Raw genomic sequence first — 110,474 nt, forward strand, 5'->3', positions numbered from 1 at the left:
ATGTGCGGGCGTGTTGGCTGCCATTAAATATATTGGATTGTACACAAACCGAATTAAATTCGCATTTTCCTGGCCAAGAGTGCCATGAGTACAACGAAAAATTAACATAATTTACTTCACTCTTTTATGGCCTCACTGGTTAAGTCAAGAATAATTTGTTTGTCAACAAAAGGCCAAATTCAATTACAGTGCCCCAACAACAAAGCCGCTTTCGAACTTGAGCCACAAAAGCCAAGTGAACACAATGGGCTTAGAATATACACCGCCCTTCATATGTGAGTGGCCGGGAAAATGTGGAAAACCGAGAGGAAAAATCGGTAGGTCTAGCCAGGATTTTGAAGACTAAAGGCCATAAAGAGAGCGGGTTATGTGTGTGTGGAGCATATAACTTTTTAATTTGATTTGCTCTTGGCCATACTTTTTCACAGCTTTTTAATTTCTTACTTTTCTCCTTTTAATTACGCAAGGAAAAAGTTTTTCACATCTGCCACCAGGCTCACATCTGCACTCTGATAACTTGATCAAAGTTTTTTTACTGGCACATTTTTGATTGAAACAATTTTTACGGAAGCGCACTATTTTATATGTTTCAACACAAAAGAATATTAAATCATGAGATGTTAAGAGAAAAGTGCTAAAAAATATAATGTAAAGTTGTGATAAATAGCCAAAGAATAATACAAATTGAAAATACAAGATACGAATAATAAAATCTGGAAGTTTAAATGTTAGATTCCTGTGACTTTGATTGATTTTTCATTGACAGCCTGCTGCTTTTGATATTAGATATTTTAAAAGTTCGAATATTTAATTGAAAAGTAATATCCACTGTGTATTGCTGCATGTCGAAAAGCAAAGTGTCAACTTCCATCCGGTTGAATGCTTTTGACGTTGGTTAAACTTAGTTTGCTGCCAATAAATCAAATTCTCAATCACATCAAGCTGAGAGCATCGAGCCAATTTTTACCATGCCACTTCCCAGCCATACTCCCACTTATCCACCCACTTATCCGCCCCCAACATCACGCCCAGCTGAAGGCCGTTAATCAATCAAATAGAGAGATAGTGAGATGGAGAGAAGCTAAAACTCAAACCGAAATGGGGACAAACTGAGGCAAAGTCTGGATTTCACATCCACGTATGCATGTGACAGAGTTTAAATATTTCGGTTTATGACCGGACTTAATTGAAGTGCACTTAATTAGTACCAAAGGGGGGTCTATCTCCAAATCTGAATTCGATGAAGAAGCCTTGGTAGTGGCTTACCAGGGAAACATCTGCGCAAACATGCCGGGAAACTCAAACCCGAATGCCATCAAACGTTGCCAAGTCAGACGACTGACTTCACATTGCCAGTGGCAATAATCGCAATTTAATATTCATGGCATTCTCACAGCCAATGTATTTGGAGAAATTTCGCCACGAGCTGCAACTTTCGACGGAGCTCAAAAGAAAGTCCTGCGGACACTTCAACATGAGTACTTTTTTATTCACTTTTCTGTTTCTTTCCAGGCAAAAAGTAATGTCGCCAGAAATGTGGGGGAAAATTAAAGGAACTAAAGAAGCTTTGAATATCACTTGGTAACCTCAAGTGTTTGGTGTGGAATGAGATCTTAAGTCAGATTCATTTTCCATTTAAAAAATAAGAAAAATAGTCTGTTTTTCTTTTGTTGTTCCTTGTGCTTTCATTTTTAAATTGCTGTATCTTAATATTCAATTAATTTTAGTTTTAGTGTGTCTCCTGTGCACCCATCATGTTATGAATGCACTGCTAGTGTTGGCTGCGATGTCATACATTCAATAAGCAGAGAACCCAATTTTCCCGAGATCCCCTTTACCTAAGGCTCCCGGTTTTTCCCTTGAGTCAACATGAAGCAACCAGGCTGACACCCTTTGCTCATCTGTTATTTATCATACTGTGCCATATCCGCTCCCCTCGTTCATTTTCCATCCAAGGAAGCCCACAACGCTGGGTTTTCCTTCTGGCTCCTTTGACTTCCTTCCAGGCCTTTTGTGTGTTGTTCGTGGGCGTTTTGTGTAGAGAGCGAGTTGGCATTCTTTTGGCTTTACACATTTTTTTTCGAGCACTTCCGCTCGCTTCCTTCAGCTTCATTCTCTAGTCCTTCGACTAAGGCCAGTAGTTTTGCTAGCTGATTTCCTTTCAGCGATAAGCGGGGCGGGCCATGTAGTTTTCTCCTCATGCCTCACCACTCTATTCCATATATACACGGAAACAAATTGGCTGAGAACCATTATTTGTTATGAACATACATTAGGAGCCTTCTTATACATTGCTACTTAAAAAAAAAAAAAAAAATAAATAAAATGTTTTTATAACAAAAATGTTTTTTTAAGGAAATATATTCAATATTTCCCAGCCAACAGTGCGGCTACTTAATATTTGCTTTGTGTAATTCCGACAATTTTCGCTTCTACATTGGCTGCAATTTTTTGCTTTACTTTCTCTAGCCTCTGGCTAAATTTATGACTACTGACGATTCCGTGGTCTGTGAATTAGTTTCTCCCCCTTCGAGTTTGCCTCGTGTTTTCCGAGTTTTCCGCCCCTGGGCTTTATCAACGCATCAGCTGCTTATGCTGATTGGCGTATTAATAACAGGCCTGCTAACTGATTTTGGCGCCATATGCCCGAGAGAAATTGGGAAAATAGTTTGGCTTGATTTCATTGGTTTATCAATTCGAAGGCCGGTGCCTTTTGAATATATTATCGAAGTGAAATGGGAATATTTCCTCTTTGCTGTGCCGATAAGTTGGGCGAAATCTCAGCAGGGAATTTGGCTTCAACTCAATATTCTGTTGAAGTCTATTGTTTGCATACTTTGTGGTAGATATTTTGAACAGCTCCAGACAAATGATTAATGATTTCTAAGAAAATTTTGTTTGACGTACTACCGCCTTTATACACAATTTGGCTTATTACCGTAATAGCCCTAGGAGAAAGATAAACTAGAAATGGTTTGCCCATAATGAGCAAGCATCTGGCCTTAAGTAAACATTTGCGCTGACCCCCTGAATAATTGCATAATTAATAATGAAAATTAAATGGAAATTTTTAGCCGAGATGTTGACCGTTTGTCAGTGTGAGCCATGGCAAATCTCTTTGCATAATTGAAGTCGCTCTGGAGGGTGTTCCACTTTGTGGAAGTTGGCCAAAATGTCGCATTCGTTTCCGCCGGATGCAGCGCTCCTTCAGGCCGGACTTTTTCCTCGGTCCAAGGACCAGACAGGAAGCAGTCGCACAAAAAGTTTCCAGTCATCCCGGCTTGCTAGATTTGACAGGGAAATCTCGCCCTCCCTTCCCCTTGGAAGCCAAATTGAAAATGTCCACTCACTTCAGGACCAACAATGGACCATAAATTTGACTAGTTTGGGTCTGAAAGTGCGAAACTTGCTTGTATTCTGATGTTTTCGTGTGTATCTGTTTTGTTCATTTAACATGAAAATCTCTTTTTTACCTTGGTAGAAGCTTTTGAATTTAAATTCAAGCTTAATAAAAACTTAAATTTATGGGATAAAAATGCAAAAATTAAAGCGCATCAACATTTAATAGAAACATTTAACATATTTTTTGCCAACTGTCTCGCTGGTTAAACTTAGTTTAAGTTTTCCTCAGTTTTCCAATTCGCCTTTATTTTGGCGACGTGGCTTGCACAGAACTTTTGTTTAGCTTTTCCTTTACATTTTCCCACCGCAATGCTGTTATTCTCGTTGTGAATATTAGCCGCATTTGGAAATAAACTGAAACGCGAATTACCCCGAGGGAGATTTAGTTGTTTTTCTCGCCGTTGTTGCTTTGCCATTTACGACACTTCAAAGTTTCGTCAACCAGCCAAACAGGATTTTCCACCACCTCTGGGTTATCTATGTATAGTCGGTTGAAGGAAAAGTCGTTAGCCTGATGTGGCTCATTATGTGACAGGGACCCAAAAAAAAAAAGGTATATATACTGTGTACATTGGAAAACCCAGCACACCACAGCTCGTTTCCTTTTGTTCCAGATGATCCAATTAAAATTTTGCGCCTGCGGCCATCTGACATTGTCTAAAAATTTGTTGCCAAATATTGTCTCTCTTCTAGCTGGTTGTAATATAAAACCAAATCTCTGCACACAGAAAACAATAATTTGATTTCATATCTTGCTTGTTTTGTGTTACCTCGTACTTTCCGAGATATGCAAATATTTGTTTAAATGGTAGAGAGACAAAAATTATAGTATGGTTAGACCAGAAATGGTTATTCTTTGAATTCACATGTTTAAAATTGCATTCTCTCTCTCGGGAAAAGTAAATAAATTTAAAGAAGGCGTTCATGCAAAAGAAATTGTTTAACTGAGGGTGCAAGTGATGGCCAATTAAATGAGGATTACATTTACAATATTTTATTGGTTTCATAAAAAATATCTTAAATTTTACCTAATCCTTCTTTTCGTTCTCTAAAGAATTCTCCAATTAGTTTGTAAAATGTCTATCCTTTGTCAATGGGCTCAAGTTAAGTTAATTAAATTTGAAATGATTTTTTCCATTTTTAAGACTTTATAAGACTAAGATTAAGATATTGCGCCCCCACTAGAAATTTCGTTCCCCTTCTTTGAGATTCATTATGCGCTCCTCCATTTTCCTCTTGAGAGAGGAAAAAACGAAATATTCATTGCATATCCACTTAATCCAGCTAAAAAAAAATTCTCCATCAGTTTTCCTCGACTCCTTCGCTCGTTTTTCTTTGCCTCTAATGATGGACTGCTTCAGCTGCAGCAAACTCAATTAAAAGGGAATTTCGAGTGGATTTTCCTACAATTATTCGTTATACGCTGCGGTTTTGCATTTCTATATCGATCGATTGCGGTTAAGAGTTTGTTGACTTGCTTGCTTAACAGCAGAAAATAATAAAAACACATTTTTTCGAACATAATCATATTCAAACTTATGCATTTGGTCGTATCAGTTGCCGGTATGTAAATGTTAAAGTTGCTTGTTATTCCCACTCATGTTTGCCAAATTGTCATCACTTATGTCCTTGTATTCTTGTATGTAAATGGATATTTGCATATTTTCAAGGATTCTAAACTCAAAAGCAGGCAGACAGCTACCAAAATCCTTGCGTCTATGGCTCTACTTGTGTGCGTTGTGTTCCCCAAAAAATTTGTCACAGTGCGCACAGCTTGGACATTTTTAAGACATTTTTTACACAAAATTGTGACATGTGTTAGTCCTCTGGTCACTACGCTTTTATCCCAGAAAGTTTCCATCCTTGCTTGTCCTTTAAAATTGTTGTTCTCCGCACTCTTGTTGTTGTTGTCCTCGGCTGTCCACCTTTTTGGGGAATGTTTGCCCAACCGCATGTTGTTTGCAGGACGATGGCTAAAAAGGTTTCTGGTGAAATATGTATGCAAGTTGCGGAGCTTCCACAAAGGCGAAATTTAAATTTTAAGGCTAACAACTAAAAGCATTTGGCTATTTTAATTAGTCGAATATTTAAGTTGGAAACAATGTTTTGATTGGGATAATGATTACAATATACAACCAAAGCAGAATGTAACTTCACAGCTTATCGAAGTATAGTTCTATAAAAAAAAATAAAAGGAAAAGATCACCTTTCATAATGAAAGTCCAAGGATAACCATTTAAATCTTTTAGAATTTGATGGATATTAAAATAATATAAAAAAGGTAACATTCATTACTTAAACCACCCACCTTTACCGATTTTATTCACTCTCATTACTTTCTCTAAGCCCAAACGGGTGCTAAAAAGTATGCTACACACTTTGTCAGTCCTTTGACATCCTGCACAATATAAATCACCAACCGAATGGTGTCAGTGCAACAATCCACCGAACAAAGACTAATTGCTGGCACCACCACAGCACCACCCCCTCACCCCTCACCACAAACCAACGCCCCCTCAATGCAGTTTTCCATCTCAATCAGGGCAACAACAAAAAAAAGAATACTGGGAAAATGGAAAGCCGGAAAAGCGGAATGGAGCGTTAATTGTTTCAATGTCAGGCAGAAGAGCACAGCAATTAATTGAAGGTCAAGCAGTTGACATGGAAAACAACACCAGCAACAACAACTGGCCGCAGGCAACCAAACGATTTATGCGCCAAGCGATAAACCTCAAAAACCAACAAAAATGCCAACAACAACGGCGAACCTGTAGAACAAACTACACCAATCCACCTGAGGAAATGGAAGAAAAACAAAAGTAATAAAATGTTGTTTGTACCCTTTGGAGTCAAAGTGCAACAAATATTTAAAAAAAATGTAAAAAATTTTATAATAATACTTTTTTTCCAAGAACTGAAGCATTATTTATTAAAAAAAAACAATGGAAACACTTAAAAACAATTTATACTCATTGAAATGTATTTAATAGGAATAATATTAATAATAAAAGGATAAATATTAATTATTATATTATACATATATTATATTATAATATACCACTAAGCTAACACATAAATTTAAAAAAAAAGGGTATTTCGAGTTGCTTTCGAGTCGATTTTCAACTTTTTATGTTTCAATCCTGCGCAGCAATTTGTAAATGTAAACAAAGCTAACGACGAAGCAAAGCAGAGAGCGGCTGCGAGAGAGAGTTTTCCGTTGCGAAAAGAGAGCGGTAAAACTGTTATACGCGCTCTCAGCCTCTCGAGCAAAACTCTGGCTTTCCCACGCACTCAGTTCGCCCGCAGTGCTCGTCGGTGTGGGTAAGTGCAAGCGGAAAACTACCACCCACTGATTCGCAAAAAATACCGCCACTCTCTCAATTATAATGGTAAGACAAACCGAAGCGATTCCCGACTTGCCAACGCGTTTAATTTGATGCGCAAACAAATGTTTTTAATGGCCAAAGTTTGTGAACATAACAGACGAAGAAAATTCGCGCCAGCGCGCGTTTTTCCTCTGCGTAAATATTTGCGGCTAAATTAAGGGAAAAAAAATTCACCCAAGCCTCAGGTGCCAGCATTCGGCATGGAAATTGCTTTAGTTTTTGTCTATTTTCTCAGTTTGCTCCACATTGCCAAATTAAAATACTCCCGCCAGGATAATCTAATTTTTTTTTTCGATCGCTTTTCCTCGTTTGCTTTTTCGATTTCCTCGTTTTGTGCCACAGATAAACAAGCGGAAAAAATCCGAAAAACAAACCTCGCACAGAACCAATCAGCTGCAATTCCCATGGATGGAATGGAATACCTCCCCCTAATCAAGAAACGGAAAAATCAAACCAAGAACAATGTTGAAGCTCGGAAAATGTGCAGCATCAGCTGTGTTAAAATAAAAGATTCATTTCGTTTATAGCCAAATGTGATCCAAACAAAAGGAATTGGCAAAATGTCACAAGTTTTTATTGGAAATATTTTTCAAGAAATTGCCTAAGATGGAAATTCGATTAGTCTGGGTACAGATAGTTTTGTATCTGAACTCTGATCTATTTGAATTCTTAAGAGTATTTCTCCACCCTGAGATGTTAAGATACAATATTATGATGTACGGATTCCTCACTTAATAAATAATAAAAAATAAATAAAAACAAGTAATACAAGCACCACAATTCAAATAAACAATCATGCGTGAAAAAAAATTCCAGTCAATTGTGTAGCTTTTATGTTGTCATAAAATGTCAACCAATTTATTCAATTTCCATATTAAATTTTCCCTTTTCCCCATTCAATTTGCCACATCCCACATGAACACACAATTTCCCGGATTAAATCACTCATAAAAATGCTGCAGAAAGGCCCCAAAAAGCGAGCTACTATTTTTCATTTCAATGCTGGGAAAACATTAAATAACGTAGAGCGTGCAGCGATTTCTCAGCATCAGAGGGCAGAGTTTTCCCAAAGTGAGTAAAGCTGCTCCATTGGGGTGGCCCACTTTCTTGTCAAATGGCGCAGCGGGTTCACCCTAAGCACGCGTGTTAGCCAACTTTCCTTGAATTTTTCCCCAGCTTCGTTGTGGCGTTCAAACAATTCTGTTGCTTAAATTTACGAGCACCGCAGTCGCCATATTAAAAAGCATAAAACAAGACACCAAAGAAAAATAAAAACGCAGCGTGCAAACTTGTTGCCAAAAATTCTATGGACAAAGTACAGTGGAGATTAGCTCTTTAGACGAAATTAGGTATCTTAAATAATAAATTTTAAATAAATGCTGAAAACTTGCGCTGGTTTTGTATAATTCCAGGAAAACATTATAATTGCACATAATTCAAAACCAGCTGTTTACTCTTTACGCATCATTAAATTTACGCATTTTAATTAGCTACAAATTAGAATAAATATTCATGACACATTGGATTATTTCATTAAAAAAATATTGATTTATGTCGCCAGTCGTAATTTGTTTGTTTTTGTTACAATGGTTGAATGCAATTTAAAATGCGAAATTAATTGTAGTACACTAATGCCATTTGAAATAAATTGCTCCAGAGCTAGTAAATCATTTTTAATTAATTTATTAAATTGATAATTTATCCTTGTCGGCGAGAAAATACCGTAATCGGTTTAAGGACCAAGAAGTTGGAGTTCTTATCCTTAAAGTCACGTTGCATGCAATGAGTGGGCGAAATTTATGGAAATATTTTACGCGTGACAGCGAAACGTTTTGTTTTGTTTTTCCTCGATGCGTTGCCTTGGGTTATTCGCTCGAGAGTTTTCCGCGCAGAACAAACAGAGGAAAGCGAAATGGAACACAGTGCTGAACAAACAAAACAAGCAGCACAATGCAAACAACAAAAGTTTTTCTTCATGCGCATAAAGTAAAAATACAACAAAAGTGCCAAAAGAAAACGCAGCGAAACAAACAAACAAACAAATAAATAAAGCCACCCAGACGAAGGCAGCCCCAGTCAAAAGTTCATCATAAAAGCAAAAATGTACTTGCAACTTTGCCACCGATGGCGAAATCCTTCAAAGTTGCCACGTTCTGTTTGCTGCCAAACCAATGAAATGAATTTCTGGGCCATTTAGGGCTTCGACCACCAAAGTTCATGGGGTTACGACTCAATGATGAATTTAAAATGTACAAAATGGGCGACCAAAAGGAAGTATTCAGGGATAAAAATGAGAGAGGAATGCTTTAAAATTTAGGGAATATCAAAAAATTTCTATTTTTATAATTGATTTTCCAAGTGCCATTCCATATTTTGCTAGCTGCAGTTCAAAATTCAATATTTATTCATTAAAAATATAAAAAACGGCAATGAAAACGTTTAAATGCAATCTAGGTACCTTCCAAATTCCCTGGCCAGCAATTTCAGTTTGGATCTCAGTGCGATAAGCAAACCATGACTGTACGACACCATCCGCAACAACTTCAATTTGTTAAATCCATGCAAATCACATTCACTTTCCCTCCCACCGATGGAAAACACATGTGGAAAACTCGTGCGCCGAGCTTGTCGAGCAGGAAAATAAAGGAAAAGTCGGGCTGGAAGTCGACTACTAACCGAATGCAGCGAGCATAACTTTGTCTGCTTCGAATGGCCATTAGAAGTGCATTTCCATTCACGGCTCGGAAAAAGAGTGAAAATGGCCGTGTGGGTGAAAAATCCTAGTCCATCGTAATGGCTATTGAAAACGACTGATGGCAACTTTTACTGTTGCATTGCCTTGCTGCTTCTTCGGTGGTGGCCTTTTTCCATACCCCTTCTTTTTCATTTTTCCCCTGGCGTTTTTCCTGCACATCCTGTTAAACGAATGCCCTTTTCATTAATTTATGTATAGACACACAACACACACACACACACATCGAGTTAACTGCATTTTACATTTGCTAACAACATTGCTACCTCATATCCTCCCAGAACTTTCTTGCCCCACTCCCCGCACGCTCCTTGGGTGAAATGGTAAACGGAAATTGTGCATATTTCACTTACCATCAACGCTGAAATGGCAAATGGCGCACTCGAGTTGTCAGCGGTTGCTGGCGGAAAAGCGGGTAAAATCAAGGAAAGCGAAGGAATCCCAGGAATCCAGCTGCGTCGTGCAAATCAATCAAATCGAAGTTTAAATACCCTTAATATCAACTATTCAATTTTTCTTATGAGAGGTTGTAAATCTAAGATGTCTACCATAATTTATACTCAAAGTATATTTGGGCTAAAGAATCTTTTACTGATTCGACTGTATGGTAACAAATAAAAATAAAATATATTTGAAAAAGATCATTATTTTAAAAAAAGTAATTAATGAAGGATTCATATAAATTAGAATTTAAACAATTATGCATTTAAAGCATTCTGATAATTTGTAAATACAGCATAATTTATTATTTATAATTTATTTATTTATTATTATTTAATTTATTATTTATTATTTATTATTAATTTTAAGTTATTTTTCATATTTAAGTTCTAAAATCCCTGAAAATTCCCGCATACCCTAGCGGAAAAGGTGGAAAAATGAAAGTGCAAAAGCAGACTGCAAATATTTGTGAAATCAAATGGCAGCCGGGGGTCTCAATCGCATTGAATGTGTGTAGGTGTGTGCGTGAGCGTGTGTGATAGTGTGTAGGTGTGTGTGTGTTTGTGGGGGCGGGGATGTCCTGGGCTTATAAAATGTTAACTGTAAATAAATTATTAGCCAACTGGCGCTTCGATGGGAGGAAGTGCTGGGAAAAGGCTGGCGATAATGGGAAGGGTGTTGGCAGCTGCTTCCGCCAGCGCCTCGGTACAGTGAAGCCCGTGTACGTGTGCCTGTTTGCGCGGAATGTTTGCCAACAAGCAGCGTGTAACGAGACAATTACCACCGGGATTGCATTGCCTTCCATTTCTCCCCGGGGGTTCAAGTCAGATGCAACTTTGAATAGCTTTACACACTAGCACACATTCACAATCGCAAATGTGTGCCAACAGACGCAAACAGTGATCACTCAGTAGAAGATTTTTAGGTATGCAATAAAAAGTATTAATTGCTAAGGATAATGTTTCTATTGATTTAACTAGGAATTAATATGTATGAAGATTTGAAGATGAAGATGAAGATTTTTACAATGTGTTCTTTATTGTCTAGGCTCCACTGTACTGTACACACATTGATAAGCAAAAACTAAAGCACACACTGCAGCTGCCAATGCTTGTGCTTCTTCTTCGCCTGCGCCTGTGTGGGCGGCTAGAGGCCCAAAAGGGCGTGGCACCCGGGCGTTTTGTCTGCGTAGACAACGTGTTAAGCTTCAGTGGTTCGCCACTGCAAATGGGACACATTAGCAATGTAGCATGCTTGGGTGTGGGAAAATGAGCGGGCGGGTGGGCGGTGTTCGCAGGAAAAACTAGCTGAGGAGGTGGAAAAGCGGCGAAGTGGGTGGGCTGATGAACCACCCACCGTGTGCCAAATGTGTCAGCAGCAGTTTTGGAGGCGCTTAGTTAGCAATCTCCTACTCTGAACATTAATAGATTAAATTTTGGATCTTATTTGAAATAAGATTTTTGAAGGTTAAAAAAATTAATGTTCATGCGCCCCCCAAATATTTGTTATATTATTTATCGGAAAGATAAATAAACTTTTTCATAAATAAACTTTTAAATATATTATTAGATGGTAGATTTTAAGAATATAAGTGCTGATCAAAAATAGTTTATTACGTCCATACTTAACCAAGCTTTTCGCAACTTTCAAAACACCCATTTTAAGAGTATAAAGTGCTTTTCTCAATTGCTTAATTTTTTAGCTTTGTGAAATGTTCCAATTCCATTTCGAGTCCTCTTTCTGTTCGTTGCAGCAAATGAATTTTTATGACAGGTGTTTTTATTTAAACAAAAGATAACTGATATGTTCGAATTTAAACAAAGTGAACAGCGAAAACAGAAAATGAAATAAGTAATACAAATTTTGAGAAAATTAGCATTCGCTTTTTAAAGGGAAAAACGAATAAGAAATGTATTCTTATGTTTCAAGCGTTTCCTATGAATAAACTTAGCTATCTACTTTTCCCGACTTTACATACTGCAGAAACCTGATTTTTGTTGTCCTCTTGCTGTTGCCTTGTGTCCTTCACCCATATTCCGTATTTTCCGGGCAATCTCATTTGTCAGGTGGAAAAATCTAAAAGTATCTGCCAATCAAGCGAGTTTCCGTACAACCAATTCCTGTCAAGTCGTTTGAAAATTGATTACCTGCCTAGTTTGAAAATTTACAAAAGTGAACAATAGGTATTATAAATACTAATCTAATCTTGGGAAACTGGAGAAACAAAACAGTAATGAAAACCTAAATGCGTATAAATAAATACCTAAAAGATAGCTAAATGTTTGAAACGGTGTAACAAATTGACCAGAACATTTAGCAATCAACAAATTAAGAATCTATTTTCAAATAATACCCATTTCTTGTTGTCTTCTCTTTTCCAGGAACTCAAACATAAACAAGAAATGAGGACGAATCAAAATCCCTTAATAAAGTGCTAGAATCCAGAGGTCAGCCCCGCCCACCCTCTAAACGCCCACCCGGGATTTACCGCTAGGAAAATCACGTCGGCATTTCGTAGTGGCGACACGTCCCTCAGCCCACAAAAAAGAAGAACAGCAAGAACACAAAGAAAAGCCACAAAAATAACTGTACTTCCTAACGAAAAAAATCTCGGAAAGCCCCGGAGTGAATTCAATTAGGTGCTAAAATAGGCGAATGCCTCTAAAAAAGAACTGACAAATGTCAAGTCACAAATAATACAATAAAGTGACGATTGTGTATTTGATATATACGTGATAAAAATAGAGAGCAACTAAAGTTACTCCAGGAAAATAATACACTTTCAAAATTGAACCGCAATTACAACAAATGTCTGCGTCGGCAGTTGAAGTTACTGGAAATGTTCCCCCAGTGGAATTTCATATGAGAGAGGTAAGATTTTATTAACTAATTATCAATATTAACGGTAATCTGAGAAGTGACGATGTCTACGTTCTCTTTTGTCTATATTATATAAAGCGACCCAATTTTGCCAATAATACAAGCATTTGGTAAAAAATACTGAAAACTTACCATATTGCGCATACTTTTAAGGAATTGATGTGACAAATATTAACATATATTACACAATTATTGCAAATAAATAGCACTTTGCTCTTATGCAATCCATTGCATTCCATTGCATACTTTCATATTTTGTAAAACACACATTCACACCAACACTTCCACATGAAAAAAAACAAACACTTCCCGGTACCGATCGCGAATTACGGTAAATAAACTAAGAATAAATTAAAGATACTAAGTGGTCTTTAAACTTATTAAACGCGTCGTGCAGGTAGAACGATTTTTTCAAACTGAAACTTTTTCCGATTACGCTTCGTTTTTTGCCTTCGCTATTCCAGCAACCAAAATGTAAGGACAATTACAGTTAGTTTTTCGCTCTTTCTCATTTACACTTGAATTTTGCAGACAACTTGGCGCTCTTTTGTGCGTCAGTTACTTTGCTAGTGCTGAATATTCCGCTATTTTATAGCTAAAAGCTTGGACAGGTTTCTGGATATAAGTTCCGTGTGTAGATAAGTTATTAATTGTAGAGCTTAAAAAGCTTTATTTATTTTAGTATGAAGCTAAAAACAATCAAAAATATTCATTTCGTTTTTATATATTAGTAAAATTCTGAAAATACTAATTATATTTAGAATAAGATTTCCAGCTAAATATATAAATTGCCATCACTGATGCGCACGTGTACCGATTTATGCGGTTGTTGCGTTGGAGAGAACAACTCTGCTCTCGATCATTTGACTCGCTCCCTCGCACACAATTGGTAGTTATCGCGCTTTACCATTGATCCTCTGCTGCTGCCTCTGCCGGCGGAACTCCATTTTGCTTTTTACATTTTCCTTTTACCAATTTTAGTTAGTTCTGTGTTCTAGACGCGTCGTGACAGTTCGTTTTAATCGCTTTTAATCGCTTACTCATGGATTTATTTAATTCGTTTTTTTTGTTTATCTGTGGTGATTTTATTACAATTATTATTTTGTGTGTAAATCAGTGAAAGTTTAAAGTGGTTAAAATATATAAAAATGGATGAAGAAGATTGGCCTTTCGAACTTGAAACTCAATGCGGCGCCATTATTGGAATTTCTATAACAGGCAACTGGGGCATTTTCTATCGTTGCTGCCAATTAAACGGTGAATTAAACGATGAGTGGAGCAATCTAAATGAGGATATTTGGGTTCGTTTTATTTATTTTTGCTTATTTGTTATTATTACTTTAAAAATTACTTATTTTATTGTTTTTTAATCATGAGTAATCATCATTAAAAGTAGATATAAACAAAGAAACTTAAATTATCAACATTAATATGTTCATTTTTGTTTAAATTTTGTTGATTATTTTGATTGAATTTGTTGTTATTTAAATTCGCCTCGCTTTTTCAAATTCGCCTCGCTTTTCCGAATTCGCATTAGCGAAAGCTCTGTGGCTTTGCTAGTTCATCTTTTATTCACCGTGTGCTTTGAATTTAAGTTTCTCAGTTAGCTCGCGCAGGTGGCGCCAGCCAAAGGACGAAAGTTTCGATGGGCAGCACTGTAACTGTTCGTAAAACAGTGCTGCCAGAGTTCTGTTAAAAGCTTTTGCGGTGGAAAATAGGAAATTGGTTTTAAAAGCTATAAATAAGAATTATAGTTGAATATTTAAACTTTTGCATAAGTAGCTTAAATAAAAATAATCGGTATCGAAATGGAAAAAACTATATACTTATAGTGCTTACGTACAACATTAAACTTTAAAAAATAATAAATATAACAAAAATTTAATAATTTATTTTGAATATCCCCTTGTTTTCATATTAATTTCTAATTTAATTTAAAATAAAATGTATACGGTTGTTATAAACCTATTTTGGCCGTTTTCTGCATTTCTTTCGTTTTTTTGTGCTTTTTTTTTACTTGAAATACAATTTTCAAGAACTAAATTTCCCAGAAAGTCGCGGAAAATGCCGAGTATTGGTGCACTTTTAGCGCCTAAACTCCAACTGTCCTAAAGTCGAAACCCGATCGCAGCTAATTTGGTTAGTGGCAGTTGGCAATTCACTCAGACAGTCGTCCTTTTCACCGTTCCACGGACTAGGCCAACTTTTATTGACTTCCGCCGCAGTTCGCAGCCATCGCAAAGTGCAAACTTCTGTTGGCTCCCAGGACCTCTTGTCACGCCCCCTCGCGCCCGCTTCCCCCAATCCCCCGCTCTCCGCACGCCACCGCCTTTTGGCCAACTACTGTGGATGGCTAACACAATCACAAACAGATGGGCGGATGAGGAGGGCGGGGCGAAAAAGGAGTAGTAGACAGCGGCTGGCCAAAAGCAAACATCGAAAATCAACATAAGCCACCGCTACCACCAACAGCAACAACAACAGAAAGAGCCACTAAAATCACACATACACACTGAGCAAAATATTGTTTACCCAAACAGAAACAAAATCAAAAGAAAATCTTTTTTAAAACTAAGGCAAGGTCAGTTTTTCGTATACTTCAAGGAATTTATTTTACCTTTGCTACTTATATTTATTTAAAATTAAATTTCTAAAGTTACTAGTTATTTTTAATACTTTTTGTGCAACCTCCATGTTTTTTTCTTACTTTTTTCATAGCTTATGTAAGCTTGTTATATGCAGTATTATTTCTCTCAGTGCAGCCACACTCGTTCTTTTGCACTCACTCACGAAATGGAATTCACGCTGCAAAATGAAAAAGTGCATTCGTTTGCCATTAATGGGCCAACTTTTGAGCTAATGCCGCCAACTGAAACTGCAACAAAACACTCGACACTCAAAAAACAAATAGAAAAAAAAAACACCAAAATTTGGTGTCTAATTGGATAAGCAGACCCACCAACGACAACAACTAGTTTCCAAAGCCCAACAACACAGAGATTTCCAAATTTGTTGGCTGTGTGCAAATTCAATTAGCTTCAGCTGCATTTCACACTTTTTTACTAAACACGAGGGCATTTATTTTTAGGAAAAAAGGAAATTGATTATGCAGTTTACGAATAAAGACTTTTTGTGTTTTACAAACTATTTCGATTTGATAATTAATAATAAGTAGCACGATATGCACGATGTATGTTAGTTAGAGCGTAAAGCTTAGAATATATAGAAGAAAATATTAGGAAAAAATAAGAAATTATACGTTAAATACTATAATATTTATATTTAAAGTAATACTACTAAAAGATTTTAACAAAATATAATTTGCTAAATAGGAATTTATATCTATCATTTGTTTTTTAAACTATCTAATCACATATGTTAAGTTTATTAAAGTAAAACAAAGTAGTCCTTTTATAGTTTATGAAGTTATATTTATGAATTCTTTCCTGCAGTAAAATAAACTAAATTTGTAAGTGTCAAATAGAGACATGCATTTCTGGCGACCATTCTGCCTTTGAGTCATCTCTTGACTTCGTTTTGGCCACTTTTGGGCAACTGGCCAAGATGTCAATTTCAATTCGCTCATCACGTTTTTACTTCGTGTTGGCCTCACTTTTTTGCCGTGTGTGCTGTTACTGATTTTAAAATCAAACTGACAGTCTGCCATTTGTTTCTGTATAAAATACTGCGGAAATTATCATAGCAAAAAGGGGATGTATATATATATATATACTTAAAAGCAGAGGTTTGGGCCAAATAGAGAGATTTCTCGTAGCAAATTGTGAGAAAACGTATAGTTCATTTTATTTTTTCGTGCTTTTGGCTTGCAGCAAAAGGCAATCAAGATTTACTTGGTGGGAAAAAACGAGTAAAATGGCGGTGGAAAATTGGGTGGAAAAGTGGGCGAGAAACGATACACAGCCTCCGAAATGGAGGCAGACATGCATGGCGGCATTTCCGGTTGCTTGGCACCATTAGTGCAACTGCCACGCCCCCTTACGAAACGCCCTTCCTCAGCAAGTTCTGCGATTTTATTTTCTTTTTTTTTTATTTTTTGTTTGGCTTTCTGTTCAGATAAGCAGTTTGGCCATTTGTCCGTGCAAGTTTTTCGAAAAGCATTGCCTTTTAGAAGTAAAAACTTGTTTTTTCGCCAAAAATACAAGAGGAGAAGTGGGCGGAAGTGCGGGCTGGTGGGCATTTGACATGTGTTTGCTGCAGCAACCCATTTTTTCGCCCTTGTGGCTAAAAAGAACTTGGCAGCAAGTTTTTCGGCGTCTCTCTAAGCCAAGAAAAGTATATTCATTATTTTGTTTTCATTTTCTGCGGCTGCCCGAGAGCGAAGCTTGCAATTGAATTTTATTGTATCTCCTTGGAATTTAGTCAAAAATAATACGGCTCTTTCAAATAGATTTTTATGTCTGCCATTGCCAAAAAAAAAAGAAAAGGAAGTGGGTAGCTGATGAAAATAAAGTGGAAAATCCATTAAGGGAGGCCTCTTAGTGGCTGCAGTTTTATGGCTTTCTTCTTTTATTTTAGCTACCCAATCGAATGGATAAAACTCAACGTATTTATTTTCATAGCTTTTACCTGGGGAGATAGTTGAAGGCACCCGCATTTTCCCTACTTGTATATAATTTCCAGGAAAAAAGTTTAACTTAAACATTATCTGCCCGACTGAAATCAAGAAATATTACGCAAATCAGCAACGAGGCAAAGCCAAAAGGGACCGCAGCTTAGTGCATACACATAAAGCAAACCAAATGAATGGAAATGGGCGAAAGGATGTGGGCGTCCACCAGCAGATGCAAAGGAATAAACCCAAACCAGGACCTACGAAAGGCTTTTATCATTCTTCAAATTCATGCATACATTTTGGGCTCGGAACTGTGCAGAAAAAAGTGCAAATATCTGCAGATAATTTTAATTTAATCAGTTGAAACATATTTGCTCATGAAAGTAAAGTAAAAGAAATACTTACTTAAGCATAAAATCGTTTTCAAAATTCTGTTATTTAATATTTCACTGTTATTTAAGTTCACATATTTCTAACAAAAGTATCTGAAAGATATATAGATTTCTAAAAAAGATACACTAGAAACATATTTTTATCTGTAAAGACTGTTATACATTTCGCCATAAATCCTTATTACTACTTAAGCCTGATTTGTTTAGTTTCGAATTTTTTTGGTAGTGTACCCCCTGCTCCATTTCAGCACCCCTTTCCCCCCTAATGCCCCACCCCATCACATGTCTGAGTTGCTCTTTGCTAATGGCCTGATGACGCGTCATCGTCGTCCCATGGGCGGTCCTTCTGTCTGCGAGTCGCTCGCAAATTATAATTGAGTGCATGGCGAGCGCATTGAACTGTGGGCCTGTGTGCCCCATCGCTCCACGAATCCCCAACTAAATGCGGTGGGGCAGCTGCAGCGTATGCTGCAAACAAAATACCCAAAATACCCAAAATACAAAATACAAATAGGAATTCCAGTACACAAACTACTTGCGGTCAAACTTTAACCGAAGGTTAAAAGCGCAAAGGCAAAAAAAAGACGAGTTATAAAATTGATATCCTTATCATTTGGAAACTTTATAAATGCGGAAACTTATAAATTAATATTCATTTTGTATATTTATTTTAAAATTTTAGCAAGAAATACCAATAGAAATATTTTAACCTCTGGTTAATTGCCATCTCAGTCATGTAAAAATTGCTATTGCTTTTCAACCAAAAAAGGTAACACAGGTACTTCAATAGCCTCCACATCCACCTGCTAGTTTTCCCATTTTCCTCGTGGTGAAAAGCCAAGGAGCCATGGGAATGTCAGGCGAACCGTCGGTTAAAGATTTTAACCACTCCGAATGGAGAAGCTGCTTCTGTTTCTTTTTCCAGTTTTTATTTTTTTTTTTTGCTCTTACCACTTGAGACGCACAGGTCTTGCTGCCATTTGGGGCCATAAATTCGAGCGCCACATTTCGCCATTTTAATGAATGGTTTTTTTAATGCAATGGTTTTTTGGCTCGTTAGGAAAAGAAGAGCGAGCGGAAGCAGCAACATTCTGGCTGCTTTAATTTATTGACTAATTTAGGAGGCTGGCGCGAGCAGTAATAGATACTTTTAGCCGCTGCTAAATGGGCAAACGGCTCTTGGCTTTTGGCTTTTTAATTAGACGCCATCGCAGCTTTTTTGGCAACGCAATTTCTATTTAATTAATGCAGATTTGATGGCGGCACTCAAGGTCGCGCGCCCTGATAAATAACCTCATAAAATCGCAATTAATTGGAGCGCAGAGAAAATCTCACCCGAGGCTATTCAATTTGCGCTACAAGTGAACACATGTGTTTATGGCCGCCCCCGGAAAACCGAAATAACCCTTTTTCAGACCAACGCCAGCTCAACCCCATTGGAGCCATTAACTTCTCTGCTTAACACAGCAGACTTCACTTTGAAAGACATTGCTAAAAAGATAATCAAAAAATTTTAAATTAAAAATTAAAATTTTAAAAGAAGAAAAAGTAATTGAAAAACTTCATACAGCCAACTTAAATTAATAAAATAAACTAAGCAAATATTTATGCCATTTTAAAATCAATATATTTCAAAAATATCTAAAAATCGGAATTACAACAAGCCTATTAGATTTTTAAAAATACCCTTTTTTAAGATAGATTTATTCCACATTTATTTCAACTAAAATTAATAAAATAAATTAAGCAAATTTGTATACCATTTTAAAATCAATTTATATCTAAAATATCGAAAAAATTGCTTTTCAACAAGCATATTATATTTTTAAAAATAATTTTTTTAAAGATAGAAATATTCCGCATTTATTTCAAATAAAATTAATAAAATAAACTCAGCAAATATTTAGGCCATTTTAAAATCAATATATTTCCAAAATATCGAAAAAAGCACATTACAACAAGCATATTATATTTTGAAAAATATCCTTTTTTCAGTTAGTGAATATTCCACATTTATTTCAATAACATCTGCATTTATTTGTATATATTTCTTGACCCATCTTCATTTATTCACATGACCCCGAAAAAGTATGCTTTGTTTTGCTGAGCATATTTTATTTGCTGCGTGCCAGATTCTATCTGCTTTCCGCGCCATTGCTGAATTTTCCCAGCCCCGCCCACTCCCTTGGAGTTTTCCCCTACCCACACCCCCTTCCACCCCTGAGTTTTCCCCCTCCGATGGGCACCTTTTGTCATCGTTTTCGCCTGCTGTGCGTCCTTCGCGTTCTGGGCGCGATAACAGGCATCATAAATCCTTTGCTCCTTGTAAATGGCACCCCGACAGATTCCCCAGCAGCTGCCACGCCCTCCGCCGGCCTAAGCGCCCCCTGTGTGGGCGGTGGAAATGGGGGGCGTGTGTAGGTGTATGCTGAAACTGAAACAGCTTCTGTTTCGCTTTTGGCCATCGTTTGTTATTGTTTGCGGTTAGTTGGCCGCATTTCCTCCCTTTTCCCTCTTTACATATATCAAACTCAGAGGCAGGTCAGCTCCCTCGGGAAAGTGGGCGAGGAGGAGGGGGTTGTAGCAAGGCATTTTCCTTTAGTTTTCCACAAGTCGCGCTCGACTGCAGATTGCGGGAAACTTTAGGCATTAACAGCGCATAAACTTCAATGCGGCATTTTGGTGCGTCAAAAGGTGATTTGCCGAGATGAAAATTGTTGGAGCAACAAATAGTTGCATTTTTCATCATATAAGCACTAAAATCTAAATTAGCTTAGCATTAAGTTTAACAATACTAGTCATATAAAAATTCAAAAGTTTATATTTTAGGAAAATCTATCATTTTACTGCTGTTATTATTATGCATCAATCATTTAGTTATAAATTTATATACATATATATTATATGACAGCCATTCTGTGAGTGTCGCCCACTTTTCCCTCTTCTCGCATCATTTTTCATCGCATTTCCATTAAGCATATTAAATGTGATTTCACCGCCCGCTCAAATTTGTGTTCCCCATATTTACCTTTTCATCTTTGAGATACTTTTATAACTTATCGGTTGCCGCAGAATTTTCCTCCTAACGTTTGCATTGAATTTTCCGAATGCTTTTGCTTGCCTCAAGCAGCTTAGCCAAAAAAAAACGCGGAAAAGCGTGGAAAAATTGCGGGGAAAACGCGGACACCTTTGCTCATTTTTCTCGGCTTACGTTTTTCAGAGTGTTGGCGACAATTTGCCGGCCAAAAGGGATTAAAAAGTTGCCACCGTGCTGGACTTTTGCATTTATGCCGGTGGCGGGCGGAAAATCCAAAATGTGGCCGTATCATGTGCAGCCTTTTGGTTCGCATATAGTGCGGAAATTTTCTCACTTTCCACGACTGACTATCTCTTTCGGCCGGCCAGCAGCTTTCTCTTTCTGTCTGCTGTGTGCCACCCATTTGCATTTCAAATTTAGCAGCGTCGTGGTGGCCGCTTTCCCGGATTTTCCCTGCTGTTTTCCACTTTCAAACTCTGACGCCTGCTGCTGTTGCTGCTGTCCGTCGCGTTAATAAGCCGCCCTGAATGCCACGCCCACTATTTGCTGGCTATGCTAGTTTTACACTGTGAAAAAAAAACATATTTATGCCATAAATATATAAAACATAATAAATATGTTAAAAATCTTAAATGAATCAAGTGGTTCTGTAACAAATACGATAATTTTTATAATTTTAGCATCTTTGTGACCATTATTTTTCTATGTGTAGCTCTAGTACGAAACAATTGCCGCCTGCCCACGTTTTCGCCCAACAACATGAGGCTAATGCAATCTTGACAAGCGTTGTTCCGGACAACCGAAAATGAGGCTTGACACTTTTGATTTGGTTTTACTGGACCAACCGGACTATCCCAAAATTCTCCATTCCTCCTTTTAGGCCATCCAAAGAAAAACGGAGCACCATTTTCACCCCGTCCAACTCGACTGATGGCGCATTTTTGATTTGCCGGACCTCGGGGGGGAACGTTGTTTGTTGAGCCCATGTGATGGTCATATATACGGGTGGAAAAGCGGGCGAGGGAGGGAAAATCTGTCCGACGAACTGAGACAATGCCAGAAGGCGACTTTTTGATGGTCAAAAACGGGTTGAGAGATTTAAGAGGGCGGTATTTCGACTGGTTTTTGGTAGTAAAGCCAGAGGGATTTGGCTTTAAACATTATTTCCAAAGGAATGTTTTCAAATACTTTAAATGTGATGTTAAATATTGAAATTTTTAATAATTACTTTTAGAAAATTGTCGCAAAAGTCTTGAAAGATCTTAACAACTATCTCTGTTATAATCATGTTAAAGTTATAAATTTATATTACATGTTTATTCTGCATGATCTCAGCATTAAACTTATTCTTTTAACTTCTTGAAATCTCTTTATTCTGAGCTTTTTTTTCATTTGCACATTTTTTTTATTTTAATCCATTTTCAAACTTTTGAAACAGATTAACATTTCGATAGATGCTTATCGATAACAGCATGTTAAGCAACAGAGCGCATCTGACAGCGGCGCAACAGCGACGCAATGGTGAGCAAGGCACTAACGCCTGGCCAGCGACGAAAACGAATACGAAATGAAATGAAAAAACGGTTATCACAGTTGCGTTCTCTCGCTCTTCGCAACAAGTCGTGGGTGTCGGATTAGCGGAAAAATCGTAGATTTCCCAGTGGAAATTCGGCACGCTTGAAAGTGAAAACAAAACGCACGCACGCCTCAACAGCATCGAATAAATATATACAAAGTAAAATCGAGAACGGTACAATACAACAAACGAAATAATATAGCGCGTGCGTTGGCGGAGGGGGGGAGTTTGGGAAAGAAAAGCGGAAAAACCTGTGTTTATTTTTGAAATGCCAAAAAGTGCAGTGCCGAAAACGCGCAGATGAAATGAAATGAAAAGTTATAAATAAATATATATGCCATGCGGCTGGGCGGACGAAGAAGAAGAAGAAGAATAGGAGGAAGAAGACGACGAGGGACGTGATTTCTCTTTTTTTCGCCTGTCCGTAGTCTATGCCCCTCTCGTTCGCACACCCGCCCGCAGCATCCCATCGCACCTACATATGTGTGTGTGTGTGTGTGTGTGTGAAATAAGAATTAAACCAAAAGCAACAAAATACAAAATTCATTCACGGCGCACATGTTTTTGTGACCGTTGCTGTGTTGTTGCCTTTGCCGCCTCCGCTTCGCCTGCTCGTTTATCCTGCCATCCTTTTTGGCTGCGCTCTCCGTTTGGATTCTGATTCGATTTTTCCCACTCACAGCATCTCGCTCTCTCTCAGCTGCTTTGTTAGTCCGCCTTTCGCGAAAATATATATAGGACTGTAATAAAATCGGTAATAAAGTCGGACATAAGCCCATTGGAACAGATGATGAATCTCGTTTCATAAGCCAAATCGCAGGGAAGAGCAGGAAAGAGTGCAGACGCGCGAAAAGAAAAGTATCTCAGGGATGCGTAGTAACGCAGACAAGCAAGCCCTTTGTGTGTGATCAAAAATCGAAAAACAGACAACAGGAATACAGTCAACGTTCGATAAAGTGGATAATCGAAGGCGGGGAATCAAAGGCTTATTCTAAAAATACAGTGGACACATAAGAAGTGCAAGTCTTTTAGAGAGAGATTACAGAAAACGCTCTTTAAAGTGAACACTCAGTAGGCAGCTGTTTTCTTATGAAGCTGATGCTGTTTCATTTTAATGCTTGTTTTCTTTGAGATTAAAACAGAAAGTGAAACAAATATTTGTTATCAAAATGCGATAGCACGTTAATGATTACCATTCCAAAGCAATTTGAAATGATGAAATGAGTATTTGAAAACATGTAACCAACAAATAAATCGTCCAAACTTAGGCAATTTTTACTGTGACTGTCTGCTTCTTTTTCGCCGCCCCCTCTTCGTTTTCTCTTGCTCGCCTCTTTCGCATCATCTCTTTTGTCTCGCGTTTGCGCCGTCTTTTTTGCGCATTTCCCTTTGGCTTGCTGTTTCGGTTCTGTTTTCGTTTCGAAAAATAAAACATCCAGGGAGTTTTCAGTTCGGTTCAGTCAGTTTCCCAGGGGGCCAAAAAATAAAAGCCACCCCTATAAAAACAACTCAACAAGAATTTGTACTTTATATCGCCACATATCGCGCCCTCTCTCTCCCTCTCTCTCGCTCAGTCGCGCCCCGTCTCGCTCGCTCGCACGTGCGACATTGAAAAATATATATTAGTTTTGCGTGTGCGGAGAAATAATTTCCCATAAAGTGCAAAAGCGTGTTTCAACCCAAAATTATTATTTTCATTAATTTCTGACTTACGTATCTTGTAGTCAAAGTCAAAGTGTATCTCAAAAATAAAGAAAAAAAATATCAGAAGGAGAAACAAAATTGTGCCAAAAACCGAGATAAATAATCAAAAAATTCAAATCAAATTGAAATCTTAAAAATAAAAAACCAAATGGTATATTCGCCAAGCCGCGCATAAAGTGAAATATATAATAGTGAACTACCCCTGTTCTTGGTCAACCCCCTGCAAGTACACGCAGCGAAATAGTTGAGTGGCAAGACACACGGGAGAGGAGTCAACATCATTTGCGACGCCACTGTGAACATAAAAAGCCGTCAAACTGTGGGGCTCAGGGGCATTTTTCCTTCCTCCGCAAGGAATGTATTATCCGGTAAGCACAGATATGTCAGCAGCGCAAGAAATCGGCAAAGCACAGTGAAAACAAACATTGACAAACATTTGCGAATATAACAACCGGCTAGCGCAACAACAAAAGGCAAACGCAGCTCAATTGCGCTGTTTGTTTGTCGTCTGAAGTTGCAACAACAGTGGTCACTCGTTTAGTATTACCTGCAATGTGATATGATGGGGGATACCCTCACAATATTGTTCTCTACGCACTACTGGTTGAATATATAAATACCTAGTTAATACCTTAAAGCCCTATTTCTATTTAATGAAACTTTACTATTATAAATCAGCCATTCAGAATTAAATATACAATTATGAATTCTTTCATAATTTTCAAATAATATTAAAAATCAGCCATTAAGAATCAAATATAATATATTTTGTTCTAAACTTATGAATTCTTTCATAATTTCAAATTGTTATGAAAAATGAATATCTTGATTATATCTTTCTAATAAGTTTAAACAGCTAATTAAGAGAGTATATATCAGACAATAGTTTTAAAATTTCTTTTTAATTTAATTGGAATAAATCATATGCTATTAGATATTTTATGTGTTTTTTAGGAAAGTGTATTCATCACTTGCACTAGAGAAAGTTGCACAAGTAAAGCGATAGCTGTCCTAAGCTAATAGTACAATATTTAGCCAGCGGCCACTGTATTTTCTGAGCCACTATTTACTTTTTCTTTTGGCCAGAGTCGCAGAGTTGCTGGTTTGCTTTACTCTCGATTTAAGCCGCATCTTGGCTCGTGCTAAAATCCTTATTAGTCAAACTCTCTGTTTTACACACCTCTCCCTTTCTGGCGGCTGTTGCCGTCTCTGTTTGTTTACCTATTTGCTTAGACGACAACAAATAATGTCGAACGTTGTAGTCACACGTGTGTGAGGTTCCCCAAATGCAGAAAAAAAGAAGAAAAATAAACCCCTCTTAGAGCCAAATGTTGACTTTGTCTTCGTTTTCGTTTTATTTTTTTTTGTATGCGGGACAATTGTTTGATGGGGGAAGGGGTGGTGGGGGTAATTTGATAGCCAAACCAAAAATGCGGGTCGAATTTGCGGCTTTTTGGATTTCGGATTTTCACTGCCCTTTTTCTCATTAAAATCGAATATACACATACAATATATTCTTAATGCCAGCGACATTATATAATTATCTGGTCTCAATTTATTGCCTGTTCATTTGATACCTTTATTGTGTTAACAAGAATCACTTTTTTTTACGTATTGCTTGTATCTTTGGCAAATTTTCCCACGTCTGCGAATAAATTTCAATTTTTATTAATTTATTTCATTTGTCTTGTCTTCTCTTTTCTTTGCAGGTACGTTTGATATGCAAATACTATGGTTGAAAAACTACTCCAAAGTCGAATGATTGATAAGGAAGTTGGCCTGGCCTAAACATAGACTTAGACCACATTTTGATGAATGGCACAAGAAGCTGCTTTTGTGGTTAACGATGGGTTTTAATGATGTCAGACCGGTGATTTGACATTGAATTTGGTTGCTCAAGCCAGAACGAGTATTTTTCGGTGTTTGTTTTTGCAGAAAATTAATGGATACGTCCGTTGAATTGTTCTCTAATAACCCAGTTAAAAAAAATCTAAAAATGCAGCATTATATGTTTGTAGCTAGCTTCATTCTTTAGAATATCTAAATATCTAGTCATATCTTGAACTACAGACAAAATCTTTATATTTCATATATTTTGCAATCGTTCAATATCGCTGCCGCCCTGAATCGATTTCTAGTTTCAGTTTATTTCGCAAATGTCACTCAAATTAATTGCAATTAAAAGTTCGCCTGCCTGTCATCGTGTGTAGCAGTAGTAACTTGAATCTGAAACGTTTCGCACACGCGAAATAAATCCGCATCGCACACAGATTGAGAGGAAAATAGTTGAAAAAATAAAACCGAAATTGCGTCGCATTAAGTAAAGCCTTCCTGGCCTGGTCCGCCGATTTTTCAATTGAAAAATTGCACATAAATTGCATAAAACTGTTATACGTCGACGGCAGCTGGCATAAATTGTGTTTCAGATGTGGTTTTTATGGGGAGGTGGAGAGATCAGAGGAAGTCCATTGTGCGTGCGCAGTTAACCGCAAAGTTTTGGTCAAGACTTTGTATTTCAACGCAAACAGATTATAGCATTTACACACTGCGTATCGAGATTGTAAAACCGAGATGGGTTTTGAAAAAAAAAATATACCAAAAATCATAAAACATGGATCGTTGGCAACACTTCAGGGTCTAAAATCATGAAACGCACTGTATCCCATCATCTGATATCTCTGATTTTACATCTTTCGGTCTTTATGTCGGCTATTAATTATGTTTATTTTGCGTTTACAGCGCTTTGAAGGCTGTTTGGCATCTCAAATGATTTTCATGTACCAAATGACTTTCACTCAATTAGTCTTTCAAGTGATGTAGGCATGTGTCCGACAATTTCTTAAGTCGATTTTCCATTTTTTCCATTACCCGAAGTGGCCATCAATCCCACCACCGATTGGATAGGTTCTTGTCATATTTCAATTTCTCATTTTCCCCCTCCTTGATTGATGGCTCTGTATAATTTTTTAGGGGAAAAAAAGAGCATAAATGGGCAACATTTTGTACTATATGGGCAAAGTTATGTAGAGTAGAGTCCGTACGGCCCGCATCTAATTGAGTCCATTTCCATTTCCAGGGCAAATGATATGACAATTTATTTCAATTAAAGTTGATTTAAAAAATTGCCATTCCGCCTACAGTTCGCACCATCTCTTTCTAGTCCGGATCGCCTTGATAAGTCCGACAATAGAAAACCTTATTTAAATTCCTAAGTCAAGCCAAAAAACCGCTCACTAAAATTGTATAATATGTAGGTTACCTTTTACTTTCAATCGTTTCGATGATAAATTAACCGAAATGAAGCTCGTAAAAAGTATAAAAATAAGGTGCTCAAGATAAAATCTTCTCGTTTTGCGTAATATCTTTGGAATATAAATTGCAAATAAATAGCCAATTAACTTGGGATTTTTCGTATTTATAATACGCGTACTTAGCTTAATTCGCATAGGTGCTGTTGAAAAGCAATTAAATCGGGGCGCGATAATCCTAAAAAAAAATGCTCTTAATAATGCATGTACCAGTTTTGCACATTTCCAAATGACTTAAATAAAATAAGCAAACGAGTTAATTGAATATTTTAAATTAACACAATGCAAATTAGCTGTAACTGACAAGTTCACAGCTCGAGATGAAAGAGCCAAAGATAAACAAACGCCAACGAAAAACCGGCGGCAGTGTGAATGACCCAAACTTCGTTTTCCCCTCTCTCTTTCTCACTACCTCTTCCTCTCTCTTTCTGAGCCGAGTGAAACGTTTAAGCCAAGTTTCATGCAAATTATTCGGTTCAACGATTATGGAGCGCAGAGCGGGGGCCAAAAGCTAATCGCAGGTGTCAGTCACACGAATCGCAGGTATACATATCTCCCCTCGTTTTTCTTGCCCCAGCAATTAGCAAGATCGTCGCACGCCGGCTAATTTTTTTTTTAATTTTTTCTTATTTTTTCGTATTTTTTCTATGACTCAGCAGCAGGCGAACATAAGTTGGTCAAAAGTGTAACAGGTTTTCACGTTGTCATTGTAGTGCAGTTGCCAAAGTAACGGTATCTGTAGCAGACAGATCGAGGAGGTCAACTATATAGCATTAACTTGGTTATTGGAGCGATTGCATAATGGAGTTCTCTACGCTTCAGTGGGCAGCTCAAGATTAGCACTTCAGTCACTAGTTTATAACTATTTTCAAATATTCTTATAATGCAAAAGAAAGAAAATTCAGTAGATAAATGCAATTAATACAAATCTTTTATCATTATTATGGTAAATTTTTGTATCACCCCTCTAATTTGCTGCCGTTTTCACCAAGTAGCTGGTAATAAGTACTTAGCTGCGCTCTCTTTCAAATGCCTTTTATGGGGCTGTCAATTGTTTTCACTCCATTTCTCGGCTCCATTCAACTGCCATTCGTTTTCATTCATTAGCAGCAACAGTGCATCTGCTCTTTCGTCACACTTGCGCTAGCACATGCCATCTCTCTCGCTGCCGCTCTACCCGTCTCTTTCGGCCTCTATCTGGCTATTCGCAACGCCCCCACGTGCTTTTTGAACGCTTTTGATCGCTGACACAGTCGACAAATTTTTATTGCCGCCTCGGAGTCGATCTCGGACTTTTGTTTTGCTTCTTATTTTATTTATTGCAGCCGGCTTTTGTTTTCATTTATCTCGTGCTCTTCGCTCTCTCATACATGTTTTTTTTTAACAATTTTATTTCGTTTTGTTATTTCTATTTTGTGCGCTCACTGTTGGGCTACTAAAATTTACATTTTATTTGCATGTCATAAACGAGATTTTATTGTAGGCATGTCGTTCGTGCATGTATAATTTTTTGTTGACTTTATTTTTTTCGACCAAATATTTTGCTATTGAGTAATCGAGGAAAATGTCTACAAAGTCAAGTCAAGAACAGTGGGATTTGGTTGGAAAATGTGTTTGAAACATGACATATAAATACAGAGGTGGTCAAAAGTATTTACACAACGAGCTTTTTTTTCAATTGTCAACTAATTGAAAAAAAAGCTCGTTGTGTAAATACTTTTGACCACCTCTGTATGTTTCCTCCTAATTTCCGTATTGTATAAGATACATATTTTGCTGAATGAATAAGTAGATGCTTACCGTCTTTACATTTTCGTAACGCACTGTATTTCCATGCATTCAGTGAGTGCCCACTTGATTTAGCATTGAGTAAGGTTTTTTTAGTTTATTTTTAGGGTTGGTCAATAAATAAAAAGGTGGGCAAACAACTTTTGAATAGACTTATACAAATAATTGCGGTCTTACTAGTTTGTCAGAGTTTCAAGTGGATAGATAGGCCTCAACTGCAGTGATATCAAATAGGGGTTTGGTTATTCAATAATAAAACATGTTTAAAAAATTTCAATTAATTTTTCTGATTCATCACAACCTTTCTGAATTGAATACCAGCCGTGACATCCATTAAATTGCTAATCCGCACCTGAATCATTCCACAACCGGAAACATCTAGAGACATGCAGTCTGCATCTATTTATAGAATTGGCTAATGCTATGAAAACTCTCTTTGTTATTATCTTGCATAATTGAAAACTATGCATAATTTATGCAAATGCAATTAATGAACAATTAATGGAGTCTCGTCTCATCATCATCATTTTTTATTTACTTTGTTATTACATACAACAATTTATAGCTTGCATATTTTCACGATTTTTTGCCATAAATTTTACATTGGAAAAAATGCCAAAAGCGCGTTTGAAAGCCACTCGCAAATCACTTTAACGATTCGAGAATGCAACTTTTTTGGTTGCCCCTTTCGTTTAGTGCTTGATTTTTGTGTTCCTTGCAGTATATATATGTATTTCTATGTACATTTAGCTTTAATGGCGTCTCGAGGCACTCGCCTTTTCGATGAATTGAATTTATTAGCTAGCTGAAAAGTGCAAATTTGCTACTCGTTGCCACCCGTTTTGGTGGAAAATTGTGCACACTTTGCCTTAACTGCTGCCAATTAACATAAAGCGACAGCAGCGCCGGCAAAATAACAACAAGGTGAACAAGTCAGGTTGCAATGCAAAAGATAAATGGAAGATGCGCTCTGCGCTTTAATCTGAACGTAAGGGAGGGGTATAAGTTGCATTGTGTATTATACCGCCTGGCGCCATTGTTTCGATTGTCTTGACCATAAACGAGTTGCTGACATCATCAACCTGGCCAACTTGTGACCTTTACAGCCAGTGACCTTGATGGCAGCACCTTTTTCGCCGTCTCCTTCCCTTTTTCAATAACCTTTTAATTACTCGCCATGGCTAAAAATGAACATGCAATTGCAATGACCCAGAGCCTTAAATCGGTGGGTGCATCAATACCATTTTTATTGAAAATATATAGTATAAGAAGCGTATTTATGTTGGCAATAAACAATATGTAAAGATCAATACCCATTATAATGGCTATAAAGATGGAGGAGTTTAATTTTTATTATATTTTGTCGTATTTTTCCATAGTAATAAACTTTAGGCTCTAAAAATGTTTATTTGCATCTTTAAATTAAAATTTGATTCGTTTCTATTTTTAAACTCACATTCCATCATCTCTCATCATATTACAGATTTACAAATTAAAAATGTTATAACATTTCATCAATATTTTCCATTATAATTGCATCAAGCATATTATAATATTCATTGCCGTTTTCGTTCGTTTCGATTTCATAAATGCCTAAATATTTTATTTCTTCTTTTTCATTTGACTCTAAGCATACTGAATGTTTTATGTGGATTTTAATAGCCGCCTGCCTGTTTTGTTAGCAATATTTATTTAGTTTTAATTTGAGTGTTTATTGAAGTCTGTACAAAGGCGACCTTCAACTCCAGCACGATTTAGTCATCAATTTTAATTTATTAAAATTGTAAAGAAATATATACCCATACGGGCGCATATTAAATTGCAATTAACACGGCTGTTATAATGAAAATCTAATGGATCTAAAAAGGTTAATGCACAGCTGCACTCAGAGTGCAAAGACTTTAGAAACTTCTCTTTCGGAAAATGAATCAGCTCGCTATGGTTATTTTTATTTTAGGATTAGACATGTCTATTTCCCATCTATTTCCTTCTATATATCCCTCTGATTAACACACACACTCGACTAAATCTCATTTCGAACACTTCCTAATGGAAACCCAATCCTTAGCCTTTTAGCTACATTTTTTCTTGCCCTTTTGCTAATTCCCATTGATTGCGGATGCAGTGAAAGAAATTATATGTTCTCGTCCACTTGCAGGGTAATAAAATAATGTTTTACTCTTATTTTGATGTTCTATATGATGTCGCAGATTAAATAACCCGTCAATTGAAATTTATATATAGCTACAAGGGCTCTTTGAAACTTTGATGGTTTTCTTAACCTATCGGGTTACCATTTCAATCTGCCAGATATATTTCTTTCCGTGTCGATGGAGTCCATCCTCGAGTTTCCTGTCGCTCAGCCTGCCTGCCAAAATAGACAATTTCCTTTTCTTATTAAATGTTATTTGTATTTCACTCACAGCGAAATGAACGACGCTGAAAATGCCCGCCGCTTGACTATTTATTTGTTTTTAGCTCTGCCAACACCGCCCCGTTCCAGATCTCCAGTTTCCCAGTTTACCAGTTACCCCGACATCCGAACATCCCAACCCGCCTGCCCGACATCCCGCCTGTCCTTTGAACATCATCCAATTACACAGCGAACCGCACCCGAGACACGTGTGCAGCATCTGTTACCAGTTTTGTGGGCCACTCGTTCTCGGCATCATCGATTGATGATGGCGTCTCGCTGGAAACGGTGTTCTGTGCACAGAACGGTCCACTAAAGTCATCGTTTAGGTTTTTCGGATTGCTGAAGTTTGGCAACGGCGCCCCTATCGCGCTGACATAGCTGAAATGGCCCCAAACTGAAAACATTTTGTAATTGTGTACCCTGCAGCAGACCCTTTACCCTACGAGTATTCATCGTTTCTTTTTTTTCTGCACGACGCTTGAAACAAACCAAATTGCGAGTCCGTTTCGCTTTCGAAACATATGGGAATGCCGCAAAACACTTGAAAAAATAGTATTCAATACTTTGAAAACTTAGTTTTGAAATGGGAAACTCTGTATACTGATGCTATTAGAACATTAATCAAGAATTTTGTTTTTAGATTGGTATCTTTTAGATAATCAAGCTTTAATAATTACTACATTGAATTCTTAGATTGAAATCTTATTTTAAGGCAGTTATATTGGCTTGAAACTTACTTTTTTCTCAGTGAGAAGAACAAGATGTAACGAACCGGAACGAAGACGATGGTTGTCCTCATGGGTTAACAGTGGACCTGGGGTCAGGGTCGCCCTTCCGTTCCACGGCAAGTGCAAAATAATGGCCAAGAAAGAACAACAGCGGCAAGGAAACTCATACATATTATATTTTGTACCTTTCTAACCGGGCTGCAAAACATGAAAAAAAAGTAGAAACAGAAATGAATAAATGGCAGGGTGGCTGGCAAAAAGGGGGCGTTGCAGTTGGGTGGTTGATGGGGTGACCCGAGCGCCAACCCCCAAGCAACTTGGCATCACCATTGTGACATTTAAGAGGCTCAAGAGAGGGCGCAGCAGCAGCAGTAGCAGTGGCAAGCTAAAACAAAACCCACGCACACACTACCACCCCATGCCCCATGCCACATGCCCCTCGACCCACATAACCCCCCAACCAGCCATTAACGGGAGCACCCACACCCACACCCGCAACTCTCAAAGCAACCCTCGGGGGAAGGCCACCAGTAGTGAAAGGTGTGAGAGTCGAGTCCTTTGCTCAGTGTGTGGCCCCTCAGGAGCTCCACGGGTGCTGGATGCTGGATGGATGCTGTGTAAATCTATATGTGTATACAAAAAGTATATATACTATGGAGGAATACGTGTGTGGCACCTTTGGAGCGCTGCATACTTGGTGGTATTGGTGCTGCTTAAAATAATTAAAAATCAATATTTAAACTATGCAATGAAGCCTATCAGGCAACTCAAAGAACAGGCAAAGCAATCAGGAATATATAGAGATGACGACTGATGGGATGGTTAAAATAATGTTAAAATGGAAGTACTTCAACCTGCTCTAGTTTAAATTCTGCACTATCTAACTAACTTTTAAAGGTTTAAAAATTAAGCTTCCCCAACATTTCGTTGACTAAATTTAAATATTATTCCGCTGGCATATCGCTTTAATTTATTATTTACGCCTAAGACTTGCAATGATACCAGCAATGAGGCACATCAGAAATTGTGAATACCGCCAACCTGCTTAAAATTTCTAAAAGAAATTTGCATAATTTGCGATACAACAAAAATGAGAGAAGAATTTAATTATACAATCTCCGTATTACATAATTTCTTGCAATTTGCATATATTTTCACGAAAACGCCCATTTTATGGAAAAGCCCCCTGAAGCAAAACCACAAAATTATTCCTCGAGAATTTAAAAATGATTTAAACATTTTTGTGTTTCATTCGCAAAGTCTGAAAGTCAAAATAATCGAATCAATGAAGCAAGAACAATTTTCGGATTTTATTTTAATTAAAATGAAACCGAATGAAATGACTGATAAATTGGAGCAGAAACAAGTCAAAGACTTGTCTTGAAATATGCAAATATTGTATGAAAATACATTTTACCTGGCTATAAATAACGTTTGAGCCCGAATTCCTCACAGTGGGTGGCCAAAAAGCCAGTTTCAGAATAAATCACTTAAACGCACGTATATATCAAATAAAATACTTATAATTTGCGAAACAAAAGGCGAATGTGCTGACGACAACATCAATTGAATTATAAAATGGGGCAAAATGTGTGCTGCAGAAATTTGACTTTGAAACAAGGAAAATTTGTTGAATATTGGTAAAATGTTGGCAGGTGCCTTTTAGCTCATATTCAAGTTGTTTGCAATCCTATGAATTTAAATGTTCATACATAGAAGAGTGACCGACATTTTTTGGGTATTGAGTTTCCTATCTCCGGTTGCCTTTCATTGGACTATATTTAATAAAGCAGTTAGTAAACGCTTTGTTGTTAAATTATAGGGCTTTTCCCTTCAATATTGGTCATTGATTACATTTTTCTAAGTCAAATTGCCCACACAATATAAATCTGTAATGTACAAGCAACTTCTGTAATATATTAATATATCCTGAACTTTCTCCATATCCCGCATTATAACTGAAAAATCCGCATCAGGTGAAGGCCTAAAGGTTCATTTAATGCTCGTCACATTTCGCAGAGTGTGTTTTCGGTCTCATTAGATAAATCCCAGCAGCATGGCAGTATTGTGTATTGGGCAACATTAACGCCAACTGTCAGTCTTGCGGGCCAATGACAATTAGTCTGCTGATAAGATAAGCCCCCAGAAAGCTGCTGCCTAAACCAATTTTGGTTGGTCGGATTTTGGGTTTGTTTTGTTTTTTTTGTGGTTTGGGGAACCCCTTTTTATCTCAAAATTAAATGGCGGCAGCTGTCGCACGCACACGCCCACACACACACACGCCCCTAGACATCGAACTTTGACTTTGAGTGCGTTTGCCATTTTGTTGCCGCTTCAATCAAAAAAGTTTGCCACGCAAAATTAGTCTTTGTGTTGTTGCGCTGTTTTGTTTGTTTAGCTATCTACGTACATATACATATATGTAACTGTCAAAGCGGGCTAAAGTTTTATATCTATTAGTTTGCCTGCCAATCAGGGTTGTGTGTTTGTGAAAGGAATTTTATTGTGAGGTGCGGCATGACGGCGCAAAAAAATGGTTTTAAGCATCGAGTATCTTTCAGATACATGCAATCTGACAGCTTAATTTTTGTACTTCTCCCAATTGAAGTCTTCAAAGTACGAGCACATTCCATCGTCTCCCCCGAAAGCCAAATAAGAATTTAATTTACAGAGAATTTTCAGCATTAATTTACATTGTCCCCCTGACTTGATTGCTTTGCGTCCTCACATTCCCCATATATATCCGCCATATATTCATGCGTCATGTGTGCCAGCTCATCTCTTGTACGAGTATCTGTATCGCCAGCCAGTGGATCTCCTCATTTTTTAAATACCCCGAAAATTGTTGTTAATTACGCTGTGGCAAAATGTGGCCTGGAAAATGGGTTTTCTACCATGAATAAAATATTAATTAAAGACTTTCCTCGGACATACGCACACTGACCCCAAAAGGAGGCAAAAAAAAGTTGTGGCCCCTCGTTGACCAGATTTCGGTTGGATATTGAGGGCAAAAAAGGAGGTTTTGCCTTCTGACAACTTTCCATGAAAATTTATTAAATGTCACAGGCAAAACTGATAATGAAAACAACAACAAAAAAAAAATGGTATGTGTCAATTTTCCTTGTTTTTGCGGTCCCCATGCAAAAGTAAATTAATTTAAAATTTGAAAAAATCTGCTGACAGCTGGGAGGCGAAAAAAGAAGAGGGCGTCTGACTCATTCTTTCTATTGAGTGTTTTTTTTTTCGGTTAGTTTGGTTGATTGAATTTTTTAGTGCAGTTAACGAATATGCCCATTTAATTATGAACGACAGTTTTTATATAAAGCAAAATGTTATGTGTAGCTAAATAGATGGGTTTCTGCTTATTAAGTACGTATATTAAACTAATTGTTCGGGTTTTTTTTTCACTACAATTTACTTAGCTACATATGCAAAGAACACTTTTTAAGTTATTAAAGTTATAGTAATTGCATAGAATGGCTTGTTTGTACAGAATTGAAATTTTGTAGTTGATTGCAAATCATAATGAAGTTAGTCTTACTGCAGCCGCACATAATTTCGAAATACACTGGCAAAGCAAGTTGGCATCTGTTTCTGCTGACAGCTAATCTAATCTATGAGGATGCTTATCCTGTTCGCAGACATAGATATATGTACATATATATATGCTCTAAACATAGAGGTTCAGTTGCAGCTGGCGTAGAAAATTAGGCACTCGAAAATTTGGGGAATAATTTATATACACATATTAGCGTATGTGCTTGTGTATGTCGTCAAGCTGTGCAATTTTCCGAGTTCCTTGGGAAGTGTCGTAATAAATTTGTGACTGAAGACAAACCAAGAACTCGGCAAATAAACTTTTGCTGTGTTTGCGCACTTGGCCTGCCTTGGAAAATGCCGCCTTGTCATGTCGACTGCAAAATCGCCCAGTTTATAGAGATGCCAAGTTGTTTGTGCTCAAGGTGTCGGATTCATTGACTGAGAAGTTTGCACAACTCAAGCGAAGCGATATAAACACATTTGAGTTATATGTATATGGAAAGGTCCGAGTTTTGGGTGCTTTGATCTCGCTGCTGCAAAAATTAATTAACCTCACAGCCAGGGCTTAGGCATAATAAATCAATAATTATAAGTCAAGCCATCTTGCCCATCATCTTTTTCCCTCTATTTATATACCCATAAGCTAAGCCATTTAAGCCATTTGCCATGGTTACCCTCAAGCCGAAAGATTCTTGTTGTCAGTTCATTAGGTTAATTAAAAGTACAAAAAATTTTCTGAGGGTTTCCTGCTGTCATCGAACCCATCATTAGGCCAAAATCGAAACCACAAAAAAATAAGCAATTAGAGCCTAAAATGATTTGTTCTTAAACAGATTGCCTTACAAGCACTTTGCGGCTTTTGATTTATATGCCTGCCTGCTCAAATTTTCGAACAATTCAATCAGCGCAAAAGGAAACGCACACACAAAATAATATAAAAAAAAATAATTAATCAAGATTTTGCTTTTTTTTTATGGATGTTTGCTGTGCAATAATTTAAAAGAGAACGCGCGCAGAACGTATTCTTATTGGGTTTCGACTTTGAGAAATGTTTGCACGCTTGAAGCGATTTGTCCTTGAGTCGAGGCTGTTCAAGTCGAGCTCAAAGCCCTCAGAGTCTCTCTTGTTTTTTCCCTCCTTTATTGTATATGTATAAACATATATACACACGTTTTTTTCTTCTTTTTCTGGTTAACTCTCGCGGCTGTCTGGTCTGATTATGACACTGCCAATGCCTCTCGAAAAAGCCCGGCTTCTTCGGCGTTAGAGGAACCGGAATAACCAGTGGAAAACTGCGCCGACATCATCAACAACAACAACAAGAAGGCAACAAGCCACAGATAAACAGAAAACTAAAAGCTAAAAAAAAAAGAAAAAACACCAGAGCAGTAGGCAGAAAAGCGAATTGCGGCTGCGAGTGCATTAAACTCGGTTAGTGACAGTGAAAGTGGTTGGCGCAGTTGCTAACTGGGCCTGTCGACTGGTCCACGATTACATGACCAATTTGAATTTATGGAAAGGATTGTGAGGCTCGCTCCTAGGGCAAATAAACATGTTACTCAATGTTAGTTGTAAACCGAGCGATTGGGCGGGGCAAAAAGTATCTAAAGATCTTGTTGCGGTTGTAAGCCAAGAACGTGATGGTTATTTTGGACAAGTCGTTTCAAACTTTGCAGCATTTGAAATAAACTTATTTAACTTTGTGCAGTCAGTAAATGTTATTTGTGCCGATCGTCACTAGGTTTTTTTTTTAATTTTTCAGAGGTGTTTTTATTTGATATTTATTTATCTGTTGATTAAATTCAACTTTATGAGGCTACCTGTGAACAGAGGAAACTCAATTTAGTTTTTCAAATCCAGCAATTTTTATTTGGCCATTGATTTTATTACCTAAAAATTGAGGAAATCTCGCGAATGCGTTTATCTATTTATTACCAGATACATACATGCAGCGAGTATTGCATCACAGATATGGCAGCGATGCGCGCATAATTTGCAATTTCCTGTTGCAAAGCAAAGCACACCTCTAAGTGCAGAGGCAGAAAAAAGAAGGGAGTTCGCATCGCCAAAGTGACAACGATTTTTTCATATTTATTCAATTTTCGTCATACGCTTTTCTGGCTTTTTATTACTAATTTGTTTTTTTTCAATGCGCGCGCGAGTGGCAATAATTTATTCAATCAACGCAAAAGCCAACACCAAACGAGCACTCACATGGGGCACTCACGCAGACATATGGATACCCAAACACTCAGATACCCAGACACTTGGCACGCGGAGAGCCTAAATTGTCTAATGATGCCATCATTTGAGGCGGACACTCGCCAGGCAGCGTTTTACGATGGCCACGGATTGGGCCTGGGACTTCTGCTGCTGGGCTAATAAAAATGTACGCATTGTTGCCTGGGCCATGAGGCAAGTAGAATTTCGAGGGGCAGGAAACAGGAAGCAGCACTTGATGCGCAGTTATGAAATACAAAAAGCAAAAGATACAATATCTGAATACACGAGTATCGCTGTGGGTATGTGTGCGCATGAGGGGTCGCGTCGGATTGATGGGCTGTGTGGCAACAATGGGAATGCCTATGCTTACCTGGTCCTAAGTGGTGCGCAGATACCGCCGAGCTATTTCATAGATACAACGATTTTCGAGGCATGGGGAATGCCTGAGTCGAATGTATGAGGTGCAGATAAGCATAATGTATCTGCAAATGGAATATAGGAAATGAAGACGGAAAGAGAAATGGTGCCATTATAATATGCGCGTACAATTCAAGAGAATTTAAAATGATTAGGTTATTGAAAGAAAATATTAATAACTCTTTATAAATAACGTTTATTAAGTAACGTTATGTGTGTTATTGCTTATTCATAATCTACTGTATGATTGACGATTCAAATTTTTTTAACCTTTATTTTGGCGTTGTCGCCAACCCAATTGGCAAATTCAGATTTTTTTTTAGAACAAGCCATCAACAAATCGTGCACATGGCTAATTGCAATTTGTTGCGCCTCGCTTTTGGCACCTGATGGGCCATATTAAAGCCAAAGGCAACATGAATGTATATGCAAACCAAGGTAGATACGTACATATTTATGTGAAATTGAAACAAATTTCTAGTGACAGATGGACATAAATAGACCAGGGCGCTTGCACAAGAAGAAATTATGCATACCATGTCAAACTTTTGTCAAAAACTATAAGTATAAATGCCTCTTAAAACAGCTTGTAAACTTTCCAAAAACATTCTTTTGTGTACAGAAATCTTAATTTAGAGATTCAGGAAGATGCCTTACAATTCTGTTCGGATTTCTATCTGCCGCATAATCCCTTAAAGCTCCGACAAATTCTTTTCCCTACCTCATTTAATCTCTCGACTAGAGGGACTTCCTCTATCATGTAACCCACTCATGTCCAGCTTCAATGAACTGACAAGCTTACATCATTAGCGAGATGGGGTGAGAAATGTGGATGGAATGTATCCACTCCCCGCTGTCAGAGAACTTATGTGCTGGCATTTTTTCTTTTTTTCGGTGGCTTTTTCTTTCCCCAAAACCAGCGATGTAACCAAAAAATAAAACAGCACTAGAATCGATGAATCTACAGTGCTGTTTTTGTGCTTGCCGCATCGCTAATTCGAAATCATCCATCAAGCTGGCAAAAAGGCAACTGAGGCATCTGAGGCAACCCACCAAAGAGTCATTCAGTCACTCAGGGATCTCGTTTTCTTTTTTTTTTTTTGGTCCGGGAAGACAAATGCAATCTCCTGACTGCTGTCTCCTGGGCGTGTCCTTTCCGAGGGCGTGGCAAACGGTTCTGGGAACACAAAAACACAAGAAAAAAACAAAAAAGAAAATCTCCAAGTAACGCCGAAGTTTGCAACTCTTTTGTCTGATGACAAAAGTTTGTTGTAGGCGCTGCGCGACTTTGACAATGAATTTAGCCTTAAGGCAGAGGCAAAACAAAGCAAAAGCCTGGCTGGGACAAAATCCTGTTTTTGGACCAGGAATGAAGGAGAACTGGTTTTCGGGTTGTGGGTGTGGAACTAGAGTGCAGTCTCAGTCGACTACGTCATCAAGGCAGCTGCTTGTATTTTTTTTTTAGCGCTTTTAGTATTTTAGGTTTTTCTTCTTTTTGTTGTATATTTCGCCTTTGTGGAGCGAGTACAATAAGGCAACTTGACTGGGCGCTGACAAAGCGAGATTGATGCCCATCTAGGGCATGTCTTGGTCGCATTCGGGGCGTTGATTATATTGATGGGTGGCCGGCAGGAGCAACTAGGCATCTCTGCCACGAACAGGTAACAAAAAAGACAAAAAGTCCAAAAGGCTGAATGAAAATGAATGAAAGTGGGGGCGGTATGCAAAGGAAAGCATTGAAAATGTTGAAAGAATGGTGCATAAAGGGTGTTCTTCGTGTATATTTAGCACGTGATGTAGATATAATTCTTTTAGAATTATTACATAGATCTATACTTTATCTAAACTACCCAGATTGAAATAGTTCATTAGTCTTTTCTGAACTCTAATTTATATATTAGCTCTTTTAATTAGAACTTTGTCTAAAATGTCAGATAATTAGGGCTTATAATTATTTTTTATAATATTTATCTTGAATGAGTGTTTATACTTTTAAATTACAATCCCAACCGTATCCCAAGAACCCACTGTAATGACGGGCACTCAAATCTGGGATCATCCCAAATGAGAAAGGCCTTCTTTAGAAAAGCATACTTCTCATAACCATAGCTAAGAATTTTTTCGGCTAATTTGTGCTAATTACTTATTCCCTCTTCTCTTTGCAACTTTTTCATTACAGGTAAGTTTGAGGAACTCATAAAATTGCGCCAGAGCAAAGTTACCTTGCGAGTGCCGTGCCCTCGAGAACTTTAATTAGTAACAAAAAAAATATATATAAAAAATATATTCACGCCTTCGGAGAAAACTTTGGACTGGGATTTGGTCATAAATCTTGCAAAACACGAAAGCAACAGCAAACCAAACAGGTGCTCCATTGACCAAAAGTCCGGTAAATTGAATTAAGATGAAAAGCCTAGCCGGCGATAGAGAGAGACGGCAACAGCACGAGGGCCGCTGTGCGAGTGAGACGCAGCGTCAACAACTTTTTAATGCCTTGGCAATTTTATGCTTAATATTTCGTTACCTGCATCAAAAGTACGAGTCCCAAGTAAAAGTCAAGACCCCTGGAACAGATGCTCCAAGATTTCCCCAAAAGATAAACAAAACAGAAAAAGGAAGCGAGAGAGAGAAGTGTGTAGAGTGAGTGAGAGGGGTGGATCGGTAGGCAAAGGTAAAGACAGGGATGGACAGTTTTAAGCTTAATAAGATCAAAATCTCTGCGGATTATTTCGTACACTTTTTTTGTGCCCCAAACTTTTCTTACCTTTTCGAGAGCCACGCCTCTCGCCGTCCGCTTGTCTTGGGAACTCAAGGCCCCTTTGCGGTTTTTTGGTCAAGACACGAATTTCGTATTTTATATATTTTATTTTTTTCTTGTCTGGTGCTTTTTTCTTTATTCATTTTCTGCATTTTCCCTCTCTTAAGTCAAAAGTTTGTTCTGTGTAAATTATTCGCAAAGCAAACAACTCAAAAGCCAAGCGGGGAATCCTTGAGGGGATTGAAAAATTTGTGGAGGGTGCAGCGGAGCCATGTGACATGTTTTGGCAGTTTTTTAACAGAGATTAGAACGTCGTACAAGTTGTAACTTTTTAAGCAGCAGCAGTAGCAGCGCAGCAGCACAAAAACATTTCCCGAAGAGAGCGACTGCCACAGAAAAGTTTTATATTCATTTCCAACTTGTTCCGATTTCAAGTGCTGCAAAACATTTCGCAGAATGAATATTTAATGCCCCAGGGTTGGGGGGTGTGGACTATGGAAATCATTTGACACGTAGAAATCTGTTCTCGATTGTCGGTAAAAAAAAGAAATAATGCAAATGACAAAATGCATGCATATGGAAAAGTATATAACATAAATGTACTCACGATGATGATGAGGATCGCAACCCGTCATGTTGCTTAAATTGCGGCATAAAAAATAGAGCTCCCTGCAAATGCGGCGCTTATCTTTTGGCTTTTTTCAAACCCCTTGAAGCAGAAAGAAAAATTGTCATTGTAACTACATAAAAATGAAATGCAATAAAAATACCCGCAGAAAACTGAAAACAGAAGCAGAAATAAAACAATAACAATTGGAACAACGAAACCAGAAGGCAACACATAAAAATAATTTCAAATGTGCAGTCGGGAGGGAAATAGGGAGATAGACGGTGTAGGAAATAGAGCACAAGAGAGAGACGGCAGGATGATTTGGGCCAACGGGAAGTGCTAAACAGTAAAAAATTCTATAATCATTTTTTAAATATTTATATATAAAAATGACATATTTCGCATTAAAAAAAATTTAAAGACATTAAAAAGTTTTTATATATTATATAATAATATTTATTTAATATATATATTTTCAATATATTGTCTTCCCTTCGTCCGCGTTTTTCTCACTGCATCAAATATAAATGAAAATTGTTCGCTTTCGGTTGTTGTTTTCCCCGTGTGCTTTTTTGCTCGATTTATATTTTGCCACAGAAATGAAAACTATTGAATGTCAAACAAAAACGTGCAATCGCAATCGACACAAGCAGACACGCACGCATACATATACAGAAATTCAGACAGTCGGAGATATTAAGGAAAACTTCACGGAAAAGTGGTGAAAAGAGGGGAAAAGCAGTCGCGCACACACGGCGTATACTTAACGAAAATATTTACTCGCTCAAAAATGGTTGTGGGTGCACATGGTTTTCCTTGTGTGTACGATTTTACATTGAAGATTAAATGGTTTTTTATGTTTATTGCACAAATACTTTTATTATTATTCCCGTTAGTTGTTATTGCGGTTTTTCTTCTGCTTTTTTGTGTACCAATAAGTTTGATATCGCCGATACCGCTTTTCCACGTAGATAAAATTTCGATTTGTGAATTGGGAATAGGAGATGGAATAAATGCAACTTAGGGTAAGACCTGCAGTTCATTTTTGGATTTTACATTAAACGAATTGGAAAAGTAATAAGCAATAAAAAAAAATACTTTTTAATTAAAAGTGTTATTTTTTTAGAATCTCATGTAGCTGGCTGAAATCAAATATTCGTTAAGAGCAATCAAATAGTTAACTGTTTGCACTTTAAATTAAATATACATTTAAAATTCTCAACATTCCTGAATTCCAAATTTATATTCCCAAAACGTATAGAATTGAAATTTGATTGCTTATATTCTGTTATGCAAACCAGGCAATTGCATTGTTTTTATCGCTTGACTTATTTGAATTTCTAATGTTGTCTCCTTTCGAAACTCCCACAACTAATTTCGCGCACAATTAAATTCAAATTCGAATCGAGTCTATAAATAAAAGAGTATGCTATTTATTTTTAATCCCCTGCCTTGATAGATGTGTGCATATTCGCGAATATCCAAATGGCAATCGATCAATGCAAAATGCTTTTTCGGCTACGACGCCCTGACCTTGAGAATGATTTTTGGCAAAGCTCGTTAGACTGATAAATGCGTTTCAGTTGCATTTCCCCCAGACATAGACATTGAGTATATATCGATGTTGGTCTCGTCTGAAAAATAGGATTGTTTTTAGCCATGTCATTGTTGAATTAGAGCAGCGGAAACAATGCGGGATCTTGTATATAAGCCTTTAATACATAAGAACTGCAATTGCAATTTGGTATATGAACAGTGGTAAAAACAATTTATTTGTGGTTCTTAGCGTTTTTATTCTTTTTTATTAACAAATAGCTCTTAATTTAAAGGAATATCCATGACAAGGTGACAATTTAAGCCGCCATTTAAGCCTCTCTGAACGCCTTTCTCTTTTTAATTCCATTCCCTAATTAATTGACAGATTGGCTTAAATTTTCCGGCAGGCAGGAAAAACTTTTGCACTTGTTTGCCGAACGGAAGGAAAATTCGTCAGGCCCTTTGGCCATGTTTCGAAATCCACTTTAGCATAATTTTTCCCAGCCCTTTTGGGGCGGCGAAGAAAAGGAGCGCTCTATTAAACGCTTATCGTTCGCTTTGGCTTATCCGCAGGCCAGAAACCATCTAGCGGAAAACCCCTTGCAAACTCCTCTCCCCTTTTTTCCTTTCCCTTTTTCCGAAATAAAACTTATTGATTAAACGCGAGGCAACAACTAAAACTCAGCCAAGGCGAGGGAAAATTGCTAAGGCGGCGGGAATGGGAGTCGGGACAAAATACCGAACCGACACGCGAGCCAGCAATTTTCCAGTTTAGTTTTAACACCAGCCCAAGGCAGCTTGTTTTTTTTTTTGGTTTTTTTGTTTTTCTTTTGTGTTGGGCTCAAAGGGGAGTGAGGGTGAGGTAGCGCTAATAAGCCAGTCAATTGTTGCTGTTGCTTTGGCTACACACACAAAATTTGTGCTGGCTAATGGGCCAATACAAACAATTTACAAATTTAACGCTGTTTTTCTACGTCTCTATTAGAATGGTTGGAGGGGTAAAGAAATACATGCTTTGTTATAATAAAGTAATTAGTTTTAATTCAAACAAAACTTGATTTCATGATGAAATAACATTTGGTAAGAAGTGCCATTGCTATTTATGGTGGCGGTGAAGAAATCACTAGAAGGTTCACAAGCCAAGTAAACAAGCTATAATTATACTATTATTATATTATATTATGCAGCATTTTAAGACGACTAGAGGGGAATTTATAGCATTTAAAAATATTTTATAATCAAATTTAAGATTCCATTATTTGGTGAATTAAAAGCGCCTACTTATCTTTTTCATTAGTTGCAAAGAATATCTTTTAAATGAAATAATCATAAAAAAATAATACAAGCATTAAATTTACCCTGAAACCATTCTATAGTTACTTTCAGTAATCCTGTTTCCCGCATTCGACGGCAGCTTTAATATGCAATATTTTAATTAATTTTTCGCACAGTCATGCAAAAATAAAAACGACCAAGAGCATTTCCCTTTGACTCTATGGCACCAACAAAAATCTGCAAAATAAAAACAAAACCAGATAAAGAGCCTGAAAAAAAATCTTTTGCTCCTCTGCGTCTGGCGCTGAATTAAAATTATTGTAGAACGGGTTTCCCATGGGCTTTAAACATCAAACGAAATGGCTCAAAAGGCTGTGATTTATTTCATTTTAATTTGTTTTATTTTAATTTTGCATCCTGCATCTGAGTAATTACAATTACTTTTGTTGGCCTCTCCCATGGGTAAGCTGTCAAAAGTTGACCGAAAACCCTTTTGGCGCTCACCTAACAAATTATGATCTAATTATTTGGCTTAATTGCCCTGTCGTAACTAGAAATTGAAATTGAGTTTTGCATAAAATGTAATTGGTTCGAAAATTTGCGCAGGCAATCAATATAATTCGGAATATAAAATTTACAACATGCGAAATTAAATTTGTTGTCAAATTGCATTTGATGTTAACATGAATTTATTGTCGGATGCGCTTTTTCTTCATATAATTGTAAAATAGCTTTCTTTCCATTAAGTTTTTTTTTTGATTGCGTACAATGATTTGTAAATTGTTTTGTCAGCATGGGGAAATAAATAATTTCGATTGTAATTTATTATCCGACAAAATTTAGTTTAGCTGTGCAATTTCTGGTTTATTTGCTTGATGTTTTTCTCACAGCGCCTAATGGCTTTCGTTTGATTGGCTTTTGGTGACATTGGTAAATTCAAATGAGTTTTCCCCTTTTCAAGCAGACAATACAATTTTTAAACTGCTGACAGTCACAAATTATGCTTTGAATATATTGACAAAGCAATTTCCACATCCTTAGGCCAGGTCTCAAATTTCATATGGGCCACAGGCGAAGGTGGTGCATATACTTATATGTATATATAGATCGAGATTTTTTCTGTACATCCTATTCGTATAAGCTGTCAATAATGTAGGCATGTGAGTTGAATTCTGTCTGCCAAGCGCCAAATGCTTAAACTCTTTGACAATTCCAACGATAAAAATGTGTCAGAAGATTTTCAATTTCCCCCCAGCTTACACTATTCAATTTTCATAAATTCTTTTCTTGTTCTGGTTTTTTTTTCGTTGTGTAGGATTTCTTTTTTTTTTTTTGGCCATGTGCCAACCGACTGATTTACGGCAACTGGGGAAATGAAGTGAGGGTGGATGAGTCTCGCTGACTCAATGGGGACTTTTTGGATCTGATGGATGGCTGATGGAACGCTGACTACGTAAGCGGAAGTTGGCAGTTTCAATTATTTATTTAGGTCTTTTTTTTTGGGACGTTTCCTAAATTAGTTGCTTTTGTTATACAAGCTGGCCAAAATATTATTTTCCCCTATTGTGTTATGCAATTGTTATCCTATTTTCGGTTTATTTTTCCGACATTAGCTCGGCAAAGTGGTGGACAATTGCAATTGTTGCGCTGACCTCGCCACCTCTTTTGCCCGTCTGATCCCATCTGGGTTCTTTTGTGTGGCATGTCAATCTCATGCCTATGAAGAGGGCGGCTCTGGCTTGTATGTTGTGTCATTTAAGTGCCTCATAAAAGTGTCAACTTGTTGTAGCCAAACCCCCTTTTCCCATTCACCATGTCCTTTGTCCAATTCGCTTACATTCATAGATACATATATATATAGATGGTATATACGACCTATATGGTCAGTGTGTATGAAAGGATTTCATTTCGTTTCCTTCAGGGTTTTTTGTTTTCCTTGTCGGGTGTTATTTGTTCGCTTTTATACCTCTTTGCTAGCCAAATGTCGACTCCTGTCCTGCTGTCTACCTATCTCTATCTGCGCCTCTTGCTCCATCTCTTTCTTTGGCTCTCCACTGCACTTAATACATATTTTTGTCACCCTTATCTGGGCATGGACGTCATGTGCCGCTTTTTGCCTCCACAACCCGATAACATTGTCTGACTTTCAGGCTCAGTGTGAAGTGGATTCTATGATGAGTGCGGAGAATGGTTTCTACTGTTCCGGGATATGACAGCCTGGGGGCCTGTTATGATTGTCATGTGAATGAGTTGTCCAACTTTTAAGCTTTTGGGGACTCTTTAAAATGTTGGTCCTTAAATGTGCTTTATAAGTAACCACATCCTCCTTCTCCTTGTGTTCAGAGAACTGATTTTAAATTAAAGAACTTAGTTAACATTGAAAACCAAACGAAAAAAATTACTTGCATGGTCACACTCCGCCTAGTATAAGCAAAGTGTGACCATAAACTCAAAATCTGCGCATATAATAGTATCAGAATGGATACTAGGATGCGCATCGCATCCTTTTCATGGGGTTCATGAGATAGCAAAGTTTCGCTGTTGCAGTTAACCCCTTGCTCGTCCAATTCCAATTATAATTTACACATTCAGACCATTTGTCTTCGCCGCTTTGGTTCTTGGAGACGGCTACGCGACATTGCCATAATTTAGCCACTTGGCCGTAATTTAAAGCAAGCGCTTTCTGACATTTCGTTTTTACGACTTTTTAGCAACTTAATAAAGTGTTCTTTCTGTTCTCCCAGCCAAAAAAAGGAACGCCCAACCACCCACGCACCCACACATGTGCATATACATAAGTTGAGCCCTTTGCAGACAGTACGTGACTTCCGGCCAAAACAAAACGGTTTTTGTTGGTATTATTTTTCATTTTTTTTTTCGGTTGCCAGACATTTTATGATAATTTATTTGATTATTTTCTTGTTAAAGTGCAAACTTTGTCATATTCTTGGTGCTCTCAGCTTTTTCTTTCCTTGTTTTCGTTATTTCGCGCTATTTTCTCTGTTGGCTTGGTAAAAGTTTATGCATGGTGTATGAAAAATCGTCGACGGAAACGGAAATGTTGCACAACATATGCGCCAGTGCGGAGTTTTCTCTCCAACATATACATTCGCATGTATGTGTAGGTATATGAATAGATATCCTTGTGTTTACACAAGTGTGAGCAAATAAATTTTATTGCATATTTTTCGGCGCCACATGACGGGGCAGCAAACGGAGTGGCAAGTGCTATTTATGTGGTGTCCTATGCCATTTTGATTTTAAAATCAATTCTTTTTTGTGCATTCCAGTCGTTGGTGTTTTTTGCGGCTTTTTCTGCCCTAGCCATTCAATCAGCCAACAAATGAAATGAAAACTCGAGCCAAAGTTTTTCCCCCTTACCTATTTTTTTTCTATTTTTTTAGTCCGTTTGTTATTTGCCCTGTGGCAGTCTAGTCAAAAGTTTTGTTTGGCATCGGCAATATCCTGGCGGCAGCTGTGGCTCCCCTTTAACCTTTGCTTTCGTTTGGATTTTCCGGCTTTTTCTACCTTTTAGCTGCATAGGTGAGAGACGAAAAACAGCAATCAAAGAGAGCCTTTCGATGCATTTTCCCAGCCGCAGTGCTCTTAATTAATTTTTGCCCTTTGTTAAATTTTTTCTGTGGCTGAAAAAGTTGCTCCACAGAATCGCATTTGCTGCTGCTTGATATTATTTGATCTCCCGTTTTTTTTATTCTATTTTATTCCATAATTGAAATGCATAAATTTTATTTCCCAGCCGTTCGCTTTATTTACCATATTAAAATAATATTTTTCGGTTTGCCCGCATTTCCATTTTGAATTCCGGATTTCACTTGTGTGCGTTATGCCATTTGTGTTCCCTTACCTCTTATTCAAGTTTATTTCTTTTGCTCGATTTGCGTCCGCGAATTAAATGCGCATTTTGAGCTAAACAATTATATTTTTTTTCTTTTTTATTATTAGGGAAGTTCTTTGTTGGGTGGAAAAAGGGGCCGTGGCATCATTTGTTATAATTCCGGTTGCGGGAAAATGGCAAAAAGTATTTTCTTTTTTTGGCCGCTCTCTCGACAGCGGCGGAGTTTTCTTTCCGTTGTGCCACCTTTTGCGGCAAGCATAAAATACGTATTTGTGCTGACAGCCGGGCGCAGCTTTTTCGCCAACTTCTGGCATTGTTTCCCCACTTCGAAAATAAAGGAATAAAAAGGCAATAAAACATACCGACTGAGGAGAGCAAATGAGACGGAGCCGGAGCAAAAAGACATTTCCCCCCGCTTGATTCCATTTCCACTTTCCACTTTTCCACCAACTAATTACACGCGTTTGCATAATTGCCCGTCTTTCGTTCAATTTGGTTTCATCGCTCGATTCACCATTTTCCACTCCCCATTTACCACTCCCCACATTCCACATTCTGCGGTTGCTCCCCTTAACATTTTGTAAATCTTTAAAGTTCTTTTAATTTTCTTTGCTTTGGCGCAGTTTTTCAACTCATTTCTCATGCATATGCAAATGGCATGCAAATTTCTCATTGCATACAAGCAGGCGCTGCAAAAAGTGCCAAAGTTTTACAGTTTCGAAACCCCAAAAACGATTTGTTTTGTTGCATTTTAATTGAGTAACAAAATGCAGAACAAGCTCAAGGAAATAATTTCCCAAGGCGAGATGTGAGTTTATTTAATTGAAATCTGGCTGGGTAAAACTTTTTTCTTTTTGGCCAAGTCCTGACAAATGGTTGAAAGCAATCAAATCAAATGGCTCAATTTTATTTACATTTTTTTTTTGGCTTTGAGGAGTAGCTGTCAAAAAAGTTGTAGGAAAAAATAAGGAAATTTCGCCATCGTTTCCTTCATCGCATTTTTTTCTCCGGCTCTAATTAAGTGGGGGAACGAGATGGGTGGATGGGTGGTTTGTTAAATCTGCTTTGAAAATGCCATTTCGCTAAGCTCTTGCCACTCTCCCGTTCAATCCCGCTGAAGCGTAAATCTCATTTTAATGCCAAGAGAGTTCTTAATTTAGTTTAATTACACCAAACACACGAACGGGGGGAGGCGAGCGGAAAGACAGGACCAGGACGAGGACCAGGACTCTGCCATGGCACACACGTTAACAAGTTTTTGTTGCTCCTTGTGCTCCTGCTCGGCTGCCTCAAAAGCAAAGTCTGGCTTGGCTTCGTTTGTCCGCGCCCTCTGTCCCGATTTTCCGTTCCTGTTCCCTGTATCTGGTTTTAGTTCTGGTACTGTTTCTGCCATCGCTGCATGCTTCAATGCGATTTTAATTACAAGAAATATATGCAGCCGGCGCAACTCTGCAGAGTCAGCCAAAGTCGCGTCATGAATTCGCCGTACAACATGACGTATGCGTATTTCAGATGAAAGGGATTAATACACGGATCAAAATTTGATTGATATGACATGTAAAGTGAAAAACTTAAAAACATTTCATACACTATTTCTATAGAACCTATTTAAATTTTAATCGAATAATCTTTTATTCAAATCATGAACTGAATATCTATATATCTATATGTTATGAATGGAATTATTTTCATGGATACTATTTGATCTCAGTGCAGCATGATTCAGAAAAGACTGGGAAGCAGGGAAGGCAGAATGACGCAAAGCCAGACAAGGATGCGGCTGCAACTCTGATGAGTTGACTGCCTGTTGGCAACACTTTTGTGTTCCCGTCGCTGCCTCATGGCTTGCCACATAATTATGCGCACACAAAATTCCAACAAATTTTTGCACGTGGAAAATACAACAGTCTGGCGTTAGAAGGAGATGGCGAAAGCATGGAGAGACAGGGACAGGGACAACAGATGTGTCTGTTGCATTTGACTGAGCCAAACTGACTTGGCCATGTTCCTGTTGTCGCATCTCGTGTTGTTTGCGTTTGTATCTCATACTTCGCAGCTGAAAAGCCCCACAACTCCACAGCTCTTTCCGAATTTCGTATCTTCTTTTTTTGCAATTAGCAACAGCCGAGGGACAGGCTAAATTGTTTGTGAATTTTCCATTTTCCAAGCTGAATATAGACAGCAGAGCACTGAGGAAAATATTTTTACAACAGGCTGAAATACTTTACATCAAGATAATACTAATAATAGTTATACAACACTATTCCTTACAGTATTTCCTGGAGATTACATTCAATTTTTAAGATAAAAATTAGTTTTTTAATTGAATTATCATTATACATTTATAGATACGCACAATAGGCATATTAATCACAACAAAAACTTTTAAATAATACAATACATTTTATATTTGTGACAAATCCCAATTCTTTCTGTACAAGTTTGCGACATGCGGGTGCGATTGCAAGTCAAGTTCTTTCGCTCGAAGTTTATGTACATTCATTTGATGGGAAACAAGTGGCCTGGTTGGTTGGTGGGTTGCTCGGATGGGTAAGTGCATTACCCCAGTTGCATGGTGAAAGGGAAATGCGAGTGGGGGTTTTCCAGCTGAGGGTTGGAGGCGCTGAAACGTGACAATGCAGCGACATCCTCGAGTTCTCTGGGAGATGGAGATGAGGCCAAGAGAAGACACTGCAACATCGCAAGGCAGTCAAGGCAACACTTTATCATGTCAGTTAGCAAAGTGGAAATGGAATAAAACCCAGCACGATGTGCTGAGCAGCAGGTCAAAGGGGGCACCCCAAAAGTTGTCGGGGGAATTTGCTGTTGCGTTTTTGTTTTAATATTATGTAAACCCTGCCCAAAGGTGCTAAGATAAATAAAACAAAATGAATTAAAAAAAAGTATCAACAAGAGGTGGAAAATGAGCATTAGGTAGAAATGCCATTTGAAAATATTTGTGTAGAATGCTCATTAAGATCTTTAAGCGAATTGTTAGTGAATTATCTAAGTAAAGAGCTTAAATATTTTTCTATCATACCTAATGATTACTTCAGTTTTTTTTATGCCGTATGGTGATATACCAAAATAATACGACAGATCGTTAAACCCTTCGCAGTTGACAAGCGTTGCAACAAAGAAGGCTAACTTCCCTTTGGGACATCTTCCTTTTGGCCATATAAAGGTGTGTCATGGCCTGTGCAAGTGTTGGAAAAACCAACGGCAACTCGGCGAAAAATTTCCCTCTGAATATGCAAATGAAAATGCAGGACGAATGAGGTTAAGTTGAGCAGCGTCAATTGTAGCTGACGGAAATGAAAACAAGATGTGTGGCTGGGTGAAGGTATTCTGGGTACTGGGCACCCCAAATGCAGACGCAAACGCAGATGCAGATACAGATGCGGATTCAGATGGAGATGCAGATGCAGATGAGCTACTGGCACCAGGGGGCTGCGGTGGTTTTACCTTTTCTGGCCCTCCTCTTGGGCATAAAATTTGAAATGAAAATGTCGCGAACTGTACGCAGGATGCAACAATGCAAAGGACCGAAATGGGAAAAAGCCAAGAAGGCGGCGGCAGAGAACGAAGGGACTTGGGCCAAATATTCATACACTTTGGGGAAAGCTGAAAGGAATATTCGAAATATATGTATTTGTATACATCATGAATTTGAATCGAGTCCTTAAATTTTCATTCGAATAACTTCGGTTCGTGCAGGTTTAACAATAGTTAATAGAATTAAATTTGTTAATAAATATAAAAGATCTAAAATAAATGTTACTTTATATCAATTTGCGAATTTTATAATCCATATTTAAAACATTTTTTATTATTTAAAAGATCATTTAAAGGAAGAAGAAAGATTTTCTTAGTGTGAATTTTGTTTTGCCAAAAATCTTCGGTGCGTGCTTGGCAGCGTAGCAAACCTGAGCGAGTTGATTGTGAATTTTAAGCAACAAGCTGTAGAGGAAAAAGTCGGAAAAAAAAGTTTAATTAAAAGTCGACTAGAAAGGTTACAAATGCACAAGGGGAAAATAGAACTGGAAAACAAGATTGAGTGCTCGAAAACAAAGGAACTGAAATGAAGTCAACTACGTTTGCTGCCTATCATTTCAGCTCGAATTTCAAAGAAAAATCAATTTAAGTGTTTGCTGCTCCTCAGAATCTCTACTTTTTTTGCTTCTTCATACACATATTGATTGCCTCTTCAGACTAAAAAAAAAAGAGGAAAAAATACTATATAAGACAATCTGAAATAGTTTGGCAGGAATGGGCTCAAAATGGAATTGTTCGATTTGTACATTTCGATTTCGGAACCATATTGAAAACTCATTTCGGCAGAGAAAAATTAAAAGTGCATTTGCAGTGAGGCAATCCAGGCTGTGACCCACACTTTGCCGATGAAAATTATATAGTCGAAATTCAGGGTCCGAGTTGGTCAATGGGGCAGATCCACAGATACTTCAGCCCAGTCATTAGACTTAAGGGCTTGCCTCATTTCAAAAATCTTGATGTTTTTTTTATGCTTTGAAAATTACTAGTTTTCCGCACTTTTGTGCGGAGTGAAAAACATTATCCATTCAACTTGTTTTTTAGGCCAGCAAGGTAAAATCTTTTTCGTTACTTTGCTTTTAATTATGCCCTCGTCTAAGGTCGCCTTTTTTCGGCTTTGATGGCTAACTTGTGCGTGGCCAAAGAGATCATAATGTGCTACGGCCCCAGGTGGCTCATTAAAAAATAAAGAAAAAATCGCGTCAGTTAGCCAACAACAAGTCATCGCAACGATTTTGGGCAAAGTTGAGCCACGTTTAGGCGCCTAACGAGTTCCAAGTGGATATGAAAGCCCAACACAAATTTAATTTGTTTGCGCCGCGTTTTGTCATAAATACAAATAAATGTGGAAGGGGGAAGAAACTGGCAAGTAATGCCAAAATATTTTGAGCACCGGCTCTGGCAATTGATTAAACATTATAGTTATGTTGTTATGAATTTTGATAGATGATTAAGTCGAGAGTTCAAGTTTCTAACATTAATCATAATTTGTCTTCGTCTATTTGCAGGTACGTCTGTGTTTTGGGATTGGTCTTTCGAATACCACTGAAAAATATTAGTGCAGTGCTAAGTACAAGTGTTATACAATTAAAAAAAACTTAATTGGGCGTTGTACATAAAAATGTTATATTCTGATAAGTAATAAATTCGTAGATACTCGTAGTTATCACAACATCGCATCAAATGCTGATGAATTTAGGATGCATTTACATAGTCCTTTACAAATTTCGATTTTCTTGAATATTGTGTTTTTGTTTAACTTTGGCGTGTTCCATTCAAGTTAATCTTGGCCAACAGCGGATCTATATCCTCTTTTTTCGCCGCTTCGATTATGGCCAAGTGTCTTTTATCGCATTTTCTTGAACCAAATTTCCTACTTTTTCCATCGCCGTTGATGTTGGCAATATAAACAGCATCCTGTCGGCGTTGTTGACACATAACAGCATTGCGTACTTTAGCTGCCATCTATAAGAGTGGGTTTTGCCGGCATTTCCACTCTTCCTTCTTAGCTCCCACGTTCATCCTTTTTGGCCGGGTCTTCTCCTAACTCCCTACTTTTCCCACTCGATATCACGCCATTTCGCCTCAATCATTTCAATCAGCTTTGGCTCACTTATAGCTTCACTTACATTGACTTGCCTTTTGGCTTCTGTCTGCAACCTCATTCCGCCCCCTTTTTGCCTTTGATAACTTCCTGGTTGGTGAAAAACAGAGGCGTACGTGGGGGGATTGACATTTTAGAGAAAATACTTTCTAAAACAACGTTATCAGATGATAAAAACTATGACTTGGGTTACAACATGAAAAAAATAGTAACTTTATAAAATAATCAGAACCTTCTTAAGTTTACTTTAAAAAAAAAGCTAAAATTATTGATTGTACTGAAGGTTTTTAAAATTTTTTTTCTGAATATCTTTGAAATCTGAAGTTCTAGCCCCCCTCCATATAAATCGGCACGCCCCTGTCTTACAAATATTTTGGTATCTCTGCTTACTTTGTGTATATTGTGACTTTAGATCGAACTTTAATCAAAGTAAACTTTTATGCGCTTTGGCTTTGGCTATACACAATTTTAAGGCGCACTCTTTTCCAGGTTTTTTTTTTTTTTCTTTCTGAATGCCGGGTGATGGATTTTGATACTTTTCCCCGCTCCATTCCCCTGCGGCCCATCAACACATTGTGCGTTTTTCAGGAGTAACAAGTTGCCTGGCCATATAAAAGGGATATATACTGGAAGGAGTGCTGCGAAATTGAATGGGGTACACCACATCAGCAAGTCAGGAATAAGAAAGCTGTGTGTGCGGCTAAAAAAAAGTAAACGGCAAAAAGAAGCGAAAACTTTAAATTGAAAACTGTATTCAAGCGTTAAATTGGCTTTTTCTGCGTTGCTCCATCTCGCTCTAGCATGAGAGCAAGTATCTGGCTGTTTCTATGCCCCTAGCCCGTTCCCCTTTCACCTCTTAACCCCTCACAATTCTATGCCACAATGCACCTCATTCGACGCTTGCACTTTCGCCTTTCAGATGGTGCAGGTTTTGTTTTTTGGCGCTTTTATGTGTACATCCATACTACGTAGTACACCCCCACCTTCGCCCTGCCCCAAGTATCGTAATTTTTCAAGGGTTTCCATCCAACGAAAAATAAAACCCTTTTTGTGCTTTGAAAAATGCATGCTTTTCAGTTATGGTTACACTAAGTTTTGACAGGGGTATTTAAAAGGATTTTGTTGCTTAAAATAAATGAAGAATGTTCTTTTTTAAGATATAATAACTTAGAATGTAAAAAAAGCTTACAAAGAAAATGAAACTACAATGATTTACTATTGAAATTTGAATTAATTTTGAGAAAAGTTGATTCATTTGAAACTTATTTTCAATTATCCATGAATTTTAAACACAAACGTGTTCAGAGTGTATTCAATAGTTGTTACCACCGAAAAACCTGAAATCAATTTTATCATTTTCCATTTTTGATCAATACCAAACGCTTAAATCAGCTTGACCAAGTCATTCGAGTTGGGTCTCATATTGGCTTTACCATTACACAGCTGTCCCAGCAATTTATACCCCTTTCTCTATTATCTCTGGCACATAAATTCAAATAATCGTTGTATGTTTTGCATGTTAATTATGCACGCTTTGTCTGCGATTCTCATCGATTGTGATTGTACTTGTGATGGTGATTCTGTTTTTGGGTCTGGCTTTGTCTTCGATATTTTTGCTGCAGCTGTTGTCTGTTTGCATTTGTAGTTGTTGCCGAGCTGCCTTAGTGCTGCTTTATTGTGCTGTTCATGTTTTGCGTATTCAATAAGCACAAACGGCAATGCCAGCACTCACACACAAACACATGGACATAGGCACAGATGTGCCCAACCGAACGACCCCACTTCAAAATCCCGCCTTCTGACCATATAAACTCAGCACCAGCCCCATCTTCATCCCCCCCATCTCAGTCGAATCTATGATTTTGACATTTGTTTTCGTGCTACTCTGCATGCAAATGACATCGAAGCTCTTGCCACTACATAACCGATTGTCAAATGTGTTGAGATGGGTTTTAGATGGTCAACGCAAATAACTACGCAATTGTACATAGAACAAACAATAGATTATGAAATTTAGAGTGATTATAGTTTTTTTAATATGTGCACATATGTACCAAATTTTATTTGTTGAATACTATAAAAGTCTGATAATATAAATACGAGAGAAGTTTCTAAAGCAAAAATAATGTCAAATGAGCCATAAATTCTTCTTTCAGTGTATATTCAAAAATTTTGTATATAACAAAAATTTAAAATAGCGAACACTCGCATATTATTAAAGTTGCTTAGTTCCTTAGGTCCTTCGCCTTTTCTTTTTTCTCGGAAATATGTTTGTTTGCTTCTTTTAATAACCGTGAAAATTCTGCAGAAATTTCCATTTTCAATCTCAGCTGGAGGATATACAGTAGCCCACATCCTTCGGGGCAGACAAACACTTATCAAATTATCTTGAGACGGGCGAAAAAAAAGAAACGAGATCAGATTGTAAGTTACTTGCCTTCGGGGGTCGTTGGTGCGATTTTAGCCTGGTTGCGTGCCAGATAGCCATCAATATGCTTTGGCGATATTTATGAGGCGCGCCCGCAGGATACGGGCTTTAATGATAGCCCAAAAAACAGGGCACTTAATTTCGCAGTCTTCTCGGGCATCAGCAGCAGCACCGCCACCATATCATACACAAAGCCACTGAAACCACCATCAGGAGCAGCAGCTCCGCTCCTCCACAAACAATCAATAACGATTTGATGAGGCCTCCCTTTTGGCAGCAGGATGTGAGTATCCAATCCACCTAGGCCATGGCCACTTAATTGTGTGTACATGTGTGTGTGAAACGAAAGCGAAATAATAATGAGGCTAATATAAGGTGGTAGTAGCTTGAGGGGAGGGGGGGTGAGTGCTAGGGCAGTTGGAAGTGTACTGAAACAAAATAAGAAATTGAACCAGCTAAGAATTGGAGTATAACTAATTTTGTTTTCCTCCCTTGTAACTTTTTATACTGACCATAATTGAGTGCTGTAGTTTTTGCACTACATATACAGTTTCAGTTTCAGAAATAAAATCTTATTGTTTCCACAAAGAAGGAAAACATTGTTTGGATTTTATATGTATTCTTAAAAGTGTTGTTTTAATTTATGGCACAATATTTTACAATTTACAATCCTAGCGTAAGATTAAGTGCTAATTGCGTCCGCTCACGCTGAAAAATATATAAAATGCATAAATGTAGACTAATAACATGTGCGGCAAAAATAATACTTTTTTTTCACATAACAAAAATTAGGAAATTCAAATGGAATATTTGCTTGTTAAGTAGAAATACTTTGCAATAAGTATTTTAAAGAGTATTCCGAAATATCCGCTTCTTTCTGCACTGTATTACCCTTAGTTTTTGCTTTTGTGTTCGCAACAAAGAAATGTAGCGTATATAAAAACTAAAAGTGGCCACGTTTCTTGCCATCACTTTTGCTCCTGGCCCAAAAGTTCCTTTTAATGCGGCTCAAACACGCGAGCCAATTTGTTGTTGCTATTGTTTGGTTCCCTCTGGTTGTTGTTCTTGTTATTGCCGCTTATTTACAACCGTGGATAACATTTATTCTACTTCTAAGGGTTATCGCCGTTGTTATTGTTTCTGCTGGCATTCATTTCGCCCTGTTTAGTGTGTGTGAAAAAAGTAATAAAGGGCAATTTGGGCAATTCAAATTTGATCGCCTGTGGAAATATGTTCGTCGTGGTTTCAACGCTGCGGGTCCTGGCTTTTTAGGAATTTTTAATGCAATTATGACAAGTTTATTGAAATATACTGGCGGCGAGTGCCATTTGATGAGGGGTACCTTAATATTTGTACATTTGTTGGCATGTGTGCACACAGTGGCACTTAATCAACGCACACGCACGTACGCACACACTCACGCAGAAACTCATTTGTGCCATAGATCTTTGTTAAGTTAACGCTCTTTCTGAAAATCAAAGTAATGCGTAGCTTGTCGCAGCCACGCCCCTCTAAGCCGGCTAAGGCTGTAAATATGTTTGTAGCCACTACTAATGGAAATATCCTTGTTAGTAATATCCTGTAAAGGATACAAGTATGGGATGGCATAGGCTATGATATAAAGTTCTTATTAGTACCATTGTCTTGATTTTTTATAGAACATACACTAATTGAAGAACATAACTGCTTTTAAAATTATAAATAATAATATTTTTAATAGTAATATTTTTTTATTGAAAAATGTTTTATTAAATTCTATTTTATATACCAAAAATATTTTGAACTAATTACGTTTCTCTACTTAGTTAATAGGGTATTTCTTTAGCCTAAAACCCATGCAAGTAAGATTTATTGTTGCTGTTTTTCTTGTAAAAAGCCATTACGTATATTTATGTATTTGGATTTTTTTCCGCTCAAATAGAACCCTCCTTATAGGTTGCCACGTCGACAGTATCCACGCAAAAGAGCCCCCCACAATCTTCAACCATTGCGAACTGTGCCTCTCGCCTCGTTTGACACTGAGCGCTGAAATATTTTGTTTAATTTCAATGCCAGTCACGCATATCCTGCAAAATAGCGCCTTTTGTTGCTGCCCCCAACTCCGTTGTTATTTGCCAGCTATTTATAACATTATCTATATACGCGTTTCGCCTTGAATTTAATTTTTATGATTTTTACAAGTTCTATACTGTTCTAGTCGCTTGCGGCGATTTCCGGGAAAGCAATCATTATTACATTGGCCTAGGTGTAAGTGTTGCGTAGTTGCCGCAAGCAATGGAATGCTAATGGAAAATGCCTATAGCGCCTATTGTTTTTTGTTTTGTTTTTTTTTTTTTTCTAAAATTTATGGTTTTAAAAATTCCAACGTTGTCTTCGTTGACGTTTGTCGTTTCGTTGTCGCATGAAGCCAACGCCCAGCAGCCAAACAAAAACAAAACGGAATTCTATCTTAATGAATTTGACCCCCAGTGTCAATTTAAACTGATTAAATGCCCAGACCCGATTGCTCAGAACCTCTCATTTTGCTGCGAGATGAGTGAGAAATTAAACAAAAATGGGATACAGATGCAAAGAGTGTATGTTCCTCTCTGTTTTTTGGATTTTCCATTTTTTGTTTTTTCGATTTCTGTAATTGAAACATTTTCTGTAGCCCCGCATTTGTTTACAAATTTTCAAATACGCTTATGTATCGCAGGTTTATAGACTGCAGATTTCGCGTAGAATCTGTTTCTGGCACGGGAATTCCAGACAATTTACGCACATTTAAATTGAAAAGTCCACACGAATGTGTGTACGATGTGTTTATATATAATTTATTCATTCGGCTTTTGTTTTTTTTTTTTACTCCAATTTTTTGCCATTTGCATTTTTGTCACGCAACAAATCTGCGCTAAAGTGCAGATGTGTTCAGGGTGAATTTTATATTTGCTTTTGACTTTTTGAACTCAATTCATGTGAAAATAAGCGGATTTATACGAATATTCTAGGGGTGCATTATTTTATTTCATTCTAGCTTCAGGCATGCCTGTATTTTCGAAATATACGTTTTATGGAAAATATTTGTTCACGTTAATCCATAGTAATTTCGCCAAAGTAAAGCGGATCAGGCGTATATCTGAACTAGTTATGTTATCAAAATATTAAACAAATATGGCCATTTGAAATTGCAAACTAATAATGGGCTTGTCAAAAAGCTACCAAACCGCGGGCTAAATAAAAGTTTGTCTGGTGGAAAAATTTTAATGATATTTTAAGCAAATATTCGTGATTATAATTTATGTAGCTAATATGAATTTATTCTCTATTTCTTTCAGGTATGTTTTGCTCAAAGAATGATTGGGAAATCATTTAACTACTAGGACAAATTAAATTTTATCGGTGAATCTATTTCCACACTTTTACTGAACTGCTTTAAGCGAGTTTTAATAACAGCAATTTACTACTTTACTACGCTAACATTATATTTGTAGCTTTATCTTGTTTATGCGGAACTTTATGGTAGAAAGGTGGTCAAGTTTGAAAGAAGAAGGGGAAGTCGAGCCATTCTCATTTACTGCGCCTTAATTCCACAAATTAAAATGCTGTACATGTGGTACGATTGCCATTGGTCGCTTAATGAGCAAACTGCTTCCATATCGACATCGTCTGGAGTCTAATTTTAGATGCCTTTGGCCTCCGACTTCGGATGGCCAAGGGATCTGGAGGAATAGGCTGTTGTTTCTGCTTCTGTTTAACCATAAGGTTGTGGGGTTGATACATATATATATGTATACACTGGGAGTACTTTTCAGGCCAGTATCAAATTACTTGGAAAATAATAGATGTTTATAGCTTCAAAAGAAATCGCTAAAACTAGCATATATAATAAAAATTTATAATAAATTAAACTAGTATCTTAAAAATGAATTTTAAGGATATTACGAACTCAAGTAAATCTCTTATTATTAAAAATGTCCAGCAATGAAAGACAGTTTTCTTGCAGTGTTGCACAGACAGTCAAAAACGCAGCATGGGGTTGTCTGCTTCAACAGCAGCAGAAAGGCAGAAAAAATGAGAAATAAACAGACTAAAAATCGTGGATAGGGGCTGCCAAAGAGGCTGAGGAAACTTTATTAAAGAGGTAGACACGCTGCTGCGATGGACGAGAACACTCCACTCCACAATTACGACAAATCCACAGCTCTCTCGGTACCATGGCACTCGGAATACCCCAACTCTTTCGAGTGATAATGCGAACGAACCCCAGAGAACTCAGGGAAACTCGGTGCTGGGGGATAAAAATAGACAGCAGAAAGGATATTGTAGCAAAGTGGAGGAACTCTGAGTGCCAAAGAAACGTAAAAGAAAAAACGTAGCAGTGGAAAATCTAGAGGAAAAGCAGCGGCAAAAGGGAAAATCTCTGCAGTCGTCGCCATGTGTTGCATTTCAAAGTGTGTGAGTTATGGGCAGGGGGTAAATGGAATGAAAAACCTCCGAGCAGAAGAAACACTGCCAGATGAGACGACAAATTACAAGATGTCGAGGGGAGACTGTACTATGGTGCTCTGCACCTGCGAATCAATCAAATTCCAGTGCTGTGAAACAAGTTAGCTTTTACTAATTGGTGTCTGTATGCAGAGGTAACTTGATAACGCGAATTAGAATTGCTCATCTTGATTTATGGGTTGTTGAAAATGAAAAGTGGCTGTGAAAGTTGCAACGATACACCTGAATTGGTTTATGTTATTCTCTCCAATTAATTTTGTTCAGTGCATTTTCGTAAATTGTTCCTGCATTGGTTAAAATCACCCATCAATTTCGAACTAACATTACTGTAGTTTCATAAGGGTCAAAAGCAATCTAAAGTCCAAGTACTTACCGTATGCAAATGACTGTTGGGTAATTAAAACCAACTGCATTTTGACCCTACTCAAAGTCTGCCTTTCTCAATTGCATATTTGGGAGGGCTCTTATATCAAAAATTCCCAAAATATTTGCCATTGCATACATAATATTTGGATGAGAATGAGGAAAAGCCACAAGGCACAAGTCGAAGACCAAGAATTCGGTTCAGTTGGGATGGGAAAACTTAATTCAAAGGCCAGGATATGCATTACATTTTTAATTGCTTTGGAGAAGAGAGTTTCCAAGTGGGGAGAAACGAAGGACCCACAAACCCTTAGGCATATCGAATTCCAATCAGATTGCATCATGGTTGAAAGTTTAATCAATTTTAATTAGGAAAAACATTTTTCCATGATTTGAATATCCCATCTTAAAGCGACCAAGCAAACTAGTTGTTTGAAATAGTGTACCATGAAATAAGTAAGAGCTTTACGATAATTAACTGAGAAAAAAGTTATAAACCTAACTTTTAGTTATATCTACATTATGGGGATCAAAACTACACTTGTTTAAGAGGAAAATACTCATATTACTTTTATTTGATGAATCTGCTTAAAGCTTTGCCGAAAACTTTATGCTCCATTTATTTAGTTAGACCGTAAACCAAATCTCCGACAAAAGTGCACTTTTTATAATAACAAAAGTTCAATAGGAGTCTTTTTTGTCAGTAAAAAACTTCTTTCTAGTTCTAATCCAAAAAGTTTTGTATAATTTTCACCAAATTTACTTCCCACTCTGGAGCTGTTTTCAACGCAAATAAATTTTAGCTCCCACACTTTGACTAAAAACAATTTCCATAAAATTTGGCCCGGCTGCGCAAAAGACCTGTGAAAGTCCTGTAAAATCCCCAGGACATTTATCAACAGAGCTTGTACCGGCAGCTTATTATTCTCCGGCCACATTTCAATGGGAAAATTTTAATTAAGGCTGCGCTGGTCGATGGTCCAATGTCCGTCCTGCCCACTCACCACTAAATCTCGAATGTCAATGAGACTGTGGTCACAAATTTTTGCTTCCTGGCATCCGCATTCGAAGCCATTTGTAATGGAGGCACTGCCACAGGCAGGTGTCGTTGTGGCCAACAAAAAAATGGAGAAATCCCAGCTCAAAGTTCGCTTTTTCCCTCGCTCCAGCATCCCATCTAAAAATGATAAATTATCCGAAAAATTTTGCAAACTCCTGAAAATTACGCATTAAATCATGCAGAAAAGGGGAAAAACGGGTGGAGGGGGGTGTGGGTCGGTGCGCCAGAGGGTCACCAAAGGGTTAAGCAGTGCCAAGTCATTGTATAGTTTACGACTGAGATTTCCCAAGTGCGAGCGGGGGAAGTTACATTTTATCGCTCGCATGAGCTGCAATTTTATTACATTTTTATATTTATTTTTTGCGTGCTGTGTGTTTCCTTTTGTGTTTTATTTAGCCAAAAGGAAAATATTTGTATGTTGCCCTACCGGTCACGTTTGCTTTTTGTGCCGGCTCGTAAATTCGGGCAACAAACTGCAATTGCACAAGGTGAAGGCATCAGCCAGCGATGAATACACGCCCGTCCCACAGCTGGGCTATTTTGTATTTTCATTATTATTACCAAGCTGCCAGCCAGTCAGCCAGCCAGCCAGCTTGCTAGCTAGCCAGGTGTAGGGTCGTCTACTCGTCTCCTCGCTTGGCACATATTTCATGGCTATGATTTACTCCATTGTTCAGGGCTGTTGGCCACCCCAAAAACCCCAGCAACAACACAGCTCGAGCAGAACAAGTGGCCAGTTTTTGGCAACGCCCCCGCAAGTCCACATCACCATCATCATCATCAACATTGGCAACGGCATCGAATTGTTTGTTTTGGCCCCTTGGACTTGGGTCAAAACTATAGTTAAGACATGAACCTAATTTACTGGCTGAGTGCCTTTCATGCTGTTGGCCTTATGCGAAGAATTTCCAAATGTCTTTATCTCGTTCGTTGGCTCTCATTTCCTTTGAAAAGCCCCCTATCAGCCCATAAAACCTTGTGGCTCCATACACAAAGCTGGCCGGATTTATGCAATTTTAATTTTTGACCAGTGCTTGGGCTAAGAAGCCTAGCAATTTAAGTGTAAACAGGTACAATGCACGTTTCGATGCGGTTTCAAATGGTTAAACTTTCAACTTTACCTGTTTAGCATTGCTTTCTTATGGTTTCCCTTACCATATTCCACACTTTTTGGTGCTTCACGCTGCGATTTAATTGCCGGGCAACCTGGTGAACCCCAGCGAATGTCAATCGATGGGAGCATCCAAAGTTCAAGAGCCTTCGTTAACGTTTGCCTAATTGCCAGTGAAGGAAGAAGCAGGCGCGCGCCTAAAATGCCATCAATTTACGCCTTTTTATCAGCCAGATGTGTAGGGTAAACGCACTCGATGTTGCCAGGATGCATGAGCATCCTTCGAGCCACTTGATGCACCCAACCAACACACAAACTCACAGAGAGATAGACACGCTCTTAGTTTTTAATGAAGGCTCATTATCAACAATGTTAGGGCCCATAGAGGCGCACGGAAAGACAAGGTAGGGCTGCTAACCAATTACTTAGTCACTGCAGCCATTAGGGCAAAATGCTCGGGCGGGATAATTGACACTCCAGTCTGGTTGGAAGGGTGAAATCGACGCGCCCCTTCTCCTCCAGTCGAAAACTATCGCCAGTACTTGCTCGGAATGCGAATACTGCAAAATGATGGGAATAACCCCTGGCGAAACCTTAGATCCCCCGGCTCGGCATCCTTGTCGACTGCGTCGCCATTGCCCTCGCCCGCCCCATCCATTTTATGGCAGGTGAGTTGGTGCTTCTCGATATCCGGATCGTAGCAGATATTGTGGCGCCAGAAGGAGGCGGTCATCTCGAAGTCCACAGCATTGATGGGTGAAACCATGCAAACGACCACTATCTTGTCGCGTCCCTTTCTCGAGAGCTCGACATCCTTGCACAGGGTTATGAGGACATGTGAGTGCTCATTGGGACTCAGGATGCCCCAGCGTGGTTTTATATTGAACTTGCCATGCACTGTACTTTGCACCTGGTGATTTATAGATAATATGCTTCAATAATAGTATAATTAAATCAAATATATGTATTACCTTGTAAGTCACTGTCTTTCCGCCAACATTTTTGATGGTAATTTCTTGCTTTCTGTTGGTTTTTGTGAAAGTTAAAGTACTTTGTGGTGAGATTTCAAGTGATTTTGAATTTGCAGACATATTGGTTAAAAACGAATTTGAAAAACTATTTGGTTACTTTTTACATTTACTTAAAATTTGGCTAAGATTAAAAAAAAGGCGTGTATTTTGCTAAATAACTAGACCTCCATTAATACAGCTGTTGAAAAGGCTACTTAGCTACTTAGGAAATAAATACTTATTCCTAAAAAGGAAAAATCTTAAGCCCTAGCATAAAATTTTCCGAAAATCCCAACTTTGTTTCCCCATTGGGGATTTTAACCCTTTCTTACCTATTAAGCCCTAATAATCACCTTTTAGTAACCGCATTGAGGAGGCTCTTCCCCTTTACACACAATTGAGCCCGAATGTGTGGGACCAAGTTGTGGGCCATGTATTAATTACATTTCAACGGTCGCCGCTCAGGCAAATCAGAAAATCCAGTCAGCGCCAACAAAACCGACAGCTAACAACAACAACATTTACAGCCAACAATTTGCTTTCAAAAGCAACAAAAGGGGAGAAACAAAAGTTCCCACACACACACACACACACAATCACTTGGATTTTGAGTTGGGCATTGCAGGGGCTTCACAATCCTTGGCCAGTCGAGCATTTTGAGCTTAGCCGGCGCTTAGGCTAAATGACCAACCAGCAGGTGGTGGGTCTGGTTGTTAGTATCCAGTGCTATGTAGTCCAGTGGCCAAGTGACCAGTGGCCAGAGCCACGATGGCAGTAGCGACAGTAGTAGCAACAACAATAAGCTGTAAAATTAATTGATTTACAAGTGTGAAAATGCGCAGAGCGGGACGACAGGTGGGGCAATGCCAGTGGGTCATAACAATAACGCCTGTCGGGAAATGGGAATGAAAATGAAAATGAAAACGTACCTTAAGAATGCGCATTTAGTTCTGGCTTAGTTCTGGTGTGTGCGGCAACACAGAGTGTAAACTACAATCCGCTTAACGGTAATTGCCCTACAACGCCCACACCACTAAAGCACTTTTATTGCAGTGAAAAAAAATGTGTGAAATTAAGAAATGTTGGTAGAAGTTAGTGGTAGTTAGCGACATGGTTATTGCAAGTTATTCGAAATGTATTCATGAGTAAATAACTCGTTACTCGCTGTTATATTCACATAAAGTGAAATAGAGACTTGAATTTGAACTATCAACTTCTACAAATACGAAAAATATTAAAAATTGTATTGAATTTTTTGCAAGTTAGAGTAAGGCTGGATGTTTTAATTAATTTTGCCATGTGTAGCATTGCTGCTTTGTCGCGTGCTCTTTAAAGCCAAGCTAATGGCACGCCGGCCACGCCCACTTCCTGCACCTGCTACATCCATAAATTGCGTGTAATTTTGGATTTCTTACTGTTTGAATGCTCACAAAGCTCATTTATATTTCATAAAGCTAAAGGTTTGCGGGGCTGAGCAGCAGTGGGTGGCCGGAAGTAGGCTTTTGTTTTTCAGCCGTTAGTTCCTTCCGCTTCGACTGCTTGTTTATTTGCCTACGTACTGTTCGGATCCCCGTTCCGTTCTGTTCCGTTTTGTTTTGGCCTGTTTGTTTGGGCCTTGTTTGTGGAAGGCAATTTAATAAGCGTCTTGGGGCTTTGCGTGTTTCTTTTTTGGGGCTCGTCTGAAAAAAGCTGAAGGGCCTTTAAGGCGGCTTGCATTAAATAGGTGTTTCCCATTGATTGCATGTAGGTGGTTGCCTGATTTATGGTTTACTTGGCTGGGCGTAAGCCAAGTAAAGAGGACAAATACTGTAACTTTGATTGCATCTAATGCTTAAGCGCGAAAATCAATCAATGGCAACAACAAGCGACAACGTCTCGATTTCGCTGCAATCGCGCTGCAATCATGAGCGTCGTTTATTTGTTGCCAAATCGCAGCTAAAATGCTGTTCAATTGCGTCTAGCTTTTTCGGGGGTAATTCAATAGAGACAAGTGAGCTCTCGACTTGAACGCACACAGAGAAAAAAAAACGTATCCAATTACATTTATGTTGTAATTCTTTGATGGGAAATAAATGAGCTTATAATGACTAAGGGTTCAATTGATGGGGGCAAACAAAAATATGATTTCTGCGCTACGAGTATTTAAGTATGTAAGGTAATAAGCTGAAATAAGCACAATAGTGCATTTCATTTTGATAAAATAAAGCATAAAAAAAAGGACATATATTCTCAAATGGTTGACAAACTTTACTGCTTGTTTTGCCAGTGCAATCGATAAAATATATGTGAACCTGCTAGTAAACGTTCCACTGTAATGTGATATTTCTGGCTTGATTGCGCTTTCGGTTCAATTGGCGATTACCGATTGCTGGGTACTTCATCATTCCGTAAACGATGTCAGAGGGGAAAAATAAATTTTTGTCCACTCGATAATCGCTATCCAATTAAAAAGGGAAAACTTCAAACATTTCTACGATTCTTGAGGCACGGGCACGTATTTAGCATGGGTTTCGCATCATTTCAAATGCGTTTCGTGGCTGCTGCAGCCCTTTGGACACGCTTTCATGATGCCTGTTAGCCCATGAAGGAAGCCACATCAAAAATATAAATAAAAGTAAAGTTTATCTTGGATTTTTTTCTTTTTCGATGTTGCGCCAATTGACAGGGCATTTAATTTCTTTTTCGTCTCGTTGCCGTGTATTTTTGGTTTTTTATTTCCTTTGGTCTTGTCAACGCATCGTTCGACTGCCATAATTCAAGTCTTTGCTGTCTGTTGGTGGCACGACGTTTGCATAGCCAAACATTTGCTCTTAAATAAAAATTTATTTGGTATTTGTGCGTTTTTTTTTCACTCACATCTTGCCTTGTTTATTGACAAGTTGGGTGAACGTGAAGATCTCTGCGCTTTTTGTTTTATGTATTTTCTTTGTGCGCTTTTTTGGATATTTGTCTTCATTTATTTATATTGATTTTTGTGCTACTGCCGTGGGTTTCGCTGCTGATTTAGTACCTACATATATATATATATATATATATATATATATGTGCGATGGTAGACAGTGAGTGGTCAATGGCCAATTTCGTTTTCATTTGCTAAGCCAGTGAGTAATCACAATGCATTTATCTATCGACCACCTTTCGCACACATTTTCACCCTCACTCGCTCGCACAGTGGCTTTTCAATTATTTAATTTTCCGCTCACGTTTTTTTAGTTTTTCACGTAGATTTTTCATTGGCCCTCCAGCTAAATGCGACAAAAGGAAAATCCCAACGTAATTTCGCGATAAAAATCTTCGAAAAAGAAACGAAGCCGAAAGTGCATCTTCAGGTCTCGAAGGCGGCGACATTCTCACGTTTCCATTGGCATTAAGGTTTAGTTGATCGCCTTCACCATTTAAAGGGGATTGAAAGAGGGTTGTATAAAATGCACTCGAAACAATTGCCACTTGAATCAACAATGAAATATAAGAATCCATTTAGATATACAAACCTATTGAGGAATAAATGAAGTGTTGGGTATAATTACTTAGTTTAAAATCTTTGCTTGCAGTTAGCATTTTATGGCACTATTTTTTCTCAGTGCATGTGTGGGTGTGCGCTACTTTTCCCATTCACTTGCTCATGCTTCATTTGGCAAAGCTGCAAGGCAATTGATGACAGACCCGGAGTTGGAGTTTCGACTTTGGGTAAGGCAGCATAAATTCCATTTAAATGGCAAACCAGTCCTCAGCTGCATCATCATCATCGTCATCGTGATGCATCTTCAGCTACTTCAGGTTGGGCCATTAACAACTATGGAAACTGCTATGTGGGCAGCCCAGTGACACACTAAAGTGGCACCCCAGGAAAGCAGCAAAAAATCTTATTTTTATATATATATAAAAAATAATAAGAAAAACAGCATGTCTGCACGAGGTAACAGAAACCGCATTTAAATGCCGGTCTGCCATTCAAGTTTCGCTTTTGGTTTTTGCAGATGCGCTAGCAGAGAAGACCAGTTCCCCCTGTTTTTCCCTTCTATATATCCCGATTTTTCAACCAACCGGTTTTATGGCTTAGCCAAGCTTGCCTAGGGCCATCTATTCTTTTTTTTTTTTGTGCTGGCTTTTCTGTTTGGGTTTTTGCCGTTTCCCGTTGCCAAACGTTTTGCCGTTGTTGTGAATATTGCTGCTGTAGGCACCTGCATTTGACGTTTTAGGTTTACCGTTTTGCAGTGGCCGTTTTCCACTGCTAACCTGGTCAGTTATTGCCCAGTGCTTTGCCCTGCCGAGGCTGTAATTTCATTCATAAAGTTGGCCTACTGTGCGTTTCGTAACTTTAAGTTTAATGGGGAAAAATGGTCAGGCAATTTCAGAGAATGTGGTCAAAGTGGGCCAACACTAAGAACTATTGTTTATGGTTGGTTTTGCTAGATATCCAAATGTGTTTTTATCCAGGGATGCTTTGAATTTTACAGATTGCAACTTGTAATTAATAGACTGACATTTTGTTTTAAGGTATGGAAGTTTGTTTGTTTATAGACCTATTTAATCCTTGACAATGCAGATAGGTGTATCTGAGCATTAAGCTCAGCCCTAATAGTGAACAATAAAGCTGGGCTTATTGCGTTACAGTGCTCATTACGTATACGAGACGTGTGACGCGCTTTTCATTAATTTTATCCACCCACCCACCGCCCACTTCGTTGCATTGCAATGCGATGATGTTGTGTTTGTCTTATTAAAAGGATGCAGAGTGGCGAACATGGCATCTTGTGTGTTTTGAAATAAATTTCCGTTCTGTTGATTTGCGAGCAAATGCACACACATGGCATCCATAGTATTTGTATCTTGTAGCTCGTCGCTAACACTCGCATGCTGCAATTTCAGAGCCCGAGCAATTCCTGCAGTCATATTACATGTCACAGCACAGCAAATCCCGTCCCTTACACCTGAACTTCCTCTTACACTTCAACACGCTTTCGCTGTAATTTCCTGTTGGCAAAAACTGAAAACTGGCAGTGGCAGAAGAGCTACCTCCCTCACGCCCTCTACCATTACAGGTGTTTGTGTGTAGTGTCCTAATTTGTACAAGGACTGGCTTCTCTCTAGTTTAATATCCTTGGATGGCTACGTCAAATTGCAATTGGCATGTAAATTGAATTGGCACGTGCTGCATTCGCTTTCCGTGGCAATTATGGAGATGTGACCTTCCATTAGGCCAAAAATCCTGACCGGATCAGATCTCACCAAAATAGGCAGTGTGACAGACACATTGCCGTGACATCGATATACATAATACTTTCCAAATGTTATCTGGGCGGCAGACGTGACCTGCATCGACCCACTTGCAACTTAAACGCCCATTGAGCAATCACCAAAAATCAGTTGAAATCAAAGAGACCCAACCAAGTTTAATTCAAAACAATCGCTTGGCGCGCGCTAGGCAAATTTTCAGTTTCAATTGGCAGCGTTTTTTTTTGTTAGACATATATTTTTTTCTTTAATTGGTATTCGCGTCATGAGCCAAGCAACCGAGTTGGCCCGGCTTTTTAACGAGCGTCGCCCCAAATTTGCCATTGCATCGCGGACCAAAATTGGCGCTTCGATCGCTGAATTGCGTCAGCGATTGAGCAATTGGTCAAATTCAAATGCCTTCGCTGACTATGTCAGGTTCAAACTTGGGCGCTTGTTCGGCACAGGAATACGTTATGGGTAATGGTAATGTTAATCGAAACGGACGCACACGGCCAAGAAAAAAAAGCGAATATATTGGTTTGTGGAAAAAGTACGCAGTCGAAAAAATTTCACTCACCATTCACGTCACGGTTTATTAATATTCCGTTGATGTAATGCGCCCGAAACCGCACACATAATTTATATATAATTCGGTTTGACTTCTGACAAGTGTGGCAGCCTTTCGGGTTTCTTTAGTTTCTGTCTAAATATTTTGGTTCGATTCAAGACAACATTATTCAACACAAACAGAAAGTAAGAATTTGAAAATCTTTCTGTCTCTTGGAAAGTCTAAGTGCACAATTCAAAAGATGAAAGTGGGCTGTGTTTTGATATCCTTGCAAGAATTTTAAAACAAATAAACAAAAAACATGCAAACACAACCTGCTATTAACTAGAACTTTATTTCTCCAAGTTATTCTCGATATATATTAAAATTTGCAAAATAAAATTAATTGAGCTAATGAATATGTTGTATATCTTTATTTTGAAATGATGCCCCATTAAAATGTACATTTTTCCTGTTACCCAGTGTAATTATATTTCACTTACTTTTCCAGTTTTGCTTCTTTTTCGAAATGCATTTCCCAGCGTGATTTTTTCAGGTTTTCCTCCTCTCACAAATATTTGAACGCATTTTTCTTTCATATTTATTTTTCTTTTTGAGGTGCGTATATAATGTTTCTTTTTGGCTTTTTGCGGCGCCCATCAATCACCAGCCGTGGAATGTGTGACACACATTAAACGTAACGCATACGCAGCGTGTGCTGCCAAAACGCAATATAATTAAATGAGTATGGAAAATGGCTCTAATATTTTTTCAGCATCGAACCGCTGGTAGACAAAACGCTTAAATGCGGCCACTTGAAAGTGCAGCAAGCGAAATTGTTGCAAAATGGAAACGTAAAGTGTTTTGTTGAAAATTCACAAAAACAACAGTGGCGAATGTAAACAAAAAACGATGGCAGTTGGCGCTGGTGGCCCCAGTCAATAAAACAGTGCCAGCTGCCTCTTGATGTTATTTTTTTTTCTTATTCTGCAGAGTAACTACAAATGCAAATTGCCAGGGCCGCAGTGCCGAACGAAATATTTGCCATGTAAATATGGCCCAACGAAAGAAAAAAACAATTTTTTTTTTGTAAAAAAAAAGGAATTCTTTTTCGTCCTGGCCTTCGGTCCTCGCTGTTCAAGAGCAATTAAATGAAAAATATTTGCGAATGCAGCAAAGTATTTGCTTCAAGTGCCTGTGACCCCGCGTTCAAAATGCCGTTGACAGAAAATTATGAAACTTATTGGGGAGTTGTTTAAGGATGAAGTTTCTGAATGGAAAACTTCAAGATGGGACAGACGCACATACGCAGACTCATTAAGCGAAGATGGTTGTGGTTCTCAAGTGCAAGTCAGCACATTCTGTGCGTCAGCAGCGGCCGGAAAAGCGGGGGAAAATCGGAGGGAAAACATTTTCATTGGCACAACAGAATGAATTTTCATACAAATTTTATGTAAATTTAACATGACAAGTTTCTCCTTTTTCATTTATTTTTTTTTTCTGCACACGCTGTTTAGTTTTACGTTGATATATAGGTGTAGCATGTATGTGCGAGCATAAGAGTGCGCATATATCATGGGTTGGCCAACGTGGCGGATGAGCAACATGAGCACCAATTTGCACAGCGGATTGTGTCACTAGTTGGGTTGGGTGCGGGGGTAGGAATATCGGGGCAGAGATACTTGCACCTCGTCTACTTGTCATATGTGGCTTGCATTTAATTAACAAGCTAATTTTTCAAAAGCGCAAATCGCCAAGATGCCGAAACAGAGCACACACACAAATATGACGACTGCAGCAATTTGATGGCCTGTGCCAAGACAAATAGAAATGAAAGCAACTAAAACAGAAACTAAAATCATACCCATAGAGGCATTGATATATATTTGCGTCGCGTTGAAATAGCTGCTTTATGGCCAGCTCGCCAAGATAGATGAACTGTGTCCATCGGATGAAATAGTTTAGCGTCTAGGCATTTAACATCGCTCGTCGGTTATTTTTAAACTACACTAATTAAACGAACTAAACTAAACTGCAGCAGAAACACATTAGTATCTGTACGTTTTCGTAACAACATGACATGTGGGCAAAATAAGTGTTTCTTAATTGAAAAGCAAAACATATTTTACAGCATTTAGCATTCAAGTTGTACCATTTACCTGCATTTCTGTGACATTTGCATTAAATCTCGGAATTAATAACCATTTTATGTAAGCAGCTGGGGCAGCGGCAACCATTTTCGTTAGCCAAAAACATATTAAAATGCCACTCACACGATAAGCCTGGTTCTTTCCATTTTTATCATCCGAAAAAAGTGTTCAGCAAAAGTTTTCTTTTGCTCCCCCCACCGTGTGTATATGAATTTGGCCAACAAGCAACAATAAGCTGCAAATTTTGCATATTTCATAGCTGCTGACAGAGGTTGGGTTGGCAGTCCGGGCGAGACAAGCCAAATAATTGCAAAAAAAATTATACAAATAAAACTGACAATTTAAAGCGCATTTTGTTATCCTCCGCTCTAAAATCCAACCAAATCCTGGCCCTCATCCAGACTGCCTGCTTGCCTGTCTGTGTGTGTCCTTTGTCTTACCGAGAGCTTAATACGGAAAGCTCTGGACCAGCTCCCGATGGGGTTACCACCTGCAAAATAAACTACCTGGATTTAATTTAGCACTTTTACGGGCACAGTCAACCCATACACACACGCACACGAGTGGGAAAATGCTTAGCATGATGAGGTAAGGGAAGTGGAAAGCCCAAGCATGTAGAATGAAAAGTATAACCGGGTAAAAAGTAATACCCATTATGTTCGTTTTAAATGGTTACTCTAAACATTGTTGATTATTTTTACCTTGTGATTAGTACTGCATATATGAAACGCGATTATTTTCAGAATTTAAATAGATTGCTTAGAAAAGATGTGTAAAGGTTCGATGCTTTTGCAATCGTAATATTGGGCTGCACATATTTTCATAGAAATGAACTTAGAAAGTTTCTCAGGAAAATTCATATTTAGAAATTCAACAGAAATAAAAACACTAATTTTAATATAAGAGTGACATTAAAAACGTATACAGAATTTTTTTTTTAATTTATTTAATACAGGTATCCAATAAAAACACCTCGCTTAGACAACATATTGTAGTAGAATTTTGTCGAGTTTTAAATAGGGGGTACTTACACTTTTACGACCATTACTAATCCATAAACCCATCTCTCTTTCTCTCTCTCTGCTTTTCTTTCCCCGTTCTCTCTTTCCGTTTCTTTTTTCTCTTCTGAACATGCAGCACATGGTGCAGGCGGGCGTGGCGCCTTTTCCGGGCGCTCCGGCCGGCTATGCCGCCGCACCGAATCCTGGAGCAGCGGTTGTTGCCGCAGCGGCCGCCGCCCAACAGCAGCAGCAGCAGCAACAACAACAGCAGCAGCAGCAGGCCCAGCAGCAACAGCAACAACAGGTGGCCGGCGGACCACCCAACGCCGCGGACAGTTTGTCCATGGCGGTGGCAGCGGCAGCGGCCAAACAGTCTGCTGATCCAGTGACCCAAATGAAATCGGGCAGCGAGGCCGCAGGATCTGGCAACAGCAATAACAACAACACAGCTGGGGCGGGAGCAGGAGCGCCAGGCAACGCCGGAGGATTGACCACAGAATATTCAAGTGGCGGCTGTGGGGGCGGTGGTGCATCAACGGCCAATTCGGTGGTGGTGGCCACCAGTGTTTCCGACGTTGTCAATGCCTCGCTGTACATGCAACAGAAGGTGAGTTTGCCTGGACAATTGTTTGACCTATGCCCCCATCCTCCGTAAACCTACCTACCTACCGACCGCCAACCAACCCACTTTCAAACCGCCCACCACCCACCAATACACCGATTCAACCCACTCGCTCGCTATCAGTCTATTTGTGTTTGTGTGTGTTTGTTATGCATTTGTAGCTGTGTTTGGTTTTTGGCTTTTGGGTTCGCTACGGTTTGGTTCGGTTTGGACTGCTTTGGTTTGTAGCTCCGCTTTGAATTGGGTACACACACTAACTACACAGATGGCGACACACACACACACACAGATGCATAGACACATGCAGCGCTACACTGAACGAAAATTCATAACCCAACTGACACACACAGAAATACGTGAATATTTGTTTTTACTATGATTTTAAAATATGGTGAAAATTTATGACATACCTTTGAATTTATTTATGTCTGGTAGTGGTTTGCTTTGTAGTTTTAGTTATCAATACAAATAACTTTAATATTTATTTAAATAAACAGATATTTTATGCATTCTTTATATTTGTAAAATATTTTAGCAGTCCATTTAAAAGTAAATGAAAGCAATATTTTTGTATGTACCTTGTTAATTGGCTCTAATGGCTGGAAATCAAACGTAAAAATATTCCATAAAATCTTTGACAATATTTTTGCCAGTGTAAGCCAGGGCATACAAATAAAAGCCGTGCTTGTTATCGCTATGGCACCTGCTCTTGTTTAGTCGGTATTTGTTGTTGGTGTGAGCGCATTGCTTTTACATTTTTAATTGCAGCGAGCTGCACAGAGAAAAATGCCAGCAGCAAGCAACACTCACGCACTTTGGCATTCACAAACACGCCCACTAACACACACACACACACACACGGTATACACCTGTCTCACCTGCGTTTGTTTGTGTTGGCCGTTTTTGTAGCATACTTTCAGTGGCTGGTCGCTTTCGGTTCTTATTTGACCCTGGAGCGGGGTTTCAGTTTGCTGTGTAGTTTATTGTTTCTTCGCTTCTAATTAAAAATTGACTATAGCACATACGTTGGCATAAAGATGCAAGTGCTTTCCATAGTATCTCTCAAAAAATGTGCATTCCATAAAAGCACATATTTATATTTTTAACCAACTTTAAAAAGAGCAAAACAGAAATGCTTTTGGCAGAGGAGGTCGAGATAGAAAATCAGCTGAATAAATACAAACCCTTGTTTGGTCATTGACCAACAGATATTTACTTATGAAAATGGATTCGTGTATTCGAATAATTAAACAGCTAAGAGCATTACTGTATTTTTCATATGTAGGCCAACTTTAAACAGACGAAAATTGAATTTAGTTAGAAGAAAGATTGTGCCTTGCAGGTGTAATAATTACTCAAATATTTAATTAGGCGACATAAATGGGTTTTGTGCTTTTTTTTTTTGACTGGCTTTACCTTTAACGAAGTTCACAATTAATTAAATTGTGCGCTCTTCAATTAAAACAATACGCATACGCCATGTTAAACAATATTAAACCTCACACTTTCAATAGCTCTATTGTTTGTGTGGTTGTTTGATCGGCCTGCGGCAATTTGCAGCGGAAATGCTAAATTATTTCATACTTGAACATGGGTTGGGAAATTTAATATGCTTATTTTAATACGACAGAAGACCATGGTTAGTTAAAGCAAATCCTAAGTATTAAATCCAGTGGCTAAGTCTCCTGAATGTGCAAACACTTTGGTCAACACATTTCTATTTATTTCCTCTCGTCCAAACATTCAATTACTCAGAAAATTCCATTCAATCAAATGTTTATCAATATTAATTGTCTAAGCAACAACTTAAAAGGATGTCAGAACTGGAAATACAGATGAAATGTAAATGAAAAGTGGAAATGGAGACCGAAAAATGAAGAGATAATCTTGGGAAATGGATATGAACTGAATAAAATACAAATTTATAGTCGCTTATAGCGAATAGCAATTTGCATTTCACCGACTCGAAAGTAAAAAAATGTTAATCTTGTTTTTTGGTTGTTATTTTATGTTTTTGTTTCAACGAATTATTTAGATTTAAGAAATGGTTTTGTTCAATGCCTTTAACAATCCCGATAATTGTATTTTCTGAAAATGTTTAGAAATAATTGATGATACATAATTTGGGAATGGAAATTCATAAACAAGCATATAAGTTATTTATCAATCTGCATTTTGTCACAACTCATACTTTAAAATATATAATTCTCTATATGGTAACTGTTCAAATTATATATTCAAGGCATGTTCCACGCAATTAAGCAGCTGTAAAAGCGGTTGAGAGTAAAAAATTAAGCTACCCATTTAAGCAAATTGTTGGTGTTGGTCGCCTGCCTGTCTGCCTGTCTGGTTTTTAGCCCATCTCAACACTCTGTCTCTTAATCCAAGTCCTCCACACAAACACAATCACGCAGATAAACAGAGAGGCTGCAACTGCAACTAAAACGCAAATCCTTGTTGTTATCTGAAAATTTATCACAGACAAATCTGTCAACACAAACACAGACACAGTACGAGTACGAGTACGAGTACGAGTACAATGGAACCAGCCTCGCAGAACCAAGAGTCCCAGGTCCCATTCCGCATCCACTGACAAATGGACATGCCGTGGACCAAGTGCAGCAGCCACCAGAACACCAGCAGCATCTGCAATCATCGCTGCCCCCACAAAATGTGCTCAGCATAGTGAGTCAGCAACCAAACAAAAAAATATAAAAAAAATTATAATAAAATAAACAGACGAGGATAGACTGCAAAAAAATGAAAAACAAACCATACAAAATAGAGCAGAGACGGGTGGACAATTGAAATTTACGTGCCAGTTTCTTGGTCTTACCACGTTGTTCTTTCTACCATTTTATTCTCCTATTTGTTTACCAAGCTCATCTTCATTAGGCGACCAACCGACGACTGGCCATGGGTAAAGCTGCTTTTTGCCTCAACTTGAACTCTTTTGTAACTGCATTGTTTTATACGCATAGTCATCATCAGGGAAACATTGTTCGTTATGCCTGGCAAAAGCAGATGCTGTCCAAGTTTCTTATAATTAATTGAGTCGGGGAAATTAAAATCCAACTGTGGGTAGTACAGCTCAACCAAAATGCGATTATAGGGATTTGTTTACACTTTATGTTATCTTCATCAAATATGATGTCCTGGTGCGCATCGTCACTATGCGGATCGCTGTCCAAAGGGCATAATTTTTTGATATTACTTCGGTTTTTATAATTTTCCCATCAATAATCCAATCAAATCTCACCATCTTGCCGTGCTAGCTTAAATTAAGTTTTAGGAAATAAATAGCTCCAATCTGATTCGATGTTACTGCAAAAGTAAGGCCACACAATGCATTCAAAGTTCAAGAATAATACCCAAGTCAAATATTCAAATCAAAACAATTTAGTGCAAATTTCTTGGCCTTTTTTTTTTGCCGGCCAGAAAGTTTTCAAATTTATGCAGAAATTCTTTTAATACCGATTCAAGCCGAGCCGCCGAGACCTTTTTTCAGCCATGTCGCGTGCCGCACAAAAAGCATTTCGATAAACTAAAAAGCGTTAAATGTCATTTACGTGTAACCCGATACCCGAAACAATAAACCCTCCGCCACCTCCGCCAGTTGGCCATTTATGGGGCCAAAGTTTTTCACGCCATTTCACTTTGGGCCCGAAACGTTCGGTAAACATGCAAACCGAGAACAAAAATGAATAAAAAAAATTGTAGGAGAGGATGCAAAGCGTGGAAAAAATGTATTTTGTCACAGGGCGGAGGAAAAATTTGTTTTAGTTTTATGTGTCAACAATGCGCAGCAAATTAAGTTAAGCGTTATTTCTATTGCCTACATTATGGGGCGAGGGAAAAATCTGTTTATATTCCTTTTTTCCTACTGTTCATTCTGGTTTTTATTGCATTGTCATCGAATTTGGTCGCCAGCGTAAATTGAGAATATTTCATATTATTCCGGATCGGGGAAACTGCCGTAGGATGTGGGGGGATTGGAACAACAATAGCATACCATGCCATGCCATCGATGGCAAGTACATTTTCAGTTTTAATAATGCAGAAATACAAAATGCAAACATTTTCGCGGGCTCGTTGGGGGATTTCTGCTGCGCTGTGGTGGATTGGGTATATTGCAACAGTTTGCGCGACAGTTTTATTGCATAAGTCAACACAAGTTTGTGCTACAAAATACGTACGTACACATTCATACGTGTGTGTATGTATGGGACTTGCAGCTCCTGTTTTCTCTGTTCTCTGTCTGTATGTATGGGTATCTCCGTGTGTGTACATATATGACTTTTTTTATTGGGTCAAACCCACACACTTGTATGTATATACAGATGCGTATGCCCGGTTTTTCCGCACCTCTCGCAGGATTTTCATCTCTCCCGGGATGTAAACCACTTGAAAATTGTATTTTCATTTCAATTGTTTATTTATTGCGGCACTTGTTCGCATTCGATTTGCCAGGCAGCACTGAAAATTCAACTGCAAAAAAATGCACGCAAATCAACTGCAAACAACAACGGCAAATAGGTGGAGTGCTTTTGAAAGTTTCACAAAAATCGCTTTTCCACCAAATGATATTGGAAAAATTTAATTTTAACTTTTGTCGGTTTTTTGGGAACGCAAATTTTTGAGGTAGCAAGAATACATTTATATCGTCAAATAGAAATAGAAATCGGAAAGCTTTATTATTTTAATATAATTACAGTTTATATTATCCAAATATGGAACATTGGGAAATTTAAGCAAAAATGTTAATCAGTTTGCGCATTTTTCTTTTAAGCTATTAAATTTTGAAGTAAATCATATTTTAAATTATAATTTAAATGCTAATACAAACGCCTACTAATTTATTTATTATTTCATGTTCTTCCTTGCAGTCCACAGTATTGATCGCCAATGAGGCAGCAGAATCACAACAGAGCTCCGCCATGCCAAATGCCGGAGGCGGTGGAAATACTGGCGGCGGCGGCGGAGGAGGCGGCGGCACGCCCAGTTCTCCGCTCAGCAACTCCCCGTCCAGCGCAACAGCCTCGCAGGCGGGCGGATGCGGACTGACCCTCAATGGCAGCGCCACCGAGGGCAGCATGTCCGGTGATACATCGCCGGTGGCCAGTGGTGAACCGCTCCTGCAGACGCCGCCCGCCCTCCAACAGCAGCAACAGCAACAGCAGCCGCTCCTGTGCAGCAGTCCCACATCGATGCAATCGGCGGGCACCTCCGTGACGGGCAGCTCGATAGCTTCCGGAACATTGGCGGCCACCAGCAGCAGTGGCGTTGGCCTTCTGCCCACCACCGGATTGGATAGCATTGCCAATGGTGGTGCACCAGCAGGCTGTGCCGTCGTGCCGGCCAGCACATCGCAGGTGATCGCCCACCTGAATGCAGCAGCCGCTGCGGCCAGCGGCATCATGTCGCCCACCGCCAATGTGGCCACTAGTCTCAGCAGCGCCCTAGTCCCGGCCCAATCGGTCGCCGCCGTTGCGGCCGCCTCCCTCGATGCCAAAAGTCAGCCGAAGCGGCTGCACGTCTCCAACATACCGTTCCGCTTCCGGGATCCCGATCTGAGAGCCATGTTTGGGGTGAGTACGGACTTGGTGGATTGAATACATATTATTTTTAGCTATTACAAGATTATTACACTTTATGGAGAATCACACCTAGAGAATGAATTTAATTCAGAAAATAATTCAAACATTTTAAAGTAGATTGAAAGTTAACTTGTCTCATTCTATCGCGCTCATAAAATTTAAATTATACACAAAACGAAGATCTGCTTTAGATACTTCTTACAAACTTGACTATCCCTTTGAAAGCATGCCGAAACTTAATATTTATTATTTTTCTATTCCCCAGCAATTTGGCACCATTCTGGACGTGGAAATCATCTTCAACGAACGCGGCAGCAAGGTAAGTTGCGCCAAACTTTCCATACTTTCTAGAAAGAAGCACGCCGTCTCTTTCTCTGCAACTGTATCGCCTGCCTGCTCGCTCTATGTGTACCTCTCTGTCTCGCTGGTGTCGCCATCTCTCTCTGTGCCGCCAATTGTGCGGGACATTTTGCATCTAATTGTCGCACAATTCATTTGAATTATGCACTTCAAGAATTCCCAGATGAGGAGATGTCTTTGTCCGTCGCCAGGGCAACCTTGTCGAGTTGTCTTTTTTGCAGCATTATTATTATGCCCGGTCTGCAGCTGGAGCCAGGTGAAAATAATTGCATAGTTGCCAAAGCACCAGGAATTGTGCATAATTCAGGAACGAAGCTCCAACACCTTGAGATGCTCAAGGAGTTTTTGGCGAAAGAATGAGTGGCGAGGCGAGGGGCAGGCGAAGAAAGTGGCGGAATGAGTAGTAGGTTGCTAAAGCAGGGCACGTGCATGTCGCAGTCGCCAATCCGAAAAATATAAAAAACACCCAGTCCCAAAATCCCAATCCAACAACCGACCCACTTCAAACCCCCGGAGTACAAAGATGTGCCAATGGCCCCTGTCCGAAAAGCATGTCCTTGGCCGCCTTGTTGATGTATTTGTAGCTTTAGCTTTATCTATTTATAATATACATAATATATACATATATATATATATATAAATATACTACGACTTCAACAAAACCCGAAGAAGAGAGCTGACTTTGTTGTACCAAATCGTTTAATTTTTAGTTTTTTTTTGAAAATCGTAATCTATATACTCTATATGTTTCTTTAATTGCATGTTTGATTGCGAATGGCAGGGATTCGGTTTTGTAACATTCGCTAACAGCAACGATGCAGAACGAGCACGCGAACGTCTACACGGCACCGTGGTTGAGGGACGCAAAATCGAGGTGGGTGCATGCCATATCATATATACAACTTACCAACCAACACACAAACACACACGCCACACACACATACACACAACTAATATATATTATGTAGAATGTATCACAGGAGTGGCGGAAAGAAATTGCTTTTCAACTTTTAATCCTTGCGTGCCGAAGAGATATGGCTTTAAAAATCCACCATCCAACTACCCTTTTTTATCTGTTTTCATTTAATCCAAGGAATAGCGCACAGTGATTGATTCTTATTTGCCTTTCATTAAAAATTAATTACGCATTTCTCATTTTCGCCTTCCCTTCTGATTAATGCTCACTGGGTGAGCCGCAAATAATTGGCATTTAAAATATGCTGAAAATGCGCAAAGTACGAAAAAGTACGTCTGTCCGTCGGTTGGTTAAACAAATTAACTGAGCCGCATAAAAGGCTGAAATGCAATGTTATTTCCCCAGCAAATGGCAACGGAAATCGCGCGAGTCTAATTAAGTCCCAGTGTCCACAAATGGATGCCATGCATGTATGCATGTGTGTGTGGCGCAACCGGAAACGGAAATGAATGTCCGTCCGCTCACTGAAAGCCTTCAAAAATTAATTTTCTCAATTTTTTCAATCGAAACAAATGGAATTCAAAAAGTATTCACTATTTATGTAAATACTTTTCTACATAAATGTTTTCTTTGTTACTTTTTTTATGAGCTTAAACGGATAATAATCCTTCGTTCTTTTTTCATAAAATTACAATAAATGAACTTAATATTTGTTTAAAGGCCTTTCCGACACACACTCACACTTCCACAAACACTTAGAACACTATTTGCAAAGATTTTCGTAATTGTTAACTAACACATAATTTATTTCTACATTCTCTATACATGCGAAATTTATAAAATTATATATATATATACTCTGCTCATATGTGTGTATATGATATAATGAAAAATCTTAAAAATTCATCACCAAACCAACAACAACAACTACAACCACCACGCTCGCTGATCTATCAAAAATTAAATCAAATAACCAATTGTGAAGGTGAATAACGCCACTGCACGTGTACAAACCAAAAAAGTGACAGCAGTACCCAACGGTAAGTGACCCTAACACTCAACCCACTCAAACTACACACCCACACATGTAATCGCACACATACCCACACCTATATATATTCACATACATACCATACCTACGTGGTAGCTAAGTTTAAGCCACATAATGAAACAAGTTCAAATGTTCGGCTAAGAAGTGCAATTACGATGAAATGCAACAGCAGCAAAAGCTACGAAAATAGCAATAAAAGTCTGCTCAATTTAAGCGTGCATTGTTTTTGCTGCTATTGTTTAGTTTCCTAACATTCCTCAAGTTTTAGTTTCTTTTTTTTTTTTTGTGTTTTGTTCTCCGTTGTTATATTGTTTGTTTTGGGAACTTTTCACATCAAGTTCTTTGGTGGCCAAAAACTGAAACTAACTGAAACTGAGAAATTGAGTTGCCAGCGAATGAATGTGTGTTTCCTAATGAAAATGTTACAATTTTGTTTCTTTACGTTGGCAGCGCACGCTAGAAAAATGTTCCCCGGCTTAAAGAAATCCAAAATAAATGCCACTAATTTGTGGGGAAAAGCATATTGAATACTTGTATAACCCCATGCATTTTGTATATTTTGTAATTTAAAATCAAGGGGTTGTTGCGGCTGTCTAACTAAAACACGCATTCAAAAAACACCAAAAATAATATTTAATACACATAAGAATTAATGCGTATTTGTGGTTTCGACTAAGTTATGTTTTATGCGTCTGCTTTGACAATGATATTATTGATGATAATGATAATGATAATGATTGACCAGCGTTATTTATATGATTTTCATTTTGTTTTCTCTCAAACACCCCACACAGTTGTACTGACCAAAGATGGTGCCATACCGGCCCCAGCTCTAGGTGAGCCAAATCCAAATCCAACCCCCAAATATTTCCCATAAAAAAAAAAACAAAAGCAAAAACCAAAATGAAATAATGAACGTATTTCGTAATCTTTTAGTTTTTGTAACTTGTGTGCCTGCTATGACACGAATGCTCGCTGCCTGCAGCTTCCGATCCCTTCCGCCCATCTATATAATCGTTTGATTTAAACCAGAGGTCCTTCGAAATGCCTTGGCATGTTGCACGTTAACTGTTGCTAACTGTGTATTGTACTCGCCCACCCTCCATTGGCTGAATGAAATCAAAATTTGAACTCGCCCCAAACGATATACTCCACAAAATAGTTAAGTTTAACTTGTAATCTGTCCTAGCATGCTGATTAAAGCTAAATAAATAATTTTAGGGTCAAGCGAAAATTCCCACTAGTAGCTCATAGCCACCAATAATATATATGAATATGTAAATGTTTTAATGAGAACAAGGAGTTCCCTTTATCTCAGCAAGAGTATCATATTCTTTCCACAACAACTGAGTCTATTTCATTACTCACAAATCTCTTAAATTTCCAATTTCAATTTTTACTTACCCTGATTCTTACTAATTCGGATTGCTTAGCTATCAGCATTTTTTGAGTGTTTTTTTTTCGATTTGATATTCCTCTAAATTCGAAAATCAAAAACCTCTATCCTTAAGTTCACTCAGCTAGAAGTTCTTAGTTATTTCTTGTGCCATTTGCAGTTAAGCGCAGTTCAAATGGAAGTTGTAAGTCCCCCACAGTTTTTTTTTCGTACAGAAATAGCTATAAAAGAAAGATGAGAAGAGCAAGAAAATAAGTTGAAACCGAGAAAAGTTTTCCATGCAATGTATAATAAATAATACTGCTGATTAAATCGTCTTCTCTGTGTTTGCCATTAAAAAGTATTCACAGCGCAAAATCTATACTTTGGGTACGCTCAATACGATAAGCCGCTTACAAACCGAGCAAACCAAACCAAACTGAACCGAAACCCAAGGCATCAGATTGAAAAGGATGCGATGGGATGGGCTGGGATGGAAAACCGAGGAGTTCTCTGGCAAAGCGGCTCAGGACGATAGCAGCTTTTCTCCAGCTCCATCTCCTTCTCCAGCTGACGCTCCTGTTCCCCGGTGGTCGGTTATCCTGCTGCTGATGCAAAATGCTTTTGTATTGCCAACAAAACTTAGACTCGGACACAAAAAGGCCAATATGGCTGGAGCCGAGGAGCAGGTTTGCCATCCCATCCTGACAGCTCCCATTTGGCCCCGTTGTCCTTGGCCATGTGCACGTGCACCTAATGCGCTTCATTTGCGTTGCACTAAAATGCTGCTGGAGACCAAGAACTTTACCGGCTGTCGCAGGACATTTCTTCCTATATTGTACACTACAAAAAAGACACATTAAAGCCATATTTAGGCAGCATTAAAAATGAACATAGAAAATGATGATGCAAACAACATTAGCAACTAAGAGCTAGTACTCTTTGTTTTGTTCAGTGCAGCCAGAAGAAAGAATCGAAGGGACAGCAGAGCTCCATTTACTTTAGGTCCTGGCAGTCACTTTATCACGTTTCGAACTGGCTTCTTTTGCATGGCAAATCGCCTGCTGCATTATTACCCAGCTGGAGGACGCCTCACGTCGTTGTCCTGCTCGTTAGGCGGCAGTCGGGGATTCAGCAGAGCCAGTCAGTCAGCCATTCAGTCAGTCAGTCAGTCAGTAAGTGAAGCGGTAGTCGGGATAATTGCAAATAAACCACAAAGTTGCAAACATGTGGTGCTGGCTCACCCTGCTGGCAAAACAAACCCGCTCGAACAGACACTCGCACACGCCCATAAATTGAGCAAAAAAAAGTTAAGTTTTCTGGTTATCCTGGAGGCGGAGTGGCACCCTGATGGGGCAAGAACGTTTTATCCAAGCCCTGTGTTTTGTTATGTCTTATATGCAAATGTGCGCACCCCACTCGCTTACTTTGTGCATTTGCAAGAAAATTTACTCCGCATAGGTTGATTTTCCCGCACAATTTTCCCCCTCTGACTTCTGCCTCATCATCTTGCCATTTTAACTTGGTGTTTCCTTTTTTTTTTTTTACTTTTTTTCTTGCGTTGATCCTTTGACATGTTAAACTTAATGCGCCCTGTCTTCTTTACCATGGCCCCTGTCTCTTTTTTTTTTTTTTTGGTATATGCCCTTCATGCTGATGTCTTTCTGTCTGTCTGTTTGTCTGACATGTCTCTTACTGCATTTTTCGATGGTTTTTCTGGGTATTTATTTTGCCATTTTCCAAGGCAATTGCAGACTCCTGTGAATTTCCATTGCACAAAGAGCAGAGCTCATTGTGTAAGCATTCGATCGCTGGAAGGAAGCAATCATGGCATGCTTATTTGTCATTTTGTTAAGCATTTCTGTAGTATTTGCCATGAATGTAAGGCTTAAATCTACAGAGAGAGAAATGCTTTTGAATTTATATATTGTAATCCATTTATTTCGTTCGTTACTGCTCAATTTTCCGACTAAACTGTCCTCTGTACTAAAGCTCTATCCACTTAAAGTTTGTTGCGCTAAATTATGAAATATGATCTGCATAAAACCCTTTTTCTCTATGTGAAAATTTTAAATTTACATACGTATGCAAATACCCCTGTTCCCAATGAGAGAAAACACAAGGATGCTGCATGCAACAGCAAACAATGAAAACTCAATGCCACAAATCAATTAGAATTCTACAGTATTTAACCAATTCCCATAAGCACTAAAAAAGAAAATCAATATATAGTATCTGTTATGGAGCTGCCTGTTTTTTATGTGCCTAAGACATGTATCCAACAATATTTATTATAGGCAACCCAAAAAAAAAAAAGCAAAATGCTACAAAAAACCCTATTTAAATGCGAAACTAATGAAAATATTTTCTTTTGCCTTTTCCATGCGAACAATCAAATATATATAAATCTCTTGCCGGACACACAGTTTGCGTACAATGGCCAGAAGGTAAGCGTTTTGTCCACATTTTTCCCTTTAATGTTTTACTGCTACTATTACGTATTTATTGCCTGCCGTACTTTCGTTGTAAATTTTTAAATAATGATACACACAATTAAACATCATGCCCAATACTGAGAAGAAATAAGTTATCATAAATGTACAATAATTGACCAGTTTTCGTTTCTGTAAACATACATATATAACTACATGTATTGTTAAGAGTTTTATCAACGAATTTTTTAGCTCGTAAGCCGAAAGCCGAAAGACCAAAAGCAATGAACAAATATTTAGGCAGGGCACCAAATGTTGATATTGTTATGGCTATTGATATAAAAGCCCATGTGTAGGTCATCGTCGGGAGGATTAAAGTGTCCAGAGTTCACCAAAATGAAACCATTTTTGCGATTGCATTTGTTCGTTATTCTTAGTTTTATTTGGTTGCAATCTGCAAATATGTTTGGACAAAGTATATATTTTTACGAGCATTTACTTTCGTTTAATAGATACATGTAACGCAACTTATTTTTTTTTTTTGGTAGGTCCTGACGGAAATTTCGTTAATCTATATAAACTATGCATACAAACTATATATGAATATAATGCTGCAACTTATTTGATAACCGTTTGTAAAAGTTAAACTCTATTTTTTTGTTTATAATTTATTTATGTTTTGTCTGCATATAACCAAAGTTCAAACAAAGTGGAAAATACCAAGCAAGCTAAAATTACCAAACCGAAATTAAATTGAATTTTAAATCATAAAAAGCCACATTAACACCCGCTCGAAAATCCCGTTTTTAAATCTGGCCCGTCCGCCAATTTCTTTCTAGTCCTGATTTTAAATTAATAATCGATAATGACGAATAATGCTGATTGACAATGACTGAGATCATTATACTGATGGTTATGAATTTAGCATATTGCGGCTGTGTTGTCTTATGCATACTACCTACTATATATACTTTATATATCAATTTATATGCCAACTACTTTATCTACATATCCTTTTCTTAACCAGTTTCGTTGTATGTGCGTTCCATTATGATTCTGATTATGATTATGAATTTGTATTTGAATTTGAATTTGACTTTGATTATTGTGTACTTCTCTGTTGTCCTGATTTACATTATCGTTATTACACGTTTTACGTTTGGTCTGGTATTCCTTTGGTCTGAACATGTCTGAAATGCTCCTTAGCGTATACTATTTATACTCGTACTCGTAACTGTAACTGGTAACTCTCGTCGCGCGCCAAGATTCAACCAAAGTCTAACTTAGCACTAGAACTAAGCCGAAATGCAAAACAACTGCAACTACAAAAACAACAGCAACCTCATCATGCATCCCTCGAATATGTATATACTCTATATTAAAAAACCCCCCCCAAAAAAAAAAGAAAAGAAAGATAAACCCCACGCACACTCCTAACACTTGCATTCTAAGTTCATTTTAATGGTGACCACAGAGTTGAAACAGAACTATAAACCCAACTTATCTGAAACCTATATGACAAATCCAAGGTTACCGCCTGCCGGTCGCCGCCTGGCCGTTCCTGGGCGCCCCCGTTGGCGCTGGAGCCCCCACCCTCACCCACCTTCAGCTGCCCGTCTCCATGCAGATGGCGCAAGCGCCGTCAGCGGTCGCGGGCGGTACAGCGGCGACATCGCCGGCAACGGCAGCAGCGGCCGCCGCACATGCTGCGGCTGCAGCGGCGGCCACGCCCATAATGCTCGCGCCACGCCCACCGCACACCGCTGTCCAAGCAGCAACGCCCACAGCAGCAACGCCACGGCGGAGGTACGACGACCAAAAGTGTTCTAAAAGGATCCTGATCTCAGGGTCCTTGGTGAAATCGCGCGTCTAAAAGCAGAATTCAAAAAGGATATCAAGAAAATTGTTTGCTACGTTTATAGGCAAGCTACTTTAAAGAAATATAACAAAATTTAAATAAAACAGAAATTATTTTAGATTGTTCAAAAAAATATTTAAAATATATCATTATTAAAGTCATTAAATGATTAAGAACAGATAAATGATTTCAATCCAAATTAATTATGATTTTTAGGAACTTTATTTATGACAATAAATTTTAAGATTTTAAAATTAAAAAAAAAAATTTCTTTTGTGTAATACAATTTTCTAAATTTATACCAGTAATAGTGGTAATTCAAATAAGCCAGCTTATAAGCGTAGCAACCGATTAACGATAAAAGCATTAAAAAACAACACTGCAACAACAACTAGAACCAGAACCAAGATCACCAACTCTTTAGCTATGAGAATCTTTGTACCATAATACAGTATAAATGTTTGTTGTCTTGTTACTTTGGTTTACGCATTTGGGTATGACTATTTGACTATCGATATATTCCATAAATATTGCATAACTTTTTGCCGTCCTTGAGATTGCATTGTTCCAAACGTCTAGGCACACATACTTACACAAACCACACTCGATCGAAGCAGTATATTTCAAACAAATCAAACTAGTGGCAACCACCCGAAACTGTAACCGTAACTAGCTGTTAAGAATGGCAAGGTCTTAGCTTTAACCCTAGTCTAAATTGTATATCGTAACTATCGAATATATCGTAATGTTTATCGGTAGCGAACATTTTGCCGCAGCAAGCATTTTCCGTAAGGCCTTTCTCTTAGAGCATCACTATCTAGTAACCATACTCTCGTACTCGTTTATTTCTATATCTATCTATCCAACTATTTCCCAATCTTTTCTGCTCCTGTTCGTTATTGGTTTTTACACCCTTAAAGTTTGCACGATTTTCGATTTTTATGTTTGTCTTTTTGACTTGGCTTTGAACAATTGAAGAGAACACGTATTCAGTTTGCCAATTAAAAGCAGAAATCGAATGGAATTTATAAAAAATTTCTCTATGCATGCCACCTAGACCGCTTCCAAAAAATGTATTTAATTCCCTTGATTATTTCGTTGCCATTGCGTTTAGTTTGCATAGCCACGAAAATTAGCAAAACATTTCAGAAAAACGTTTCAGCTCAAATTCAATGAACATTTTCAATGATATTCTTTGCCACACTCACGCACAGTTTAAGTTTTTGGCCAATAATTTGCATACAAATATGGCAAATCGAATTTTTAATTGCATGTTGGTCAAACAAATTTTCAATTTGTGGCGCAATGTTGCCAAACGCACTGCGAACACTCCGATTCAAAGTCCAAAAATAATTTCATAAATTCCAATTATGATTTGTGCACTGATTTTCACAGCCAATGTGACATTGCTACGGATACCTGCGGCCGATCATAATGAGCAGGCTTTCTGGTTATCGGTCGGCTTTTCTGGCGAAATTGTTAATTATGAGGCTTCTACATGCACATATGTGGCAACTATTATAAATTGAGTGATAAAACCGCATGGAATTAAAAAAGGACAACATTTAAACGGCGGCTTTTGTGGTCCGATTGCGAATGAATGCGATTTAAGTGTAGTACAATAAAAAACTTCAATTCCTCTTTTAAATCTGAACGATAAACGAGTGATTATATTAAATAATTAAAACCTTAGATGAAATAGGCCGTATAGACCGTATAATTTCTTATCGTTTTTTTTTTTAATTTTAATTTATTTATTTATTATTTAAACCTCGGCATGTATTTCCACTCCTCTCTACCACCCTCTATATAGACATTCCACTTACCTAAAATAGTTCCCAACCTCCTAATTCCAATCTGCATTTCAATCGGCCTACTTGTTATATCATTCCACTTAGCATTTGGTAAATGTTCTTGCTAGTTTTAAATGTATTTGAAAGGTGCAAGGGTTAAACAACAATTAAATGTATTTTATTTACTTAAATGCTTTTAACCCCTCACACACACAGCAAAATGCAATGAGTTGTTGAAACGAAAAGGTCTTGCCGCATACGTACACATATGGATGTATGTACATATGCTATATACTCTGTACTAAAGATCGGTCCAATGTTTTTCGTATTGTTGATGATAATATCTCTATACTCGTATATATACAATTATGCAATATAAAGTGCAACTAATGCGTAGCATTTCTTGGTAATTCAGTGTTCTAATGTTTAAGTATGTTTCGATATAAATCCCATTTACATACATATGTATGAGCTACACGTATGTCTTATGTATTGTTATATGTATATACCAATATCATCTCAGCGCTATGACTATATATACAAAAAACAAAAATCGTTACTACATAATGCCTAGATTTGCCATATACTATATACCATATATAATATTTACTTATATATCAAGAGAGAAAACTAACCGCATGCGTTTTATGTTCTTTTCTTTTCCTTTTTCTACTTTTTGCACACAAAACACACACATAAATGACAAAAAAAAAATAAATATCACATAAATACAAACAATAAACACACTGGTCAAAAATGTTGTGTCAAATGGTTGCAAAAAACAAAACCAACATATATAAATGCCCCAAAAATATACGAATTTCCGTATCGGTTCGGTGATTCCTGCAGCCGCCGTTGCCGCCGCAATGCGTGGAGTGGCCATCCAGCGCGGACACGTGGGCGTGGTCGGCGCCACCCCCTACCATCATCCCCATCATCCGCATCATCATCCGGCGCTGCTGGCGGCCTCCGCCGCCGCCGCCCAACAACAACAGCAACGCCAACTGGCCGCCGCCGCCGTGGCCACGGCAGCAGTCGCCCAACAGCAGCAGCAGCAGCAGCAGGCTGTCGTACAGCAGCAACAGCAGCAAGTGGCTGCCGCCGCCCAGCAGCAACACCAGCAGCAGCAGCAGCAACAACAACAGGCCGTGCAGCAGCAACAGGCGGTCCAGCAGCAGCAGCAACATCAACAACAGCAGCAGCAGCAACAACAGCAACATGCCGCCGTAGCAGCCGCCGCAGCTGCCGCCTCGCATCCGCACATGCATGCCGCTCATGCCCATGCCCACGCCCACGCCCTTGGCCCACAACTGGCGCAACTGCAAGCGGTGGCCGTGCCTACGGCCGCTAGCAATGCTGCTGCACTGCAGCAATCCCTCGCCGCTGCCATCCAGAATCCGAGCGGTAATCCGAACGCTGCTGCCGCCGCCGCCGCCTATGCCGCCCGTCTATCGGCGGCCACGGGCGCCACACAAACGCCGCAAACAGCCGCTGCTGCTGCGGCTGCTGCTTCCATGGCTGCGTCGGCCAATGCGGCCAACAATGCGGCCGCTTTGCATGGATTCGCGCCGTAAGTAGAGTCCTCCGTCGTGGACTTCACTCCGTCACACCCGCGATCCCGCCGTAGTTAGTCCGTTGTAGCTGTTATTTTGTACTTTAGTTGGTTCCGCTGCGAATGTAGTTTTAGCGCACCCCAGTTTACAATTATCATCACCCTGTTCATAAATACTACTACGTTTATACGCACGCCTTACAATTACGAATGCTTCTATTTAATGGTATTCATATCTGTTTCATTTCAATTTGCAAAACAAAGTTTATAGCTTTCTTTAAGCATTTAATTGGGCCAATTTTTTAGATGTTTACTATTCTTGCGCTATTCAGTTATATATTGATATTAATAGAGCAATCATTAAAAAGTTAAAATGTATAAATTATCTATGAAAGATTGCAAACATTTATTTATTAACCATGAATTTTGGCGTATAAGCGTAGTAATATCCATATATTGTATAATTATTTCCCAACCCCTTAAGAAGAACATCCCGCTCATCTGTCATGATTTTAACCTAAAGCTTAAATTGTTTATAGCTTAAAGATCGTTTTTCCTACCGTCTCTCTTTTTCTGTGTTACTATATACGTCTCTATCTTGTTGGTGACAAATGTTTTTTAGCTATCTTGTGTGTGTAAAGTTTTAATATCGCATATAATGAAACCTAGACTTTGTCTTATTTTGTATACATAAATCGAGCAATAGAAGAGTATAACGATCCGAACGCAAACTGAATACAAAATTTGCAAAAGCAGCAACCGATTAACGCACGCTAACACACAAACACCATCCACGTAAACTATCTAAGACTCTATATATAAATACACACTCGCATATATTTGATCATACTTTGATTGACAGAAGTGTGTTTTTGGCATCGTTAATTTATCGTTACTTTGGTTAAGGGACCTACTCTACACTCGGTTGTATATTGTGTACCACTAGGCGTATGATGAATTTCGATTTGAATTTGACTTGAAAGTGTTTTAATGCGACTGCGTCGCTCTCTGCCAGCGCCTTGCGTGCATGTTCTGCCCCGACATTATATATATATTTATATAGACCTTTGATTAACTTATTCTTTTGTGGCTGCTCTCTACACACACACACACAAATACACAAACATCCACACACACACTCACCCGCCCAGCCATATATCAAACCTCTCACCATAGCGTACGAATGAATGCTCCATTAAGAACTGTATACTTATCAACACACATCAAGACATGCCAAACCAAAGAACCAATTAAAAAAAAAAATACAAAACTAATTAGCTAGGTGCATGAGTGTCTGTTCTGTCTAAAGATTAAATGCAAATTTAAAGCAAGCAAGCAAGACAAATTTTCGTAGTGTTTGGGAAATGGAATGACCCTAATGTATGTGGTTGGTTGGTTGGCTATCTTTGCTAGTGCAAGTGCTCTTTATAAACGACAATATCTATACCTTTTAATTTCCTTTGTTTCGTTTCCTCTGTCTCAAACATTTCCTCCAATCAGTTCGTCATCAAGTGGGGAATCAGGTCAGATCAGGTCAGTTTAGCACAGGCTCTTAGCTAGGTAGGTGGGGTGTCTACAACAATTAGGTGCCAACTTTTGTTTTTCAGTTGCCCCTTAAGTTCCAGCCATTTACCCACAACAGCATCCGGTACCAAGAAAAACAACAACAACATTTAATAAAAAAAAAAGAAACAAACAAAAATAACTAAAACCGGATGTGGATGAAGTTTTATTGGCCAGCGAGAAATATTGAATCAAATTTTTTTGTTTTTTTTTCGAAAACAAACAAACTTTATCCCGTCTGGTTTTCCATTGTGCCCAAATCAATGCCCACACAAGTGCGTTAAAAAAATGAACCAAAAGAAAATTTTTGAATTTTGCTTTTAAGTGCCAGTAAAGTGAAGCAGAGGTAAGCCAATTAAAATGGTTATAGCGTATATATTCCATAGATTGGTTGCCTCTGGCTTGACTCACCTACCCAGACATGATCCTACCACGAATTCTATATTAATATATGATCTTTTCTTATCATCTTGTCCCCAACGCAGTGTATACTATGATCCCTTCTTAGCAGCCGCTGCTTCCGCTGATCCAAATCTACGCTTCCAGGTGAGTTTCGTCCAGTGAAATGAATGCTCAACTAGCTTAAGGTTTAATGTACGTCTTTAAGGTATTATAAAGAGTAGTCTAGATCTAAATACAATCCCCATAACTTGCCACGAAAATACATGAAAATATTATATAAATCTTACAGGCAGCCAAACCGGTCACTGAAGTTCCAGCCGCTCAGCCAGCCGCCATATTAAATGTAATAAAACTTTTTCAAACTAATATCCTAACCACAACCACCAAAAAAATTAAGAACAATTCAGTTATAATTTGTATATTTTTATGGTAGCTTGTGAAAGACACCGTTTGAGTTTTGAAACATTTGACTTGGTTTTTGGAACAAACGTTATTATCTACTACTCATACGTATAAATTGTTTTAAGTCGCTTCCTTTGAGTTTCCTTATGCATTATCCACGTCCATCCCGAACTAACGACGCGTCCTAATTTCTTGCTGTGTAACACCTTTAAGTTGAGATCGAACTTGGTAACTGGTCGTAAATCACATTATTCTTTTTGACTTAAGCTTGGCTAAGCTTATTCAACTCAATGTCTGAATAACTGAACACTTGTGTATAAGCTCTCTACCGTATTAAGTGCATCCTTTGTTTGGTTTTCGTTTAAATCCAAGGATTCAATTAGTGACCACAGGTGGCTTTATGAAGCATACGCTCTCTTTAACTACTTTAATCTACATCATTTTGAAGTACTTCTGCTAGTTTTGTTGATTTCTTTCACATTTTTGCTTTTGCTGAATACTAATACTACAAACTATTTTGATAAAATACCTATTATTCAATGCTATATACATTTTGTAACTACTACAAATTCTTCTTTGGTTATCTTTCACGACTGTTACAACACACTCAACTCAACAACAACAACTACCACAACACTACTGCAAAAAAAAAAATCAAAATACTGATTGAAAAACAAAAACCATAAATTACAGCGACGCACTGTGACTACGCTAAACAGTAACCCACATACGATCAACCGCATTCCGGTTCCACAGAATGTTTTGGTAAAAATAATCATATCTAGTTATAGTTCCATACCCATGCACCTAGATATCCAGACTTTCCGTTTGATTGTTGTCACAATTTTGCGTTCTGCTCAATGCCTTTTTGTATGCACCCCCTAAACTGTATGTCTACTATATGCCTTAAGTCTTAAGTTAACCCTAGCGAGTAATTCAATACGATAAGTTATTTGCTGGATTTGTGCCTCGCTTTTCGGTTTTATAGCCTGGCATCTTGGGTTCTACGTAGCTCGGTTACAAGTAAACAAACAGAAAAGGTTAAACCACCTGACTTAGATATTTAAGTGTACATAGAATATTTTTAATCACACTACTCCACTGTTTGCACCCATTTCTTTTTCGGTTTTGGTTACAATATATTTATATGTGTGTATACTTTTGGCCTCACCCGGTTTGGTTTGGGTTCCTAATTTCTCACCACACTTGCTCTCACCGACTCCTCCGCTAGTCTTGTCGTTTGCCGTTGTCGCCCCTTCAAAAAACAAAAAACAAAATAAAATAATAATATAAAAATCCCGAACTGTAACTGCGTCTGTTCCTCGAGTCGCCACCCTCGTGTTGCCCCAGTTTAATGCCCCATTTGATTACCATTATTCCAGGCCACTGCTCCGCTGCTAAAGACTCCGCTGTCTCAGGCCCAGCAGCAGGCGTACGCCACGGCGGCCACCACCTACACGGCGGTAGCCGCCCGGGCCGCCTATGGTGCCGCTGCCGCAGCAGCCGCACAGCCGGCACTCGCCGGCTACGCCACCGTGGCTGGGTAAGTTATATACACTCGAATCCCACCCAACTCAAATCCGATGTCATCACTAACAGCTACAACATTCTACCAGTTGGTATTATCATAGAACCAATAATAATTTAATAACAATTTAATCTTCAGTTGGTCTCACAACTCTTTTAGAATTCCAAATCTATTGATAGTTATTAACTGTCATTTGACTTCAACCTCTCAAAAATAGAGATGTATTGTATTTGATCTTTTATAATTTAATTGATCAGTTTCGTATTTATTAATTTGTCTAAAACCAATTTTATTATTTATTTCCTTATATTCTTTATCAAAAACCTTATAATTAAGTATCTATTTATTTATTATCTATTTTATTATTATTTATCTATTTATTATTTTATTATTTATTATTTGTTACTACCATTATAAGTTTATTATCTGTTAGAACTTAAGTAGAAATTATGTATTTCAAAGATAACCTTTTTAGTTGATTTGTATGTCTTTAAATTAATATGTATTAACTTAAAATTTGTAAGCCTCTTTTCTATAGTTATTTTGAATATTAATGTTTCGATTTAAAATTTGACTAATTATTTGATTTTACTTCTTCTTTTTGAAACTTTTTAACAATAATTGTGTGTAATTGGGTAAAGTGTAGAAACCTAACTCCGAAACCTGAAGAGATCCGACAGTCGATTGAACACTTTTGCAAGACCTTGTCTAAACTAAATAATTTTTATTAAATCATAACATAAAGCCAACTGGAATCATCAATCACCATTTAACAACATTAACAATTTAAAATGCCGCCATTGAGTATTACTAATAAGCTAAACATACAATCACAAAAATATTTATAGATATGCGCGCGAATATGCAGATCCTTATCTAGGACATGGCATTGGACCAGTTCCTGGATACGGGGTAAGTTTCTCCCTATCAATTTAAATACAAATAAAGAGTATAATTTGCATCGAATATATTAAATATGATGGATGTTCGTATTATTATTTACTAAATCCCCGCACTACCTTCACTTCCTACCATTTTTCATTAGGCAACCATGTACCGCGGTGGATTCAATCGTTTCACGCCATATTAAGAACAATCTACGCCAGTCAGCCAAATAACGCACTTGAACTACTCTCGATGAAAATGCTCAATATATGAACAAAGCAAAGCAAATAAGTAACTTAGACGTAAATACTCCTCCCTACGTGCAGTAAGTAGAAGTTACAACTAAACCGATAGATGCAGGATACTCAACACCCAACAGCAGCCACGACAACACCAACAACAGACGCTCAATGTCCTTGGAGAGTTGAAAATCAAAACTAAGCAACAAAGAAACAAAAAGAACATAAACAAATCAATGTCGTCCAGTAAAAGCAAAAAGCTAAACCAAAAAGGAAAATATACGCCGCTAAACGCAGTTCTATGGAGTTTATATAAGTAAAGCAAACAAAAAACGATTACAAAAAAAAATATTAAAACATAAATTCAAATTGCAAAATAGTTTTGCAGAGAATGAAAAGAAAAATGTGCTTCATGCGTAGATTTTTACCAGAACAAAAGCTGAAACTTTGTGCGGCAGATCAGAATTTATATATGTATACATATATATATTACCGACATGATATATAGTTATTATACATAGGCATTGTATTTGTATATTAAAGCAAACCAGGAAAGAGAGCAATGTTTTAGGTACTTTTAATGCTGAAACATCATCAAAAAAAAAATATAAAAAAACCTTGGGTTGTTGATTTTCAAAACTTCGTTGAACTAAGTTAGTCCTTATGATTTACAAATTATTCTAAAACATTAGCATTGTAGTATGTAGTAAGGGAAAATAACAATGCAGCCACATCAACAAATCAAATTGTATATTATTTGCGAACTGTTAAAGCACAAACAAAAATTTATATTTATTCGTATGTACTTTAGATTCATATATCTATAATTTGATTACCCAAAGAATACTCATTTCTGTATTGTACTGTATTGTCAACGAATTTAATTTTAATGCATTGCTTGGTTGTTCCTAATAATTTTATATTTTGGCAGCTAAAACCACTCACACTCAACTCACGACTCAATTCGAATTGCTCAAAAAATCGTAGCGCATAGGTAAATGCAAAAGATCAACACGTAGACATATCCTTGGAATATACAATAATATTTACTTTAAATGCCGCCATAGCAGCAAAGCAACAAAAAAGAAAATGGAAAAATGAAAAAAAAATATATATATATATATTAGTTTTAAAAGGTCAAGCTTCCAGTGACAAAAAGCCATTGATGAATGATGTGGAAATCGAATAATAAGCATTAAAAATTACAATTTTTAGCTCTTACTCCGTAGCACTTTCCTTGTGTGTTGTGTAAAGAAACAAAGCAAACAAACAAAAAATTGATAAAGAAACGACGTTTCAATGTTGTTCATTTTCGGTGTAGACCGAAGCGAAACTTCCCTAAGCAAACTAAGAATTTATTTTATACACCACTCGAATCTACTGCACACACGAAACAAAAATGAAACCACTTTTAACGTTGTGTATTTTTCAAATGTTAAAGATTAAAATGCTCAATGGAAAACAACCGAACAAACTTTGATTCTTAGGCAGCTACTGTCGTCAAATTTAAACTAGTTGTTTATCAACCGTACTATGCTAAAACAAAAAAAAAACCAAGCTACTATTGTGTGTGTGTAATCGTGCAATTCTTTAGGTGTTTTTCGAATTTCCTTAAAATCCTACTACCAATTACTTGAAATGAGGGAAAAGTGAGAAATGAAAATTTCATCAACTCCAAAGAGCTTCAACTTTGATGGTTTTTTATTTATCTTATCACTTAGCAACTGTCTCAGATTGTACATATTTATGATGACATATGGTATTTTACCTTATTCCTCTCAACGCACACACAAACGACACACGCACAGGCCAGGATCCTGGGAAATCGAAGCAATTTATGGCATACTCACACTTGTACCCTCATTAAGGTGTATTCTTTGTTTGATTCTCTCACATGATTCATGCATTAATATACTACATTTACGTTGACATTTTTAAAGCCAAAGTTTATATTTTAAATGATTTTTAGTTAGGTATTAGTTCGTATGCTGACGACAGATGACACAAATGGATAAGTAAATGATTACGAACTAGAGGGAAAAACAATAAATAAAACTAAATCGAACCCAACAATTGCCAAATTAAATGTAGCTTTCAAGTGAATTATAAAATAAAGACGTAATTAAATTTAATGAATTTTTCAACTAGCGCAAAAAAAATAGTTTTGCCAAAAAGCCTAGTATACTTTTTGGCCCACCCCGAGCACAGGACAGGAGAATAAAATCACAGAAATTTGGGTTTGATACGCAAATGGCAGGAGGTACGAAAACCATCTAGTTATAAAGCAAACTTAAATATAATACGGTATGGTATATACATTTAAATTATGAACTCAACTTCCACCGCAAACTTTTAAATGAAAACTAAGAAAACACAATTTTTGTCTTAAGCAATGCGTTGAGGAAAGTCAACCTACAAGTAAATTATAAATGCAAAAACGCAACTCAATCAAACACCGCAGCTATATGATATAACATACGATATATGATGTATATGATAAAGTCTTCATTTATCCCGATCCATTTTGTGACCCCCAAAAACTCTATAATCTGTGTAGTCTAACCATAAGCCAGCGCCAGCTTTTGTTTTACTTTCACATAGATCAGATGCCTAGGCGTCATATAAAGTATAAAATATAAAGTATATAAATATATATTATATGGAAACTCTAATCTTTAATGATGTGCCAAATTGTAAGTTGTACCATTTGTTTTTATGAGCAAATGCAAAACACAAATTGAAATAAAATATGAATTAAAATATAAAAAACAAAACATTGAATATAGCATTACAGTTTTCCCCTCCCGTAAAAAGGAAATATTCAAGAAGCCTATTTTGATTTTAAAACATTTAGATGATAATGAAAAACATATTTTTTAAATTTAGCACTGTGTATAGGAACGGGCAAGGCTCCGAAAAATGGCCAAGCCGTGCTTTCTCAGGCGCTACCTTACAAAACAAAATTGATAATAGAACCGCAGAGACGATAAACAAGTATTATATTAGCAACAATCGCAGAACAAAACCCAACTAACAGCAAAAACACACACACACACAAGAACTAAAGGTAAATTCAGCTCAAATTTAATTTACATGACATATACATACCGGAAGCTATTGAATGAAAAATTTCAATAATAAACGTACACAAATTCCGAAACTTATTGGTTTATATCAATTTTCAATTTGTAAGGTTGTGACAAATTGTAAACAAACATAGAAAACAGTAAAAAAAAAAACATGATACCAATCCATGGCAAATTGTAATATTGTTTGTGAATGGCAAATAAAATAGGCAAGCAAGTGGAAAACATTTGAGATTCATACAAAATACATTTGAAAAGAAAGCCAGAGGGAAAGAGCGAGAAATGCAATAAAAATAACTTTAAAAAATGCAAAATAATCCAAACTATTGTGTTTTCATTTAGTGGGCCTCAACTCAACTGTTGACAGACCTACATAAATTATGGATTTTTTTTCTTTTACACTCCAGGGAAAGATTGCAATGAAACATTTAGCAGCACACAATCAATCATGGGGGTTGCATAAAACTTGTGACTGGTTATCCAACATCAAGCGGAAATCCTTTGACGGCTCACACCTTCTATGGAAAACCTCTTCAGACATTTTAGCCTGGCCCACCACACACACGCACTCGTAAAAAATGTCATCAATCATCAATTTACCTTCCGTTAGAGCCCAGCAGTTTTTCTTCATTTACTTCAAAAGTCTGTGGCACTCGGGGCGTAATTAAAGTTGATGGGCGGCCATTTGCATGCAAGTTTATTACAATGCAACCGCAAACATTTAACACCTCAAAGCCGCACACACACATATATAAATGTGTATATATAGAACACCGCGACATGCAAAGGCTATTATCGTGATTAAATCAAATAGCTCCAACACTCGAGGGGCCAGCAGTCGGCCAGCCTGTAATTATACAAATTTGCGCATTTGATTGAAGAGCCCGACAACCGCCTATCAACATGACATTTCTAACGTAGAACAAACTGATGTATATGTTAGGTGCTGGAAAGTAAAATAAAGTATGAAGATTAACAAAAAAATATACTGTATCTATGAGTTATTAAGCTAAAGTCAGCAAAAAAATGCGTTTCAAATTCCGAACAAGCAGCTTAATTAACCAATTCTTTTCAGGACAAAATGCTATTTCTTTTTGTATTATTCATATTAAAATATTAAAAATCAGTCGTCTTTCTAAAACATTTTCCATCACTGTATGTTAGAAACCATCAGATGACGAGCTCTATTTTTAACTGTGCCTTGTCAAACCAGCAACCGCAGGAACTAAACGTCTCTTTGCCTCTGGTTTGATTTGGTCCTGCCGGCAGTTTTGGGTTTGTGGCCAATGCGGCCACTGTGTGACATAATAAATTATGCTGCATGCCAATGATTAATTTTATATGTATGCGACATGAAAGTTGCGGGAGTGTGGGGCATCAGGCATCCGGCATCCGCAGCGCACCCAATCGAATGCATACAAAATTAACAGTAGTAACTGTTGGAATTAGCCATGGCCCACACTCCAATCAGGCAGCAGTGGGAAATCGCAGGACGAAATCTGTGGTAGGCTACCCATGGGCCATTTGCTTTCTTCTCCCTATCTATCTATCTATGCCCAAATTGGACCGGACCGATGGGACCCCATGAATTATTACGTGCAATTATTTTCTAATTAATTATTTGACGGCCCAGCGAATGGCATACGGCCGAGCTGCGATGGCATGCTATGGTGCGATAATTTTTTGGGCACAATTGGCCATTCGATATGGCGCGTAATGGGCACTATTAAATTGGCCCAGTCTGCTGCTTTCCGATTCTCGCGCATTGGAATACGGCCAAAAAAGGCCCAGCTTGATGTAAGAGTTACTTAAATATGTAGGCCACAAATGGAGCCCAGACTGCCAAAGGAAGCGGAATAATAGAGAAGTCCAGCGATTCATGGAGATTTGCATAAGTTAGTCCAGCCGCTGTTGGATTATGAGTTATGCTATAATTAGATTGGAATGAAATTAGTTTTGTGTGTTGAGCGCCAAAACATGGGCATCGTACGGATTATATTGTAAAATCCGCTGAAATTGATTTACTAAGTAAGTATAAACAAGTTGAAAATGGTCTAGGTTACTTTAATTCCTTCAATATTTTTCGTCTTTGAATTAAAGTACTTTAAAGCGCGTAATAAACTCAAATTCGACTTGATATCCAAATTCATAGCATACTTTTCAGCACTCGCCATACGAAAAAGTTGAACGGGACGGAAGTGGCGCCACTTTAATTATCTGATTGCATACGACAACTACCATTGGGGAGGTGTTAAAACGACTCGCCATCTAATCAAAGCGGTTATCATTACCAAATTCTAATCGAAACAAACAGTCCCAAAAGCCACCTTTCTGACAACTCTCCTCCGCAAAGCAAACTGCTAACGAGGCCCCACAACATCGGACAGCAAACTTGTTCGACCATTGCCATGGCCGCAGCAAAAACCCCAAGCCACATCAGCAATCCCCACTCCAGCGAATTGCATCCAGCTCCCGACCGCGGCACAAAAACTAATTACATTATTTCAACTTGATGCAATCAGAGAGTGCGTATGCGTGCCCCTACGACCCTTTTGCATCGGTTTACCCCGGTGACCATCCGCGTTTCGGTTCAATTGAATGCCAGACTAAAATACCAGAAGGCAAATCGAGCAACGTTCTCAACAGAAATATACCCACTACTGTGATATAAATACATAAACCTATGTAGTGCTGTTTGATGTTTGAAATATATATACTAAATATCACAAATTATTTTTTTTAAATAAATAAATTAGCTTGTTTTGTGCGCATCTGTTGCTTAAAGGATGTGCCTTTAAATTGTAAATTTTTTTCCTAGGATTTTTTTGAAAGTGTTCTTTGTCCGTTGCAGCAGTTTGTGCTTTGTCAGTTCCCTTAATGAAAATGAAAAATTTTAAACTAGTTTTCAGTGGAAATTAGTTTGGAAAAATAATGTAAAAAATCTACGCTAGCAATTGAAAGTACCATCCACTGAGCAAACATCCGAGATACCCCAAAAGCTCAACGATATGCGGCGCATAAAAACCGAAACAACGAGAAAAACCCCGCGGCCGGCGAGGTCGAAATCCTCGCAGGACATGCCGATGCACGCAAATCACTGCTCGACAAAAAAAAACTGCCCATTGGCCAGGAGCTGGAGCTGATGTCGAACCGTAGATGAAATCGGACTGGCAAGGGGCACCATTGTTGGGCATTGTGGGTCCGGTTTACGAGGCGCAACGGTTAGATGTGCCACGGCACATGGTGCGCGGATGCGTCCTGGAAGAGAGCGTGTTGGATTAATGCCGGCAGCTGCGGCATGAACAACCGCCAATAATTCAACTGCAGGCCATCGCCGGGCATAAAAATCGCAGCATCTGCAAACCTGGCTGAATGGCTGGCTGCCCGGCTGGCTGGCAGTTATTTGTTGTTATATTTGTCTGTTAATTGCCGATGCAGCGCAATAAAAACCCACTCCCGCACACAAACCAGCGAAATTTATAATTAACAGTGTCGTTGGCGCCTTGTACGTGACTCGTAACGAGTTTCAATTAAATATTTTTAAAGCCCCCCGGGTACAGATCTCATTTTCGATTATGCAAATTGAGCCCGCTTCGAGGTGGCACTGCACTTCGTCATCTTCAATAAAAATTGATTTATTTTTTAAAGATAAAACTAATTAAATATGTATAAAGCAATTATACTGAGTCCCTTAAAATGAGGTAAATTCCGTACAATTTTAAGCATACTGCATAAACCAGTTTCCTATTTACTCATTCATCCTCATTTTCAACCAAATTGCATGCCATATTACTATTGCATTCAAGCACTTAATCCAAATAAAGAGCGCAGTCCCGCCTTTAAGGTGTAAATATTTGATAGCCTTCAAAGCCAAAGCCAAATGTCTAATTAATCGAACAGCCAAACAACATTTGAGCAGCTTTCACCCTTTGACCTCATTTGCGCGTCTAATGAAAAATCCCCTTGGCTTTTGGCATAGGGATTCCGCCTTTGACTTTGCTTTTGGGCCACATCCAGCTGCCCCCTTTGGAACCATCGAAACCACCGGCACCACAAAATCGGGCAGCAACTGAAACGTAAACGAAATTCCCATGGCTGCAACATTGGCCAATACCGCAAAGGAAGCAATGGAAGATGGAAGGTCCATCCATTCGAATTGAATCGATTGCGAAGCAAGCATCTTGACCACAAAATAAATAGCTTGCCTGCCGCAAATCTTGTTTGATTGTCTAAATATTTAGACAGCTAGTGGCGACACAGCAGCTCTTCACTTGTCCGAGGAGTTAACCCTTAACCAAACGATCCTTAAGGTAAAGAGAAATAAAACGAGGCTTATTGAGAAGGCACACATACTAGCCTTGTTTATCTCTTGACTTGAATTGCGTGTGTTCACGGAAGAATTTATCGTTAAGCAAAGCCATTCAATTATTTTTTTGCGAAATGAAAGAAACACAACATTTTCTTTGACTCAGTATTCTTTATAGAATCAATGGGTCAACTGACATTTAAAGCGCAAAAATGTTCAACATTTAATTGAAATTCCCCTTGACTGCAATGGTGAAATATTATCTGAAGCACAAGTGCAGAATGCATCATTTGCAGCGACCCTTTCCACCCACGAAGACAGCCAGGGCTAACCCAATTTCATGTGTAATCATTTTCCTATTTACAATCAATTGCCAGGCACTTGGCAGCCTCTCAGCCCGAATCACTCGCACATCCTTGGCCAGCTGTTATTGCCGCATCATTGCACTTGAGTCGGGGCAAATCCTTGAACACCTCGACTTCGACTTCGAGTTCGACTGTCATTTGCCATGCATGGAACTGTCCAGGCTCACTTTGCCACCCATCACCGACAGCTGCTGCCGGCGTGACCTTACACGACTGTCATAACTCAGCCTGCACCTTGCAGTTTTCCCCCGATTTTCCCCATTTTCCTTCCCTTGCCCGTGTATGCTTTTTACTCGCGTACAACTTTTTGCCACCCCTTGGAGCTGTCTGCACAGGAATTATGCAATGGCTGCTGGGCTGCCTGTGCGGCCATTTCTCAAAAATTCAATTGTATATTCAATTCAATTTTTGTGATTAACAACGGCAACATTGATGGCCCCAGGAAAAAATTGAGTTGTTGGTTTGAGAAAGATTATACCTTGAACAAAACAGAAAGTCTAATTCTAGAAAACTAAGATTTTGTCGTCCAATTTAATTATCACAGTAGATCTAGAAAATAATATATAAATGATTTGTTTTCATATATATTTCCTAAAAAAAACATTATTACATTTCATTAGTTATTGTCTATACACAGCCTATACACATTTTTCTCAGTGAATAGAATAAAGCAGTCGCGTCAAAAAATAACTTTGAAGTGACAACCAATTGAGGGATGTGCGTGACCTTACACGACTGTCATAACTCAGCCTGCACCTTGCAGTTTTCCCCCGATTTTCCCCATTTTCCTTCCCTTGCCCGTGTATGCTTTTTACTCGCGTACAACTTTTTGCCACCCCTTGGAGCTGTCTGCACAGGAATTATGCAATGGCTGCTGGGCTGCCTGTGCGGCCATTTCTCAAAAATTCAATTGTATATTCAATTCAATTTTTGTGATTAACAACGGCAACATTGATGGCCCCAGGAAAAAATTGAGTTGTTGGTTTGAGAAAGATTATACCTTGAACAAAACAGAAAGTCTAATTCTAGAAAACTAAGATTTTGTCGTCCAATTTAATTATCACAGTAGATCTAGAAAATAATATATAAATGATTTGTTTTCATATATATTTCCTAAAAAAAACATTATTACATTTCATTAGTTATTGTCTATACACAGCCTATACACATTTTTCTCAGTGAATAGAATAAAGCAGTCGCGTCAAAAAATAACTTTGAAGTGACAACCAATTGAGGGATGTGCCAGCAGGACGATACGACACCAGTTCACTTCAGTCAAATTTGAGGGGCTTAAATCGAATCGCTGCTGCCAAATAAATGGCAGAAATAATTGCGTTAATTAAGCATGAGTTTAATAACACACTCAAATGAATAGGAGGACTGACAGGCGAACATCCCGGGACCTCGGGCCATCAATCAAGATGACAACGGAAATTTTGTTTGGCAAATAAATCATAAAAAAGAGAATAACAAACGAGGCGGTTCCTTGTGGTTGAGGCTGCGCCTAGTTTACTACTTTGTTTCGGCGTCCAGAGTCCGTTTGTGTATGTGTGTGCGTGTTGCTGCTGGTGAGTTAGTGTTGGTGTCTGTATATGTGTATGTGTTGGCGGTTTTTGCGGTTTGCGTTTTGGCCCCCAGCTTTACCTGGACAAACACCGGAAGTGGGTGTGGCTGCTGTGCGGGAACTAAGCTCCACTACGTCTCCCCCGGTCGCCGTTTCTAGTCTTCTTTTGTATGTATTACAGGGAAAAAAATTACTTTCTAAACTATAAATATGATAACTAAAAAACCATATTGCTGTCTGATGTCAAAGAAAGCATAAATCTTTAAGCAATAATTAATTGAACTTTTATTCTTAAAACAAAGATTAGAGCATTAGAAAAATGCATACAAATTTGAATGTCATAGTCGCAGATATTTTTCTCCGTGCATGAAGATGTGTATACGTAGGCGCAGGTGTAAGTGGGTGTGTGTTGGTGAGTGAGTGTGTCGTGTTTCATTATAAGCTCAACGGCACTTAGCACACATTTAAGCCGCTTTGGATTTGCTCTCTTTGTTCACACCAATGCCAACCGCTCTCTGGAACCTTTTTCTGTCCATTGGTGCTTTGGTCCTGTGAATCCGCACCTTTTGTCCTCCCACGGATCCGCCTTCCAGGCGTTAGTTGTCGACCCTTGGCTTGAATTATGCACACAAGAGTTTCGGAGGCATGCCTCATCCGTTTTGGCCACTTGCCCGAAACGATTTCTGCTGCCAGCCATACAGTCGGCCAGCTCGACTTTGTTGGCACACGCTTTCATTATGCAATTATTACATTTTTAATTTTTGTGTCGAGTCATTTAAAATAATTGTGCGAACACTTTGTGACAACAGAAGTAGTGTTGGGGTTGGCGAGCCTTTCTGGCTTTCAGAACCTTGGCGACTGCCAATGGCCAGGAGCACGCAACAAGTGGCTTAGATTTTATCCTGAGCAGTTATTATATCTGAGTGCCGGAAAATGTGCAATTTGTAATTCTATTGGGCAATTACGAATATATCTTCTTTGGATCTGATGAGTTCTCCAAGCGACAATTAGTTTTGTCATACAAATTAAAATACAAGCTAAGCTCTCTCTTCTAACTACCTTGTCACTTCTGCACTTAATATCCGTTTCTAATAGATTTTAGACTAGAACATCCACAAATCAAATATGGTTTTCAAAAACTTAAGTCAATGTTCATCTCAAGTTTAAGCCACGCCATAAAAGCCATAAATTCAAAACCAAGTCACCGCTTAGATGTTTATCTTTTCGATTAGACAATGGACACAAAGCAGTTGGTCAGGTGACTGGCAGCATTTGATTTGCGTGGACACGTTATCTGCCTAATTATATTAGTTGGCTGCCTCCGATTTCCCTGACATGTCGAGACATAAGCGCATTATAACGCTTCACAAACCTCTGAACCGCCAAGTCCGAATTATGCATTGCAATTACACGAAACCAAATGCAATGGTGCGATATCAATTGCAGTCGGACATCGCACATACACACACACACACACCCATGCACATACCAATACCAATGCCACGACCACTTAGCCATTTTGCCGCCCCCAAGGAAAATGGCTTAATTGTTGGGCACACGACCACTTTTCCACCCACACCGCCCACTCAAACAGGCCAAACGACTGTGCGCCTCAACAAGTTTGCAAAGGTAACAAAAAATCAATAGGCCTCAAAACAGCGAAAAAGAAAAGAGACGAAGTTCGGAGTAGAGGAATATTAATTGGCCGTTTCAGCGTTACGCCAAAAATTCTGAAAATACTTTCACGCTCGTTTCAAGGCAGGCAAGGATACATGTGAGTAAATTCGTTGCCACGTGCCCGGGAATCGCAGCTCCCTTCCACGATGTCCTTGTTGCCGCTATCCTCGTCTAATGGGTGTCCTGCACGCAAGCCCACGTTCAAAGCCCTATCCAATCCGAGTCTCAAGTCGACTTGGAGCTGGGTCGGAGTTGCTGGCAAAAGACAAGCATCTTGAGGTCCTTACTCGTCGGATTAGGCAAGCACAAATTCATGTAATCAAGCATGAGCACTGCAGAAAAATTACAACCTTTTTGAACATTAAACAAATGTATTAAAAATCAACCAAAGAAACTTAAAGCTAAGATATTAAAAATTAATTTTTAAACACATATAAGAGCAAATAAGTTAACGACTAATAATAATAAAATTACTATTAAATCGAGGTCTTAATAAAAGAATAAATATCAAATGAAAATCATTTATGTAGCATATCAATTAACCACTTCAAATAAATCTAGATTAAATGATTGAAATTAACTATTAAATAAATTAAGTGGCTATTTATTTAAGCATTGCATTAATTAAATGCAATTTGCTCCCTGTTTCCGCAGCATAATCGCCACTTTAGTTTGTATTTCTCCGAGTGCCCTGACAAACGCCTTGTGTGTATATTTAACTTTTCAACTTGGAACTGTCCTGAGCCAGCTGGTGGCTTTGCAGTTGAATTTATGCCTGCTACAGATTTCCCCCTCCTTCTCGCACCGTCGACCGTTGACTGTCGGTCAAGGCTGACAGAATAACGCACCTGGGGTCCCAGGCAAGAGTGGCGACTGCCTACGAGTTTCCAAGTGCCCAGCAGTGCCTCTCGGAGAACCTAACCGAACCTACCATACCAAACGATTCCATACCGGTGGCTGCTTGTAAATTTATGCCCATAAAAATGCACAAAAAGGAAGCGGAAAATGTGTTGTGTAAAAAGGACGACGGTGAAAATAAAATCAACAATAAATTTTGCATGCAGCCACATTACGAAACAATGGCCAACGGGAATCCCCTTCTCACTTGTGCACATGGGCAACAGAGGCGTGGGCGTAGCGTGTGGGCGTGGCTGTGGGACGAACACGCTGCAATTGGTATTTTTATTGCGTGTTCAACACGGCGTATGCGTAATACAAGCGCATGCCTTCGCAAGACGCTTTTTTATGGCCGCTTTTGACTTATGCCGCCCATAAAATGCCATAAAACGAAATTAAATACGCAAAAAGAGATATTTTCCAGAGGCCAGAAGATCCTCAAATTGATTGGCATTTCTATCAAAATTTTTGACATTTATGCCAAGTGGAAGGGCCTATATAGAGTGCACCCGAAATGATTCATGGCTTTCGAGGCAAGATTTATGGTCAACCCTTTTATTGGTAATCGATTCGAAAACAATGACCATTTCCTAGTACAATTTTTATTAGCAATCGTGTTCGCATTCGTTGGCCCCTTTATAAAATTTTAAAGCTTGTCTCTCCGGAATTTTTATGCTTACGGCTGAAACAAGCTGTGGTGGTGGGGGGCGATGGAGGCGTGGCCTAGGCGGGTCGGTTACGTGAGGAACATCAAAGTAACCGAGAGCCGCGCCCACTTTTCCGGAGATGCGAAACAACGTCAAACGCTGATGAGGTGAGGCCCAGAAATTGGGGTTGACATGGGACCGGGATGCTTCTATTCCGTATGCCCAATACCCACTCCCCAGTTTCTCCTCATCTGTCGCATCTGTTGATTAAGCTTTTGCCCAGTTTCCACGTTCCGCTCTGCTTTTCACGGAGCACCCACTTTTGTCATCATTAATCAACTGCCGACAAGGCGCATCGACAAAGCCAAAGGAATGTGAGCAAATTGCTGACTCTGGCTAGGAATGGGTATACGAATAGGAATACGAATAGGGATAGGAATACGTATAGAAATGACTGCCGTTCATCACTCGCATCTCTCTATTTGTGGAGGTTCGCCTCCTGAATTACAAATAACAAAGAGTCAAGACATTGACACTTGATTTTGCAGTGCACTGCACATCTGAGTCTAATTAGAGCCCACACTTGGCACACACTTTGAACTTGAAACTTTATGCCGTGTCTGAAGCGGAAGCGGAAACAGAATCTAAAACAAAAACTGAGTTCCGAGCTGGTAACTTGTCAGTCGAGACGGCCTGGGGACAAGTTATCCGAAGATAACGCCTTCGTAAGCTGCCATAAGCCATTCCAAATCAAATGTTCGGTATGGAACAACAATTACATAAACTTAATAACTTGATAGCCCCAAAAGATAAGCACGACAAGGGAACGAGTGCACTGGAAAAAAAGTAGTTATAAAAACTTGAAAAAAAAAGGAAGTAATAAGTAATACATTTTTTACTTTTTATTAATAATATTAAAAATTGCTTAATAATATTCTTGTTTCTTTAACAATTGAAACAATTGTTTAAATATTTAACTGTCAATTTATAAAATTTTCAATCTACGATTGAAATTTATTCAACGCCAGCGTTTTTTGTAAGTGCATAAAAAAGTCGAATGAAAATTTCTGTATGTGTATATAAAATATAAATGCAAAAATATATCGATTAAACGAGTTTTAAAAGTATACAATACTGTTTTAAGAGGATTGCCATGCAAATTGAAGTCCGAAAGATTTAAAACAGGTAAAACAATTTAACGTGTATCTTGGAGAGCAGAGGCAATCCGAAAAAAGCCAACAAAATGCCGAGCGGCTGAGGGCGATGTCTGTTCGAGCTCATTCCCAATTACAACTTCAGCCCGGGGCCCTTTTTCGGACCTTCGGTTGCACACAATTTTATGGCCGCAAACAATTTTCCAACGTTTCGTAAACTTTGTACCGATGTACAGGTCCGTGGAAACATAAAGAAGGGCGAGGGGCTTACGATGAGAAGCTTTTAAGGACGTGGGCTTGTTGTTGGGTAAATACACTTCACTTATTACAACACTTACAGCTGTAAACGAGCGAACGGCCCAAGGCTCGATTTGACTTTACCGGGGACTCGAGAGCTGCATGAATATTGCAGGACCAGGCCAGTAACTAAATGGAAGGCCACAAGCTGAGGGCATGCGGCCAGGTCCTTTTAGGGAATTAAGCCGTAGCAGCTAGGAGATGACAGCCATCACAGGCCAAGGAACTCCGATGCTCTGCAATTGGATGATAAGGTGAAAGTCGTGCAGAGATCCGATCA

The 110,474-nt window shown here is 38.3% G+C and overlaps 2 protein-coding genes across 21 annotated transcripts; one reads left to right on the plus strand and one right to left on the minus strand.

Moving 5' to 3' along the window:
* The first annotated feature begins 22,462 nt into the window (after window positions 1–22,462).
* On the plus strand, window positions 22,463–99,604 carry LOC117141641 (RNA binding protein fox-1 homolog 2). 20 transcript variants are annotated; one of them, XM_033305197.1, is made up of 17 exons: window positions 22,463–22,613; window positions 24,164–24,511; window positions 73,763–74,233; window positions 76,730–76,933; window positions 79,135–79,836; window positions 80,111–80,164; window positions 80,987–81,079; window positions 82,107–82,161; window positions 82,967–83,008; window positions 85,974–85,994; window positions 90,480–91,200; window positions 93,231–93,291; window positions 93,437–93,490; window positions 94,243–94,314; window positions 94,932–95,092; window positions 95,926–95,989; window positions 96,123–99,604. In XM_033305197.1, exons 2-17 carry the CDS (start codon window positions 24,500–24,502, stop codon window positions 96,165–96,167), a joined length of 2,832 nt encoding a protein of 943 aa, XP_033161088.1. In that variant the 5' UTR covers window positions 22,463–22,613; window positions 24,164–24,499; the 3' UTR covers window positions 96,168–99,604. The 20 variants fall into 20 exon arrangements, with proteins under 20 accessions (XP_033161088.1, XP_033161097.1, XP_033161087.1 ...); XM_033305206.1 differs by lacking the exon at window positions 90,480–91,200 and adding an exon at window positions 87,509–87,785 and having other exon boundaries at window positions 22,463–22,598; XM_033305196.1 differs by having other exon boundaries at window positions 22,463–22,598.
* LOC117141647 lies at window positions 64,030–64,917 on the minus strand. Its single transcript, XM_033305220.1, has 2 exons — window positions 64,673–64,917; window positions 64,030–64,611 (listed from the first exon to the last, which is right to left on the minus strand). Exons 1-2 carry the CDS (start codon window positions 64,790–64,792, stop codon window positions 64,231–64,233), a joined length of 501 nt encoding a protein of 166 aa, XP_033161111.1. The 5' UTR covers window positions 64,793–64,917; the 3' UTR covers window positions 64,030–64,230.
* Window positions 99,605–110,474: the final 10,870 nt, after the last annotated feature.

The sequence above is a fragment of the Drosophila mauritiana genome, chromosome 3L (assembly GCF_004382145.1).
Source record: "Drosophila mauritiana strain mau12 chromosome 3L, ASM438214v1, whole genome shotgun sequence".
Lineage (NCBI taxonomy): Eukaryota > Metazoa > Arthropoda > Insecta > Diptera > Drosophilidae > Drosophila > Drosophila mauritiana.

Excerpts from the sequence above, each read along its gene's own strand:
- LOC117141647 (XM_033305220.1), bottom strand. The coding sequence starts at position 64,792 with ATGTCTGCAAATTCAAAATCACTTGAAATCTCACCACAAAGTACTTTA. Across the intron at positions 64,612-64,672 it reads GAAAGACAGTGACTTACAAG|GTGCAAAGTACAGTGCATGG; the intron begins GTAATACATATA and ends ATAAATCACCAG.
- LOC117141641 (XM_033305197.1), top strand. Across the intron at positions 76,934-79,134 it reads CACAAAATGTGCTCAGCATA|TCCACAGTATTGATCGCCAA; the intron begins GTGAGTCAGCAA and ends TCTTCCTTGCAG. Across the intron at positions 93,491-94,242 it reads AGCCAGCCGCCATATTAAAT|CGACGCACTGTGACTACGCT; the intron begins GTAATAAAACTT and ends CATAAATTACAG.